Source organism: Semicossyphus pulcher, unplaced genomic scaffold, assembly GCF_022749685.1.
Source record: "Semicossyphus pulcher isolate SPU_LCO1_2020_fin unplaced genomic scaffold, fSemPul1.0.p SCAF_23, whole genome shotgun sequence".
Taxonomy (NCBI): domain Eukaryota; kingdom Metazoa; phylum Chordata; class Actinopteri; order Labriformes; family Labridae; genus Semicossyphus; species Semicossyphus pulcher.
The window spans coordinates 76,671-187,710 of NW_027211697.1; the positions used below are offsets into that span (position 1 = coordinate 76,671).

General features: G+C 41.4%; 4 protein-coding genes across 7 annotated transcripts; 1 reads left to right on the plus strand and 3 right to left on the minus strand.

The window, feature by feature from the left end:
• Positions 1–3,264: 3,264 nt before the first annotated feature.
• On the minus strand, positions 3,265–49,952 carry LOC138602516 (signal transducer and activator of transcription 5B-like). The gene is made up of 19 exons (XM_069673987.1): positions 49,881–49,952; positions 17,090–17,227; positions 15,956–16,112; positions 14,608–14,697; positions 13,382–13,556; positions 12,829–12,959; positions 12,560–12,711; positions 12,031–12,186; positions 9,526–9,705; positions 8,681–8,768; positions 8,213–8,335; positions 7,792–7,884; positions 7,091–7,297; positions 6,336–6,430; positions 5,879–6,021; positions 4,655–4,810; positions 4,499–4,550; positions 3,963–4,073; positions 3,265–3,839 (listed from the first exon to the last, which is right to left on the minus strand). Exons 2-19 carry the CDS (start codon positions 17,215–17,217, stop codon positions 3,716–3,718), a joined length of 2,361 nt encoding a protein of 786 aa, XP_069530088.1. The 5' UTR covers positions 17,218–17,227; positions 49,881–49,952; the 3' UTR covers positions 3,265–3,715.
• Positions 49,953–53,706: 3,754 nt separating this feature from the next.
• stat3 (signal transducer and activator of transcription 3 (acute-phase response factor)) lies at positions 53,707–66,900 on the minus strand. 2 transcript variants are annotated; one of them, XM_069673988.1, is made up of 24 exons: positions 66,690–66,900; positions 63,338–63,485; positions 62,866–63,109; positions 62,621–62,713; positions 62,418–62,499; positions 62,219–62,319; positions 61,964–62,115; positions 61,587–61,745; positions 60,991–61,083; positions 60,813–60,872; positions 60,664–60,693; positions 59,668–59,761; positions 59,527–59,574; positions 59,295–59,378; positions 58,408–58,506; positions 58,159–58,294; positions 58,011–58,063; positions 57,823–57,917; positions 57,550–57,689; positions 57,244–57,465; positions 57,079–57,121; positions 56,138–56,197; positions 55,010–55,107; positions 53,707–54,727 (listed from the first exon to the last, which is right to left on the minus strand). In XM_069673988.1, exons 2-24 carry the CDS (start codon positions 63,463–63,465, stop codon positions 54,687–54,689), a joined length of 2,355 nt encoding a protein of 784 aa, XP_069530089.1. In that variant the 5' UTR covers positions 63,466–63,485; positions 66,690–66,900; the 3' UTR covers positions 53,707–54,686. The 2 variants fall into 2 exon arrangements, with proteins under 2 accessions (XP_069530089.1, XP_069530090.1); XM_069673989.1 differs by lacking the exon at positions 56,138–56,197.
• A 501-nt stretch (positions 66,901–67,401) lies between these two features.
• On the minus strand, positions 67,402–86,968 carry cavin1a (caveolae associated protein 1a). The gene is made up of 2 exons (XM_069674775.1): positions 86,161–86,968; positions 67,402–70,534 (listed from the first exon to the last, which is right to left on the minus strand). The coding sequence occupies exons 1-2, from the start codon at positions 86,653–86,655 to the stop codon at positions 69,770–69,772; spliced, it is 1,260 nt and encodes a 419-aa protein (XP_069530876.1). The 5' UTR covers positions 86,656–86,968; the 3' UTR covers positions 67,402–69,769.
• A 3,820-nt stretch (positions 86,969–90,788) lies between these two features.
• LOC138602555 (V-type proton ATPase 116 kDa subunit a 1-like) lies at positions 90,789–105,434 on the plus strand. Of its 3 annotated transcripts, none has more exons than XM_069674059.1 (22): positions 90,789–90,873; positions 91,947–92,118; positions 92,582–92,660; positions 92,806–92,903; positions 93,003–93,131; positions 93,970–94,049; positions 94,591–94,717; positions 94,856–94,938; positions 95,024–95,117; positions 96,526–96,738; positions 98,156–98,306; positions 98,580–98,719; positions 98,852–99,018; positions 99,114–99,204; positions 99,482–99,600; positions 100,212–100,428; positions 100,542–100,649; positions 100,747–100,854; positions 101,416–101,460; positions 101,957–102,074; positions 102,169–102,343; positions 104,376–105,434. In XM_069674059.1, exons 2-22 carry the CDS (start codon positions 92,002–92,004, stop codon positions 104,467–104,469), a joined length of 2,553 nt encoding a protein of 850 aa, XP_069530160.1. In that variant the 5' UTR covers positions 90,789–90,873; positions 91,947–92,001; the 3' UTR covers positions 104,470–105,434. The 3 variants fall into 3 exon arrangements, with proteins under 3 accessions (XP_069530160.1, XP_069530161.1, XP_069530162.1); XM_069674060.1 differs by having other exon boundaries at positions 101,443–101,460; XM_069674061.1 differs by lacking the exon at positions 101,416–101,460.
• Positions 105,435–111,040: the final 5,606 nt, after the last annotated feature.

The window sequence follows — 111,040 nt, forward strand, 5'->3', positions numbered from 1 at the left end:
TCAATATAAATAAACACTGATAAATCACCATTAGAAATGCAATTACACTACAACCAATCCGCTGCAGGAAAACCTGCATAGGTTTATTTCCGCAGACGCAAACACAGTGTTCATGCTAAATCTGCCCCTGTAATGAATGCAGCTCTGGTATCCAGGCAACAACGCCGTACTGACCTCTACGAGCCCTTTCCCCCAGTTTTCAATCACTGACCTGCACATATTTCAGTCTTTGACACGGCAGCCTTTTTATACATGATAACAAATTAATAAACCACAGGGCATGCAGCACATTCTCATCTACTATAATAAAGAAGGTAATGAATTTCACTAAGCACAACCTGATAATGAAAAATAATTTCGCTTGAACTTATTACTTCCATGTTAATTCGATTTTCTTATCACCTTTCCCAGGCCTGACGGTCAGGTAATAAGCATTTAAGGTACAACTCAAATACACAGACACAGGAATCTGTTGTGTTTAAAATGTCCACCAGATGGCAGAAGTGAGCTTGTTTAGTTTGATCATTCATTATTTGATCAAGACAAGATGCCGCTATTGTTGGCTGTAAAAACTATTGATTACTGTCTCCAGTGTGCTTCCCATACTTCACCTCTCTTATGCACACACACACACACACACACACCAAATGCACCATGTTTTTTTCCATTGCACCCTCCTGGCACAGCAATTAAGACTACAATCAGTTTGCAGCAGAGTAAAAAACAAAATAAAAAACAATATGAATGCGACATGCTCCCATGGCCTGTTTGTCAAAGTTGTATAGGCTTTGTGTGTTAATGCAGCTAAAAGCAAAAACCATTCAGAAGCTTCACAGAGAAAAAAAATTGCATTCACTTGTTAAATATGGACTAAAAACCATCCTCTGTACTACACAAACTAGTGTGCTGACTAAGATGTCAGGTTTCCACCAGGATATCATCATACAATACCTTTTTAAATCTACAAAACCGAAACTTCCTTTGGGTTTTATTATTATTATTATTCTGGCCTTATTAAATAGGATAGCTGAAGATAGACCGGAAATATGGGGAGTAGAGAGTGGGGGATGACATGCACCAAATGATTGGCGAGCCTGCGATCACTGTGTCAAGGACTGTAGCCTCTTTACATGGTGCGCCTGCTCTACCAGCTGAGCTGAACCAACGCCCCGGTATATTCCTTTATTGATAATAATTTCACGTCAAGTATTAATGTGGACGTCTTCAGGTGAAGGTTGGAAAGATTTCTGTGCAAAATGAGGAACTTTCTCATCTAGAACCATTGTATTAAATTTCCTTCCATCCAAAGCCATACATTTTTATCACACAAGAGGCAGCGTTTTGTATAATGGTATGTGCAATAGGTTGTTAAATGTTGTACAGAAAATCCCAATTTGCTTGACTTTAGGGTAACTGTGTAAAAGTATGTAAATAATGCAGCAATGTACTGTCATTTTCTCAACATTAGTGCATATAGTCTGTGTTAATTTTCCAGTGTTCCCAATTATAATGTACAAGATGCAGCAACACACTAAACTTTCACTCTGCGCGTTCTTGAATCCAGCTGAGGTTCTGTAGCGCGACTTCTCTCAGTTGGCTGCATCAGGATTAAAGAGATGGTGTGAACTGAACAGAAATAAAATGCATTTTTTTGTATTGACATCAATACCTTCTGCACTTCTACACGTTCAGTTAAAATTATTTATAAAACTTTATTTTCCTATTTTTCAACTCAACAGCTGTTTCTCGGAAAACCTCCAAGAGACAAACCAAAACACAAACATGGTACATACATCGAATAGCACACAGCGCCATCTACACCATCAAAAAATACACAGTCTACAGTGAAACAAAGCGTCAAAATGATGAGAATAATGGTAATGAAGAATCTATCAACGACTGCCCGTGTAGCTTGAGATTTTCAAAAACAGGAAAGATACAAAAAAATGTTGAAAAGATAGATGAGGGAATATGTTTAATACTGTAAAGTCTACTGGGCAAACACAAAAGTACATGATAAACTCTTCTCAGATTTCCAGTTGTTCTTTGCGTTTTTTATCAAGCGGTACTTCTGGTGACACGAGACCCGAACCCTCTGCTCAGACTGAGGAGGTATTTGTATGTAAATCCTCAGCAGGTCATGCATAGGGGTACATTCTTCAACAGGGGAGTGCCAGAGAAACAATAATAAAATAGAATTATTATAGAGAAAATAAATTCATATATTCTGTATACATAGATCTTTTTCTATTTGGCTTTTACATCGGCTAAGCAAAGCGATTCATTCCTGAGGTGCGAGGCTGCTGTTAGCTACTTTCCTTCTATTCAAGTTGTGTGTCTGTGTGTGTGCGTGTACGCATGTGTGTTTTTGTGTGTCAGAGAAGGGATTAGGGTAATAGTCTCAACCTTTTCTATTAAACTAATGTATTTGTTATCTTGTTTGTGTAGTAAAAAGGGGACCCACAATGAAAATAGTTTTGACCACAAACAAAGCCGGACATTGAAACAGAGTGACGTGAATTGCCATTACATCCTTGAGTTCTATATGTGGCCTAGCGGCTGGTAAATCTGTTCAAGCATTTAAAGCCTGCACCTATCTATGTATGCCTTGCAACTTCAGCTGCTGGTGCGCTCAGAGACTTGCACATACAAGTATTACCACAGTCTCATGAGACAAGGGGCAAGTGGACATAAGGGTAGGAAAGTAAGACTGAAGCAGTACTGCTTTGAATATTCAGGCCAGACGTGTGTCACTTCATGCCTCGTGACTTCATCAGGTGACTGGTTTCAAGCATAAAACAGCCACTCAAATTAGCTGGAGTCTTCTCCACAGAGGTTAATAGACATTACACAAAAATATCGTACCTGGGGTGTGAGTATGGTGCAGACATAACAAGAGAACCAATAGTAACACTGACTGTCAGTAGGATAATGCGAGGTAGCACTGATGAGGGGAACAGAGGGACCTGAGAGGACAAGCAGGCAGCGCTGGGTAAATGCTTGGATTTGCATTTCTGTGTACAGACAGAAGACGAATAGCCCTGTGAGAGAGAGGGAGGTGCAGACCCCCCTGCTGTGTTTTAGCTGGTGAACAAATCAGAAGAAATAAATCGTACACTTGCGCACATGTGCTGAGATGGGTGCTGTCAGTTGCAGAGAGCAGAGAGAGCCTCTGCCTTCAGGTTAGTGTATATGGACGTTGAGGAACTGTAACTTTGCAGAGCAGTGAATCAGATAAAGTGAACAGGAGCAAAAGCAAAACTCTTCATTCAAGTTTCTTTTTTTGTCAGAGGACAAGTTCAAAATGTCACTATGAAAATACTGATAAGCCATTTACAAAGAAAAATATAAAATAAGAACTGTTAAAATGACTGCGTACAGTAGAATCTTTTTTAAATCAACGGGAAATGCATGCACAATGTGAATGAACAATACCTTTTGTTTTTCTTAATACTGTAACATTGCATGTTTTGCATTTTACCTACTCTGTTTTACATTCACTTATGGACACAAAGAAAAAGCTATGAGAAGTCACGGACATGCATGCTGTCATGCTGAAAAGAAAAGAAAATCACAACCATTATTAACATTTCACATTATAGCTATCTGAAAAAGAGAGAAATGGGTGGAATTAAACCATGAGAAATGTCAATGTGAGTGGGGCAAGTCAGGAGGCGGGGCATGTTTGCTGCTGTCACGCTCAAAAGTTCAAAGGTCAGGACTGCTGGCCGCCCCACTGGCTCTCTACGGGCCGCCGCAGGAGCTCCTCCACATGCCTCGCCACGTCCATCGTGTCGTCCAGGTCAAAGTCTCCGTCTGCGTCCAACATGGAGTCACTCCTGCCACAGGACATAGAGTGGAGCCAAAACACGCTCAGACAAACCGGCAAGCACATCACCAAGAATGCACACACACAAACACACACAGAGCAGCTCATATGTTCAAAGGACTTAGTGACTTACATAGGTGGGTATATGCCATAAGAATGAGGGTGATTGACAGGTGCTGGGGAGGCGCCTTGATCCATATAGGTTTGATTCCCACTTGCTGGGTCTGGATTGGTTGTAGTAAACCTGTACACACAGACACACAGACAGACACATAAACCCCAGATAAAAGCCTATGAGTCTATGTGCAGCAGTTGCCTAAGCAACTACCCTCAGCGTGTTTTCCAGGCCTCGCTGCATCATTATGGCCATTCTCTGTGCTGCGGGAGAACCAGCCATGGAGACAGGCAGGGAGCGGGTCCTGCTGACTAACAAGCCTAACTCTAATGATGAGTGGGAGACAAGCTCACTCAGGAACCTCTGTCATCCTTAATTGGCCTCCTCCAACTGTATCAGCTAACTAATAGCTGATCTGAATTCAGGCTCCAATATTTGGTGATTAACTCTAAATGTTGCCATGGGAAAAAAAAGCAGGTGGGTGGACGGCATGGAAGAAAGAAAGGACAGACAGAAGAGGAAGAAAGATGAAGACAAGGAAGCTTGGTACTCACTCGGGGACCACTTGTTTGATTTGTGGCTTCACGTAGCCATCCACTGCTTTGGCTTTAAAAGAAACAAGCACATGGAGAGGGAAAGGTTAATGCATGCGTCATACATTAATCAAGACATCAGTAAAAGGCAGAAGAGTCAAAGTGGAGGATTCTTACAAAGTGGCGGGGTGTAATATTTGGAGAAAACCTCATCCTTGGCTCGGTCGGGGTAGAGGAAGAGGAGGTGATTGAGATCGCTGATGCGGTCAGCCAGCGAGCGGATGGAGAAGTCTTTGGTTGTGTAGGGCATGAGGTTCCAAACCATTCTTTCACCTGGAGACACACAGCGCACGCATGTCACACAAGAGTTGCAGTTATAAAGTAAACACAATGATCTAAGTGACAGCTCCGATTGGTCAACCCTTTTTAAGTTAACAAGGCAACATCATCATTTATCTGGAGTTGTATTTCAGAAGTTAAATTTTCACTCACTACAAACTCCTAATGGAAAATATCAGGGTCTGCTCTTGCTCCCCCATTTCTACTAGTCGTTAATAATAACTGTGTCTGTCTCTCATTTGGTGCCAAACATGGAGTGTACACAGTGTTTTTTTTCTCAAAACAGCTGCCTGCTGCGGCATACAATAACAGTATGACATCAGCGAGAGTGAACAAACTCCCCGAGGAGAGCTGCAGATTTGGTTGATAATTCTCTGTAGGTTGATTAATGTAAGTCAACGCTGTCAATATTGGTTGGAGCTGCTTTAAGGTCATGTTTTTCTTTTCCAGCTTTCACTCAGCATGACATCATGGACAGGCAAGGAAAAATACGTCTAGTAGTTGGTTCATCCATTAGGTTAAGTGGTAATTTAATACCTTAGACTTAAAGTAACAATCTCAAAGATTTTCATTTAAATAAATGTCTTTTAAGTCACTATCACCGAATGAGTTAACACAATGGTGACTGAGCCTATGGCCCACTGATGAAAGCCTTTGCATTTGCAGTATATCGTATTTTTATGGCCAGAGAGGGTAGGCAGAGCTAAGTATCTAGGTTTCTTTAAGCATTACGAGGAATCAGTAATCTACTATGGTTGAACAAACAAAGAAAAGTTCGCTGACTACAGATACAACTTCAACAATAAGTGAAAATCCAAAGAAAAAGAAACAAATTCGCAGTCAGATGAAGGCAAACAGTCTACAAAGGAAAGCGAGGAAAAGCAAGAGTTAGACCCATGACAAAGGGGGCCAGCTGTAGCAGCTGATTAAATTGGGAAGAGTGCTTTTAAAGTAATAATAAATGCCAGCGGGAGGCGTTCAAGAGCACAAATATTGATATCTTAAAGTTTGTATCTTTAATAAAAAACATCTTAAAATTTAACACGCAAGTACATTTGTTACCTGCTTTGTTAGGATTTTCTGCCACCCAGGCAATTGTGATCCCTCCGATCTCAGAGTCACTGAAGCGCAGGAGAAAGGTACCGTTGGGTTTGGACATCAGCATGTCCTGAGCCTGCTGCTTGTTCACGAAGCCTAATATGGCTCTAAAAAGGGGAGAAGGGTGTAAAGAGGGGAAAAAAGATGTGCATTCTCTGACCACCTATAGCATTCACTACAGTCCTACTTTACAGGCAAGAGCCGGTCTAGCTCCGCATGTTGCCATGGAACAACCTAAAGTGAACCATTGCCATTGAGTTGTCAAGATTGACTAACTGAGGACAGGAAAACATTTCCATCCACAGAACACGCAGTCCAGCTGTCAAACTGAACAAAAAAAAGGCGCTGTGCTTTTATGTTTCTGTTCTGCCACTTTATCCAGCCGAAGACTGAACTGATAAAACCTCTGAAGCATCCTTACCCGTCGTTCCAGTGTGGTTTGAGATGCTTTTTTGTGAGTTCCATCACACCATCAAACCATTGCCAAAATGTGAAGTTCCTCCCTGGCAAGCTTTCCTGTAAGAAAGAGGTTTTTAGATAAGAACAGAGGACACACATGCAGCCCAGAAACACAGGGAACATCACGTCCTCTTCCTCTTCCTATTTGTGTTTATAATTTAACCAAGTGTGCAGCTGTATGTGTATATGTTTGGGAAAGAGGATAAAAAAAGAATGGGGGATGAAACTGTGTGTGTGTGTGTGTGTGTGGTTTATACAGCAGCCTATAAAGTGGCTGATGCTCCTGTAATCTAATGAGACTGATGGTGTGCGGTGAATGTGAGTGCGCTTGCTGCCATCACCAGCTGCTTTGAGCCAGAAAATGAGGCCTCCAGCCTTTCACTGTGTGGACAAACAGGCACATTAAGATGAAGACCTGGCTAGCAGTGAGGCGCTCTTACTCAAGTCGACTACAGAATAGGGCTGTAGGGACACGGCAAATGGAGCACAAAATATCTCTCTGTATGAATAACCAATAGTAAATGATTCCATGGAGAAGAAGCATGCGGCTCAAACGGCTTCCTGAAAGTGGCCTGTGGGCATTTTAAAGCTGCAAGGAGGATAAAGCGGCACATACATCCATACATTAATTACTGATAATGGCAGATAATCAGCTCTTTATGTAAGCTGCGTTTGTTTTCATAGATAAAGACACAAGGAAAGAGACCCGATGCTGACCCGGTTAAACTGCGACCATGTCATCGTCATGTTTCGGTAGTCGTCAGAGTTGTTGCTGGAGCTGCTGAAGGCCTTTTGAGCAAGGAAGACCAGGTTCTCCTCAGACAGGCCTCGGTTACTCTGCACCTCCGCCTTGTACTTCATGTTGATGGCATCACACAGCTGAGGCCAAAGCACCTTATCTGGCACGAGGAAAGGCACCCGTCCCTGTGGACGCAAGGGGAGACAGCGGAGGATTTTATATGAGCTTTATCGACACGAGCGAGGCTGCAGCAGGATGCAAGATGAAGACGTGGATCAAATGTGCAAACAACGGCACACAAACAATGCGCACAAAGCTGTTTTCAAAGTAGCAGGATTTTCTTATTGCATTATTTGTCTGGACAAACTTAACAGTACACAGAAATCAACTTCATCTTGTATCTTAATATAAAAAAGTTATTTATACACTCTCATTCTTAGGAGGGGCAGCGACTATTGAATTTCATTATGGTTCAAGCTACTGGGTGTTTCCTTGTATTAACAAGAACACCCATTGAAGGGTTCCTGAACTTGCTGTATCCCCTTCTATTGGCTTAAATTGGCAAAATTGATTAAAAAAAAAAAAAGTATATATATATATATAAACCAAAACACTGGAAAAATGATTATGAAAAAAGCTTTATGAATTCAAATTGTATTGTGAACACAGACACACTCACCGGCTCTGCGAAAGCATTGTCCCACAACACAGTTGCGGTGGCATTATTGTCTTGGCTGCCGTGAACTATCACCACTACAGGCAGCGATAACGTCTGAATGCAGGAAGAAGAAAGACCATCAGCAAAACAATGCTGCAACAATAAATGCTGCACACAGTGAAAACACAATCTTCATTGTATTTCTATTGTAATAATGGTAAGAAGAGCTTTTTTCATTAGGGAAGAAGACAGAGGAGGAATGGGAATGAGCTGACGTGGTGCACAGAGCCTCACAGTGTGTGGGAGTGGATCCTCATGTTTTGTGACTTTGGTACAAGAATGAGCAGATTCACGCTATTGTAAGAGTAAGAATGGATAATAACTTGCAGGTCAAGGCTAATTGAGTCTTTTCTTCCAACCTTGTCTTTGTGCGTCCTCTCACCTTCACTTGAAAGACAAGCTCGTTGCCTCCAACACTAAACTGTGACTCGAACAGAATGGTGAACTTCTCTTCTGTGACGGATTCTGCTCCTCGCCTGTCCGACCGCTTGATCCTCTTCAAAGACTACATGAAAGAAGATGACAGGTGTTAGAATGAGGATTTGCTACACATCATGCGTGCATGCATGCATAATTCACTTTGAGTTGGGCTGACATGTAAATAATCCATGGAGGTCTCTGGGGGATGTTGCTTACAATGTGTGATGTAGTGATAGGCTCTCTGGAAGCTGAAGACTGATCATCCAAATCACTGCATTCTTGTTGTGCAGAACATACTGTACTGTAATACTCACACTGCACAGTCCCTAGGCTATAAAACTGGATACTGAAGCGTAGCTCGCATCAGAGCAACAACCGGTATGTCTTTCTGCATCACAGGGTCTCATGGACAATGAGGTACCAAGCTTACCATGTTCCTGAAGTGGGCGCTGAGAGTGCCTGTAGTCTGGTGGTACTCCATCACACAGTTATTGTTGAGTATTTCCCCGCTGCTGTCACTGAAGAGAGAGACAATTAAGGTGTGAGTCAATTAGCGGTAATGTCTAACGTACGGCACTCCAGCTCTGAGAATCACACTCTTCTCTGAACAAATTCAAATGACAGAAGCTGAGTGAAAAACATGCGGCTTTAGGAATGACGTTAATAATCTGTGAAATTATAACCACCACCAGCTTTATCGCCCATACACGAGAAAACACCAAACAGATGTCTCTGGCCTGCGGAGTGGGTTCCATACCAAGTGGTTTGGATGAGAACAAGCTGATGCTGGCCTGGCTGAGTTGTTGATTTGCTCACCCATGTAACCGCTGGCTGCCTGGCTGACCTGCAGTCTTGGAAGGTTTCTATTAGTCAAGAGGAATGTGGACTGAGGTGGTGGAACAGGCTAAATGTGTATTCAGCATCCACACCATAGATTCCTCTGAGGCATTGTTTAAGTTCCAGACATGTCTCTGTGGTGAGGTCTGGAGACACACTAGGCTGGAGTTCATCGTGGGATCCAGTAATCCCTGCACAAAACTAAGAGTCCTAATTATCTAAATGGCGCCGAGGGAGCTCATCCGAGTGTCCCCATCACATTTAATAGGGACCCCAAAAAATGTGTAATCAAGAAAGAGGAACCAAGAGGTTAATGTGTTTCTACAATGTGAGCACTAACGTGTAACGTGTTGAAATATATGATTTGTTAAATTAATCAAAAACAAACCATGTCGTTAAAGTCAGCAAATAGAGGAGGTTTGACATGACTGGACTTACTTCCTGGTGTTCTCGTTCTTCAGCAGGGCTTTGGCTTGCTGCTCACTAATGATGGTGGCTTTGACCTGTGGAGGGTTCATGTGCACGTTCAATTTACCCCCCACCAGGAGGCGCACTGTGGCGGCAAACTTGGTTTGGGTTTTTAGCACTTGTGGAGGCTGTTTCTCAATGATGAAGGTGCTGTGGAGGTAAAAGAGAGTGATAATGAATGACAGAACAAAGCTCTGCTGATTAGGTAGCTCACCTTTCAAAAAGCACATCATACATACAGCAGCAACATGTTACATCAAAACCTAGCTTATATGCTTTGCACCTCATATCTCCTGTGTTTTTTTTCTTCATAATGTAAATCATATGTAAACATATATGTATTTATTCTACTGGCATTAGCATGATTATAAAACAAATCAAATTTACTTTGATGATTTTAAGATGTTAGTTATAGAGGGGGTATTATGCTGTTTCACATTTTAAGACATATATACGTGGGTGAAGATTTAAATCTGTCGGAAAAAGTATGTTGGCGTAATCCCCAAGCAGTCTGCAGGCTGCTGTGAACACCAGGTTTCAGACAGTTTTTTCTACATGCTGCAGCAGGCTTCAGAGACCCAGCCAATCAGAAGAAAGCGGGCTCGTAGGGGCGGGGTTTCCTAAAGGGACAGAGCTGACTGAGTCATTTCAGGCAGAGGCTGTTTGTTTTGAAATGTAGCATAAATTTCAAAATAAAACTGTGTCTCAATTCTGGCTGACTCTAAAGTAAGACTGCAGAAGGCTGCAAACACTGGTTGTGAACATTGCCTGTTTAAACATATATAGGGTATATTATGAGATTTACATGCTTTGAACATTTTGTGTGTTTTGGTGTAAAATAGCTGTTTATTCATGAAGAACTAAACTTCTAAAGACCTACAGATATAATAAGATTTGCAAATGACCTAAAGTGTAAGAATGCAAACTAATGGACGGTCCCAACACTGACTTTCTTCTGACTGTTTTGCTCTGATTCCACATTAGGACAAAGGCTTCTGGGGACTTCAGAGAGGTTGTTCAGACATAACCTGTGTATGTACTGTGCGTGATAGCAGTGCATTACTCTCTGGGATCAGACTTGTCTGAGGCCAACCAGAAATCGCTGCTACAGAAACATGGCCTTCAAAGTGTTATGGGTCCCTGCAGGGACAATCTTCGAGGAGAGTGGCAGAGGATGCTGTCAAAAACTTCAGATCAACCCAGGGCTCAGATTGTAACACATGCAGACAGGTCATACACTTTAACTTTAAAAACTAAAAGTGTTTGAACGTGCAATCTTTTGCCGGAGATTAACATAAAATCCCATTTTTGGGAGCATTTACAGGCAGCATTTTTCAGTAAAGCCATTTAATTTCTTCACAATCAGTGATTAAATCTCTGTGTAGCAGTTCTCATTGTTAGAGTCCTCTTTTCCTTTGCTGAAAAATATTGGCCTTCGCATGCATGAGGCATTCACAAGAAACAAAGAACACCTGTAATCAAGTGCAAATCGATGTCATTAAAACCTCGCTCATGTGCTTTGTATTCCTTTGAACCACACAAGAGCTGTATTAAGTTCCTGATTATATCAACCAAGCTTTTCTTACTGCTGCTGCTTTCATAAGCATTCAACTGTTGAAACGTACGGAATATTTTCTTCAAAAAGATTTCTAGCACATGACAGTGGATTAATTATAAAGACTTATAGTGAGCAACACTAGACTACAATTCTCATCAACTGACTTCATTGTAAGTCATGAGTTTGTTGGGCTGCACTGTAAACAGATACACCAGTTGCTCTTCTTTTCTTGACAAAGCAGCTGCTGTAGGTATTAATCTGCATATGCTGTTACCATGGTAACCGCAGGTGTCCCCAAATCAACTAGCACTGAAAATGAAGACTACAACCTTAACCCCAATCTGTACAAGACTTTATGTAAAGTGAAATGTCCTTATTTTAGCAGAGTTAGTCTTTTATTACTCATGTAGTAAATACTGAAACAAGCGTACTAAAGGACACCCACACATTCTCTACAATACACAGTAGCATGTTAATTAAATAATAAGAGGGATAAACTGAATGCCAGAGTAATTTAATTTAGATAATATCTCTCACTGTGTTGACCAAGAAAGAACTCCTGCAAGCATAAAGGACAACATTGAGTGCAGGACATGGGCGGTGCCTCAATGTACATAACATATGCAACCAATGCACACATACTGATGCTGATATGTCCTTAACAGACGCTACAGTAAGCTTCATTCATGTCCTTAAATCTGCATTTCTAGCCAAGATTATTTCTCGCTGATTGCTTGGCCCCAGGAAGAGCAACTTGCAGCGTTAAGAACTGCGCTGTGGCTGCTTGCAGCATGAGGACTGCTCATTTGAACAATGTCGCACTCCCTCGTGTCCTCAGTAATACGTGTGAAGATATAATAAGGAAAGACATACAAAATAACAGACAGGTAACTGTATCTACAAACACACGTACACACCTGGTGACCAATGCTGAGATGATGTCTGTGATGGTGCTGTTGAGTTCGTTGAGGAGCTCTTCAATAGGTCCGGGGATGGGTAACTGTTGTCTAAGGTGCTCTGCCCTCCGAATCTGCTGCCTGTTTTGCCAGATAGTTTCCGCCAGCTTCTCACACCTGATACACACACACAAACGCACAGGAGTACACACACAAGTAAGAATGAGGCCTGAGCATGGACATGATCAGTAGAATTTATATATAGCTTAAAAAACTAATTTGTGCAGAAGAAGGTTTGACTCCAAAACAACTATGAGATCTTTCACTGAGTAGGGGAACTTTTTCTCCAAAAAGGGAAGAATTCAGCAATTCTGAAAATGACGGAGTCAAAGCCCATAAGCGAGCCGTGCATATGCCTTTTATTATGAGCCAATAAACCTCTGAAATAAACCCAGTGGTGGTAAATTGAAGGCTTGTAAACCGGTGACCCTTTGCCTTGAGTGGGAGTCTAGAGAGCTGTGATCCTGGTGGGAGGTGGAAGAGAACTCACCAGGACTGCAGGATGTCCAGGCCTCCCTCCGGCGGGCCCCCGTTGCCTGCCAGCTGTTGCCGTCTCTTCCACTGGATCAGCTCATCATCCAGAATGATGGTCTGCTGTTTCCTCAGCAGCTGCAGTGTTTTCTGATGCTTCTCTGCAAGGTCCTGCCCCACAACACAAAGGTGGAGTTTGACTTGCAATCTCATATTAGCATAATACAGAAACGAACAAAAGTCACATTATATGTTTGAAGATGGAGTGTGCGCATGTTGATGTCTGACCAGTCTGTATTTCTGTAGTGTGTTGGCCTCTCTGGTCAGCCATGTCTCCACAGTGGCTCTCTTGCTGAGGAGGGCGGGCTCCCGGAGCTGTCGGTCAGCAGGAGGAAGTGTGGCCAGGCTGGTCAGCTGAGCTGAGCAGGGGTGGGGTTGTAGCCATCCAATGGGGGAGGGGCGGGGATGAGTGAGAGAAAAAGGAGGAAAAAAGGGAGAGAGGTAAATATCTCTGACCTGTGCTCCTAGGGATTACATTATCCAGGAAGGAATAATAATTTACTCAGGAGAAGCTCCACTAGCAGAGCGCTCATGTCTTCAGAGCTAGGTGTTGTTTTCTGAATAGTGCAACACCTATGCAAAGGTTACTGGGATAAAGAAGCTCAACTCCAGCCTATTTCAGAGAGCTGTGAAATGTATGTAGAGTATGTGATATTTTCTTCTTCACATTTTGATATTTCGATTCTGAGCTAACTTTCTGTCTACGATCAGTCTCATCAGTCTAAATCTTCCTGCATTATTTCCGAGCAGCAGTGACGAGATGCAGGCTCTCTGGGCTCACCCTGGATGCGGAGGCTCTCCTGGTACTGGATGATGAAGTACTCCTGGTTGTGTTGGAGCTTGCGCAACTCATTCTCAGTGTCCAGGGTCAGCAGGCGAAGCTCCTCAAAAGCCTGGTTGATCTGTTGGTATTTCTGAGACATGCTGTCCATCATCCCGCCCACCGGAGAGTTGGACTGTCAGTAACAAAGTGACATTCAGAGACAGGCGCACTCAGAGAGGCAGAGGCAGAGGAATGGCGGGTTTGGAAACAGTAATGGGTTTATTTTCTCACTGGATGGAGCACGGCCTGTATATTGTCTGTCACTGGATTGTTTATGATAGTTGTTAAGGGAAATTGCTGGCCACTCGTGAGTCAAGAACTGAGCTACCAGTGATATGCACAGGGGGGGATGGAAGTGAGTTACAAATCGGATACAAAGGCCCCTACAAAGTCCCCAGTGAGCATCAGCCACAAGGCATCACTCCAAATAGAGAGAAATAAATGCATTTGCTTATCATACTGACGCAGACTGTGTGCTCATTTAAAGGTCTGATAGAGAGCCCTATGGTGCCTAAAGGTTCAGACTTAACACGGTGAAATTCAATCATCCCAAATACGCATTCCACTAATAGAAAAGGCATGTTATGACTGAAAATCAATTCACCCCAGGAGTTGCTGAGAGTCACATGTTCTTTACGCACTGCTGGCTTTATGCTTTTAAAACTTGGCGCCTGTTATAAGCCGTGAAAGATCTGACTTCCACATTCGACCTCCCTTCATGTTGCAGTGTTGCAGTGTTGCAATAAGAAAGGCTTACTTTTATAAGTGAACTATGCAACATTATTGAGCTGATATGACACACAGGTATCACATTTATTATACGGCAAGGAAATCTGCAGACTTCTAGGTGTGAAGATAAAGAGAGCAGTTAGCAAATAACTCCCTGAATCAGTCAACATCATGTAGTTGTGCTTCTGCAGAGGTGCGAACAAACAAAGTAAAAAAAATGTATTTTTCAGGTACTTTACCTCTTTTACGGGCTCGTTACTTTGGCTTTAATGCATTTTAGGGGATTTTTTAAGTTGTAATGATTTAAGATTTATAGTCTCCCAGAGATCACATCAGGTTTGCCACAGGTTTGACTGCGCAAGCTAATATACAGTGGGGACGTCTGTGTGTAGACAGAAAAAGCACAAGTCTGTATGCAGGTTTAAGCTCACCCTTGTTTTTACAAGCCTACTCACATTGGTGGCTTCTCTGACGAGCCTCTGCTCCGTGTAGAGGATGTGTTTGATGCATCGGACCAGCTCCAGAGGACAGCGGTCATACGTGCTCTGAAAGACAAGGAGCACATGTGCTTTGTTAAGGCTTGTTAGCTCCTGACGAGCGGAGCGGCCGCTGCACACAGGACTCAGCAATTAAGTCTCCTCAAGGAGGCTCGGTAAGTTCTGGAGCCAACCCCGCAGACACACTGAAAACCATTAGACGAGCCTAATGAGAGCCATCGCTGAAGCATGGCACACTCGTTGGCATACACACACACTGTTGCACACACACACACACACACACACACACACACTAAGGTTGAGTGGTTTTTGTGTTACAGTACTATTTTTTTGACTCAGAATTTAGACAAACAACAAAGGGGGTTTCACTTTTAGTTTAAAGAATCAGTTGGTGATATTCTTGTTGTTGTTTCCTGCTTGAATTGTTTTCACCCCATTAAGACAAGAAAACAGGCACAGGGCATCAGCAGCATTACTTGTGTTGTTCTGACTTCTGAAGGAAAAAAAGAATCTCTAAAAAACAGAAAGGTAGTATAAGGAGGACACGTTTTATATATCACATCAATAAAAGGTTCCCCTTAAAAGCACAGACGGGAAAACAAAGTGGCAGGAATTTGGAACTGCAGTCAGATCTTCCCCTGCTTCTCTTCTCGCTTCTCGTTTCAGCGAGGGGAGAAGAGAAACAGAGGAGCACATCTGTGCGCAGAGAGCTCCATCATAAATAGCAGCGCTGGCTGGTTACCAAGGCCCCTCACTCATGCCCCCTCCTGTTTTCCTTAAAGTGGATACAAACTGTGCTTAAACATTTTGTGCACTGTGTGCTATACCAAGGGAGGCAATTGAGTTGAATCAATGACCTGCTTATTATTCCCACATTGTAAATAATTTGAGTGTGAGTGTTTGATGAACAAGGCTACTGTCTGAGCAGGTGGAATCCAGAGGTTTATGATCTTGTTTTCCTCCTGAGTAGTTTTTGTTGTGTCTGATAAAATGAAAACTTCATGCTCCAGAGTCTTCTTCGTTCTTTTGTATTAAAGACAGTTCTAATAAAAAGGAAATAAAGGTCTACTTTACTGAGAGAGTGAAAACAGCTGAAACCCACAATTGGACTACATATACTGCCTTTGATCTTGCTGTGCTCTCAAAAATTGGATGATGCATTGCTCCCTCTTTCAAACCCAAAGCCAAAAAGTCTCTCAATTACACAGGCTGTATTCAGGCATTATCCGCTGCAGGACATGCGCAGGAAAATAAAAGCTACTGTATATCCTAAAGGTATCCAGTGCTGTGCTGTAGCCTTACGCACCTTGAGCTGGCTGGCGTAGTGTCCCAGTTTGATTTTCAGTAAGAAGCCATCTTCTCCCACTTGGTGCTCAGCCTTGTTCTGCAGCTCCTGGATCAGACTGTCGAGCAGGCGCTTGGCTTTGAACTCCTCCTGTGGGTTCTCCAAGTCTATGGCATCCCTAACAACACACACAAAAACGAAGACACATGCATAAATAATAACATTTACATCGAGTTTGTCTCACTGCTTGACTGTGTAACTATGGTCAGTATGGGGAACAGGGGCTTTATTTTATATATTGAAAATACTTAAAACAATGGGCAGGTTTAGCTCAGCGGTTAAATTGGCAGCCCATGAACAGAGGTCACAGTCCCCGATGCGGCGGCCCTAGGTTCGTCTCCCACCCTCAGCCTGTTGCATTCTCTCTTCCCATGTTTCCAACATTATCCACGGTCTTCTCTCTCAATAAAGGCAAAAAATATAATATTTAAAAAAAGGAAAGAAAATACTTAAAACATTACATTGACATTAAAAAGGAGAAGTCCCACTATAGTCAGTAGGAGGGACGTAATAACAGAGAACATCTTCCTCCTACCGTGACTGTCAGTAGACCCCTCTTGCAGCAGCAGAACTAACAGGTATGCGAGTGGTAGAGCGAGGGGAGATTGATGAAAGAATAAAATAAGACCAGATGTGACAAAATTCCCTCTAGGTGTTGCTGAGATATCGCATCTACAACAAATGGGGCCGAAATAATCGCAAGAAAAGAACTTTACCAGGACATTTTGCAGCCACTGTAAAGTTGACCTTTGACCTTTTGGGTATAAAAAGTAAAAAATGTTATCCCATTAGACATCTGCATGAATTGGTGACTTAATAAGTGAATGTAGTCGACGTGCCAAATCTGTATACAGATATTAAGTTCATAATGATCGGACGCTGGAGGGAGAGAGGGGTGATTTTATGTCGGACAACCCAAACACGTATTGCAGCCGCTGAGGCGTAGAAAGAAACAAGACATAAGCAACAGTCCAAATGTGCTCGCATAGAAAAACAAACACACAAATCAAACATTTGTGCAGCATACATGTGCACACAAGTGTACACACATTCAAAAACAAACATGTACACTGCTGGTGCTATAGAGCGACTCACCAGAGCTGGCCCTCGATCCACTGGGACAGATAATGTCGCACTTCGATGGGGAAGTGCTGCCCGTACAGAGACTGCATCTGGTGGAGAGCATCTCCCTGGAGCTGCTGGGCCTGGATCCACACTGCCATCTTCAACACCCTGAGGTCAGAAAAGGTCATTAAGTTGCATTAGCAGCCATTATCATTGTGACAGCATGCCTGAAGGAAACATGCTCCTGTTTTGCACAATCCCTGACCTAAGGTGGAGTGTGTTATGTTGTATTTGTCTTTCCTTTTACCTTCTCCTCTATATTGATTTTTGTGCTGTGTGTGCTCTGAAGCAGACTGTGCTGCCATCTTGACCAGGACTCCATAGATGAAGAGATCTTTTATCTCAATAGGACCTTCCCGGCTAAATAAAGATAAATAAAATAGAATAAAACAAATTGAAACTCTCTGACACGTCAGCTCTTATAGTATAGATTTGGTGGAGCGGGCCTCCAACGACGGGCGACAGATGTTCCTGGTTTCCCTCTACAACTGCAGCTCTGAGCCATGGTGGCTGAGCCAGTCGTGTGTCTTGACTCTGAACATGTTATAGGCTTGAACACGCTCCTCTGCTGAGCCAACAGCTCAACATTGAGGGTCACTGCCGCTTGTTTCCAGTCAACACACCCACTCACTTTTCTCAAAAGTGGCACAGTCACTGTCAGTAAAAGACTGAGCGTTATGAGTACGCGGGAAGTTTGCGGTGCTTGTATGTGTGAATGCGTATGGTTGTGTGCGTGTGTGTTTATTGGTAGACGCTTGTGGTGTCAGTGGCTCTGCTCGTGTGCATCTTTTGTGCATCAGTGTATACGTAATTGAAAGCAACAGCAACATTAACAGTGCAAAAATAAGCAGAAAAGAAAGTTGGTCTTCTATTCATCACTTTCGCTTTCTTTCTATTGAGCTCATCTTCTTCATCATACAGGCATCGTACGACATTCACAGGACCAACGACACACTTTTCACGCTCCCACTGCTAAAGTTAGAGAAAGGTTTCTTTGACTTTTTATATAGAAAGTGTTTCAAATTCGACCGGATCAGGATCAGTCAGGATCCCATGACTTGCCAAAAGTTCACTTATCTGTCTAGTGACGCAAGGAACCTGTTAGATAATAAATGCATTCAAAGAAAAACTGAAAAACTTTGCAGATACGTCTCCTCTCATCTGATCACCAGGCATACGTGTGTCATGGCATGATACCTCTGCTACATGCGTGCATGTTCATCTACTTGTGCGTCTAGGTGAGACGGGATGGGACAGATTATTCCAATCCTTATGGTATTTGCGTCTACTGACACTAATCCTGTCAGCCTATGCTAATGCTCCTGCACTCATATCGCCCTGAATGTGTCCTGAACTTCAACCTTTGACTTTGCAGCTTGTTCGTATCCATGGGGGACTTCAGACAAGCGCACAGAGTGAAGAAAGCAGGATCATGTTTGCAGCAGTGATAGTAAAGTGTCTTTATGAGCGTCTAAAAATAGTTTGAATCCATAAATCCTGACATATTTCTTCAGTGTGCTTAAACTTACAGTTTCAACACTTGGGAGATAATTTCAATGACTTCAAAAAGTCACAATTAAAGATTGTGTTTGCACCTATCAAAGCTTACAAAGACAGTTATTCTTAATTTCTTCTGCTACCTGAAATAATCTGTTAATTTTTTTTTAGTGTGTTTATGAAGGCAAATACAAAGACACATTCACAGCAGATTCTTCAAAGACAATTAAATCGTCTTCAAACGAGCGCCTTGCACACGCTTTTATCTCTGAGAGCATCAGCAGCGAGCATCAACACTCGTACTATCAGCTGATTGGAGGAGGAGCCGAACAGGAAGAGACCTTTTCTACAATCCGTTTCTGTGACACCTATTGTGGGTGCAGGACTGTGTTTCTGTGCCATCCTGCATTACACCGTCATGCAGTAAGGTGCACAGAACAGTGTGTTTGTTGTGCAGCCAAAAGAAAGTGGGACACACTGCTGCTGACTAGTCTGTCTCTTTAATAAATATTTAAGGTGTTTGACCACCATTAGCACCTCCTCTCTCACCTCCAGCAGAAGTATGAGGTGCCTCCCTGAAATTGTTTTACTCAGACTAACCACAACATCCAAATGACCTGCCATGAACCTGAGACGCTCCTCTCTTTACAAGAAAGTGTAAACGCAGCAACATTTAACCACCAGCTTCACTACAGATTAAAAAAAAACTCCAGCTTACCTCTTGCCTTTAGCTTTGTGTTACCATGTAACAGCAGGAAACTCTAAAGAGGAGCACCACAAACCTGAGACAGGCAGAGAGCGAAACAGAGAGAGGGAGAGAGAGAGAGAAAGCAAAAAGAGGAAGTGAGTCAACCTTGGGTGCTTCTGAGGAAGCTCTCTCATTTTTCACAGACATGGCATTAACTGAGAGCTGAGAGGGTGAAAGGGAAAGTCCACTGAACAGATTTTACATTATTCCAGTTGTCTAGGACACGTCAACATAATAACTATAAATGTATTGAATTTCCCAAAGGGAGGAGAGCACGCAGACAAAGCTGTTTCACAGATGATTTGAATGGAGCTTGAAACTAATTAAAAAGACATTTGTTGGTGAATGTTAACACAAACAGAGAGTAAGAGATGTTGCCAGTAAGCAGAACAGCTTGAACAAATATTTTCCAGCCTTTATGCAATATTAGAAAACTACTATTTATCACAACTTCCCTGTAATACCTTGCACTGACAGTTCTGTTGGCTAACCCTAACCCTAACCCATTGATCTCAAACATGGTGAGAAAGCAGGTCCAACCAATGGGGCAAGAAACACTGACAGATGATCAGACAGGATGATCATAACACGTCAAACACTACAGCCCAATAAGCTACTGTTTAATTCAGATGAGAAATAAACAGCACCGCTTTATTGGCCGCTAAACCTGCGCAATTGGGACAGTTAGAAGCAGCCGAATTCTCAACACACCCACAAAAGGTAGAAATTGCTCTGTTATGGTTTGCATAAATCATCCATTGTGCATATATTCAGGGCAAACTTGCCCCTTGCTATGTAAATGAGCCTTATCTGTAAGACCTGCTCTCTCTTGCTGGCTGAGAATCTGGTATCACATCTGTCGAGTCTGGGCTTCGCAATAAACTGGAAATAAAACCTTCCAGCTCATCACTTATCTGTGGATTAAATTAGACGACTACTGCTGGTATTTACAGTTTTTCTCTGCAGTCATGGAAGAACACATTTCACTCAGACTTTATGAATATGCTCTAGAATATCTTTAGAGCAAATTCTTGATGAAGCAGACCTTGAGACGTGGCAGATAGTGGTGGTAAGGGATGAGCAATCCCTTCTTTATGAGTTCACCTATGATGGTAAATGATGATGATGGTCTGCCTTTAATTCATTTAATAATTAATTCCTCTGTGACCAATCATTCTGAATGATTCTTTTGTTGCATGATAGTTTTCTCCAGCGAAAAGTCAAGATAGATACCACTTCAGACAACGTCAGCTGGGGCGGGGACTATAACTTCAAATAAATATAAGAAAAGAAAAGAAACATCAGGGAAGTTTTACCCGACTTCTGAGGGCCGCTCCTCATCTTTTGCTTGAGGCTGGCAGCATGAAACTACATTAGCAACCAGCTAAAGACACCTGAATCTCCGACTGAACCATTGTTTATCACATCGCATTATATGTAAAGTTGACTGCTGGTGTGACATGGGAGAGAAATGCATAAAGACTACCCCTGGTTCTGCTGCACTGATTTCTCTTTTTAATGTCAGTGTAAACAATCTCACGCCACAGTCCATCCAGATCATAAAACACTGGTTTCACACTTAAAGCTGCAGTAGGTAAGATGGAGAAGAGAGCGGACTTTACTTCAGAATTTGAAAGATTGCAACCTTCAGGTCCCTCCCCCTCTGTCTCCGCGGTGCTTCAGTCCTGCCTCCCGCAGAGGAGGCTGTCATGCACGTGCAGGCTAGTAACCATGGCAACTGAAAAAGCCAGGTATACAACATGGCGGACAACACTATCGAAGCAGATACACATCAAACCAGCGGAAATCAGTGTTTTTGCTGTTAACGGTAATCTACAGCTAATTCTATTTAGCAAAACCACCAGCACTTAATTTGCAAACAGAATCTGTGGAAAAAACAGCGCCAACTAAGCAGTAACACACTGATGTTGAGAACATTTAGCTGTGAGAGCACAGACACACGGAACTATCAGGAGAAACTCCGAAACGGTAACACTGCCTGGACACGTCACAAAGACGTTTTCAGCCACTCCGCCATGATACAACGCTGAACAGTAGCCGCATTGTGAACAAGCTAGCGTTAGCCCTACTGGAACATCACAGTAACCGCAGACATATTAGCAATGTGGAGACATTTCTTTTAAAACAAACACAACAGAAATTAAGCTGGGTTAATTACACTGACGCCGCGCACACTGAAGAAATTGAGGTTGACCGTGTGAGCATGCACGGAGTAGTGGTGCTGCGCAGCGTGTGATTGACAGCAGCCTGAGAGACTGCTCGGCTCTGATTGGTTGTTGTGGTCAGGGGGTGGTGGATTCTCGCAAATGCCATTAGGAGCAGTAGGAGGAGCCAGGGGAACATGATTTTTTTCACAGATTGTCTCTCTTATGTACTACTGCATGGATAAAGTGACAGTTTGAGCAAATATGAAAAAAACTTAGTTTTAATAATGTGACCTACTGAACCTTTAAACTGTGTGCTTCTTTCACATTACTTTGACCGACCTATAAGTCTTTTTTTATCCAAGAAAAACTATATCGCTCTTTGTATCTATTAACAGGAATTTCCCGTGAAAACACAGCTACATATAAGCATACTTTAAAGTTAAGAAAAAAAAATTGTTTGATATTAATGTTCTTGTTTGCAGCCATGCTTGTTTTCAGGAGAGAGCGTGAGTTTGGTCTGAAAGTGTCATGGCAGCTGTGTGAAAGTTTGATCTACAGCCTGACAGAAAGCCATGGCTGCCAGCTCTGAAGTCGGGTTTATCGTGTGAGGCATCTCTCATTCCTGGTTGGACACTGAAGAGGCAGAACAGCCGGAACCCACATGCCGGCAGGAGTCTCCAGACAAATATGCGAGCATCTTTATTTTACTGTCTTGGTCTGTCTTCTTTGGCTCCGTTCTTCATGTTTGTTCGATTTAACTCTCTCATTACCAAAAAGATCTCTAGTTCAGACTGACTAGCGTTTTAATCTAAATGTCGCACCTTAAATTTGTCAATGTCCTGTGTGGAAAAGTAGCCCACATGTCATGTGACTGACCTTTGACCGCGTCAGCAGGCCGACATGCTCTGCTAACAGTGTGCCACCATCCACCAGGTGACACCCGCATCAACTCATCGCAAACCAAAATACAGCAGCTCCTCATGGTGTTATGAGTCTAATCAACAAATAAGTCTCGCTATTGAAAGTGGCTACAAAACCATCCCTTCAATGATTGATACGCTGTTGTGTTGACTCAGTAGTGATTGTAAGACTTGTTGAATCTCTAAGAGCCAAAAGTGCAGTTTAACACTCACTGGAGATGTTTGCTAAAGCACAGATCACAGATGTTTCTTGTAGTTCAAGAAGTGCTTTGCATTATTACTCACAAGTGTGTTTTTCTTCCTGATACTGAAACTGCAAGCTCTGCTGGCTCCGCTTGTGGAAAGACACTCATGCTCTCCGAGAGGAGAAGCCTCATGACTCCTCACACAGGAGGTTATTAGGTCAGCTGAACAACTCAAACGTCTGAAGACAAGGATGGGCAAATTAACTGTCCAATATAGTGTAATCAAATACAATAATTTTTCAGACCTTTGTTTAAGGTGCTCCCTCCATATTATCATCCCCCTTTATTCCACCCACATGCAACTTCCCTTGACTGATGATCTCTGAAGGGTGAGCCAAGGTTTTCACCTTGGCAAACCCTTCAAAGTTCATCACTCATCGTGCTTTTATTTTTATTGCCATTCTTTTCCAACAGTGGGAGAAAGACCGTGGCTCTATCTCCAAAGCCATCTCACACATACTTCTCGTGTTGTCCGACTTCATTTTGTCCGACTACATTTTCCCTGTCTCTTTTTCTCTCCCCCTAACGCACACTCTTAAGCGAAATGCTGCGGCAAATCCATTTCAACGCCATGGAAACACCAGACGGAGAAGTCTTAAATGAATGAATCAAATCTGGCTTCCAGAGTTTGATTCTGACCACACACATCTTTTGACAGAGAGCAAAATCCGTCTTCTCCCTCAAAGAAAACACTAGCTTTGCCTCCGTGCAGAATCGGGTTACAGAATGAGTCTTACCTAACACTACACAATTGCTAAAAAAAAAACACACCGAAGCCCGTTTGTACAGAGCTCTCCATACCAGCCCAGAGAGGGTGAAGGTCAGTGAGGTTTAATTCATTCATGCTTTGTGTTTTCTGATTATCTGTCTATCCCTCAGGTGCTTGCTCTTTCATTCAGCTCTTACACTGTGCTATGCAGAGTAAGCTAAAAACCTGCACTTGTGTTACAGGGAAGCAAATCTTATTGTTCATCAGTAAAGGAAGTAACATGACGTGAAGGTCAGTGTTAGTCTGCCTGTCTCTCTCTTAGAATGTGTAACCAAAATAAGCAACTCAACTTCCTTCTCGAGCGGTTAACTGCTCTAGCTGTTGCTCTTGAAACCTCAAAAATGCACATTTCACAATCACTGGGAATTGTTTTTAAAGAGACGGCGCTCTGAAACGCCATTCAACACTTGTTGCCTCTGATCATGCGAAGCGTAAGTCCGGCCGGACATATTTTCGAGGACTGCGACACAGATTTACTGCATCCTTCAAAACAGCACATATATCATGTATCAGCGCCGATCACAGCATCTGGGAATACCCATCAGGTCCGGCAGCAAATAGAACCCAAAACAGAGGAAAAACTTCAAAGCGTGTCGAAGTCAATCAATGGAGAGCGGAGAAAACTCCCTCTTACTCTATATTAGGACATCTCAACCAAAAGGAATAACATGTTTTTTAGCCAAGCCCTCACTGGTTTGTTCTGCCAAAGACTCTCAGTACACCATGAGCTTGTAAACAGGGAGAGGTTCTGAGTAAGTGTGCCGAACAACTAAAGCAGCAGACATCCTCCTCTCCCCTCGATCATCTCCCTTGAGGAGACAGCGCACAATATATCACAACTCCAGCCATCCAATCATTAGGAATAACACAACTATTCATCGCTATGGGCTCTGAATCATCATCAACATCTTTGTTGTTCTCAATTAGCCATCAATGATCAAAGCTCAGCATTAGCACGTGTGTTTGAAAGCCCAGCTGAGGATTCTTATGTTATACCCCCAGGCATTCAGCTGGTTCTGACATGAACAAAGAGAAATGTTACACAAACTCCTGTCACCCACTGCTTCCTCTGAGGAAAAACTGTCATTCATCAGCGTAAGCACTTCCTGTTAAAACTGAAGTGCCACCCACCATTCACAGCAATGTCACTACGCCTTCTGTACACCATAGCTCTGAACACCAGAACCGAAAGGGCACACACGAACATGCCTCATGACCCTGCAGCTGGTTTCATGATGTTTTACTGAATATTAACTCACTTAACATTACTGGCTACGACTCCAAAAGCATTAGCAGGTTTTAATTTTATTAACTGAGGAATCCTTGTGCCTTTTTTTATTTGAGTGCAGCACTTTAAAGCACAAACTGTCACCTTGATGAGTTTGATACAATAGCTTGTAAATATGATGTGGTTCAAGCTGGTTGTAAGATCGTGGGTGTTGAACTTCCTAACAGCATGCGGTTGAGCAGTCCACAAGAATCGGTGCTTTCAATTTCGTTTCCTTTGACAGAAATTTACCCCGAGTCTTTGCAAGCGGATTTTAAGTCTGTACTGGTGAGAAGTGAAACAAAAGCGTGTCTTAAAAATTTAAACAACCACATTTCACTAAGTGGGTGCAGGGTTAGTTTTCATAGAGTTGAAGGAGTCTTTTCTAGTTGGCAGTAAGGAGTTTAAATCATACATCTTATGTATGACTGGAAAGGGACAAAAAAGCAGAGCAGTAGGAGACCGAAACAGCAGTCGGATTAAAAAGAAAAAGTAGCCAGTAAAAGTACAGTGTGCCATAAAAGAGCATTATTTCAAAATCCAGTCCCAGGTTTCATCAGCCAAAGTTCACTCACCTACAGCTCTCTGCAGAGTAAACTGCCCCTGTCGACCTCCTCTGTTCATTCACCATTTCACCCACATTTGTTCTTTTGCCTCTTTTTTAAACGGATTGCATGATTTATGAGTAAGTCATGATCTCAATCTCAGTCTGCAGCTTTTCAGCGCACTTTACTCAATCTTATGTTCAAGAGTTTCAGGAGTTCAACCTATGCATGTTGGTTTATAAATGTTGGTGTGTGTGTGTGTGTGTGTGTGGAAACAAGGCAGTCAAGCTTACGTCAGAGCCTTGGTGGTAAAAAGTCAGTGTAAATGTTGAGTATACATGACATGATATAACGATAAAGCTAGCAATAACACATAAAATATGGTGGAGTTACCTGCAAGTCTCCTCGTCTCCTCAAACATTTGTGCTGATATAACTTACATATAAAGGAACATATTTTCCCTTTCACATGTAATAATCATTTTTTATTGCCAGTGTGTGAAGGGATAGTAGAGGAACTGCAAAATTGAGACCTTCCCTTACTTCCTCCATTGCCTATGTAAAGCATTCAGGCCGGTTTACCAGCAAAAAGAAGAGGATGTGATGTATATGCACGCTCTCCTCGCCCCACTGCCTGGAGCTCATTCTCTGCCCCTACAGTCAACAGTGTGCAACCCGAGACAACTCAAGCTGTGAAATGGAGACGGATAATGCCAACAAACGACCGGCACCCACAACAACACTAACACAAAATACACGAGAGAATAAAAAACAAAAAAAAGTTTTATCTAGTGAAGCTCGTCTGGCCAAACAGGAATGTGATTGACGTCAGGGGGAAACTATAGTCAAAATCGTCAGGGCATGCGAATCATGGAGAGACCTTCGTTTGCTTTTGGGGATCAAAACAGACCCAGAACTGGCTTTCTTGCTATTGGACAGGTGAGCTGACATTGCCACAAAGCATGTGAAAAACACTGCATATCATTGTGATAATGTGGTTTTAGCTGGCCAATGCTCGCTCTTGCTTGTGATGATTTGCTGCTTCGCCCCTGAAATTTGCCGTTTGGTTATGAAGCACAATTGCAGAGTCATGCAGTGTATTTACTTTGGAGCTAGTTGGCTAACCTTAGCATGCTCGCTAATGTTATGTCTACCAAAATACTATCCGAGTGAGTAAATCAGTTATCTAGCTTGACAAATAACTTCGCCAGCTAACATGACAAACGGTGTTGATTTTGGCCAACAATAAATAATGTTGCAGAACAAAGCAAACGTTTATAACCGATTGTTTTCTATTAGCCAATATCGTTGCATTATCTGCTCAGGCTAAGGTTAGCCAGCCAGCTGTAAACTGGCAACAAGCTACCGTTAGCAAACGCAAACGATTTGCCAGTTAGCCAACGTAGCAAAATACCATCGAGTGGATAACATCAGCGCATGCAAGAAGGTTGACTGCAGTTTACGCAACGTCATTTTCGTCATTTGAGCGTACATATAAAGTAACAAATTATTTATTATTGTTATTCCTAATTTATGTGGAAGCCAAACAAATTTGATGTCTGGAGCTTAAAAACATTGTGATTGGTCCACAAAATCACTGATCAGGGCCCCTTGGTAACATGGGAGCTGAATACTTTATTTTGAAAGGCAGTTTGCAAAGAAAATATATTTGACTCTTGATGCCACCCTCTGAGAAGAAGTAGACAGCAGAGGGGAGACTGTGTTAAATATCATATTACCTAATGTGTGTAGGTAAATAAGGAAGGTCTAAAATAAACAGCTGGCTCTGCCCTCTCTCCTGTCCTCCTGCTCTACATATTGTCCTCCTTCCATAACAGCTGCTCCATGACAGAGGCCATGCGTTATCACGCCCACCCCGAGCCAGCATTTATAAATAACTGCTCAGAGTAAAACTGCTGAGTGTAAAATTAAGCCCATAACTTACTTTCTATGGATGTACAGTGTGCATGGTTGCATGCATTTCCACAGCAACTGAGGCTCATTCAGGGATATTTTTAAAATGAGAGCACCTTTTTAGGCTTGTCAAACATGCCAGGTACAAAATACACAAACCTCAAGGGTGACAAATTAAAGAGGGCAATGTTGAATAGTTCAACAGAAGAACTGTCTATGAAAAGATGAAGGAGGGTGTTGGGGTCAAAGGTCAGGGCAGTAACATGGGTTTCATTGACAAAACTTTGCCCTAGAGTGCAAAGCAGCAGCCGGGACACAACACATTATCACAGCCAGGCCAAACATCCTCATTACATCAGCAGCACAGATCTGGCTGCTGATTGCTCTTCTGCATGCAAACACTACGGTCCGGCCAATGTACAGCTTGTCAACTCATCAACTTTTTCAGCAAACACTCAGTCATTCCAAGAATCATCTCCAGACTCAAATATGTGAGCATTTCAACTCCACATTCAGGACAACTTTCCCAAGGAATTAAGGAGTATGACCAAACAAATGACTGTTGATTCATGTTGAACATGCAAAAATCCAATAAAGAAAGAAGAGGAGGAAGTTGTGGGAGACTTGTTGTCACAGAGGAGCGCATGACAAGCCAATATACCAGCAAGTCAAAGGGAGGGACAGGCGACTACAAGAGCTTCTTTGTGCAGTCCGACCTGCCCTGAGGTCCTGTAGCCAAGCTCCAAACCACATCCCATCACACTGTCAACATGAGGAAGACCACTTATAAGCTCGGTGATGTGCTCATTTGTGCTTGCGCGAATGTGGAAACGCTTTAATTAAATATGTCTGAATTAACACTAAAGAACGGAACACATTTGACGGGTAAATCACATTCTGAGTTAAAGATGTCTGCCCTGCAGGCCTCTCCTCTCACCCACAGTGTCAGGTCCTGTTGTTTTAGCTCCATGAAGGCTAAACAAGCACCAGAGTGGAATATGGCTGCCACCTTCTAATCATCACTTTAGCAAGACGCGCTAATAATTTGAGTCACTGGCATGCAAACCAAAATTAACCAAGACTTTGTTGACGGGCATCGAAAATCAGTCAAAATGTGCACCACTGTGAAGCAGTTAGAGATTAATTGTTTGCTTTTGTGCGTCTTTCTGTATGTGTGTGGCCATATTAGCTACAGCTTGTTAGCTATGGCGCTCATGATTTTCTCTGCTGTTAAAAAAAGCTAAATGTGACGCACTTGAAGGGCGACTGAGTCATTGTTTACAAAGACAAAATCGCCCCACAGAAAAGCTGTTAAAAGGACATGAATGCTTAAGAATTTCTGAATGTGAGAAACAAAAATGTGGTGATAGAAAGTTACTGTCAGCTAAACTTGAGGAGCCTTGGTACTATTTAAAGTAATTCTCAGAAATTAAGGAAATCTCTCACTTAAGAAATTAGATGGAGGAGGAGCATAGTGTTATAAAAGTTAATTATATCACACACACACACACACACAATCACCACTCTATGGAACAGTACAGATTTATGATGATGACATAAATGGAGAGTGCATTGATAGGTTTTTAATTTAAGTCAACCACTGAATGCTCAAGGCCAGATGGAAAAAATGTATGATTAAGCACACACACGCACACACACACACACACACACACACACACACACACACACACACACACACACACACACACACACACACACAATTAAATTCATAACCAAGGGGAATAAAAAGGAGAATCATCAGGGTGAGGATAAATTAAACCCAACAACATTAAAAGATGCATTCAAAGCAACATCTGCCTGCAGCCACATTAGAATGTATGTAGTGTGTTAATGTTAAAGATGTCTGAATACTATGTAAAGAGATGTGTTAATAACTACAGTATATTTCATTACTGAAAGACCATAGTTGGTACCTAGGAAGGAAAGGAAGGAAACAAGAAAGTTCGCTCTTTATCATTAAAGCAGCTGTAAAAAAAAAAAAAAAAAAAAGTATTCAAAATTGCACTGATTGCATTTAAAGCATGGTCAACGTCATCGAATTTAAACATTTACAGAAAACAATCACTGTTTACTCCATTGATCAGCTTGAACTGCACATATAACCCGGCTGTACGTAACAGGTGGCAGAGCAGCCTGCTGTTATCATGCTCAGATACAAGCACATCTGTACAGCTGAAATGTCGCCCTTTGTGCTGTGCCCTGAGACACACAAACACACACAGACACACTTCACACTGATGGACCAAATGTAATTGTGTAAAGTGAAAAAGGAGCCTGCACATGCCCCCAGGAAGCCACTTTCCCACAGAGCTGCAGCCGAGGCCCCGAGGAGGCTCTCGCTGCGATGATGAGCCTCTCCAAATAAAAGGAGAAGATCGTCTCCGACAGGCATCACAGAGCCGCTTTCACAAAGGTGATCAGCAGCCTGTGGGGGGGTATATTGTGTAGATTATGTCAACACTGGAGCAAACATCTGTACGTCTGAACACAATCGCCAAGACCTGAGCATTTCCTTTACCTGGAAGGGCTCGCTGAGCACAAACAGGCTGCGTGTGGTGAATTTAAAGGAAAAGTTTGAATGAATATGACATACAGTTAGACTTACTGATTGTAATATGGACAAAGTGATATTAGCTAATGCTATGAATCATGTGAATTAGGGATTAATTTATTATTTTATAGAGTTAACAGTGCCCTGGGACTCGGACTCAGTGGAGGAAGCATATGAAAGGAAAAAGCTTAGATATGCAGATTTGGCAGCAGAAGCTGAACAGTGAGGATGGCAGGTTTGGGTTTGTCCGGTAGAAGAGGGCTGTAGAGGGTTCATAGCACGAACAACTATCTCATTACTGGCAGAACTGGGAGTGCGTGGAAAGAGTCGGCGAAAGGCAGTAATGAAGATGTCAGACGAAGCAGTTAAAACAAGTCAGTGGATTTGGATGAGGAGAAATGATGCCAGTCTGGGGCCAAAACAAATGTAATAGTAATCCTTCTTCTACGCCGTTCCTTCTTCGTATATAACACTGGTACCAGAAATAGTTGCGGTTTTTACACAAGGATTTGATAGCACAAGGTTTTGATGGGCGGTGAGAGCTAGCATGGAGGGGGGTGGCTCTGGGATGCTAGAGCTAACTGTTGAGCCTCACTGAGGTGTCGTGGCCCTAACTTGTCGAAACACCGGTGAAGGGAGGTGCCCACTTGATAACCCTGTTGATGTGCTGCCTCTCGCTGCCCATGTAACTACAAGTTTGAGTTGTGGGGCTGTTAAAAGCCATGAGGTAGGGTAGGTAGTATCAGCTTCTGTCATGACAATGAGGGAGTAGGGGGAGGTCGAGTGTATAAATTCTTCTCTCTATCCTTCTCTTTCTATTTTTCTTCTTTGTGTTTAAAACATTCTTGTAGTATTGGCATTGTCAATACCTGAAGCTTGTATGAACAGAGCCTGGGTTGCAGTGTACTAAGGGTCATGTGGTAGGTTAATTATAAGTAATGGGATGAGGGCACAAGGAGAGGGGTTTCTTCACTGAGCGCCTGTCCTCATCCTTAGGGCACAAGTATCTTCTAATTTAAATTCATGATGTTCATGACAGATAATCATAAGTTGCATAAACCCTGAAAATGTTAGAATCATGACTGTGTGTGTTTGCAAACTTCACAGTTTGAAACAAAGTCACAGCTAGTTCCCCACAGCTAAGAAAAGTAAGAATAACATCAAAAAATCTTAACTGATCCCACAAAGGGGAAATGTCTGGCGTTAAACAGCAGCAAAGAGACAGACAACAAAGAGCACACACAGTGCATAATATATTTCATATGTTTATTAGCTTATCATTCATAAAGCTACTATGGCTCCCCTCGGGTTGTAGGACGTTTTCTGTACGATTGCTTGATTGCCAAAACTCTTAAAGGGGACAGATCAAACACAGAACTGAATGTGAAAATGAAATCCTGATTGGCTAATTTTTCTCAAACATTGCCATGCATGGAAACTTACAAAAAAGGGGATAGGCACCTGCATGAAACTATGAACTACACAATACCAGGAATAGAAACAAAGTGACTGAGAAGCTAAGACTCTTCAGTGAAACCAAATAAATTATAATCCAAAAATAAATTGGATTTCTATGATTTCTATTTCTATATCTCTAATGGATTTATATATTTCTATCCCGTGGACAGAAGACCGCAGACTAACAGGCTGTCAAACTCATTTCCTGACCCATTAGCTTTGTAAACTTTGGCTCTTAGATGGTTGTTAAGAGGCCATAGCTAATGGAGTCTATGTGAATGCGGTTTTATGGCTGATGATGCTTTTGAGCTTCATTATTATGTCTTGTGCCACAGTTTATATCGTTAGTATTTTTGTTCGTGTCTTTATAAGGTCTGACACATTTTTTAGACTGGGCTGGACAAATAAAAAATATACTAAATAAACCTAAAAGATACTCTGTTGCCTGCTTCCTTGATGTAACACCATTGCTTTAGCAATCCGTTATCTGTATGTCTCGGGCTGGAGCTGCGAGTGAGCAGAGCGGCCTGCAGGCTGAGTGATGGAGCAGCAGTCAGTATGAGGTGGGATCAATCAGGGAGTCGTAATATACAGCAGGTGACAGCACCCGACCGGACTCCGTCATCCAGCCTGGAAAATAACGACGTGTGTCATTGGCCTGCCTTACACTGCCTGGTACATGGCTGACCAGGATGTGGTTTGACTTCATGTGGCAGGCTGTCTCTCTCTGTGCAGCTTTATGCAGAGTTACGATTGCTGCCGAGGCTTACTTTGATAACCGAGAAGCCTTACTTCACATGATGTCATGTCCAGATGCTGGGTTTTTCTGCAACCTTCTGAAGACCATGTGGGTGTGGCAAATCCTGTTCAGCGTAGTGAAGCACTGAATGCTATATTTGACATGGTGGAGAATCAGAGAAGGAAGCAGTAGTTGCAGTTAGCATACACACTCAGTGTTAGCAGACATGGCCCTATTATTTGTCAATGCTTTGAATGCAATACTAAATGATTGCTGTGTTGCTGCTGAGTTAGCTAGTACCATGATATTCTGGAAGTAAACTCTTTGCTCACCTGATAAATCATCTGCATCCCACACTAAACTTCAGAAAATTAATCTAGAAAACAACCTCGCATTTGTCAGCATTCAGCAGAAGAATAGCCGGCATGTAACTGCTCCATTGATTTGTTCGTCGCCATTTTTGTAATAAATTTCCTGACAAAACAACAACCAGTTAAAACCCAATATGAGACCCAATATCAGAAAGACTGAAACTGATACTTTAAGATGCTTATTATGATGTACCTAAGAGCCTAAGTTACATAGCTAGAAGGCTGATGTGGTTTTTGGCTTTTAACGAGTTGGCCTGGAAGAAAATGGCTGCAATAACTTGTCATTCTACTGCGATTATGACTTTCACATCCCCAAGTGACATTTCCAAATCTGCCGTTCGACTGCGAATCTCAAAATGTCTTTATCTGTTCATGAAAAGTAGCAGAGCACATAATTGCCTTTGTGCAGGAAAGTGTTCAGTAAATGCTTTGAACCCAGCGCCTCGTCTTCCTCTGAAGTAGTTTTGGATAAAAGAGTAGACTATAAATAAAAATAGTAAAAATAGTGAGTGTAGTAAGTATTCCTAATAGATTTAAATTGTCTTAAATGTCAGGCGCGTCATTATTGCACAACATGGTCACATACACACTCCATGCGTTGTCACCTAGTGCTTTACAGAGAATGATTGAGATCCCTATGGCTGTATTTCTGAACTCGCTGAGTGTGACCTCATTGTGCTCAGCTGGCCGGCTAGTCTCTGACCCCCCCCCCCTAAACCCTTTCCAGCCATAGCTCGAACAGCCAATGATCTGCTTTGTTCCACCGGCTCACACTCTACAACCATCTGGACAGACGTCTAAGAGCAAGGCAGGGTATTTGAGGTGAAGAGGCGGCTGCAGCATATATGAGAGAACGAAACGGTGCAGCCTTGAAATACTTTCAAGTGTGACACTGAATCGCTTGTTTGTTCAAGTGCAGCACGGCCCTCATAATGTACAGTAAGTGCAAAGTAGAACAGCTGGATCAGAAAACGAGAATGAACTTTTATAGTGCATCACTTTGCACAATGACTGCAGGTAGTGATCTGCACTGCACTGCACACACAGTGGTGAAACAGCGACCTGTCAATATGTTCACGTGCATTCGTTCACTATAAAGCCAAATTTGCAGATGCAAGGCAATTCAAACTAGCAGCTGAGCGCTGTGCTGCCAACCACATCTCCATTGCACTCCAATGATTTTTATTATGTATTGACTTGAATGGAGAACCCATGGCCACCAAGCACTCGCGATCTCGTCCTCCTTCCACTTTAGCAGGACATAATAAAAGAAAATAACGATTGAACTTTTTTCCCCAGTTGTAACTGCAGAAATTCAAACCTGCATATTAAATGAAAATTTCATATAATTATATATGTGTGTCATTATTTTCCAGTACAATTCAGCTGCTGTGTTTCTGTATGTAAAAATTGTCACCCAGTCGTCTGTCACTTTTCACACCTTTGAATCCTCTGTTCAGCTGAGCAAGAAACTGTCAGACAAAAATAATTCACACACTACAGAAGTGACACATGAAGCTCAACATTATTTAAAGCAGTTACTTCTCTATTGGTCTTTTCTGACGCTGCCTGGTCAGCTACAGTGACGACCACCGAGCTTTGCCTCTCTCATCTGGATGCTGAATTTGGCCTCTGTCACATTTGTGCATGCACAAAGCACTGCATGCACAGGTCTCTGTGCGCATTTGTCTGCACATATATGTGTGCATCCATGTGTGTTGGCGTCGACTACAGAGAGCCAGTGGGCGACATTATATAATCTGGCCCAGAGGCAATGTCAAATGCGGACACGGCCTGAAGCTTGAGTCCGAGGCAGCAGGAATGCCAGTTTGTTGGAGTGGAGCCACTTGTGGAGCAGAAGCCAGAGAACCACTGACAGACAGCAGAGACAAACAGCAAACCAGTTGTCACTGTCTAGCAGTCTGCTATAAAGAGACATCAGTGCCGGCGAGTGTTAGGCCAGTTGTACAAACAGATATTAGTACTAAGCCCAACCTGCGACCTCTCAAGCTGTAATGGATGTGTATTTGGATGTCTATTGTTTGACTAATCGATTAATAAAGAAAGACATTCAGATATGCCAGCTCACAGACTTCAATTAAAATGAGGACTCTTGACAAGCCTCTTTTGTAATTAATTGTTATATAATTAAAAAAAACAACAGAGAAACTTCCAGCTGAATAACAAACTCGGAGGCTACAAGCGTCGCAGAGCTCTGGACTGACCAGCAAGACGGAAAAAAATCATTTCCAAATAATCGCCCAACAAGAAGCTTAACCTACATACAGCATGAACTGAAAACAAAGAACATGCAACAGATCCAGACGATTAACTTCACGAGTCCATGTGTAAGCTGAGGGCATTCTGGGTAACTGTTTTTACATCCAGTCCCCTTCTCTTCTCGACAAACACATGCAGAGGGAACTCTAATCTGCTCACACACATCTTTAACAACATCATGGTTTTAAACCCCAACTGCTGCGTCATGCATTTCACATGCATGCAGCGTGACCGGCTGGTTCTGCCTCTACTCTGTCTCAATGACCAATAAAAATAATGGTCTTTATATTTAATAATGCACAATATTACCGTTCTGTTCATCACATGAAGAAGTCAGTGTTATTCACTCTCCTGCTGCTCTGCGAAAACAGTCTGCAATTATTTAAAATGGTCTTTCGGAAACGTTTTTTGCACACACACACACACACACACACACACACACACACACACACACACACACACACACACACACACACACACACACACACACACACACGCAGAGCAAAGCAGAGCAAAGCAGAGCAAAGCATCAGTGCTGAAGCTATTGTTCCAAGTCAGGAGCTGCCACAAGGGCCCCCCAGTTGTTTTTCTAGACCTGAGGGGCCCCTGAAGAGAAGATGAAGCCAAGTACCGGACACACGAACACGCACACATTTTGTTCCTGAAGGATCTGATATTCTCATATTCCTACTGACAAATTGTAATGGCTTGCACAATTATCTGCTCTGGGAAATTGCTTTTGCGCGTATTGTCTACAATGCACATGTACAGATTAACACAACATGAGACAAGATCAAGCACTACAGAGGATTAAACTTTCAAAATAAGAGCAAAGAAAGATTCCTGGGAATAAAAACAGTCAAACCTTCAGCCAGGATGCTGTTTGGATCTCTGTTATAGTGAAGGCCATATGAAGAGCACCTCTGCCACATGCTGCCATTTGTCTGTGGTCCGAGGATAACCGGGGAACATCAATCACTATTTCAGGCTCATGGTGTGCTGTTCATCCGTCAACCAGTTCATGCATTGTTTACTGCTGTCCAACAATGTACACAGGAGGATTACTTTAATCTGCCTGACAGAAATATAGTCCATGACCCATGAAGCTAAAAGCAGTGCCCTGCTTTGCTGAATTAAAATACTGTGTAAAGACTAAAAGCATCATACTCTACATGTTTTCTTCCGGATTTCATGTCACATACAAGGTCTTTTATTTTGAAAACAATCCACCACACCTTGATCCTCCCCATCAGACCTCCCTGCACACCCGGGTCATTCGACCCCCTTCCTCTGACACCAGCTTTGTTGTCTTCCCAAACAGCGTGTTAAATGCCATCTGACAAGTGAACAAACATCATAGGGGCCCTCCACGTCTACAAGAGGACCACAGAGCTGGGGATGCCCCAGACAAGACCTGTAGGAGGGGGCTGCGTGGGGGGTCAATGAGGAGTCATGATGAGGCCCCAGATGAGGGTCTTGTTTACATATTCCTGTGCAAGGGCAAATGAGGAGGCCCTGCCGTTAACCCCCTGGGCTTAAGAAGGGATTTCCAGAAGCTACTGTCTGATCGTAAGATACAGGAGGAAATGAAACTATGTGGTAAATCTCAGAGAATGGAAAAATGTATTTTATTATTTCGGGACTAGACTGGACAGTAAGCAGGCAGTAGTGAAACTTTGTTTCGGACTGAGGATGTCCAGTATACATGGTTAGAAACAGCAGACAGTATACTAGATAAGAAACGTATGTAAAAACAGGCAGAAATGAAGCCTGGAGTCAGAAATCTCTTCAAAATAAGATGCTCCTGTAGGTTTTTAGCGACAACATGGTGTTGACTGGGTGCTATCACAGCTGCTCAAAATGTCGCTACTTATATCACCGGGGTGGCTGATATGCTGAATGAACTCTGACTCACTAACAATGACTCACAGTTGTAGTTTTACATATTTAATTTTGTAGTCCCCTTAGATGTCCTCTGTCCCACTTTTGTCGTGAATAAAACGCAATTAAAACGTCTAGATTAATTAGTGTCTGAAAGGGATGAGCAGTGCGTTATATTTTGTATAAATATAAAGCGAAGCAAGTCCCTATTTCTGTAACACTATGTGCAATTCTGTCTTCCGTTCCCACATTATTACGTCTATTATTGAAGGACTCCCTCACTTCCTCTTCCTCATAGGTATCCCTTCTTCGCACCCTTGCTTGTTTACGCGGTTGTGTTCACTTCTCTCCCTAAGTTCCTGATTCCTCTCGCAGTGAATTTCCACTGAAACACCGCTCTTTCTCTCTAATTTTGGCATTTTCTAATCTTTATCACGCAGGCCTTTTCTCTCCTTTCTCTCCTCCTCAGGGACCTGTCTAACAGCGAGTAACTCACAGCCACTGCCCTGCAGATATATATATATAGTACGAGGGTCTTGCTGGATACCCCTGGCTGGTTTGGACTTGGCCGTCGTGCTGTGAGAGGAGCTGGGAGGAGACGTTCATGCACTGCGAGAGCTCACATCCATGAGGAGGATTCAGGCAAATCAATGCAATTCATCAGCTGGAATAAAGGGTGTGCTGCTAGATGAGTTTAGCAGACACAATCAATTGACATTTACATGTGATTGCATGAGTCAGCCTAACTCTAACAAAGTTAACGAAATAAATTCTACTCAAAGTTACATCTAATTCATGTGTTTGAATGCCCCAACTCTGTTAAGCTTTATCTTAAGGACTGCGGTTCTTGTTAATGTCCTCTTTAAGTCTCTGTGATGTCTTAGCTTTCGTAGAGTCATGTTCGAGGAGAGGGTGTGTGTGCATGTATGTTCAGACTGCGCAGCAGGGGGAGGGAGGGTGGTCGGCAAATATGGGTTATGTAATGTTCCACATTTTCAAACCGGTCTGACTACATCATTAAAAGCAGCCGAATGAAGGTGTTCAAAGGGAAACTTCACCGATGGACCTATAAATTATACAGATTTACTTCAGGCTCCTTAAATTATATTAAAGCTCCTGTGACGAGTTTTTTGCTGGTTATGAAACAGACTGAAATTCCTTCTGACGCCTTAATATGACCTACAAAGGAAACCAGACCATCAGCGAAAAGATAGATTATTTCTACATAGTTATTTTTAATGCCTGAAACTGCTGGCGGGGGGGTAGGTGTTAGGTTACCTGCAAGCTGCTTTTGTTTTCATTTTCCAGGGCAGAAATTTAAAGTGAGTGATACATATGACTGTTAAAGAAAGCAGGATGAGATTTTTAGTTAAAAAACACCACTTAAGCACGTACAGACCAAATCAGCAAAGAGATAAGAGGTACGGCTCTGTCCACAGGGGGCGCCAAAATCAACACAAACCTTAAGTTCCTCAAAGGGGACATTAAATTAATATTCAGGGTCATGGCCATAGACTGTACATAAAGATGGATGACATGACAGCTCCCTACAAGTGAAGCCAAAACATTTTGAGCGCCCCCTGCTGACTGGCTGCAGTATAGGTCATAAAGCCCGCCTCCTCCATGTTAACAGATGGGACATGAGTCAAACTATAAAATCAAAATACACGCCGCATACATTTTTCATGTATTTCAAACATGATTTCTGTCATTATATTAAGTTCTTATCATGCTGATTCACATCCATGTGTTCATTCTGACAAGTTTATTTTTAATTTGTTTAATTTTCTGAAAAAATGATGATTGACAGCTCTGTTGACAAATGCGGCTCCTACAGCCGAACTGTTCCGGATTAGCAGAGTGGAGGAGGAACGGTGAGAGGAGACATAACTAAAACAATCAATACAGTCACTGAAGTTTTCATATCTGTGATCGTCTGCTTCAGACCAACACAAGCAGCTGTTCTGTTGTTAAATACAGCAATGTGCGGGATCCTTTTTTTGGCATAAATTCCGTACAATGAGAGCAGATGGAGACGCGTCATCCATGTATATATACAGTCAATGGTCATGGCGTGTTAGAGAGTGACAGAAAAACTCTGACCTGCAGCAAGAGGTACCACTTTGCAAGTATTTAAGACCAATAATATACTGTGTTTTTTAAAATTTAATCTCTTTAATCTCTTTTGTTGTTCTCAGTGTAGGTCCAATTATTCATCACATTGTACTTTGATGTAAAGTTGCTTTTGTGAAACTTTTCTGCCAAAAAAAGACATTAAAATGGTTAACAAGTTAGCAAGCAAACAACCTCTTTACTGCAACAAATACCAGCCACTTAGGAAAAGAGAAAAAGGCGGACAAACAAGTTAAGAAATACTGTCAGGATTCCCATCGTCATGGAAACAGCTTGACACCATTAAAAGTAATTTCCATTTGCCTTTTTGGAAAACAAAAACATAAAACGAATCCCTGTACTTTGGTGACATCCCAGATTAGAAAATTGGTTGAGGCTGTTTAAGTTCAGTCTACAGTTATGTTTTATTCAGTTCAGTCGGACCACGAGCACTGATTAAACAATAGTCATGTATTTGTAGCTATTTGTTTGGTAATTAATAAATCCTTCGAAAGGGGAGGGAGAGAGTGAAATACATCTTATATTTGCTGGGGTTACATTCATCTACTCCTTGATAAAGTGATTAGATGAATGATGCTAAGTTTTGTGTTTTACTTTCCAAAAACAAAACATTTCCAACAAATATTATTTTCTAAAAAGTCCACAAGAATGCAGGAAAGTGTTTGACGTTACTATATGTCCCTACAAACCTTAACCTTGGGCCTCGTCTTCACTGTTGCTTTATGTGTAAGATCACCTTCCTGCGTCTCTAGGTTCAAGTCTCCCCTTTCACTTTGGTAATCTCCTTCTCTTCCTCTTCCCTTTATCAGCGCTCCTGTAAACACCAGCGCAGGCAGCGTTTAAGAGCTCTGCCCTTTGGTCTTCCCAGCGTGTCATGTGTCAGAGGTCAGCTAGCTGCAGTTTCTCACACACAGTATCTAACCCAGTCACCAGAGCTCTGGAACCATCCCCCTGCTGCGCTGTTGCTCTTCTTACCATGCCTCCCCCTCCCTCCATGACAAGCTCAGTGCTTGCAGAAAAGGTCAACCCCACCTTTACTGCACAGAGGTCTCTGCCCCACGGCGAACACCAGCACCAATTTATGACAGACAGAAGTTTAAATCAAGAATAAACAGAGCCAATTTTACAATAGGCAAATTATTTGTAATGGATTCTTAAAGTTAAGAAAATAAAATGATCATTTGTTTTAACTGTTATATTCTAATTATCTTCCTATTTCCCACTCAGGTGCCTTAAGAGCACAAGAGAAAATCAGCCTTCAGCTTTGACACAGACAACCAGCTACAAGATGTGTCATAACAAGAATGACTGAACAGTGGCTTCAGGGTAAAACATAAGGTAATAGGGGTCATAGAACCTGTTTATGACTCGTTCATTGGTCTAAATTCCAATATTAGCTCACTGAGTAGCTCCTTGCGCATCACTCAACTAGTTACTTCCTCCTGACTCAAAACCCTACGATCAAAGGCGCTTCTTATAACTCTCACTTCTAAGGAAATACAATGCGGGTGGCAGTTCGACATGGTTGATGTGAGGATTCAGCTTGAAACTGTTACACTTCTTTGAAGAGAAGCATAAGTGATGTAGTCTCTGAAGGGAAGCATGACACATTAACATACGTGAGGTGTTTGCATTACCCAGGCTCTCACTGCAACAATAGCGAGGTCCCTTACTGTTCAGGGGTCAATCAAGAATCTGCCTCTACATCACTTGCATCCAAAATGCCTACGTGAACTTCATGAGCAGAAGAGGACTTCTAGACAAGAGGTAGTCAATGAAAACACATGGCCTTCATTGGCCTTGTTATACCCCTTTGCAACTGAAATTAGCGCGTTGATGCAGGTTTTTCAGAACCGGGAAGACCCACTTATAGATTCCGATCGTCTCTTTTCCCATTGCCACGCCGGAAACAGGGTTAGTAAACAGTGAAGATGTTACTGTGGTTAGGTCTTTACTGTATCGATGACTCGTCTATTTATAAAACCCGGCGCTGACAAAATTTGGAACGATGTTTGAGCACTGCTTGGATGGATATGGGGGCGGAATTTGTAGCTGAGATGACAAGGAGTCGCAGAAGTTACCGACAGAGCATAGCGTCGTGCCGGAAAGGGGGCGGTGATTACCTGGTCTACTGTAGAGTCATTAGATCTGGAACTGAATACCGATTGTAGCCTTTCCCACTAAGCAAAAAAGCTGGGCGTTGACGAGTTTTTGTGGGTTTTTTGACCAGTGGGAAAGCAGCTTTAGAGTGGACCTGTGCGCCACACAGCAGAACGCTCACAGCCCCTGTGGTTGTTCCTGCCAGAGCAAACACCATTCATGTATTCCATAATTCCACATGTTTATCATCACATACTGTTATCATATTATTTTACTTTTGAGACACAAAGCATGCCCTTCTGTGTATGTTCATTTTTCCCGCACGGTAGCCCACACAGTGCCCTAACAGATGGAGATCTGATCAACCAATAATCCCAACATCACACTGTTGCTATGTTGCATTGATGGGATTGCTGGGTGCGCTGGAGTCGCTTATAACTGGAGGATCATCCGAACAGAAAAACAGGGCAGAGCTCTCATCTGCGCCACATTATACAAGGGAAACGAAGGCATCAACCTTATGGTGCTGTGTGTATGGTAGCATCTGAGTGATTACGGTAGATGCACGGGGATAATCTGGATAAACTGAGCATGGACACACAGGAGTGCCACAGCCAACCCACTCACCTCCATTCCCCGGCTTTCCCCCTGCATGAGATGATTTCCTAATTCAATGTGTATTCATGTGAAATCTGTGTGTTAGGTCAGGAAACGCATGATGAAAATGCTGCCTATTTGTATCTCAAAAAAACAGATCCCTACTGAAGATACGTTTTAAATCAGTCAGTCCTTTTTGTCACGTACACTAAAAGTAAGAGAACCATACAAAACCCTCGGTGCTAGACTTCCCATTTATACATCTATACACACGCTGTTTCATGCCTTAATGTGTGCAAAACAGAGCGCAGGCACAGCAGATCATGTGAGAATGGAAATGTGTTTAATGAGGTCTGACGGCAAAGCAACACACCATGAGCCATGGTCATGCTAAACAACGTATTTACACAACATACACACAATGTGTTGTCCTAGCCTCCCCTCTCGCTCAGTGTATATTCAACAGTGCATGTGATTGACTCACATGGCCAAATGCCTCAAAGGGGTAGCATGGGGACAGAGCAGGGCAGATGGGATCTTATAATCAAAGATCAGGCAGATAGGAGTCGCTGGTGTCTTTTAAACACTTGTACACAAGGCAATGATTTTACAATGATACTACAACAAAGACGTCTTTGGACGTCATAGAAACCTCTGTAAAAACACAAAAAATGGAAGTATAATCTGGCATCAGCAAGACCAAACACCATCCACAATACACTGAATTCAGATTATGCTTATTCATTTTAGGGAGATAAGAGTTTGGATGTGCTTTGTGGGAGTGGCAAGGTGGCTGGAGATTTCATGTTACTGCCGTGGTCACACAATCAATACTGGATAACAGCTCCACAAATCCAAACACTGACTGTGCATCATAGTGGGCCAGCGCCTCCACAAGCAAGGAAGACACTGACAGAGAGTATTTATCACCCTATGTTATAGTAAAAATTATCATGAGGTAAAGACAATACAGAGAGCCCTGCTTCTACTCTAATCCAGCCCACTTTCATCCAACGTAGAACCAGATCTAACTGAGACATAAGCATGAATAATTCAGAAATCTTCTGGCATAATCATTTTTTAATCAAATGTTCCTTGCAGTAATCTGTCATGGATGTTAGCTTGCTCCCTGGACACAAGGGAGCATCCATGACCTAAATCTAGCCGAACAAAACACATGCATACATGTCGCACACACACACTCACACACACACACACACACACACACACACACACACACACATCCATTCTAACAAGGGTCATGAATATAGCAGCACAAACAACTTAGCAAAGTTGTTTATGGTGTCCCTCAGATGTGGACACAAGCTATGTACGTGTGTTGTTGTTAGATACATCCATGCCATTATTTCCTATGGGTTTCCAATCAGTTTCACTTACTGTGGATGTGGGATATAGGCTTGGACATAGCGTTTGTGGCAGCATCTATTTCTCTAACTCTGTTTTGTTAAAAACTGTAATCAGCTGTTTTATCGCACAGACTTTTTAAGAACTTAAGAAAATCAATATTTTTCATTGTGATGCTCTTGAGCAAATATGACATCACAGTTGTATTTGCATGTGATGTAAGGTGGTGATCAGACACTGTGAAGCTGAGTAGCATGTACCTATCTGAGTGTAGTGCTCTTATTTACTACTTTGATGTCTAGTTTAAGGGACTGTCCTGCTCATGAACCTCTTAATATTTAGCATTATGGGATTGAAGGAGAGCACTATTGGTATTAATGACTGCCTTTGTTACAAGATAATCAGGCCGATTTTGGGTCCGATTTCCCCCTTCTGACAAACGTAAGCAAAGTCCTGAATTTCAATGGTTCTAAAGATTATCTCTCCAGATGTTCCTGTGGTGTGAGGGATGTTACGAGTAATTTTACTTCCCCCAATCTGCTCGGAAGGACGTGGTGGCCGCACCGATTTAAAATCGTAAATATTAAAGACGCTCAATAATTACGATCCGTTATCCTGTTGTGTGGGGGGAACCCCGGTGACAGCCGAGCATGCGGTCTGTGGATCATCACGTGGAACGAAACGATAGCCAATGGGGAGGCAAGATGACTGAAAGAGGAAGCACAACAACCGCAGCCATGGCGACAAAAGCAAACGGGGAGCATAAAGTAACATGAACAGCCGATGTCTACGCCGTCTCCACCACTTCAACCACAGTTTGTTCTTTTTTCTTCCTGAATTTTCAGTAAAAACTATCATCGGAAATTCTTCCTGCCTGTCGTCCGCCATGTTTGTTTACTCAAAAGTCTTATTTGACTGCGAGAGTTTTGCCAGATTTCAGTTTTGAGAGTCGGACTCTGGTTGTTGGTGAATGAATCTGTTAGTGTGTGCTGTAATCGTTGCTCTCCACAAACAATTGAAGCAAAACTGTCAAATCCATGATTATATATCGTCATGTGTGGGGTCTCTCACATTTTCAACATCTGTTCAAATTTGAAAAATATTTTAGTGTGGGCCAGGCTTTACTTATTAAATTTTTTCATTATCTAATAACACCTGTTGTCTGTTGCCAACACTTAATCTGAACACTGACCCATTGACCCTTAATCCTATATACCTGCTGAATTGGAGTTTCTTGAGTTGAGTTGTACCTCTCTCAAAAAAATGTTCAGCAACACGGTGAGAAGTGGCTTTTTTTGTTGGTCTATACCGGTGCCATCAGATATGGTTACCTCAGTCTTATATTTAGGATCATCACCTTATTAAAGTGTCGGGGGTTAAAAATGACTGACTGAAGATGAGGAGGTCAGGATCAGGCGACACCATTTCCCCAAAGTGAAAAGTTAGGCAGCTTTAAAATGGACTCGGCTAAATGACTTTCACCAACATTATCTAACCAGAAATGGTGAGCAGAAGATTTGAACAGACTTAAAAATAAATTATTGCGCTCCCTTGTCTCCCTGCCACTGCATCTTTTATAACTGGGTCGTCAGCACACATTGTGTAAGCCAGTTCATGCTGGGACAACCCCAGCATGCACACCAGCAGTGCCAAAACAGCTAAACAGGAAGATGCACTAACCAAAATGTATGGTGTATTTTATCTTGATTCCCTTTAAGTTGTAGATTTGCTCAGAAGTGGCTTCTTTTATGCTGAGTCTCTACGCTGGATGCTGCCTGACGCAGTTACTTCAGCCTCAGTTTGCACCGTGTATCCAGATAAACTCCTCGTTAAAGGAGCAAACAATTGTTGGGGTGTGAACATCACAGACTCAGCCTGACGAGGCAGGAAGACGCTACAATTTACTGCCTCAATATCAGTCATCTATCCTTTCACTGAGCTCAAGTGACCTGAAATATTCAGCACTAAATGAATGCTGGGCCCTCAAATGGATTGAGTTCATGTCATCATGACAAATGTGCTAAGTAAGTAAATATAAGAGTTACATTGATTAGATGATGGAAGACTTTTGTAGGCTTGAAATATTAATGACAATGCAAAGGCGGGGACCTAAAGATGTCCTTCAAATATCACTAAAACATACAAGAATAACTTACTTTTTGTTATGTGATTAAATGTATTGCATCATTTTTTTTTCAATGAAAAAGAATCAAGCAATCATAAATAAGGTAATCATAGGTCTAAAGGTCGCCTTGAATGAATTCCGGGTAAATACATAAAGCATAAATCAGCTTCACATTAACTAATGTAAAGACCTCGTGGTGGTGTTATGCTGAGAAATGTTCCAACAGTATCACATTCCCCTTATTCCATTTCACCAGCTTATATGGGCTCAGAGGGGGCATTTAAGGACAAGTGCATTGTGTTTCATTCCTGTCGCTAAGCCGGAGACTTTGCAGCAATGAGATTTTTCTCTTTATTGCTGTGAAATGTACTCTATGGCCCTCTTGTATACGGTTCTTCATACTCGGTTTATTAAAGAGTCAGCATATAGACCTCCTCTCTCTTCCTGACACATGCTGTCAAATGGCAGTGCACTTAATACAGCTTCCTGGTCACTCTGCGGGTGATAAACTACGCTGCCCTCAGAAGTAGGCCAGCAGGTCAGGCTTTATAAGGTCACCACCACCCACAGCATGGATAGTGTGGGTGTGAAGAGAAAAAAGTAAACCTTTCAAAGTGAGATTTGGGGGCCACAAAGAGATGTGTCACTACACTTGAAGTACACAAAAAGGATTTCTGCACAATGTGGCATCTACAGGCTTTTTCACGTCATACTACTTGTCAGATTAAAGTTTTACAATCTTCAAAGTGTTGAATAATAAATATGTTCTCTGTAAATTATAAAAGATAGTTTAGGTAATTGCACTAATTTTGACAAACTTATCACGATGATAATTTCCTGCGTCTGTTCTCAAAGTGCCTTTCCCTCTTTAAGATCCGAGACTTCACATGATAGAACTTCCTTCAGGGCAGAGGCTCGAGATGAAGCCATTCGTTCACATTAATCATGCATGAAAGATCAAACATGACTCAGGGCTCATGGCATTAATAAAACACAAAACATGTTGTGCAGTGCTTCTTCCCAACACCACTGGCAGAGGAGTCAGAGATCAATAGTGAACGAGTGAATGACAAATCCAGGATTCTACCCTAAACCATCCTTTTATCATTAAAGAATAAATTGAAGTCAGCAACAGCCATAGAAGACTGTGCAGCATAATGACATTCATTCATGTTCCAGAGCTTCAAGGCACAGAGACACAATTATTCTGGGTTAAGATTCTTTCTGAAGAGCAAACTCATGCTAGTTTTAGAGGGACTAGAAAAACTACTTATCTTTTCTCACTCTGATTCCAGAACCGCCTGCAGCGATCCAAAGAGGCAACTTGCCAGTGGCTCACAAGCTGGCTTTGCTAAACTTTGAGCTACTGACTATGAAGTGGGCTTCTGTAGCTGCTGAAGTGTAATAGCTTGAATCAAGGCACAGAGTGAGACATATTGTTCCACACTTGCAACTTTATTTGCAATAATCCTAATGACAATAACACCGCGTGAGCTTCTGAATGCAGTTTTCGGATAGAAAAAAATAGTGATATGCATATAGTTCATATAACACTGAACGTTAGTCGGAATTGGTGATCATGCAGCAACAGAATTTCACTCCTTTGTCTGCAGGCTTACAAAGAAAATCACTCCTGACCACGTGTATGTCCTGGCCTGATGTCTAAACACAACTTCAAATCACAAAACCATATTATGGAAGCACCCTGAGCGACAGTGATGAAAACTGTATCCTATACTTTTGTGACTCCCTTCATATGGCTTTGTTTAGACTTGACTTTGAGGCGTTCTGGCTACTCTTGTTGTGTCACTGAGATAATAATCTGAGGCCTTATCATGCTTCTCAGTGACTGCAAGGTTTGACCGTCATTCTCCTTCAACTGACTCTCTGCTCTGATGAGGAAGAGGAATTTAAAGAAAGCAACACAACAAGAGAGAGACAGAGGGAGAATGAAGACGCAGAGGCCGAGAGGAACAGAAATCTTTAATATAACCCAGCAGACGGAAGTAGGTGACGGCAATTAAATTGGAGTTCTCGTTTGGCATGGGCAGTGATCATGGGACAGGAGAGCATGCTGTGGATGCCAACAATCAGCAACGCTATTCGACAGATGGATCAGAGCGCTCCTGGCCTAGACCAGGCTAAAAGCTCAGGGTCACGTGACCATTGGATTAGCGTTAGCCCAACTGAAAGGGGGAGGAGGAGAGGGTGCCTGTCACCACATGCTTCCTTATCACTTCCCTTTGAATGTGTTTCCCTTTCTTTTACCCTGAAACTCACTCAGCCCTCCCTTGTGTTTCTTACAAAATATTGCATTATAAATGTGACTTTTGGGATTTACGACACAGTTTCGTGAAGAAAGAAAGTAATCAATTGAAAGGAAACTCTTGTTGTCTCTGTCCATCCTCTCCTAATGTGTTCAGACTGACGAGAAGCCCTGCGCTAAGCACAGTCATTAGTGCATAAGTGATTCAGACACATTTGACTCATGGCTCAGTCAGATCGACACAAATGATCTAATCGGCTCACTTCCAGCTACTCATGTTGCCAATGCTGAGAACATGTCTACTGTGCTGCCCTTCCCATCTAACCCCGCTACTTACAGTACTCAAACTTTCTCATCTGCCTTTCCTGGCTGGCTGAACCTGACACTCGACTGGCAGCGTGGAGCGTAAAAAAGTGAGGAGCACAGACACGCTTAAGGGCATGCCATGCTGTGAGCACATGGCACAGTGGGCTTGCAGGATAACACATCGGATTCCCCTGTCTCCCCTGCCACCACTCCTCCTACATCTAGGTCTTTCTGTCAAGGACATAGTGTACCGGCCAATTCATGCTTGGCCTGCATGCCATGTTCCAGCTCCAACCCCAAACACACTCGTTTCACAGAAACTTGGGAAAACCCTCCCTTCCCATGCACCATGCACTGCAGTGACAGAGGGGGCACGCAGGGTAACGTAGTGCTTGCCAACAGGGTTAAATGCTAAAAGGCATTGCCCAGTATTTCCTGTACAGCTTGACTGAAATGTTGTATTGACTGAGAAAACCTGCAGAAGGCTAAAATTACTGTTGCAGCTTCAGAACCCAAAATCATGTCTTTAAACTGATTCACCAAAAACTACAATGATTAATAATTAATCTACTCATTCAAGCTCCACTCCAAGACTGAAAGTCAGCGCACTAACCATTCCCATTGCTGTGTTAGGGAAAGTTAAACACAGCAGCCAGAAGGGGGGTACTTTTCACAGAGGGAATTATTACATCATGTAATTGTCAATAACAAGGAACCACAGGGGGCAGAGTCGAGAAGAAATCTTGCGTGTTTCTCTCCTTTATCCAAGCAACTTAGTATTCAGCCAGCAACGTAATCACAAAGCATGCGAATTAGATGTTTGATATCTCTACAGGTAAGCTCATTTGCATACAAATACACATGGACACACACATAAAGCGCAGCATATTCTTGGAGATGATATTAAAGCATCAGTGGCATTTCACTTCTGTTGGTAAGCACAAACACCGGTCTGGATTCAGGATTGATTGATTCAGTCGAGCGTTACAGCTTTGACAGTCAGCTCGCACTGACCTTTATGCTCAGTCCTTCGGTGCTTTATCAGACCGCATCAACAGGTCAATGTAAAGGGAGAACGAATCCTCTGCTTTACAGTAACACACAATTAGGACAGCTAAAACTGAGTACAACAGACCTTATCAGACAGACCGAAACTGACCCCTGATAAAAACTCATTTCAAATCTACAATTTCGCTTGGCGAGGCTGTGACCTGGGCTGACATTTATGAGCCTAAATGTATCTACAGAAAGACTTCTTTTTCTAAAGCCATATCTCTATCTCTACACAAACTGACTATAGTATAATGGTTTACTGTGTGTCTGTTTGGAGCTCTTGGAGTGAGATTACAGGGACCTTATTGTTCCGTTTTTGGGAAGCTCAAATATTGCTTAAGGGGCTTTTCATGGTATTCATCAGTGAGTGACCTTATTTTACTGGTTGTTGCTTTGCATTATTTGTACACTGCTTTCCAACATTACTCTAATATCCCTGCTCATCTATAGAAACCTGTGTTTCCTTCACTCACAATAAAAACAAAAAAAGAAGAGTTTAAAAAAAGAATCTTCACTGACTAAGGCAAGCAGTAGCCTGTTTTATGTTACAGCTGGTCCACGTGGCAAACCTAATAAACATCTTGGTAGTTTAAACTATAGCAATGCATCATTTTTATGAACTTGTCTGCATGTTATGTCTTTATCTAACCACAGGAGTCAAACAACTGTCATGGGGTACAAAGTCCAAGATTTCTCTCTGAAATATGTAGTAAAAGCATTTTCGCTTCTTATTATGTATTAAAGTAGATTTGACACTTGAATGAAAGTGCAAAGTAAGGTGTCAGTACCAGAGAGACAGAAGCTTTCAGTCAGGCTTTCACCTGTCAGACGTTTAAAGCGTTAGACCGTTATTAGACTCCTGAGCTCTGTGTAACATCTTTTACAGATAAAGACTGTAAAAACATGTGTGCATGTGTAACTTAATGTGTGTGCTGCTGCAGGCTATCTTTATGGTCCTATTTCACCTCGGCTTAGAATTAAACCTCGTAACCCATTCATTACAGTTATGCAAGGCTTGGAGGGAGACTTTCCTCTATTGAAAACTTCTTTAAGTTACAAGTATAACAGTGTGGAGCTACAACAGCAGCGGGTCACATGCGACAAAATGAGAGTAAACTCCCTGACAGCACACACACGCTGTCAGTCCGTTAAGATTATAGTAGAAATATTACAGCGCATTGCCTGTTGATTCGGCAGCGGTGAGAGAAGGAATAAAGTAACAGAAACAAAGTCCAACAGAAATGTTGTTAAATGTATGCGAACGGGTTCGGACGTTCGGACGTGCAGCGTCTCCAGGCGGAGGAGCGACGCCGCACTCGCAGTTTGTTTACAAAGCGCTGTCAGAATACTCTTTCGCAACGGGGACAGTCAGCGGGACGAGAAGAGGACGTTCACCTCTTCAGAAAATGACACATTCAGAAAACAGTAAACTGTCACACTTACCTCCGTGGAGCGACTGGAGCTGCTGTCCTATCTCATAAAATTCGGCCAGAGGCTGCAGCGACGTGGGCAACCTATAGCAGGGACCTCTCAGTTAGTCAGTCGTCTAGTTTCCAACAGTTCGCTTCACAGTTCACTGAGATCTCTCTCTCTCTCTCGCTCGCTCGCTCTTCTCTCTGACAACCCGCCCACTTCCGGCGGTTCTTTAATGTCTGTCAGGGTTAACAGTTACTGTTGATTTCTGTCCTGCTGATTATTGATTTTGACTTATGCCGGATTCAGGCTGAAGGAGGCGTTAATAACAAAATACATTATAATTAATTGTATGGTCTTTATCCAGTGTACAAGTAGGCTGAGTCGACGAAATGCAATTTGCAACTAACAAGACGAAAAGTGCAGAGTACAGCCAATATAAGAATAAAATAATCTGAAATTAAAGTATAATAATATGAAAAAGGAGATGGTAAAGGCTACAGGGAAATTCTAACATATAAAGACTTTAGCAGACCAAAAGCATTAATTGCAAAAAGTATATATAAAATATAATATAGACACAGATTTATGGCAGTTTGTCGTGTCCGCTGAAACGTTTTCTTTGATTATAGGCCTGTATTTTGTATAATTCATCTTATTTATATTTATTTACTTCATATCATTGCATATTGTCAGCTATCCCAAATGTCAACATCACAATGTTTTTTTAATTTAAGTTTATTTTTCGCTGTATTATACGATTACCAAACATTCACAGATTTACTAATACAAAAGTAAAATTAAGTGAAAACAGTAAGGATAAGGATAATATGAAACATGCATTAGTTAATTGATAAACCTGAAATGAAAAGGAGAGTGTTCTTTATCACTCCCTCATTGCTGCTGCTCGTTAAGCTCACACTCACTTTTCTCTGTCTCTCTGTGATCAAAGCTGTTCTCTGCTGCGGATAGTTACAAACAGACCGGTTGATTAGATTAAGTCTAATCTACTGTACAGTAATCTCCATCTGAGCATCGCTCCCAAATGTGCCGCCCTCAACCTGCAGAATAGCGACGCCTGCTGGTACAAACGTGGAAGTCTTGTTTATCCAATGTTCCCTGAGGACGGGAGACAAGGTACAACAAAGGCTATAAGTAATACGGATTGCATCCTTGTAAGACCGACCTTGCCTGTCAAGGCCAATGAGACTAGACTCGTGTCAGAGGAAGCCCTTCCTTCCTGGAGGGCAGTAAAAGACCCTGCATATGTCTCCTTAGTCTTAACCGCACTTCACCAAGGTAGAGGGCAGTGAGAGCGGCTGACCTGTTTTGTACCTCATTTCCCTCTCTCAGGGAACTTGGGTAATATTCATTACTACCAGTTCTCTTCCTGTAGGTACACTACAACACTGGCCCCAGCGACACAGCAGAAACCATGATGTCATTTACAACACTTTGCTGCTGAAAGAGAAGACTGATAAATCTCGACTAATTGTCCTCCAATGCTCTGCCTTAGTGGTCCGAGCTCTCAAGTTCCAACTCTGGCGAAGACTCAGTGGTCTCACACAAGTGAGCTTCCCAGCTCCTTGGACAGGAATGCCACACATCTCTTCAGGACTAACTTCCAGAGCTGTTGACAGTGTTTAACCCTAACCCCCAAATAAAGCCAAACAAGAGCAAAGCAGAAACACTACTTCATAGTGAAGCCCTGGTATAAAAACCAGTTCATCTCCTGTCAGCTGGTTCCATTGCTAGTAAGGGTTCAGCTGTTGTCAGATTAGGAGACATGAGAAATTGGGGAGCAGAGATTGTGCAGGGTCTCTTGAGGCCTTAGAGAAAGGTGGACTTTCCCCAGACACAGTTTCATTGCTTTTTTGGGAAAGTTTCTTCAGATTGGTTTGTGAGAATACAATGCCCATTCTGACGTGTTGTAAGGAGTGTACTGACTGAAAGGGAACTGTGTTGAATTCAACATCTGGTTTTAAGTATTAAAAAAAAAATCCCACAGAAAAAGAATCGTACAGAAGGAAACATACTGTGTGTGTGTGTGTGTATGAATACATCTGAGCTTGTGTGCTGCTACAGATGGTGGGTAAATCCGAGAGAACGAGAGAAAGAGAGAGACATGAGGTGGCAGGGACCAAAGATAAATCTGCCAAAATTAATTGAGGACAATGTGCACCTGAGGCACATGTAGCGAACAAGAGAGCCACATATTGCTGCCTGAGACAAAACAACACAGAAAAGGAGACAGTAACCATGTGAACACTTGTTGATCGTTGAAGTAAAGATGTCAATTCGATTCTATTTCTTTGATACCTATTGATATCACAGAGCTACAGAGGAATCCATACTTGGTGCTATGTCCAGTTGTATTTAATAGTATTTTAAGATTTAAACTCCACTACATAACAACTACATAATAACAACAAAATGTACGTAATAATCAAAAGTTTGATTTAATTGTTCTTTGTGATTTTGTCTCCCTGTCTTGAGAAACTAAAAGGTAAAAACACAGTTTGTTTTGAATGTTGCAGCTGACTGTGACTGATCGGATGTCCCCCTGAGATGCTGGAATAATGACTTCATTTTCCCACATTCATGTCAAAAAGTTATTTATAATAGGATTCTCTCTCTCAGCACACACACATACACACACAAACACAAACAACCAGCTAGTCCTCACACTGTACCCAGTTGGAGCTCTATTGATTCTTCAGATTGATTGGCTGCAGACCAGAGGTGATGGGTGACAGTTGCCTCCTCAGACAGCTGACTCAGCAGCTGCTGACGGTAATAGCTGTAGATCTCCACGCCCCCTCATCTCCTCTAACCACTCTGTGTTCATTTCCTATCACCGAGACAAACAAGACACACGAGCAGCGTAGAACAAGGCACAGGCCAAGTGATGCAGAAACTGCTCGCTGAGTGGGTGTTTGTTTAGCTGCTTTATCTCAGCTGGCACATGTTCTCTGTAGGACTCATGGGAATCCCGGCAGTCACACTCGTGCTCATAACATCAGTGCTTAGTTATAGTCACAGATGTAGCAGCACATAAAATATGGGGTTTCCGAGCAGGGAAGTCCAGTGAGCCTTTTAGGAGAGATCTGTCAAACGAGGCAGAAAGTGACACAGCTCGTTGGACTCAAATTGAAAGTAGGAAGTGAAATGATAGTTCCGTCTCTTATGTATGTGATTAAACATTCAGATCCCAGCAAAACATAAAAAAAACACCACAGTTTCCGAGCAGGGAAGTCCAGTGAGCCTTTTAGGAGAGATCGGTCAAACGAGGCAGAAAGTGACACAGCTCGTTGGACTCAAATTGAAAGTAGGAAGTGAAATGATAGGCCGTCTCTTATGTATGTGATTAAACATTCAGATCCCAGCAAAACATAAAAAAAACACCACAGGCTTTTGGGAGCTTCATTTGTGAGGGACTCAACCTGCTAACATTTCATCATACACAATTAATCCCTGCCATTCCCTGGAATGTTACACATTATCAGCCTTTGCTTAACTTCAATAAAAACAGTTTAAGGCCCATTTAGGTAGATGGGAAGACTCCAATTAGGTCTGTTTGTTTATATGTGAGAGCAAAAACATCTGCTTCGTCACCTCTCTCCCAGTTTAGCAGCATCACAGTATCCAGACCAAGGATCAGAGACAGAAATGTCCTCATCTAGCATCATCTGATCTTCTATCTATTCCTTATTCATCATTTCAGCTGGCTGTTAAACAATGTGTATGTTATGTCTTGACATTAGAGTTTACTTGGTAATATGATGTTTGATGATTGTATGTATGATTTCCTTACAAATTATTAAAAACATCAATGGATGGATTACTAAAGTACCGTTAGTGCAAACTTTTCTTTTATTTATTTCCATCAAATAATGAGTAGTTACAGCATATTTTACAGGAAACCACTTGACATTTATGGCAGGGCAGACAAACGCATGGCTTGCATTAAATTGCTCAAATGAAGATTTAAATTATTTATCAAACTTATCAAGTCATGATTGAAAAATAATCATTACTGTTAATTTCAAAAGCATTTGCAATTCAAGTGATCACAAATAACAGTTATTTAAGTGGAAGTGAAAAAACATTGTTTTAGTGCACAACGTTAATAGGTTAGGTCATATTACTCACAACACTAGAAGGGGGTAAAAGAAGATTACAGGAAATAACCTCAGATGTGTTTAAAATCCCACCTCTTCTTCCCTCTATACAGTTTCTTCTTAACACTTTAAATGTTTCTGAGAAATATTTCATTTACAGAAAAACTCAGAATGACAGACAACATTTTCTAGGTACAGTGGAACACCTGTGCCATTATAATTTGGAATTTAATTAAAAATGCAATGAAACATATTCAAATTAATTAAGAAAATTAAATGCACAGAACCATTCAAAGCAGAATTCCTAAGCGACATAGCTTATACAAGAAACACTCTCCTTACATTTTTTAACACAACTTCAGAATCATTGTGAAAGTCAATAACGCAAAAATACAATGCTCTCAGAAAATACAATTCAAAATAGTAGGATATCTATGGTGATTGGAAAGCACTCGATGGGAGCGGTATGCTGCTTAAAATAGAAGAGGTCAGTATCAGTCAACTGTGTCACACAAGAAGATAAAGGTGGACAGTCAATAATTGCTATTTAAAAAGAAGATCTTTCAAAATCATCCAATTTCCTATGGTGTGAAAGTGAGTCATTTTTACACAAGAAACAAACTGTACAGGCGTGTGCACAGAGGGAGGAAGAAATCATCAAATCCTCGTACACAACATAACATCAAACTAAAACAAAGAAACTGGACACATCTCTTCACATCGGTGATGTTACATCCATCTCCAAAGTGAGTGAATCTGCAGATTAAATACAAAAACAAGATATTAATATAATATATTAATTAAGTACAGTGTATTTGTGTGTTCTTCTACTTGTATCCTTAAGAGGAGTCACTTAAAGAAATGGTTTTGGAACATAAAGCCTAATTAAAAGAGGCAAGGTGGGAATTAGGTTTCAGTTAAAATTGGGGTTAGGGGAATATGGGGTAAGGGGGTACCGAATCATAAAATCAACGCTTCAACACCTGTTCTACAAAAGTACAAATACATATGTGTGTACGCCATGTGTGTATGACTCACCCAAATGCCCTGGATTAGCTTCAGTTTCATTATGCATCAGGGAGTCGAGGGTGCGAGGTGACATAGGGAACAGGTCGCTGGTGTTTCCAGAGTTTGTGCTGTGAAAAAAACAAACAAAAAAGAGGACACTTTTTATACTACAAACTGAGGTTAAAACACATTTACACATGGACCCCTGCTCTTCTGTTCATGTGAGTCAGAATACTTTTAGTATGACTAAAGTGAAGGCATATTTGTCATCCCATTTAACCATACGTGATAAGCTAACAGTGTTTGTTTTCATCACAGTGACAGCAGAGCTACCAGAAGTGAAAGTGCTCTGCTGCTTTGTTAAACCCACATAACAATGGTTTGTTAGTGAAAAGGTCACACCATCAGCCTATAATAACAGATAATACGAGCATTCCTGTCAGTATGCAGTGTGCACGCAAGTCATGCAAAAAAGATAGGATGAAAATTTGGCTGGATAAATATCTATAAAGAAATCAAACTAGGGAAGACAGGACAAATGAGCATGTTATGAACCATTTCCTACTTCTCGTTAAGGTAATGCTGTGCCCACTATCACACGTCTTTTATATATAACACTGGTTTGATGTTATTGACAGCTTCTCTACAGTCAACGTTACAACAGTAGTTTGTTTGCAGTTTATTAAGTGAATAAAACAGGCTCTTACATAAGAAAGTAAAACTGTTTTTTACTTTCACTTTTTATCGTCTGTTAGAATTAACATGCCTTCTCCCTGTTTTTCTTATGAAATTAAAACTGTTCTATATACACTATTCCTAACCCTAAAATCCATCAACAATGATGCTATTATCTAAAATCTAATTTCTTCAAACAATGATAGCAAAAATATTTTGGATTATTGAATCAAGACAAATTGTTCTGGTTGAGGAATTATGTCTGAGTGTGACCCCGACCAAATGAAGAATGGATACATGGCAGAGAGATGCCTGAGTATTAGGACCAGGTTAAGTGGCTGTGAGTTGGAAACAATAACAGGAATTATGTAGGAACGGGGAATGCACCAATTCCCCTGAAACCCACCCATGAAAAACATACAAACAAATTGACAAGGTTCACACACAACGCTACATGCCGCCCCCCCTGCCCCGAGGGCCTACCCTGGGAATCCGTTCCCAAGCAGCTCACTGTCTGGCAAGTCCATGAACACGGAGGGACACCTATGGAGACAGGTCAGGATCTCACTGAGCAAACCTCTCAACGCCATCCAACCAACGACCAACCAAAGCAAACATGGCTGACTGTCCTGTGCATACACTCCTCTGATCTCATTAGACCTGCAGCTGACCCTCTGCTCCCTTCTGAGTTAATCTCAAATATCCCATACAAACAGAGTTTATGCTCCTCAGGTGATGTTCCGTATCGCTTTATGTATATATTGCATTATTTGCAACATTTCAATATTAATGATAGAAATATTAGCTGTAAAACACTTGATTGATTGCTATGTTAACAAGTATGCATAAAATGTTCAGAGATGAGGTTTTTCTGCCCTCTTCACACATATTCAAACATGTCTGAATACAAGCGCAATTACAACCAAACACACTTTTCAGAGTCTGAATGTTTAAGCCAAAAATACAGCAACAACAACAGTATCCTCTTGACTGGGCAAGTTTGCTTGCTTGAAGCTGCGAATAGACTAAGGTCTTAACTATTTTTAGTTCGACTGCCGGCCTGATCTTCAGATATTCAAGTGCTGCACATGGTTATCTGCATGTTGAGCATTGGAATGAACTACGATCAGAAACGCTTGAAACCTGTCTAAACTAAATCTTTACATATTCTGGACATATCTGGGAAATGACTGGGTGATGGTTCTTTCAGTAAGTGGGAGCAAACATTTTTGTTCCCCTTTCTTTGAAACATTGCAACATCTAGAAAAAGGAAGTGCAGATCTTAAGGAGGAACATCCAGAGAACGTCTTGTCATTATGTAGAGAAGCAACAGCAGCAAGTGTTAATTGCTAACAAAGGTTGGAGTAAGATCCTCCCTTAACTATCTATGACTTCAATATGAGGAAGGAGAAACTAATACTTACGGGGTAACACAGATGAATTTTGTCTTCAAGTATGGCTGAATAGCTGTCGGGGGAAAAGAAAATGTTAGCACTCATCTTAAACAATTCCAACAAAAATAAAGTAACATGCACTTAGCGATATTTGTTGTATCTCTTTACTGGCTACAGAAAAAGGCAAAGGCTTACTGCTCGTGGAGTCTCCTCCCATCTCAGGTTCAGGAGCTGCTTCAGGTCTGCAGTACTTCCCAAAAGCTTCCTCTTTGGGGATTTCAGGGTAGAGGTACACAAGAGGAGAGACCAGGATGTTCGTGGCATCCATAATCTTGTAGCCCATGATGATGTCGGCGAAAGACATGCTGTTGAGCTGCTGCTTGGTGTAGGGCTCCACTGACTGGATCTGTGTCTTTCCTAAAACCGTTAACAAACATTCAGTGTTACAACGTAAAATAAGTTCGAATTTTAACATATTATAAGAAAGTCAAAAATACTCACCACTGATGTCTTTCTCCACCCATGTAAATGTGATGCCACCCTCTTTGCTACTTTCGCTGAAGCGCAGAAGAAAAGTGCCAGGAGGTTTTGGACTCAGAATGGCCCTTTCCCTCTCCTTGCTGATGAAGCCCATTATATACCTGCAGACAGCAACAAGGGGAAACAGTCTATTTTAAAAGTGTTGACTAGTACGTGACAAAACACTTTCTGTATCATGAAAGTCTCCATGCGCCTGCTCAGGGACCTGACTGTAAACACAGGATGACCTCTCACCCTTCATTCCACAGTGCCAGGATATACTTCTTCACCAGGTCAATGATGTTGTCCAGCCACACCCAGAAAGAGAAGCCTTTGCCAGCCATGTTTTCCTGGGAACAGGAAGAAGAAAAATAACTCACACTGAACAATAGCAAGACAGCAGATAGAATTATTTGACCATGTGTGGCTGGTAGGTGAAGTACCTTACAGAACTTGGCCCAAGTGATCTGGCAGCCAGAGTAGTTGACACATGGCCCTGGGTGCGCAATAAGAGAATAACAACACGCATTAATACACAACACATTGAAAAGTAAAATTTTTTGGAGGCATTTTTTAAGCACGAGACCTCACCTAATAATTTCTCAGCCAGGGTGGTGAGCTGTTCAATGGTCAGGCCTCTCTTGGTGGTGGAAGAGAATTGCCAACTTAGAACCTCAGCCACCTGGTCCCACGTCCCAACAGGAGGCTTGGTGAAGAAGTTCACATTCTGCACAGAGACACCAACATAGTTTAAAAAATAGTCTCCCACTACATGTATAGTGTGTACACAATCTCCACCTGCAGAGTTCAGCTCCTTTCCACCAGGGGCTGCTGTTTTACCTTTGGGTGGTTAGTGAGCATGTTGTACCAGAGGATGGAAGCCCAGGCGTTTGGCATCTGGCAGATGTTCGAAATGACTACCACAGGCAGGGAATGTGTCTGCACAGATAGAGGGAGAAAAATATTTAGTATGTATATTGACTTCAGATGGTCCTTCAATAGCACTGCTCTTCGATCTAGAAGGCATAATGCTATTTTAAGCATGAGCTATTATAGTGTAAAAGGTTGAGGTTGGATGTCACTCAGAAAGGCGTTGTATGATAATTCTAAATCTCTAATTCTAAATAGTAACAGCATTACTTTTTATGACTAATAATGTAAGCTGACTTCTAAAGGAGCCCAACTTTACAACAAATAAATACCATCTATCAAAGGAAAGCCTTTGTTTCCTGGGGATATGAACATTATCCCCAGAGATGCTGTGAATGGGGCTCTGAGATAGCTTGTTGAGTTTCGAGTCTGCGTCACACACCTGTAGGTGTTTGAGGTTAGAGGAAATGCATTTCTTGGTGTGCTTGGTGTCTGCAAATATAAGGAATCTTTTTTTTCAACCACAAAGCATTAGGGAAATTTGTAAAAATCTAACTCTGAACTTCAGCAGAAAATTTAACAACCAGTTACTCTACCATCAGCGGGTCGGGTCAGTAAGTGGGTAGCGGGGGAGGTATATGTTTAAGTGACAGCTCATTAGAACCCGCAAAGGAAACAGTCTAAGGAGGCGGAAGACTTTGCTGATGACTCATTCGTCTGGTTACTTACATGGTACAGTGTGTCAAGGAGCAACATGGTTTTATTCTTACAGTTTGTTACGCTCTACTGTTACAGTTAAGATAAAGTGAGAATACAGAAAAGTCTCCCAACTCATGATGCAGAAACCTGATACTGACCTCCAGATCGATCTTTAAGCCTTGGTGATAGACTTCTGTCTCAAAAGTGATAAGATGTAGCTCCTCTGTGACAATCAGAGAGGCCTAAAGAAAGCAGATCATAACAAAATGTTAAACTGCATGGGATGTTCATGTGTCTCGAAAACTGTTACAAACACACATACAAGACATCTTTACAAACATGTGAGCTTTTAATCACAATTCCCCACCAAGTGTCAGAGATAATACGTACATCACTATTGGTCCGGCCACCGTTACCACATCTCTGTTCTCTCAAGGTCTGTAAAAAACGTGAAGTAAAGGGAGTTAAAGCTCCATAAGAGGTAGTACTTCATCACTGTTTACCAGTTATACTGTTCTCTTATCAACTCACCAAGTGTTTAAACTCTGCTGAAAGGCTGCCATTGTTGGATTCCTCCATGTTCATTACTTTTGTGTTGGTGCCGAGGATGTTAAACTTTCTTGACCTATGAAAATCAAGGAACAGCAGAAGGTGAGACCCTTTTTCAGAATACTATAATAGTATCTAAAGTTGACAGTTTCTCACTCTCCATTGACGACACCCGTTTCCCCCTCCCCTCAGGTTAAGAGTCTGGGTGTCATCCTCGACAGTACTCTATCTTTCCAATCACACATCAATAACGTCACCCGGTCCGCTTACTTTCACTTATGTAATATCAACCGTCTCCGCCCCTCCCTCACTCCCCACACCTCCGCTATTCTTGTCCACAGCCTCGTCACCTCCCGCCTTGACTACTGCAACTCCCTTCTCTTCGGCCTCCCCCAGAAAGCCCTCCATAAACTTCAGCTTGTCCAGAACTCTGCCGCCCGGATCATCACCAGAACACCTTCTTCCCACCACATCACCCCCATCCTACAGCAACTCCACTGGCTCCCAATCAACCAACGGATCACCTACAAAATCCTTCTGTATACTTTCAAATCTATTCACAACCTCGCCCCTCCTTACCTCTCCGACCTCCTGCACATTGCCACTCCATCCCGCACCCTCCGGTCTTCCTCCTCCATCCACCTCACCGTACCCCCTGCCCGCCTCAGCACCATGGGGGCCAGAGCTTTCAGCCGCTCTGCTCCCACCCGACCTCTGAAACTGCACCACCCTCCCGATCCTTAAATCAAATCTCAAAACCCATCTGTTCCGCCTCACCTACTCTCCCCAACTCTAAGCACTGTCCCTCACCCACTCCTAATGTATTTTATCTGGTTTGTTTTACCCTTGTTGGTGTTTTTACTCTTGTTTGTGTTTTTTTGTACAGCGACCTTGAGTGTCCTGAAAGGCGCTTATAAATAAAATGTATTATTATAACGTAAATGTTCATGCTTTAACAAAGCATATTTAAAGTCTTACCCTCGGATTGCAGCCACATCCCCGGATTCTCTGAAAAACAAACAGTTCACATCAGTACAGCAGTGATTTCTGCTAAGTACTTGAACCAATCCTACTGATTAAGACATGATATATATGCTACAACCACCAAACACACTAAAAAAACTCACTTGTCAATGCAAACTTTAATTTTCAGCTGGTAATTGAGTTCAGGAAATTTCACCAGTAACCTGGAAAACATAGGAGAAAACATATGATGCAGCTGTTACATCATATTGCCAGTGAAGTGTATGAAAACATGCATGCATGTTGTTTTTGTAATCTTCACTTTTGCAAGTGACATCTTACCTGACTTTATTTGTGAACTGTACCCCTGTTTTTATTACCAGAGGTCTGTCTGGATGCATGGGCATACACGGCTGTCTCTCAACCACAAAAGCACTGGAAGACAAGAGTGGAACATGTTTCAGGGAAAAAACTTCAGCACACATATTAATAACACAACTGAAGAGAAACTGAGTTACTGATGATAAATGGACCCCAGGTCTCCTTCAGAGAGTGTAAATCGCTGTAACGTCATCACATTTGCTACATTAGGACAGCTATATGCAAATGAAAGCTATATAATATCAATAAGTTAACTCTGAGCTCAGAACCTCTCCACCAAAGATTGTTTGGTTTCTAAAATATGTATTGCATCCCTAATAACTTAACTGAACAACCTAAAAAGGACTACAAACATATATCACACTAGACATTGAGAATAAGTAAAGTCAGTGCTTAGTCTGCACTGATACATTTTGACAGATTGAAGTACACAAAAAAAGATTCAGCAGTCTGTTCCGCCCAGACTGTGCATCAACAATTAACCATGCTCCATGCCGATCATGATAAAACATGAATGTCAGTGCAGATGTACACTGAAAACTCAGCACGTGCAGTACCTCTTCATCAGGTTTCTGAACAAGTCTACGATCTTCTCCTCCAGAGCGGGCCGGTGCTGGATGATGGGGTCTCCTTTGTAGGACACCTTCTGTTGAAGCTCCTCCAGCTTCTTGATCTGCTGGCGGATCTGCAGCTGGGACTCAGCCAAGGATGTGATCCTGGTTTAAAATAATTATAGCCAGTTCAGCTCATACGTCTTAATGAAACACATCTCTATTGGTAATAGAACACATTAGAGTAGAAACGACATTGAAATTGCCCTATGTTAATTTTTTACATAAAACATTGTAAATCAGTGAATTAATAATAGATTATTGATCATAAAGTTACTGATGCTTGACTTAGGAAAATGCTCAACATGTGCATCCCTGGTTACCATGTTTCGAGGCGGTCCAGGCAGATGTTAGGTGGACCTCCAATACAGGCAATTTGCTGCCTCCTCTTCCAGTCTGCAAGTTCCTCATCGGTGAGGTTCTTCTGTACATAATCCATGGCGGTCAGCAAGCCTCCCATCTCGGTCACAATTTGCTAAAAGATAACAAGCACAGCATATAATAAACACAATAATTGTTCATATATCTGTGGTCTAAACATTCTGTGATTGTTAAGGTGGTAACTCATCGACACCCACCCTCCTGAGCTGGTCCAGGGCGCTCAGCATCTGTTCCAGCTGAGCCATCTTCTGCCTGGTAGCAGCTGCTTGGCTATTTCCATTCAGGTCCTGGGACAACTCTGTACAGTGGGTGGACATGTCATAGGTCAAAGGTTTATCTAAGAGTCCAATTATTTTCTTCACTTCTCAAGGTAAGAATATATGTACTACAATATACCTCCTTGGCTTTTCAATGTCTTGTAATTGAAGTCAAAATCATCCTGCAAGTTCTCAAGCATTTTCATCTTCTGTTCCATATCCTGAAAAAACCCCAAACATGATTTGTCAGAATTATAAAGTCTTCAGGATTCTTTATACCCACACATTTAAATCATTAAAATGAAATTGTAAATAATTATCACTGAGTCTCTGAAGGCTCACCTGGACACGCTTCCTGATGTCTTGAAGGTTGTGCTCCAGGATCTGCTGCTTCTCTGTCACGACTGTCCCGGTGGGATGAGCTGCCTGGCCATCCTGCAGGAGAATGTAGAATTATTACACTGATCTATCAATGACTTGATTTCTGTTTGAAACGTGTGTGATTTGGTTTTTAAGATATACGTTATCACTGCTGTATCACTTGAAATTCATTAGTTGAAGCTCTTTGAGATGTAGCTCTTCTCTACCTGTGCAGCAGAGGTGGCAGTCTGCAGCAGTCTTTGCTCCTCCCACAGGCAACGGGCAACAATGCGGGCAATATCCATCGGCTTTTCCAAGTACTTGCTCTGCAGATGCTGTTTGATCCTGCGAAGGTTATGCTGGTAGAGTACATTGTTCTCCTGCAGAAAACGGCTGTACTGCTGGTCGATTTCTCCCAAGAGGTTGTGAAACACCAGTGTGGCGTGGGACTCCTTATTGGCAGCATAAGCCCTAGTAGAGATTAGGACAAGATAATCACAATATTTTAGCAAACGGAATAATTAAGAGGAAGGAAGAGGGTTACAATGAATAGCTGTCTGCTTGGCAAGCTATCAGCAAGTCATGGTGAGTGGCCAGATGTTGGTCTTGAGGAAGTAAGAGGATGAAAGTGCATGTTGGCAAACAGGAGAATCAAATTGTGCTTTTATATAACAGACCAGGAATTCAGTTACTTCTTACCAGTCCTGATTCTCGATCCAGGGGGCGAGGAACTGCCGCAGCTCCATTGGGAAGCTGTCACTGTACAAGTGGTAGAGCTGCTCCAGATACCTGGTCTCCAGCTGCTGTAACTGGTTCCACTGGGCCATCCTGACTCCCACCTTTTAACCTACACAGAAAGATGAGGGTAACAAGATGAATTAAGTGGTATAACCTAGAGAAAAATTATAGAAGGGCATATATTTCCGATAAGTAAAGGAAAAGAGAGTCAGTTTCCTAACATAATATCTCTTAAAGTTGCTGGACAGAAGTTGCTTTTTGACCTTTTTCTCTGAAAATGAAAATAGTCCCTAAGGAGCCCTCATCTTGAACACACTCACTTCCTGTTCAGTGAAACGCCACGCCTACACCAAGAAATATAGTGCAACATGAACAGCTGTACACTCCTTTAGAACATAAGAGTGAATGATCTTTGGCCGAGATCTTGTTCCAACTGTCGCTAGAGACAATAAAACCACACTTCCTTTTTTCATTTGAAAAGCCACTGTTGCTTTAGATTTGAAACCAGAGAAACACATTCTTCTTCATAAAACGAAACTGGCTTTTTAACATCCTTCTTATTCATAATCTGAGGAGGAAAACACAACTTGAATAATATTCTCTCATTATCCACATGGCAGGAGTTCCTAGCCTTCTCATCTCACCAACAGCAGGCTACAATCTTCCCCTGAGGGCTGTAGACTGTGCACTAACAATAACCAGACAATCAGTAAAGCCAACAGAAAGTCGTCTCCTCCATCCATATTAAATGACCCGCCTCTTGAAGCCTCTTACATAACCTTCGGATACTGGTGCATTAAAATCAAGAGTCTGAGCAGTCTGTGGGTAGCTTTACAGGGAAATTGCACAATAATGTGTTTTGCAGTGCACTCGTCAGTTTTGTCTAGGTCTAATTCTTGGTACCTGATATGTCAGATATGTACCTGACAAAACTAGACTGTCGTCTGCAGTCCAGGAGCTAAGATATTGCCCTTGATCACATAGACCTGATAGTGCTGTTAACATTTATAAAAGTCTTAGATCCAGTACCAAAACTTGCAATGCAACACCACTACTAACCACCTCAATGTTAACTTTTATGTCACACAGTGTGAACAAAGCTGTCCACACTGTTAATTTCTTTACAAAATATTATCTATTGCAAGGTTATAATGAAGGCCAACCTATGATCACAACAGGTGACATTTTAACAAATTATAGAATAGTAAACATAGTAAACATAATCATATTGGCCTCAGTCCACTTAGGTCTGAGGCCACTGTCACACCTTAATGAAATTAAACCATTATCAAAGTTGTTATGCACCAGTGTTAAACAACTCAAAATGAGCACTGTGCCAGTATATTATTATATATCATATCTGTTGTAATGTGATTTATAAAATTAGATAGATATACCTAATTAACTGGTATCTATGTGTACGTCTAATGAATAATGAACAAAAAATATGTGTCTGTAAATTTTTACTCAAGTCATGTCAGAGTCGCAAGAAAGCAATACGATTGGAGGAGGGATTTTTTTTTTTGTGTAAGTGTGTAAGATGATGTGAGTGTAAATTCTCATGACCAATATTGCTCTTTCACTGAAACAGTTGCATGGTGTGAGTTTCTGGGTATGTGAAAACCCTGAGAGGATCACATCAAAGACTAGCCGAGTCATCTTCACTGATGTGATGAGTGATACTTTTCATAGATTTCACCATCTGATACAGCATCCCTTACCTTTAGCCTAATTGTTGTGAATTAGAGTTGAAACTACAAACAGTGTTTTATATTGGTATTATATTTTACATTACTCTGATACTAGGATGTCAGATGGACCAAGGAAAGAGAGGACTACAAGATTATACATTTCAATAACAAACCACTTGTTCAATCTTATTTTAATCACTATTTCCAATCACTTCATCATGTCTGTCCATTTATAAATCATATATAATCTCAGCACCTACATCAATTGGCTGGACTTATCAGACATAAAGAGTTTCTTAGTGAGATTTCTGCAGGAAATACAATTTTATCACTGATTAGCAATGATAACAATTTGAAACAATGTTTGGTACTTAGTAAATGTCACACAGTCATTATGGGATTATTTGTCAGGAAAGCTCTTACATTCAACACACATCCACCAAGGCTGAACATACAGTATAGGCTGTTATTCAAAATACTTAACAGTTTTGTCTGGTTTATGCACATTTTAATGGTGGCTTTGAGGACAATTTGAAAGATGTTTAATTTTCCCAAATACTAATCCAAATGCAAAAACAAGGATTTTGCATAAACACCTAATCTGTAACATCTTTGTTGTAATCTGGGTATGTAAAGTCATTCTTGTGGTGTTGCAACTAGGCTAGACGTTGCCAGATATGTAGCAGGCCAGCTAGGTGTTTGACCAGTTAACCATGATTCAGATCCAACTTTAAAGCACTATGTGTTTCCCTTATTCATGATAATCCAGGAAGTACTTTCTTTAACAAACAAAGACATCTGAAACCATGCCAACTTTCCATTAAATGATTTCTGTAACGACAGGTGAGAACAAACGTAGTATTATTCTCATTAATTACAGGCACTATTCATGTACTTTATAAAGGTCAAACGTTGAATCTTAAAGCATTAATCAGTGTAGTTGCATTATACACTGAATGGCAATGACCAAACAGCTGAACTGGGGGCACTAAAATGGTCATTTAAAAATTAAATTCTGCCATATATTAAAATGATAAAATGATGTAAGGGTATGGACAGAATATATCTCCAAATTCTTATTCGAGTAATGGACGTATGCTATAGTGCAAGGTTACAGAATGGTTGGACTGCAGATAGGTTGGAGATGGGCGTGACAATTAAAGTCAAGCACACAATAATGGCCTGAAATTCACAGGGTCCAAATATGCAACCCGGTCAAGTTTGAACTATTGTGCAGTTCTGTTTAAGAAAATCTGAAGCATGTATTATCATTAATATAGCAAGCAATCCAGATCACATAAGCAAAACATTAAACACAATTTCCCGATACCCAGAATGCATGTTTGTAATATTATCAGCGCCATCACGAGCCGGCAGAACTGAACAGTTACATATCAAAGTAACACTTTCGTAACTTATGTAACACAGCATGTTTTTTCAAAGCTTTATTAACTTCTAAACTAGTTATAATGTTGCAATTGTACAGTAGTTCAATAGCGTTACGGATTATAGCGCTGTAAATGCATTACGGTGGCCTGTTGTACCATGATCCTGAAACAAATATGGCCCCAGGTCTAGCAAAAGTAATTAATAAAAGAGCAGAAGTCGTCATAATCGCTTACCTAGCTCGTTGTCACACCTTTGGAAAGTTTCTCCGTGAAAAAAGTGTAAATCCTTTAAAGACAAAAACACGGAGCCAGTAACGACGTTTTTTATTCGAGCACACAAAAGCGAGGGAGAATAAACAATCACGCGTCCTGACTCTGTTTCCTTTCTTGGCCGGACTGGAAACACTTCTTCGATGCGCGAACAATTTTTTTTCACCGTGCCACTCTCCTGCTACATTGCAGAATTTCCAGCCACACAAACCTTACAAACTAAATTATTGACACCTCTAATAGCCAATACTAGACAATAGCTCCACTGTAGCCAATCATAATGTAGTTATAATACGGAGAGGCGGGACTTTACTGTGCAGTTGGTTGAGAACGTCGTGTTTACTGCTGTCGCAACTGCGCTGTTCCCCGGATAACACCCTCCCTCGGTGTGGACCTCAGGGTAGGCCCGTACGCTTAATTGCTGCGGAGGGAGGGAGGGCAATTCGACGAAACAGCCAGGCTGGAAGTCATCTGAGTTACTGGCAGTGCCGACGTCATCAAGAGTGCAATAACACCAGCGCTGTTCATCATTGACCTCTCTTTTAATCATAATACAGTGCCTGATTTGCCACGCCTCTTCTCACAATTGGCGGAAAAACTGGTACACAGATCAGGTTTATTTACACAAAGGTCTCATAAATTTACGAAAATAAAAATAAAGGGCTGTAGGCCTATGTATTCAGTAAGCTTTTATTGGAGTGGTAACTGAAACAAGGACTTAAACACAACAGAGAAGGAAAGCTCATTTATTAGAGTATTAATCAATAACACAGAAGCACTTTTTGTCAAAATATGCATGGTGGCAAAAACACACATTTTATTTAAAAGGGACCAGTATATTACAAGTGTCTTAATGTGTAACCTGCCATACAATATGGATATTTTTGTCAAAACAAACAAAAAAAACTCCGATGTGATGCCACAGGTCTTTTATGATTTCCTTGCGGTTTTATAAAATGTAATGTTAGAGTACATGCACATACGTATTCCTCACAATCACAAACACACACACATATACATAAATACACACAGGCAGACATACACAACCTTTTTTCTCTGTCCCTCTCACTGTTCTCTACCATCCTCAGTGCTAAGAGGAAGCACTCTCCATAATTGCATTCCCTAGCCCATTGATTATTTTAATGGTGCTCCATGCTACATAGTGGGCTTCTGCGTGTCTATACCACATTAAGATCACAGACAGTCTCTAGGGATGAAAATAGAAGCTGTGCATTCACCTTCTTCCTTTCTGGAGTCCCTGTCCTGTGTGTATACCTTACATGATCAATATAGTCAAATATTGAACATTACCATTGCCAGCTGCTTCATGCTCAGAATTGTTACAATCTAATTACCATAGCTTCCTTTACTCCTGCACAACATCCTCTCTAACTTACAAACATAATTTCATCTTGTGAATTATGGCTATTATTCATCAGTGTGTACATTCAGAGGAAGTACACAATATTGCAAACTCTTTTTGAACTTAGTAATGCTTTTCAGGTGATCATTTACAGAAATGCATCTCCATATAAAATGTAGTATTGTGTTGTCTTACTTTAAGTGGATTTAGGACATTACATTTTATGCTTGCACATACCATGGGAAACTTAAACAGAGATGTGAAAATGCACTGTGATGAGCTATGACCATGGCGATCTAAGATATAGTACAGTAATGGTGACATTGGAATTGTTCTTCTCCTTCGTGCAAATGTTTGACTATGTGGAAGTTTGTAAGTACAACATGTCCAGATGCAATAAATAAACCATTGTGAATAATACATCAAATCATTGCTGTTAATGATTTTCAAACCGTGTTTTTAAGAATATATTGTAAAGATATACCACAGCAAAGGTTACATTCTCAATTTCATCAGCTTTGACTATTTCTTTGTATTGTAGCTGAAATTTATCATTTTTTAAAGACAAATAATTCCCCACAAAACACAACTTCACTTCACTTCAATTGTTTAAAGGCGTCATCATTCTTTACTGTCTTTTTTATCAAAGCATAAAAAATGTACATACAGGGTATTCACTTGCTGCCTTTGATGTGTTTATGATTGTTTCACTATTTACCTCTTGCAATTGCCTTTAACGCTGCTTATTTTCTAAGCAATTTGTGCTTATTGCTCGGAAGGTGCTCTATAAATAAAAAACATTATTATTAGGAGTATATCTTCTTCAAAAGAGTAAAACATTTGTCTTAAAATAAATTCTCCAACGCGGCTACAGGTGTTTAGTGTGATGCTGTCTGTAAGTGCTGTTAGTCATTCTGATAGTTAGATTGTTGTGTTTCAATGTTCCCAGTATAATCTGTCTGACATTATACTTCTACTTTAAGTCATTTACATTTGTAATTTACAATGACCAACAAAAAAATCATAGCTTGTGGCACAATGCCTGAGTGACTAGCAATAAATGAGCTTTATGCCCTCATGCGTTCTGCATGTCAGGCGTAATATTTTTGTCTCTGAAGACAAGGAAAAATATTTTATCACAACATTTCCTTTCCACCCTAAAACTTTCTAACTTCTTAATTATTATGTTTTGCATATGAACACATGACATCACTTAAACCTTCCATTATGCATACATCCCGCCATCAACCTCCCATTACCACCCCTAACAATGTGCATATTTTTCATGGAAAATATTACATTATACATTATATCTCAATAGCACAAACTATTTATATCTTTTTTTCCCTTATAGCCACTCAATGTATCAAACCAACAACAAACATCAAACACCCTTAGCATTCAAATCTAGTATAACCAGTCAGCCTGTAGCATGTTTCAAAGTTGATATAAATGCTTTGTTTTCTTATTGTATGCTAAATCGGAGCAAATATGAAAGTAATCCCTGTTTGGTACAATAAAAAGAGAACAGAAAACAAATGAGTTATCATAGATTATGATCACGTCTAGGAAGTCTCTACGACTAATATTGTGTCCTTGTGTTTAGATTCATTCATCAAGACTCTCTTCCCCTCTTCGTTCTTTCATCTCTCCATTCACAGATGTGCAGATCTGGGATGCTTTATTCGCTTTGGGCCTTCTTTAGGTGGTCTGGCTCCACCCTGACCAGCTGAGAGTCTTCAGTCACCTCCAACAGCGCCTCCATTTCTGGGCTGTCAACACTCACCAGCTCCCCTTCCTCCACCTCCACATGCACCCCAAGCCCGTTCTCCTCTCCGCCCGGCTGGCCCTCCGCTTTGGTGACCTCCTCCATCTCTGTGTTCTGCAACACCTCCTCCTCACCTTCTCGGATCTTCTTAACATGGAAGGTGAAGGGGGGCACGCGGTACACAGTTGTCTTGGAGCGAGCGTACATCGTGTGGTCAGGGGTTAGGGACTTCTTCACCTTGTCTTTGGAGGTCTTCATCTTCACCCTGCGCTCTGTGTTGGGGGTCATGCGGGTCCCGAGCTTGCCGATCTTCTTCTCCAGGCTGTGTTTCGTTTTCTCCAGGTTGTCACGGGTTTTCTGCCTTGTCTTTTCCAGGTTCTCCCGGGTTCTCTGCTTGGTCTTCTCCAAGTTCTCCTTGGTCTTAAGCTTGGTCTTCTCCATTTTCTCTTTGGAGAAGGCCTTCTTTATGTTGTCCACTTGCTGCTTGGTGGTGCGTTGGAGACGCTTGGTGCGTGACTCCTCAATAATCTCCTCAATCTCCACCTCTTCATCTGAATTGAGATTGTCTTGAAGGCCCTCTCTGCCCTCCTCAGGTATCTGCTCAAGGCCCTCCACGGCTGTAGCTTCGGCTACTGTCTCTGTCTTGGTTTTGGAGGACTTTGGTGGCTTCACTTGGTCCTAAGAGAGCAAAATAGGAAGAAAAAGAAAAACAGAAGACTATTAAGCCACAGCTGAATTACATTAAGAAATTAAGATGCGTTAATTGAATTAGATTTTCATTTTATATTTGTAACAATATAAAGACATGGTGCTGAAATTTCTAGATTGTATGTTTCATATAAAAAGAGGAATTTCATTTAATGTCATGTGAAAATGATCCTGAGAATTAGTGGCCCTTTGGGTGAGAAATGAAATTGATAAAGAGCATGGTTTTTAATAGTTTCATTTGTCATTTAAATGTTCACTGCTTCAATGCTTGTAGCTAGTGTAGAGTGCCATCTAGTGGTGACACTTATACCATCAAACACCTGCCAACAACTCCACAGTCATATTGAAACTAAATCCAAGAGGCTGTTACATCTAACCACAGGTGTATTTCCTGCCATTTTGCTAATACTTCTCTATCAAACTTCATTTTGACAAAATTCCTGATTTTCAATCAAATAAAACTGTCAACAAAGACGACTTCTTAATGTGATTATTCAGAAAAAAGTTTAAGAGTTGGTGGTTTGCGCAGATTCAATATGTATGTGTGTATAATCCGAAGTATATACTATCATTTCTACATGCAGACAGTCGCCCAGGTTTGGACCACCTCTTCTTTCTCGCTTTTTACTACCACTACTCTCAGCGTAACTGGAGGGTTTTCCAATGACTCAATATCTCTGCCTCTTGACATCTATATTCAAAGAACAAACTATCAGACGGTAAGGCTAACAACTGCCATCAATCAGTACTGAAGTAAAACACTTCCATAATTCTTGGCGGGATATTATTCCCTCTCACAGCATGTCTGTGACCCCCTGAGAGATTAGAGGTCTCATCCTGCCGTACCTCAGTACAACACATCTCTTTGCTCTATGGTTATCTACACTTAAATTAATGTGTAGATAAAGTCAGTGTTTTTACATTATTCCAACAGCAGATGGATGCATCATATAAACCAGAGTTCAACCTGTGAGAGTTTTATGCTGCTGTTTTTTTGTCAATTTTATTTCTTTAAGCTGTGACACTTTTGAACAGCTAAGATGATAAAATTAAACAGAGAGAACAATTGAAGAGCGGTTTTGAGATATTCACCATAAACATTTAATTATGTCCCCAGTTTTGTAATATTAACCCAGTGAACTGAATCTCCCACAGAAACAGTCACACAGATATTCAGCACTGATAGCAGATGTCTGTTTATCTTCTCCTCCAAAAGATTCAACACCTTTCCATTTGTAAAAAACAACAACAAACATGTTCATAAGGCAGCAATAACGTGTCAAATTAATCACCACCATCATGTCAACACATTGCATTTAGGCGTCACTTCCGACACAGGCGAGCACCTTAATCAACCCATCTCACTTGAAGCGTATTCACTCTTCCTTCCCCCCGCCTGGCTGTCACTTTTGATTAAATCTGATTTTACTCTCTGTGATTCTATTTTTTGCACCGCCTCCTCTCTGCTCTTTATGTGACACATAATACCAAGCCTGAGTTCCCCTCAGCCTACATGCTTTGCATTTTAATGAAAAAAACTGGTCCCTGAAATAAGACTGCTCACTTCAGAGAGAAATATCTTGCAACTCAGAATCTTGACATCAGAGGTGGGTTAGATAGAGATTACTCATACGATAGAGTACTGCAGTTTTGTATTGTTATGTCATTAGTTGTTTGCAATACTTATAGGAATAGTGGATCTTAATACTTCTTAAACTTCTGTAAGGAAAAACAAACACGTGTTAGACCATGTATTGGGCACGTGTCCCTTGGCAGTTCAAATATTGCCATGCGATCCTATCATAAAATGGACATTGCCTCCCTATCTGGTGCAGTGTATGGCGTGGGCCTGGTCGAGCAGCTCTGTGTGGGTTTATTTTGGGCTGGCCTTTCCCTCTCTCTGGATTCCATCTACCGTTCTCTGGCCACCAGCCACTGCAGCTTTCAGTCGCACAGACAACCCCCCCCCCACCACATAACACACTCCCCTCCCGCACAGCAACAGATAAACACAGCGCTCTGTCACCATGGCAACCAGCTGCTCATGTTTTCTCTGGTGGGTGGTGAAATTTAGATGGATAAACAGCTGATATCTCCGCAACAATTTACTGACATGGGGTTCTCAGTTGCTCTGAGTGCATTACAATATAATTAAAATAAATACTGCACCTGCTTTGCAGACATGCACACAGAGCAAAGGGAGGCTGAGCTGAAATTCTATTAACAATGAGAGATATTTTTAAGTGCATGAGCACATAACCCGCCTACAACATTTTCCCATAGGTTCTGTCGAGTGATATCACAGATACGACAAAACAGACTGAAACTCAAAGAATTCTAATTTGGCAATATAAAAACAAAAATTGATTGACTTGATGATATTAAAAAAATATACTTTCAAAGTGTCTCTTGTGTATTTAAAAGGTATAATGTCGAAGATTTTCATTTAAATAAATGTCTGTTAAGTCACTATCTATTGCCGAATGAGGTAACACAATGGTGATTGAGCCTGTGGCCCACTGATGAAAGCCTTTGCATTTTGCAGCATATAGTATTATTATGGACTGGGTCTATTGGGACATTCGCGGCAAAAAATCACAAGCGGCACCCAGTTAGTGACGTGTTTTCCATCACCCAGCAGTGGTTGGTCTGCCAGAAAGGGTAGGCGGAGCTAGGTCTCTGCAAGTGTTGCGAGTAAACAGTAATCTACTATGGCTGAACAAACAAAGAAAAGATCAATGACTACAGATACAACTTCAAAAATCCAAAGAAAAAGAAACAAATTTGACGCTCAGATGAAGCAAACAGTCTAAAAAAGAAAAGCGATCGTCAGCGAGGAAAATCAAGAGTTACAACCATTACAAAGGGAGAAAAAACATAGATGTCTGGTTAAATGAAGTATACTCCCACAGATACCGTTAATTTCCATTAGAGGCGCCAAAGAGAACGAAACTGAAATCGAGATTGAATCTTTAAGGAAAACACCCCTAAGGAAAGACAAACTGTGTTAAATACACAACAACAAATGCATAAGTCTGCATGAGTGTGAGTATTCATGCAGACACGTGCACATTCACTCTCACACACAGAAATGCAGACAGTTTTTTCCACGAAGCAGAACTATGAACACTGTTCATTAGAAGTAGCAGCTCAGGAAGCCTTCGCAGCCAATGGAAAAAGAGCAATGCACAGCATCCTGGGAACATCTGAGGTCATAAAAAACAGGGAAATTACATCAGCGTATAGGATCATGTCAGCTTCATACCTCACTAATGTGATGTACTGCTTAACCGAATTATTACCCAACTTACAAATACCAGACATCCAAACTATTCTCACTAAAACCTTAAGAGTGATGAAAAACAGAGCCCACTACATAAGGGAGGATTTCCATGCAGTACTTACTTACAGGCTCCTCCTGGTATTGGTCAAATATTAAGAATTAGCAAGTTTTTTACTCATGTTTAAACCTTGTGTTCCCATCCTTTATTCTTAAAAACTGTTCAATCAGTATTTACACAACTGAACAATTTGTATTTATTTTTGTCAGATAAAAAGTAACTTTTAATCTGTTATTAGACCTCCAAGCCTTTGGAAACCCATGAGCAAAAATAGAGCGTGCATGTTGGAACATTTTGTTTTTTACATTTTAAACCTTGACTCGGCCCACTGTCTCTGTGGAAACTATGATAAAAACAGCATAGCCTGTTTGGGTTTCCCTGCCTGATTAGAAAACAAGATAGTGGAAGCATGAGGAAGTGGATGGTAAGCCCATTAGTATTTCTGCGTTGCCTTCCTCTCTCCTCCCGCCTACCAGCAATGGAAAAGTCGACACTTTGACTAACTGTGTGTTTGTGAGTGTGTTTACTGACAGGTGCCGGGGGATTGGTGACTGAGTGTTTGTGTGCTCTACTCAAAGAGAAGGAGGTCTGTAGCTAATGTCCAAGAGTGGCGTGAATCGTAAACTCATGGAAAAGTTTGGCTAGAAAGAGTGGGAACTCTCCTTCTCTGAGTGTGTCCGTGTGAGGGAGTGTTTGATTGGCTCGGACAAGCCAACAACTGTGTGAGCTGACTCTCGGAGGTAGGCACGACACAGGGGACATATCGTATGAAAAAATCCCAGCAGACTGAGTTGGTTAAGAGCTAAGGCCAGAGACTACACGAGTTTAAGAATCCTAAAAGATCAAAAAATGTTTTTTATCACACATATAAGGAGAAATCTTTATTCTTTTCTCGAATTTCAAACATGCACACAGTGCAGGATATAAAAAAAAATAGCACATCACTCACTATAGGATATAATTAGGATTATCTGTGCTAGAGGGAGCATGTACCACCTCATGTGATATCGTATGGCCTCACTAATAAATTGCAGTGAAAAACAACAAAAGCAGACAGCTAAAAAGGTCAGAATGAGAAACCTGTTCGTTTGGCGTCAACAGCAACATGCTAGCTAACGCCTCGGGGCTAGAATGTTTACTGTTGCCTGGAAATCCCATCAGGGTCTCCTTCTCTCCTTCACACTCTAGCTGTAGTGGTCTGACAGAATGTAAAAGCTACTTAGTCAAACATATTAATTTCTAAACAAGCCCAAACAAACACGACTAATAACACAATTAATCAATCAATTGGTGCTGCTGATGGCTAAATTCACAGGCACGCTATGAAACAGGACACTACGCTATTCCATTGCATAGCTTCTGGTGTATTTATAATCAAAAGCAACATAGCGCTTTCCTCACATATACCAACTCATTTGGCCAACTTTGTGTTTTGGCTGTGGCCTCGTAGATGAAGAAAAAGTTGGGTAGATGCCGCCAGCAACGGTTGTCTATTCTTCAAGGAGAACTGGAGTTTGGATTATAGGCCTACCTGTTCGTTTGGCGTCAACAGCAACATGCTAGCTAACGCTTCGGGGCTAGAGTGTTTACTGTTGCCTGGAAATCCCATCAGGGTCTCCTTCTCTCCTTCACATTCTAGCTGTAGTGGTCTGACAGAATGTAAATCCTTTCTACTGGAGGTAAAGGATCTATAAAACTCTCACATTAACAGATAATACAGGTCTAACATCTGTATCGACCAAGTTTAGATTATAAAAACACAGCAAAGGAGACAGGTCAAGCTATTTTAGGGAATCATCGCGCATTATGGCATAATTAAAGCGTTGTTTTATCGGCGGAAAATATCGGCAGAAAAATGACATATCTGCCGACACTGATGTATCATTTTCAAGCCATAATCTGCAGATACTGATAACGTGCCGATAATATCGTGCATCCATAGTAATTATTAAATCAAAGATGTTCATATAATAACAGCAATGACTTTTTATGGTCTAAACATTATCAGAGACAAAATGTTTTCTGTATGACTCATTCGATGTCTCTGGGAAAATGTCATCACTGGCTGTTGCCATGGACAACAGAGCAAACTGTGTTATCAATCAGCACCAGAGACCTTCTCTGTCTCTCCATCTGCTGTTACAAGACCTTGAGCCCCCTGGTACTATATCAATGCTTGATCATTAATAATGTATTGTCAGAAATAAAATTAGATTTATACAGTTATATGTTAAAAAAATACACATTCATACATTCATGTGGGGTATAGAAATAGTATTTTTTTGTGTATATTTTTGAGTTTATTAATGTCTGTGTGATTAGAAAAAGGCAGCCATGTTGACCCTTGTTAAGACAACAAATATATCCACATAAACATTCACAATCCTGTTCCAGCTACATGCTTGCAGACTCTTAACAACTTGTTCCCTTGCAGATAAACACACACACGCGCAGACAGACACACACACACACACCATTCCCTTTAAGGCAGTGTGATGAAAGGCCTCTCCGGTGAGTCACAGGAGCAGCTGTCTGATCCTGTCCAGTCGTCGCAGCTGTGCACTTAGCTTTCACAATGACTGATATCACTGACCCATATGCCCCACCAGGAGGGAAAAGGCCAAGTGAGTGATTGACATGAAACAGAGGTGGAGGTTTGCGTGTAAGAGCCCTGTAGAGGACTGAATTGCAATGCTTTGATCCCTAAAGAGTGCTTCAAGGCTAAAATAAGGTCGCTAATGTGCTCTGGTCATTAATATTGATGCCACCCACACTCCTAAAAAAAGGCTCAAACAATTCACAGATGAGTGCACCAGCCGCCCACTAACTCAGGCATTTTGGGTGACTCATATGACTGAGGGCACAATTTGAATTCTGTTCCATAAAGCTCTCTCATCCCTTTTAGAACAAGCTCCTCTGATGGTGCTATGTTTAAATATCCTTCAGGTAATGGAAACATTGACAAACAATGCAGCTCTGTCTGCAGGCAGATTCATTCAAAGAGAGGGCCTCTGTGTGCCATATAGCCAGCATGGCGATGTCATGTTGCAGTCCACACCACAGGAAGGGAGTTCCTGGGTTTTTCTGTCACAGTGATTTGTGATTTCACACACAGGGACCTGAAGGGGAAACCCTTTTCCACAGCTCAGTCTTCCCACATCCATAACTCTGAAACCACTGGAATCCCAGATCCCATGCAAAGACAGAAAACGTACTTTTCCATATACGCCTCTGTGTGTCTGGCAGCGGCACTGCTGGAATACGTTATATAACCATCCCTTTCTCTCTAATAGTGTCATCCATACTGACACTAAATAGGCACAGTCAGCCAGATTTAACATCTCTCTGTTCAAATGTCCCATTCATTGAAACATTAGAAAGCAACAACGAGAATTTTCATGTGATGTGCGGATAAGTGAGGGAATATGTTAGCTGCCAACATGAAAACACTGCTGGACTCAAACTTAGGAAACTATAACTACTCAATTACATAAGGCCAATATAATGATTAATGACTAAAGACTGCCAAACAACACCTGGGGGTTCAAGTAGGAAGGCAGCCAGTCAGCCACACTGCTTTGCTTCATTTGAATTGTGCTCTAGTAGTGAAATGCAATGACACGGACATTACGGATGGAAAAAATGAGCTGCTTTTTTTGTATCAACTTGCAACGAGAAGGTTTCTTGTTATCATAACGCTCTGCTAGACTCAACTTTAACTTTGTTTTACTAAAAATGAAATCATATAGTCAGTAGTTTCACCTTCAAAGTTTGCCTCGTACGCTGACAACATAATTGAGGTATGATGTCTATTATTTATAGATTAATAATTCTAAGCATCCATGTGCATGCAAAATCTAATCCCAAGGGTACCAAACCCACAGGGACTCCTGGCACACGCTCTGTGACAGCCTATAACTCACATACCAGTGACAAGAACGGCGAGCCGCCACAGCGGCAGTGGGAAATATACCACCATGGTAACCTGACTGTTGCACTTTAGACTGAAGGTTTGCACATACCAGACTGCACTTTCTCACGCAACCTCTTTAGTAACAGAGATAACACTTATTTATTCTAACAGTGAATACATGCATGCCTTTTGTATTACTAAAATAAAGAAATGTATTAAAAAAATCTCTAGTAGTATCTATATTTACAGGTAGTTTCAGTTTTAAGTACAATGTGAACCCAAAAGCTACTTAGTCAAACATCATTTGTAATCAAGCCCAAACAAACACGCCTAATAACACAATTAATCAATCAATTGGTGCTGCTGATGGCTAAATTCACAGGCACGCTATGAAACAGGACACTACGCTATTCCATTGCATAGCTGCTGGTGTATTTATAATCAAAAGCAACATAGCGCTTTCCTCACATATACCAACTCATTTGGCCAACTTTGTGTTTTGGCTGTGGCCTCGTAGATGAAGGGTGTGACTACAAATCTTGGAATAAACAGCAGGGAGGGTATCAGCGGCCTTCAGTGTGATGTTGTTTGAGGATGGGGACACATTTCTGTTGGCTAGCCAAGACGCGGGATGACAACTATAACTGTTCAAATCTACGGCTGACCTGATCGCTCTCCCAGCTGGTGGTTCCTGTCCGCTGCTGTGGGATGTTTGTTAAGAAACGAGGGGTACTGATACGAGGGGTGTCTTTATAGATGGAATAAGCTGCCGTACAACAAAAAGTAGTCCCTTTCTGTCCCTGAACAACTTCTTTGTCCTCCAAACAACAAAAATACAAAACATATGAAAGTCTTCTCAATTCACTGTAAGAATATCACACATGTAAAACACTATAAGTGCTGTGGGAGACTTTGGTTAAATCAAAAATAATAGGTCCCCCCTTAAAACAACCAAGAAATAAGCACCTACTGTGGACGGACAGATCTAATTATAGACGATAATAATAATACACGTGCAGTGTTTCCACCTGTTGGACGAGCAGGGATCCTCTTTCTGCTGTAAAAACTGTATCGCCTAATGACAGGAGCACAGGGAAGGCTACTGTAACACTATCAGCAGTTCCTCCTGTAGCTAACACACACACACACACACACACACACACACACACACACACACATACACACACGCCACAGAGTGTTTTCTCTGGGTCTGAGAAAGCAGAGCAAAGAGCAAATGTACTGTATATATAACTACAGCAGTCTAAATATTCCATACCACCTTCGTCCTTTGTCAGTTATTAGTGTTTAAAATGGTCATACATATTTTCATTATATATATGAAAGCTTGAAAATGTGTCTTTGCTTTTTCATAACATAAGCTTACGTAGGTTTTTACATAAGTGACGAAAAAAGAAAAACATAGGGAAAGATATCAGAGGATGCTTTCAGGAACACTTCTGTTTTCAGAGCACCCTCATTTTACACGTGACATCAAAGACAGGTGGCTCTTTAAAGCTAGGACAATGGTTTTGATCTTTGTTAAATATATAAGAATCACAAACGAAAAAGAATAAAGTATTGTACTTGCTTGGAGCTGAACTCACTTACACCATGTGGACTACTAAATGTGTGTAAGACTGAGACAGAGAAAGAGAGAGGATCATGTTTCGGGATCTGACTCCGAGATGTTGTTGTTTACTGCTAAAAGATGAGAGAAAGGGACAAGAAGTATTTTAATATTTTAGGGAAACGATATCCGAAGATGAAAGATCAAAATCATGTCATGTCTGTGCACAAAATATGAAGCTACTGCTAGCTTAGAAGCTACTGCTAGCTTAGCTTATCCCAAAGACCGGAGACAGTTGGTAACAGCTAACGTAGCCTTGTCTAGAAGCTAGCTAGCTTTTGTTTGTTTAAACCGTACAGATACTAAAGTGTAAAAGCACACGCTTGTACCCAAGTATTTCTTGACCAGGTGCAGTAACTTCCTAAATTTTCCTCTGGTTACCTGACTCAAACTTTCTGTGACAAAACGATTCCAGGGAGCGACTTTTCCGAGAAAAAAATACATATTTTTTTTACATTTGTGCACAGCAAACAAACAGAAAATGTTTTGGGGAGTTTTATGCTGTTCATTTAGAGGTTCTGCTTCGTTACAGAGCTTCTGGACAGAGCAGGGCTAGCGGTCTCCCCTTATTTCCTGTCCATGTGCTAACAAGCTAACAGGTTGATAACTGTAGAATCATATTTAGCATACTGTAGGCATGAGTGGTATCATTAAACTATTCCTTGAACAACATTTAGCAGACTCACTTGATATTTTTTTTATCATGAATCTCAACGCCTGCTAGTATGCACCCCACAAACATGATCTACTAGACAAAGTTTGACATGCAGAGGCTCTCACGCCACCAAGTAATGGAACTCAGGACCGGCTCTACATAGAAGCTGACATGCAACAGTGAAATGTTGAGCCTGCCAGATATCTTTCCACCAGCATGGAAAGAGAGGAGCGCAGCAGGGGGAAAGGACAGAGAGGAGAGGCTGGTGTGCACGAGTAGTATCTGAGTGCTGCAGAAAATACTGAATGAGCGGTGCTCTTGGTTCTGGAGCAGAGTTGAGTGGGAGAAGACCAGGCTGAGCTGATAGAGGGATGGACAGTGGAGAGAAACAGAGAAGAAGGGAGGAGAACAAGTGGGCATGTTGGCAGGAGAAGCGGAGAGATGCCAGCGGGTTGAATCACATCTCTAACTTGGTGCTGCTGGTCGAGTAGTCGTTGCTCTTAAATGCAAGCTATTGGCCAAGTGCTTTATAACTGCCACTTTCTGTAATGAGGCTGAGATCTGATTTGTGCCTGAAAAATGCAGCAAGCTGAAGTGGCAAAAAAGCCTTGGCTGGAGCTCCATGTCTGGAGTAAGAGGAATTGAGTTATTACATAGTCTGGGCAGGGCTATAAGCTATTAAAGAGAGGTGGGCTGGGCTGGTGGCGAGGCTTGTTGGCTGGGATCTGAGCTGCGGAGGCTCTATGAGGCCGGTGTGGAATAAGTAGACTGTAACTGAGAGGTCTTACATCTCCATGATAGAGTCCACCACATGGCTATCACTGTCCTTGAGCTGCAGCCAAACACACCCTGATTCCAGACACACAGCAGTACTGTCTCACACCCTGACGGACGTACACTCTCACATTGCATGACCAGGATTAATCCTCATAATTAAATACATAATGCACATTGTGGAACACGCACGTTGCCTCCAGTTCTGACCGGCTGAGCCACAGTATAAAGGTATCTAATTAAAGCACACATTTCCCCTTAGAGCTAAAATGAGCTCTCGTACTAGAGCTCGTATCACACGTAAACCACTGGCTGAGTGTGTATGTCCACTGAATGATGCTATTTAAAGGGCAACTTCACACATGTTACATGTCAGAGGATGGCCATGCCCACTCTCGATACAGTGGCCATGCCAGAAAGAGTGTTGCAAGAAAATAAGAGTTGCATTTTGGGAAATGTAGGGACATTTTGAATAAACTTATAAAATAAAAAAATTGTGATTGGCTGCAATGACGTTTCTTCACAAAGTTTGTTGTTGTCAGTTGTTAAAGTTGTAGATGCTGAGACTCTAAGGACTCCTGTCGTGCAGCCAGACCGGGGCACATGTGGAGGGTTAGGCTGAGATGGAGCTCGAGCCAGCTGAAGTTTTTTTAGCCAGCACCAGTTTAAGCCAGCTGAAAGCCGAACGAATGCCGGACCTGCCTGCTCTGTCTGATCTGAGGATGAGCAGGGCACTCAGCTATTAAAGGCAGGGCACCACCACTGCGACAGCTGTCCGGCAAAATGATACCTTTTTCTTCTTCACTTATGAATTGACAGCTGTGAAACTAAAATATGATCACTAATACTGAAAACATTTTAATGGTTGTTTTTCATATCAATAAATGTTTGTTAAGTCTCTATCTATTGCTGAATGAGGTAACACAATGGTGATTGAGCCCACTGATGAAAGCCTTTGCATTTGCAGATTTACAGACTGGGAAACTTTCGTAGAAAAAAATCACAAGCGGCGCCCAGCTAGTGACGCATTTTCCATCACCCAGCAGTGGTTGGTCTGCCAGAGAGGGTAGGCGGACCTAAGCGGCTGCTTTTCCGGTCTCTGCAAGCGTTTCGAGTAAACAGTAATCTACTATGGCTGAACAAACAAAGAAAAGACTTCAAAAAAAGGTGAAAATACAAAGAAAAAGAAACAAATTCAACGCTCAGATGACCGGGACCACTGAGGAAAATCAATCGTTACAACCAGAGCCAAGTGTGGACGTCCCGCATGCGACACTGTTGGGATATCTGGGAAGTGTGCTCCCGCAATTACCGTTTATCGCCATAGATGCCGCCAAAGAGAACAGAACTGAGATCTTCAAGATTACAACTTTAACGTTTATAAGCTTAAACGAGGCTATCACCTTTTAGCTGCTCAAAAGCACAACTCTTGAATTGAACATAGAGTTGTTGCTGAAACAGCGGAGGCTCTACGGGGGCATTTAAAACGTCCAATCATTATATTAAAACCATTACGGGGCTTTAGTGAGAAAGCCACAATGTTATTCATAAATCTTTTCAGTGTATTTTCTGCTAATTGCTTTTAGAAAACACTAAAACAGGAAATTAGAGGCTGAAATAAATCATTGAAATGGCTGTCAATATGAGCATAACAAGTAACAGAGAATAAACGTGATTCATCTCGAGCAGTTATGTTTCTCATGGAATGATGATCAGCCTTTAACAGACATATCACAATCTGAGCAGGAAACTCAGGGGAGGTGTGAAAGCAGAGACCCCCTCAGATCAGCAGCCATCTGTGTTCCTCAGAGATCTGATGACAGACGGGTTGTTCCTTGTTCGACAGGGTCACTTCCGAGGGATTTGTAATTCTAAAATCCGGAGAGGTTGACCTAATGATGAGAGATGTGCAACAGTTGTCCCTAACATGCGTTTCAAATTCTACACGCCCAGAATAAAAGCACATATAAATATAAATAGCACGATTGTGTTTGTGATGAGGATTTTCTTTGCTGATCCCTTTGATCAAGAGTGACAGTGACACTTTAAGTCTCATGGGAATCCATTGTTAAAGCAATACTCAAATATCTATAGATATAGATAGACTGAGACCTGTTAAAAGCATTGTGATGCATATCTGAGATGTAATGTTGGAAATTCACAAATTACAATTACTTGAGTACAGAACGATTTTGATGCACTTTGCTCGAGAACTTTTATTTTACACTACATTATGTTAGATCCAACATCAAATTCACTCACAACAGCAATCTTGGTTTACTTAACCGCCCACAGACCCATCCAATATTAGATCAACTTATGTGATTGGCCAGAGCTGAATCAGGCCAGATTGTAATATGTCTAAAAATGGGGGCTAGATGTATCTGCCAGAACACAAACACATTTGTTTGGTTCCCAGGCTAATTTTGTAGTTTTACTGCACTACATTTTAGGGGAAATATCTGTAGCCTAGTTACTAATGACTTTTAAGATTCAAATTATTGCTACAAAATATAATCAACTAATAATTCATGATATTTAACTATAAACTTAAAGATACAATCTAGAATATTTCAGTTTTATGCTCTTGAGCGCCACTTCCCAATTTAACCAGACGTCTACGGCTGGCTCCCTTTGTCATGGTTCTAACTGATTTTCCTCGCTTTCCTTTGTAGACTGTTTGCCTTCATCTGAGCGTCCAACTTGTTTCTTTTTCTTTGTATTTTCACTTATTTCTGAAGTTGTATCTGTAGTCATCAATCTTTTCTTTGTTTGTTCAGCCATAGTACAAAATGGAGGTGCAGCCACTTAGCTCCACCTAAACTGTCTGACAGACCAACCCCTGCTGGGTGATGGAAAACGCCGCTTGTGATTCTTTCCACGAATGTCGCCAAAGGCTTTCATCAGTGGGCCATAGGCTCAATCACCATTGTGTTAGCTCATTCGGCGATAGATAGAGACTTAACAGACACAAAATCTTCGAGATTATCACTTTAAATACTCTGCAGTCTAAAATAGCTCAAATTAGGCCCACCTTAACCACCTGCAATATAAGTGTTGCTTAGAAATTGATGTATCAATAATTATCACCTAACAGTATGACACCTGAAAGTGGCTTTTCTGCATAAAGAGAACTTTTACTTTTGGTACTTAAGGTATAATTAGATTCTAAAACTTTGAATGCAGGACTTGTCCTTGCAACAGAATCCTGTGGTATTGATGCTTTCTTTTTTTTAAAGATTATTTTCTGGGGTGCTTTTTGCTTTTATTGTAGAGGACAGCTGAAGATAGACAGGAAATGTGGGGAGTAGAGACTACCGCCCCATGGTATTGATACTTAACTGAATTAAAACATCTGCCGACTTCCTCAACTACAGCTGACATGTAATGTACATTTGGCAAACACGTCTCCGAAGCCCCTCGCGGGTTATCGTGCGTGCCACCATGGTTGCAGGTTTAATTATAAAGCGTCGCTGTTGGAGTTCTTGCGTGACAGAAACTCTATTCTCAGGCTGAGTGACAGAGGAGAAAAATAGTTAAAGCAGAGTGAACTTCCTGCTCAGCAAAAGTAATGCTGCAAAAATGTTTCACTTGTCTTACTCAAATTTAAGCTTCACTTGACATTGACACTGCGAGTGAAAGGCAATACTGATCAGGAATGGCCACACACACACTCTCACACACACACTGCTGTTACTGTACCTGTGGGGACACTTCACTAGCTTGCATTTATTCTAAGGACGCTTCATGTATTTTAAACCACAACCACATGCATTACCCGACCCCTGATCTCATCCATAACTTGACTCTAACGTTGCCCCGCTCTAACACATTAACACACAAACAGACGGTGGAAAGGGGTGAAACCTGACTGAGAGCCAGTGTTGATTTGCAACGGTGCCAATATCTGACCAGCTTATCTGTCGCTCAATTAAACTGGACACGCTGCAGCCACAAATAGATCATGGGAGTTTAAAACAGCTTCTGCAACATGGAAGCTTCAGCGCCGTCCTCTCCACATCAGACAGTGATAGAGCATTACAGCGGAGACAACACCAACAGGAAGTCTCTTAGATTGATGAGTTTAAATAACAAACATTTTTTTAATGAAACCCAAACAGCGAGATCTGCATTCTTCTTACTTCCTGTAACATCAGCGCGCTACTTCCTGTACATTCCTGCTGAAAAGGCACGCACTTTACCGCCCCACAGAGTCGCAAACAGCAGGAGGCACCTGCTTTACAGCGTAATTTATTAAGGCTGAGTATCTATGATTGGATTTCCGTTAGATACCAATAGTGTAACCTGCTCCCACAGTGGACGTCCCAGGAGGGGGGCGCGGGACGGGGGAGAAAGTGTGCCTGTCAATAGAGATTCTAAAGGAAGCTAAACACACGAGAATGTAACAACCCTCATCTTTTTTTAGATTACTAATTGAAGAACTTATGATGTAATGTGCGTAACGTAGCTACGACTGATGTTTCTTTAGCTCTTCTAGATCAAAGGGCACAAGACAGAAGCTACGCCCCCCCGCCCCAATAATCAGGTGTTTATAAAAACGACATCTTCATCTCACACGGCTGCAGCCTGCCAACTATCTATCTCTGAGCACTCCTCTCTCTGAGGTGGGGCGTGGGTCCTGTCTCAAGTAGCCCCTCATGCCTGTGTTTATAGGCCTTATATTTTTATTTACACCCACCAGTCTTTATATAGTGTCACTCAGTAACCATGGAGGCCTGTGGAGTGAGAGAGATCACTATCTGCCGTCTTTTTCCATGGAGGCTACGAGCTCTCACGGAGCCCTTCCCTCACTGAGCATGAAAACTAAAAACATCCAGCAGCTCCTGAATAGTCGAGCGCAGTCTTTGTAAAAGTTACGGCCTCGTTTAGGAAAAAGTGATTCAGACGTTTATGTCACGGAAACCACGGAGCTAAAGCTTTGCCCAGCATCCTCCATCCTGAGAAACTATTACGCCTCTTTTCACTGACGAGGGTGAACTCACGCTGCAGTGTGACTCTAACGCTCTGTGAGGTGATGTCACAAGTCGCTCTGGCAGCTCCTCAGGTTACATTTTTAATACACTTCTAACTGTGATTTGGGATTTGGGGAATAAAACACATTCCTTTCTGGGACTTACATTTAAAATTGTGAGTGTAACTTCAGCAAATTCATGTTAAAAGCCGCATGTAAAATAATAATAACAATATTCTCATAAAAAGAGTTTTGACTCCAACTTTATCCACCCTGTGATGATAACAAAAAGAGACACACAGTGCTGCCCTCACCTGGTAGATGAGGACTTTGAAGTTGCGTCTCTTGAGCAGCTCGTTCTCGTTGTTCTCCAGCTTCTTGATCTGGCCCGCCTGCTTCTCCAGGTTGCTGCGCACCGTCTTCACGTTGACGCTGACCTTGCGAACCTTCTCCAGCATCTTGTTGACGGTGTTGGCTGTGCCGATGTGGTTCTTCGACAGCTTGGCCAGCTCCCCTTGGATGGTTGACACTGACTTCTCCATGGACTCCTGCCGAGCCTCCAGCCCGTTCTGGGTCACCTGGATCTGGTCTACCACCCCGATGATTTTGTCTAGCAGGGACAGAACCATGACCCCGTTCATCTGCGCCTCACTCTTGCCTCCGGGGCCGGTGGCCAGCACCAGGTCCACCTCCTCAGCTGGGTCGTCTTCATCCACTGCTGGCTCTGTGGCAGCACCCACCAGAGCGACCTCGTCATCGTCATACGGCACTTCAAGTTGGTGCTCCTTCTTGACACCTGCATCCGCCATGGCTGTCAACTGCAAACACAAACAGGCTGCTCACTACAGATAAAAATACACTACTGAAAGTCAACCTGCAGGAGCCACGCTGCTCTGTCCCTAATACTCTCTCTTTTCTTCAGCAACTTTCTTAAACTCTTTACTACTCTACTTTCCTCTAAAACTTTCTCTTCACCCTCGGTCTCGCTCACTGTCTCTCTCTCTCTCTCTCTCTCTATCTCTCTCTCTCTCTCTCTCTCTCTCTCTGCCTCTGCTCTGGGATGCCAGCCAGCCAAGGGGAATAGGGCCTCTCACAGCTGAGGCATGTGTGCCCCGACTCAAATGCCTCCGCTCCCTGTGAAACCACCCAGTCAATCTTTTCCCTTCTTACACCCGGCCCCCCGCCCACGGCTCCCCCTACTGCTCCACCCTGTTCTGTCCCCACAGGGCAGCGTATGTCCAGACCCCACCTCCTGTGGTGACACACTCTTCTCAAACAGTGGAAAGCAAGGACCACCAGAGACCAGTGCCTCTAAAGACCAGTGAATTTTGACAATTCAAGTTATATTCTTAAAAGTAAGACATTTTTAAAAAATTAAACAAAGCAAAGTTTTACTAGTGAAGGGAAAATAAAAAAAATATTTGTAACTGTTCTGCTTTCTATTCCACAGAATATTCAACTTCAATTTTAAAACTGCTCATTGTCTTTTTTATTATTATTACTACTTAAAATTGAATAATTTTAAAGGCATCTATAAAGTAAAGTCTGATAAATGTTTTGGTTCTTACTTACCATGTCTGTTATTTCTAGATTAATTGAAAAGAGTCTGGGGTGTCGCACATTGTCATTCGAAATTCTGTAAAAAAAAATAATGATGTGGTTTTGACAAACAATCTGCATTAATATTTGTATTATTCCCAATGAAGAAAGTGGTGATTTCTAACCGTTAACATTTCCGACCAATCAGCATGGTTATTTGCTTCCGTTTGGTCACATTATTTTGAAAGCGTACACCGGAAGTACTACTATCCTAGAAAGGCTAACTTAACAGTTCTTTGGCCGCTTCACGGTCTCAACCAGACAACCTAAATCTTTCGAAATACAATTAATACCAAACGTTATTCTGCTTGTTGTTATCAGATAAAACTATACTTATAAAGAGCTGTATATATATACATTAATACTGGTTTTCCTGATATTTGCATTCAGAACGGCGTTTTGTGGAATTTACAGTTGACCGGAGGACATATATTTAGAATCATGGCCGTTTACTGCCCTCTAGCGGCCACAGACAAGAACTGCGACACCCGCCAAGATAGCGTCAACGGAGCCATGCTAGCATAATAACACTTCTGGTCAATATTTTCGAAATTAAGTGACCTATACCAAGCAATTGAAAACAGACTTCTGTAGTTATTTATCTTTCTCATCACTGTTAAACTTTTGGTGACTTTCAACAACTTAGTCTTTTTCAGAACTTTATTGGAAGTCAAAAATTATTTGAAATTTTGCACTGCTATGTTACAAATCTATTAAATAAATATTGGTTAAGTATAGGTTATTATAGTGAAAGGTTATAACCTATACTTTATTTACTGGTATATACCATAGACTTTATATGTACTCATATATACTGGTATGAGTTCTGGTCATTATTATCAAAGTTATTACATGAAATTAACATAATATAAGTATTCTAACTAATAATAAGCTGTAAATGTTGATATTTATAACACACTGTTATCGGCACTCTGTGAGGCTCTACCATTGATTTAATATCTTGCTATATCTAGCTTTTATATCTAGCTAGATAGCATCAAGTGCCCACTGGTGGTCAAAATGGGTACTGCAAGTTGACATTAAATTTGTAAAGTTAACCTCAATACTGAAATGACAGCGTATTTTAGCTTCCGGTGGCTGTCTTCAAAATACAATGACCACACAACAGAAATCGGAAATTATCATTAATATTAAAAAGTAACTTATCGTTAGCTGTGTTTCTAATAAGATAAGATACACTTTATTGATCCCCAAAAGGAGAAATGCAGACACACTGTTAGGAAACAACTTGGTAATGACAATACATATTACCTTAGTCCAAATTTTTGTCCATCTCCAATCACTTTCTTAGCGGCGACGGCTCGGCGATGTCTTCGAAGGGCAACGGGCTACAACTATCTGGCTCGCAGGTTTTTAAAGAAATGTATGGATAACTTTCTGAAAGCCGGGGAGCTGCTACTAATGAGCAATAACGGCGTGTAAGTAAGCTAGCTACCTTCATCTATCTTCCAAGCAATTTTGGCATCAGAATTTGAACGAGCCTGGTGGTCTATTGCCCTCTAGCGGTCATAATCACACATTACAACTGAACGCCACTCGCGTCAAGGCAGACGTTGTAGAATGGCACTGTTTCCGGTTACTGTATTCAAAATAAAGTTAACGTTAGCAAGCATGTAGCTACATTCATTCACCACCAGAGGGTGCATGCTAACGACCGGACGTTGAAATTGCAGCCATCTATTTCATAATTTTTCTTTCTTTATTGAATGCAGTTCTTTGAAGAAAGACTGCTTTACAGGTTTTTTTTTCTTCTTCATGGGAAATCATGATTTATTTCAAATTTCATCAAAATATAGTACAATGTCAAAGCTAGCTTACACAAACACTTGCTTGTTTAATATCTTTAACTGTAAATATTATTTGATATTTAGAAAAATATACTGGCATTAGCACTTTGTGAGGCTAAATCACAGATTTAAAACGATTTATAGCTATGGGCTAGATGTACAGTCTTTGGGCTAGATAGCGTCGAGTGCCCTCTTGTGGCCAAAAAGTGGAACAACAAGCTAACATTAAACATCAAGTTATAATCAAATCTAAATGACAGCGTATTTCAACTTCCGGTTTATTTTCAAAGTACATGACATTTCGGAAATTTCAAGTGCATAAATTATCCTGAAATCATCGTCTGTCCAATTGAACTAAATTAATTCAATAAATAAAGACGGACAAACTGTTTATTATCATATTAATTAGCTTAATATGTGGAAGTAACACATAGCCATACTTGTGGTACTGGTTTATCCGTATGTTTAATGTAGAACCATTGTTCGCCAACATCTTAAAAATGATGACAATAAATCCTACCTTTGTCAAGATGTTTTGTCCGTCTCCTCCAGTCACTTCCTTGGCGGCGGTGATACAGCGACGTGCAACGTTATGGTTGTTGATCCCGACAGAGTGGCCGTGCTAGTGCTTACTTGCTAATAGGTTTTGCCACAGGAGATTGGTAACTTTCTGACTAAAGGGATGCCGTGTCATTCAAGCAAAACTCAAGATCATAATAAAAAAACACAGCGGGTAAGACCGATAGCTATCTACATTTAATTACAAAACAATGTCAGTTTAAGAGTTACTATAAGTTACTCTGCCCTCTCGTGGTCACAATTAGTAATTACGACTAAACGCCACTAGCGTCAAGGCAGACGTACTAGAAGTGAATATTTTCCGGTTTAAACATATATTATGCTAGCATTCAGCTACATACTTTGACCACCAGGAGACAGTATGTGCTTTTATACAGACATTAATTCAAATTGCAGCCATCAACGATATAGTTAACTTTATTTATTTCTGTCTTTTAATATGTGTGCATTTGATTGTTAAGTTTCTTACATTGCGGAGAGCATAACTCACATTTATTAAGAAAAAATGATGAAAAGATCATTTGTAATCACACAATGATGAAAACGAGTGTAAATAAAGAGACGGACGTGTAAATAATATTGTTTTGAGGGCTATTTAATTTTTATTTTGGCTATTTTATCACACACGCACACACACACACTTTATCCCATAACTTGTCACTTTATCTTGTCACTTACTCCTTGTCCAACAGCTGTATATACCTCGTATTTTTACTTGTATTTATTATATATATTCTTATTTTTATACTGTATTTACTTACTTGCTATTTTGTCTTTGTACTTCTGCAACACTCGATTCCCCCCCCCCCGGGGATCAATAAAGTATTGTCTATCTTATATTATTATACTGTATAGGACTTTGAAATAATATTTTATCCAGAAGGGGGCAGCACTGTCCGGTTGATCATGAAAACTGCAGTAAAGCCTCAAAGCAGCAGCAGAAGAAGAGCCGTCTGCTTCAAACTACCGACGGTCCACAACAAACTGCGAAGAGGAAACCCAGAAGGAAAGTACAGAGGAGGGTATTTCTCCACCTAAACAGTAAGGACACTTTGTTAAAAACTGTCGTTATAAGATAGACAAAACTACAAATTATTCAAACTACTTTTATTTTAATATTGTGGGTTAGATCGTATACTGAACAACAGGTGCTATTGGTTAGCGTTAGCTCTTTTTAGCCCCTTACAATTCATTACGTTGAATTTACAAACTACCTCCCATCGGTTATTTAATGATAATTATTTACCTATATTATGTGTAACTCTCAGGCTGATAAAGATTGTATTTACTTCCATATAAGTAACATTCTTTTGTATAAAGATCGCAATATTATAGTAAGACTTTAACTTGCTAATCAGAGTAGCATCAGGCAACTACGTTAGCCTGCGAGCTGTTTGACATCAGGTTTGACAGGTGACAGCAGTTAGTCAGCAGGGGAACGTTGCTTAGCGATATTTGTCATTATCTCTGTCTGAAGTGAGCTAAAACTGAAATGTTTAACTTGTAGGTAGGTTTAGTCAAGTTTTATACCTGTTTTGCTTTATTGAACCAGTTATTGTGCACTATGCAGCGGGCGTATGTTGGCTTACTAGAGCTTCAGGTCACATGCTACCCTGTAATCCATAGATAAGCCCTGTGTGGTCGTTTTACAGTCAGAGGGTGTGCTGCTTAGCTGTAAGATATTCCCACTAAATCTTAACCTTTGGTATTTAATGACAAATATGCTGTGTATATACCAGCATTAACTATTAGCCTCTGCTTTTTGCATCAATAATCGAAATTATAGCCTTTTCTAAGGTCCCATTATTGTAATGCAGGAAGGTACATTCCTGCACTGATCATGAGATCAGCATGAGGGCAACCTGACTGATATGTTTTTACTCTCTTTATGCCACACGGCAGGCTTCTCACCCCTGTGCTAAACTAACACACAGCTGATGCAGGCCTCCCTCATTGGTGATCTTAACACTCGTGTGTCAATAGAAAAGTGTTGAATTTAGAACTTCTCAGACCCTTCATTTCTTACAGGAGCTGTCCGGTATATACACTATACAGAGGTCTTGATTAAGTTTTCTCTTATCAGCGTGTATCTAACGAACAATATTCATGTTTAGTTTCTCGAGGTTGCGGTTGATTTAAGGGTGCAGAGCGCGCACATCCTTCAGCAACATGGGGGAACTCTTCAGAAGTGAGGAGATGACTCTGGCTCAGCTCTTCCTCCAGTCAGAGGCTGCCTACTGCTGTGTCAGTGAGCTGGGAGAGATCGGGATGGTGCAGTTCCGTGATGTAAGTCCACTGTTGATTTATGTAAAATATTTTCTACCAAACAAAACCTGCTTTCTAAGACTTGTTCCTGTTGTATAAAGGTTTTTTTTGGGGGGGGGGGCATCTACATCATCTGTTGAGGTGATAAAATACTACCACATCAGTTACATTGTAGAGAAAGTGCATGCCTTCTGCATCGTGTTCATCATGTGGTCGCAGCTGACCCCTCATTCCATGCATGAGAAAGCTCATTCCTGACAAACCCTGAGGGAAGCTTTGTGCTGGAGTACAAGAGGAGGTCTCTGTAGCAACAGATGTATTTTAATCAATTGGTCAAATTACACTCTTATACCCTCCACCAGTTTAACAAAAACAACACATGTATTTAAATAATAATATTTAATAAAAAAGCATTTTTTTTCCACACTTGTTATAAGAGATGAACAATGGACCTCACTTATGTTCTGTATGTTCTTTCTTGCAGCTAAATCCTGATGTGAATGTGTTCCAACGAAAGTTTGTGAATGAAGTACGACGGTGTGAGGAAATGGATCGCAAACTGAGTAAGCGAGCTTATATTGCCACAGCTGCCTCTGCCTGCCCCTACAGCCACTTCTAAAACATTACCACACATCATCATTACTCACCACATCCTGCGTAAATGACTAGTAGTACATGTTAACCCCTCTTTTATCTTGTTACTTAAAGGATTTGTGGAGAAAGAAATAAAGAAGGCCAACCTCCCAATGGTTGACACAGGAGAGAACCCTGAAGTCCCCTTCCCAAGAGACATGATCGACCTGGAGGTGACTGCTTTTTCTCTTCCTTTTCTTTTGTGAGGAAAATCAGTGAACTCTATCATCCACTTTGTCATTTCACTGACACTTCTGTATGTCTCACCACAGGCCACATTTGAGAAACTCGAGAACGAGCTGAAGGAAATAAACACCAACCAAGAGGCCCTAAAGAAGAACTTCCTGGAGCTGACTGAGCTCAAGCACATCCTGCGTCGCACGCAGCAGTTTTTTGATGAGGTCAGCCTTACTGTGCATGTAGGCTCAGCAAAACAAATAGTGCTTTTTACTTGGTAACAGTTTGACATTTGCTTTTATAATTGTTTGTCACCATGGTTTTAAGATCTAAAACCACTAAATACAGCCGGAGAAACGTGAAGACTAGTTTCTTGATATGTTATTTTGCAGCCTGAACATTGATTTCTATACATGTATTCATTTTTCGCAAAGTAGTAAGAAAAACTGTTATCTTAGCTCAGCCGTCTATGGTTTGTATTGGCATGATACATATTCAGCTGATAAGCTGTCTGCACTGATCACACACACACACACGTATATACACATGCACACACACACACACACACACACACACACACACACACACACAAAGGAGTGCTTATGCTGCTTGATTTGTCAAAAGGTGTTTCACTCGTGATCTTTTATAGTTGCTCACATGGCCTCGGCCCATTTGCACCATCAGTTAATAAGCTTTAAATCCACAGTTTCATATTGTTTGCATGGATTTAATTCTGTCTACACTCCTCTTTCGGTGGGGCAAAGCCCTGCCCGCCCACCTTTGCCCAACATCAGTTCCACTTCATTGCCTTCACAAACAAAACTGGCTTGACTTACAATGTTAAGCCATCGTTTACAAGTTGTTGTGAGTTTTAATTGAGGTGAATCATTAAGTCAAACACGTAGGTGTTTAATATTTAACTTGCTCCTGCGTCTTCCTCCTTTCCAAATCTCCACATTCATGTAAATGTAACGTCTGAGAGGTTCCGTAAAAGCAGTGTAAACACGTATGTATACATGCAGTCCCAGTTATGTAGCTGATTATTTGTTAACTCTCCTGCAGATGGAAGATCCCAGTTTGCTGGAGGAATCATCCAACCTCATAGACCCCACTGAGGTTAACCGGGCTCCTCTCAGACTAGGGTGAGTCTGGGTTTGTGGTCTTTCCATCTTCTCAGGATTACTGGGAGATTTTCCTTCTGTGCACTTCAGCCATCTGTGACTAAAAGAGTGTTACGACCAGCAAATCACCCCCCACACAGAAGCTCAGACTGCACAGCTTAGTCAGGCGACAAAGGTCACCTGATGAGGAAATCTCTTCAGAATCCACATTCTGAAAATTCTTGTGACTGTAGATTTCCAATAAAACTCTCTGATCAGCACTTTTTCTAAAAAGAACAGAAGAACAGAAACATGGCCAACCTGACTGAAACATAAACATCGTCTCTACTTTCTCGTTTCAGTTACAGGAAACTTATTTATCTTTTATTAAATATTTAAGAGTTAAAGCTGATTAACATTTAATTAAGGCTTATTACTGGCTACCCCAGATCCTAATGTTTGTTACAATTTTTGACTGGTTAGTTCAACTTTTTGATACATTTTCTGTTAGTTTTTTTGCTATACCAAGTTACCAATTAAGCTTACCTACAACAAGGTGACAGATTTATTCCATGTGTTGTAGGTTTGTCGCTGGAGTGATCGGCAGGGAGCGTATTCCCACATTTGAAAGGATGCTGTGGAGAGTTTGCCGAGGAAATGTTTTCCTGAGGCAGGCAGAAATTGAAGATCCTCTGGAGGACCCAACTACGGTCAGAACAATTTTATAAACAACCTCTGCTAAATACTTAGCATTAGTTGGGAAATCTACTTCTGTCGTGCTAAGTTGATGTCGTGCCTTCTTCAGTCATCTGTCCTCCTAAAGTCCAAACCATGTGATGTCTCCACAGAGCGATCAGGTCCACAAGTCCGTCTTCATCATTTTCTTCCAGGGAGACCAGCTTAAGAATAGAGTGAAGAAGATCTGTGAGGGGTTAGTGACTGGCAAACATTTGTACAATATTATGTTGCGTTCCTGGCCTACAGATCCTAATCTGTTATTGTTCACCTGTCTTAAGGTTCAGGGCGACCTTGTACCCGTGTCCAGAAACCCCCCAGGAGAGGAAAGAGATGCTGGCAGGGGTGAATGCACGGATTGAAGACCTACAAATGGTAAAAACACTTGCAGGCAAAACCCCTTGCAGTGTTGACTTAATAACGCTGACTCGCACAAAAACACGCTAAAACTGGTCAGTGCTCTTTTTGTTTTGTTTCTGTGTGTTTAGGGAGATTTCCCCCCCAAAACGTACCACAGATTGTCGTTAGAGGAAATTGCAAAAGTCATGTAGACAGTTAAGAAAGCAAAGCTCGTTGCAGTTCCTTCCTTCCTCGTCTCTAAGGCGGATGATAATAAATGATTTGTTTTGGTTGTTCAAGAGCAGTTACAGTCACACCGTAGATTTTTGTATAGCAAAGTCATTTTTCCACTTTCTTCCCAGATATCTAACACAGGTGTGGCAAAGCTAAGCGCATCATCACATCATACATAACAAAAATGTTTTGATTACAGCTGTTAGGCTGGTAAAATGTGACTCACAGGCGAATCAACACTTGTGCCTCCAGCAGGCAGAATCTCTCCATAGAAACCGCACTATTGTTATCGTACATGCAGTGTTAAAAGCCTCCCCAATGACTTGTTTTCTAGTACCTTTTAGAGCCCCAGAGAATCTTCCTCAAGCTTTGCAAATGAGAGATACTGTTTTTTAATACAGTTATCCACTCATGAGGCAGTTTGACATCACGTCTCACAGACTCGCATATCACAGAGATCACATTTGTTGCAGTCGCTGCAGTTCAGTTACGAGTCGGTCTCTCAAATTCACTTCATGTCACTCAGTCAGCCAGGTCTGTAAATTTTGTTCAAGTGTCATGCACTCGTATATTATAGGATCATTGACGGTTGCAGCTGCAGAAACAGCTTGACATTTGACCTGCTTCCTATGATACGAATTGATCCATATCCTCTCACATCCTTGCGTGACAGCGAGTCTGATTCTCTGTGATTGTTGTTTGTTGCTGCATAGGCTTGAGAGTTATTGGACAGAATTGCATTGGCGAGGAAGAATGTGAAGCTATTTGGGTAGCAATCAGCTATGTGTGGGCCATTAAGCCTCTCCGCAGCAGGCGAGACTGTGGCTGTAGCCAGACAGCACAAGGCTTAAATATCCTGCTATTAAGTGATCATGGGATTGGCTTTAAATGTGAGTCATACAGAAGCATAAATGGGAATCTCCCATGTCTCTTTTGGGAAAACCCTCAAGGATTAGACAGCCAGTTGCTCTTTAACATACAGTATGACTTACCCCTCAATAATCTCATCTGTAAATGTAAACCCCTACAAAGTACTGCATACATATGAGTCATTGCTGCTATTTTTAGTTTTCTTGTTGAGATGGCCTTTTCTTTTTAAAGAGCACACAACAGTTTTTATTATAATATAATAAAAATGGATTATAGGAACACGAGTAACACTTCTAATACATTCATTCCAACCACTTCTACTCTCTTCCTCCCCACAAAGGTGCTGAACCAGACCGAGGATCACAGGCAGAGGGTCTTGCAGGCTGCAGCCAAGACAGTCAGGGTTTGGTTTATCAAGGTGAGGAAGATGAAGGCCATCTACCACACCCTCAACCTCTGCAACATTGATGTCACTCAGAAGTGTCTGATCGCCGAGGTGTGGTGTCCCGTGTCCGACCTGGACTCCATCCAGTTTGCCCTGCGCAGAGGGACGGTGAGTAACCGAGCACGAGACTCGTTGTGTTTTAGGAAAGTCGAGACCATTGAGTAGGTTTAGTTTGTAATTTTAGACAAGGCCTCCCATTTATTGTTAGAAAGCAGACCCTGGTTTATCTAGGCCTGTGTTGAATGTGACAACCAGAAAACATTTAAACTAGGTCAGTGTAAACACTGCGTTCAATCAACAGTATTCTTTTGTTAGTACTCAGATACAAGTCTGTTTACTATGACTTCATGTTTGTTTATATACCTGCATCATCATCAACTGAAGGAACAAGCGCCGATGGGGCCATACACAGCAAAAGTTTCAAAAACTTTCCCGTCATAATAACCAGCTGCAGACTGCAGAAGTCGGTGGAAGGTAGCGGTTGAAGCAGCAAAAGACAAGTAAAGCCAGCCAGCTGCTAAAAGCTAAATGCCTCTTTGATTTTGGTTGATAACCTGTCCTCCTCTGTGCCAGGCAGTTACATATTTAGAAGTCATGCATGACACATTGTCCTAGTTAAAGTGGTAGGTCATGGTTCAGGGAATTGTTTTATTTTTTTGTACTCGTCAATAAAACGGTAGTAAAAGTGTAGCTTCTCTGTGCTTCATACACCAAAGGCTGTTTACAGTTTACAGTTCTTGGGTAGTACTACTCTGCATGTGGAGTGTTTGTTGTTGAGCTGAACTCTAGTTTGATACAAAGTCTTAAAAGGAACCAAAACTTGAGGTATGCTGTTGTAAAGAAGTGAGCTTATCAGACCTCCTTATCTCAGCTTATGGTTAGCAGCTCGTGACTAAGTTAGCTGCTACTAGAATAACAAACCCAAATCACCCACTGGACTGCCGCCAGTTGAGTTGCACTGTGGAGATTTTATGAGACTGGTTTTGACAGGTGGAATTGAAAAGACCATCGGTAGGCTGTCAATGGTAGAGGAGTGTGTGATACGTTTGTGGAGCACTACCATGGATATTTAGTTGTACACTGGGTGTAGCAACAGAGCCCCTGTAAGTCTGTCTCTTCTCAATATATCTCTCAGCTGTCATAATTCAGCTGCTCTTGAAACACGAGGCCTTGGTGTTCTGTATCACGATCTTATCTACGACATAACTTTCATCATTCTACACAGTTGTTCTGGCAGTGAACTCAGCCAATATAAATTCATGTTATAAGATCAACTTATTTAAATGAGATTATATAGAAGAGGAGATGTCCAAACAGGGAAGACCCTCAGTCTCAATATAAATTGAGAAATAAGCAGGATACCTCGCATTTAAGTACAGTTAGCTTTCAGCGCTATCAGCATCTAAGTTTAATCTTAGAAAGATTTTGAAATATTTCTAGCATGTCAAAGATTTCATTTCTCTAGCTGCTCAGGTCTGTGAAAGAAAACTAATGTGTATGTAAATCTTTCGTGTTTCTCTTCAAGGAGAAGAGCGGGTCCGCCGTGCCTTCCATCCTCAATAGGATGCAGACCAAGCAGACTCCACCCACATATAACAAAACAAACAAGTTCACCTCCGGCTTCCAAAACATTGTAGATGCATATGGAATTGGCAGCTACCGTGAGATCAACCCAGGTAAGCACCTCTTTCTCTGTACATCCCTGAAACTTATCTCTCCATCATTAGACCACCTGTGTTGTCCTGTACCTTTAATGCAGTTGAGCTCTTCATAAAAAGGCTGTGTACTCAGCTGCCTTGAGCGACGGTCACTGAAAGGCTTGCAAGCATCATCACCCATTATCACCATGTTTGGACATGCTGTGTATGGAGCTTCACTCAGATGTTGTTTCACCTGCCATACCACCTTTCCCTCACATTATGCCTGCCTCCCTACCTCCTTGTCTCCAGCGCCATACACCATCATCACCTTCCCCTTCCTGTTTGCCGTTATGTTTGGCGACCTGGGCCATGGGGTGCTCATGACATGTGCTGCCCTCTACCTTGTGTTGAGAGAGAGCAGGCTGATGGCACAGAAGAATGATAATGAGGTATGGATCCCATCATCGCCATCCCATCAGCCCTACACCATGCTTACTTGTTATACACCTGCCCAGAGTTGTGATCACAATCGCAGAGATTTAATTTAACTTATCGTTCATTGATTTTTTTTCTTGTGGCAGATGTTCAGCATGGTGTTTGCAGGGCGCTACATCATCCTGCTGATGGGAATCTTCTCAATCTACACTGGGATCATTTATAACGACTGCTTCTCCAAGTCACTCAACGTGTTTGGCTCCGGCTGGAGTGTCAGGCCCATGTTTGATGCTAAAGTAGGAGGCAACTGGACGTAAGTGTTATTGGTAATCACTGAGTGGAGCTTTGATCCAGTGAGCGCTGTAGGTGTGCAGTAACAAAACTCATGGGTGTTGTCATCCTGTTCAGGTTTGCAACACTCGAAGGCAATAAAGTGTTGCAGTTGGACCCAGCAGTGGCTGGCGTGTTCAAAGGGCCGTACCCCATCGGAATCGATCCGGTGAGATTCTGTGTTCTGTTTATTCCGCTTTTTGTAAACATGCTTTCAAACCAGGTGTTGACAAAAGATTATGCATTGGTTAAAAATATTTAATCATGGCTGCCATTTAATTGTAGTGCTAAAATATACTTGCTTATGTAGCTGTGTTTGTTGTAATTCAATATAATTAGAAAATTAAGTCCACATTTAATGAAAATCTATTTACTATTACTTAACAAAGAATAATGACAAACATATTGTGATAATAATCTGATCTTCGACCATCTTGTCTCTTAAGATATGGAACATTGCCACCAACAAGCTGACATTCCTGAACTCGTTCAAGATGAAGATGTCTGTCTGCCTGGGAGTCGTCCACATGCTGTTTGGAGTCAGTCTCAGTCTCTTCAACCACCTGTGAGATTTTAACCCGCTTTTATACTTGCATATCTTTTTGTACTCCTTACTCTTTAAAGTTATAATCTCGAAGATCTCACTTTCGTCCTCTTCGGCGGCACCTATGGTGACAACACAAATTGCGAGAGCACACTTCCCAGATATCCAAACAGTGTTGCATGTGTGACGTCCACGGTTGGCTCCGGTTGTAGCTGTTGATTTTCCTCGCTGACGGTCGCTTTCCTTTTCAGACTGTTTGCTTCATCTGAGCGTCGAATTTGTTTCTTTTTCTTTGGATTTTCACTTATTGTTGAAGTTGTATCTGTAGTCATCGATCTTTCCTTCGTTTGTTCAGCCATAGTAGATTACTGTTTACTCGCAATGCTTGCAGAGACCGGAAAAGCAGCCGCTTAGCTCCGCCTACCCTCTCTGGCAGACCAACCACTGCTGGGTGAAAGTCGCACCAGACGCCCAGTCTGTAATACTGCAAATGCAAAGCTTTCATCAGTGGGCCATAGGCTCAATCACCATTGTGTTACCTCATTCAGACATTTATTTAAATGAAAATCTTTGAGATTATTACTTTTAATATGTGCATGATTTTAATGGGGATTGTTTGTGATTCTTTCCAGGTATTTCAAGAAGCCACTGAACATCTACTTGGGGTTCATCCCAGAGATCGTGTTTATGTCAAGTCTGTTTGGCTACCTTGTCATTCTGATCTTCTACAAATGGGTGTCATATGATGCTACCACCTCCAAGGATGCTCCCAGTCTCCTCATCGCCTTTATAAACATGTTCCTCTTCAACTATAATGACCCCACTAATAAAGCTCTTTACAGGGGACAGGTTAGATACACTTGTTGGTTAAATCCATCATCAACTTATCCTGAAATGAACAACACAAAGCTAATTTTCCTTGTTTGATTTTTTTACCTCTCTCTGCCTTCCTGAATATGTAGATGGCGATTCAGTCACTCTTGGTGGTAATCGCCTTGGCTTGTGTTCCCTGCATGTTAATAGTGAAAACTCTGGTTCTGCGGAGACAGCATTTGTGGCAGAAACGGCTGGTGAGATGAAGCACACCTGAAAGTAGCATCTCTTGGACCTCCAGTTTAAAAGTGATGATTTATCACATTTGATGCTATGATTTGTCTTCTATTTCAGGGTACACAGAACTTTGGAGGGATCAGGGTGGGCAACGGTCCCACTGAGGATGAGGCTGAAATCATCCAGCATGACCAGCTCTCGCAGCATTCAGAGGAGGAGCCTGAGGTAAAGAGACACTTTAGTCATCAGCATTTTATTTGCTTATGTTGCCCTTAAAACTACAGAAATGGGAGGCGGCAGTTTGGTTAAGGGGCTGGGGGAAGGCAGGTTATAGGATCTACTCGCATCTTTGAATAATTTACGCGCTCTGCCTTGTTGGGAGACTGAAACCGATACCTCATGTTTCCCCTTCCACTGTGGCAGTGAATATCATCAATTATGGATTAAGGCCCCGTTTGGCAAAATGGTCTAACAAGCTCGACACTGCCACTCTTGGATTACTGTGAATGCTATCAGGAGTTCAAATTAAGTAATGCTATTATTTTGTTGTTTACTTTGAGTGGCTCTGTATTTCTGATTTCCTCCAGTTTTGTGTGAATTTGCTTTGAAACATAAGGAATATCCAGGGTGTTGTAACTGAAAATCCAGCCTTTTGTGTTGTAATCCTAAAATGCTGGGTTCACCCTCTTTCCTTTTTATGTGAGTAACTGCTTTCTATCATTACTTTTCTGTTCACTGATGCCTGTCAATCTCTGTGTGTGTGTGTGTTTTCTGTCAATAACCAAGCAATGCCTTTTGTCACCTGCTGTCAAGGCCCGTGAGGAGGAAGAGGTAGGACAGGAGCTCACGCTGCACCTTAACCCTGCAACCTACCCCCTATTGTCAAAGTGCATGTCCCGCAAACCTGTCACTCTCTGTCCCCCGCTTTTTCATCTATATGTGCTGTCAACTATTAGAACCGTGTGTGTGTGTGTGTGAGTTTTAGTCGGTGTGTGGTAGGTGTTTTCCTGGTGGTTGCAGGGATTTCTGGAGCTGTGGGTGCCAGCGGGAAAGTGCTTCCTTACAGTTGGGTGATGTGCATGAGGCATCAGCAGGGCAGCTGATTATTTGGGTTTAAGGTTTCTAAAAGGACGATGCATCTTCTAATTTGGGTGTTTTTTGACTGTACAGGGGGAAACGGCTTTCCTATCAGTTACCTAAATGATGATGCACACACAATTAACCAGACTTCTCCTATGTGGACCTCAGGACCTGTTGGGAAGATGGTGATTTATAAAGAGTGGTGCTGACATGCAGTTATGTTCTAATTATATTTCTCTTCCCGCAGTTCAACTTTGCAGATGTGGCCGTGCATCAGGCGATCCACACCATAGAGTACTGCCTGGGCTGTATCTCCAACACAGCCTCTTATCTGAGGCTTTGGGCCCTCAGTCTGGCTCATGCACGTAAGTCGCACTTCTACTTTTGTTTTTGAACAATGTTCAACTTGAAATAATATCAATACACACTGACTGACTGCTTTCTTTGTCCCATGCACAGAGCTGTCAGAGGTGCTGTGGTCCATGGTGATGCACATTGGCCTCTCCACCACCAGCAGACTTACAGGCTTCTTCCTTGTGGCTGCAAACTTTTACTTCTTTGCTGTTCTTACAGTTGCAATTCTTCTCATTATGGAAGGCCTGTCAGCCTTCTTGCATGCACTGCGACTGCACTGGTAAGTCCAGTTATGTTTTTTGTTGTCTTTGCTTTTTTCCTCCTTTTAATACTGGTTTTATTCTAAGGTTCACATACTGCATCTGTGGAGCGTATTATGTTTGGTTCTTGAGTGGTGTTGATTATTTGGCAATGTTTGGTGTATGAATTACATCTTAAACAAGAGGTTTTAATCTTTAGCCTCCCTACTCGTGAACCGCCACAACAGAAACAATTCTACCCTAGATTATCAGAAGAAGGGCTAAATGTATTTCTATCTAATGCAGCAGGCACACGTTTTATGCATGCTGAGCTGTAACCAGGAACTTCAGGAACCAGGAACTTCTTATACTACACTGGATTTGGCTTTTCGAAGGAGAAAGACTTTACTAATTCCAAATGAGAATAAGATCTTTAAACCTCAGACCTTTAGCTCCACCTGCAGGCCACTTCTTTCTTTACTGTCTCTCAGCAGGTCATTGGAGGGTGAACAAAAATAGACGTATAGATGAGACGCCTATGTTTATGAGAGATTTTACTCAATGGGTGATGATTTCAGCCTCTTTCTTTCATTTTAAGGAAAAAGATGAGCTTTTTAGCGTCAAAAATGATCAATTAATTGTTCAATGGACACAGTTGGTGCTTAAATGAGTGTCGTCTACACGGAACTAAAACTTTAATTTCTTTGAGTTTATATTCTTTTTTTATTCTTTTTTTTTTTTACATTTTCTAAATAGTTTATAATAAATACCATGACATCAGACATTATCAACACATTAGTAAAGACTCAGTACATTGAAAATATTATAAAAAGTGTAGCTGTAGTAAGCGGAGTATAACTTAACAAAATATTCAGAGGTTACAGCAGGCCAACCTTGTTACATAATGTTGTTTTGAAATCTTAACCGTTTAATTATCAGAACATGAACAGTGCCAGGGTGTTTCTGCCAGTATAAAAAGGGTGTGTCTCATTTAAAAGTTAACAAATGTCGGTTTCCCTGGCCGGTTGGACTGGAACACGCCGGTCTCTTGTCGGTGTTAAGCTTTCCTTTTTTGATTTGTGGTGTGCAGAGCAGTCTGTGACTGCCCGCTATGACCGCGATGAGCCTTTGTTGTCCATTCATTAAAGTCTTTGTCTGGATTTGCTGAATGTCATCTTGCTTTTTATAATTCCACTGGCACATTAACAGCGCATATCTGCATTGTAGCCACTCTTTTCTATTATTATCTTCTACACAGGAACGCTGGGTGACTCAGCTTTCACTGAATGGCCCTCAGGGACAATCAGATGCTGTTTTTTATGCAGGGAAGCTAATAAGAAACACCAATTATAATTTGTTTTATTTTCAATTGTTGCGTCAGGACATATTGTGACTTCTAATTGTGACATGTGAGGGCTGTATGCCAAAGTACAGGTGGAGAAAAATGTTGTTTGTTAACATTTTAGCTTTTCTTCTGTCAAGACTTTTGTAGTTGCTGCAGGTAAACACGCTCTGTACAAATGAATGATGTAACAGTAAGCTAGAAAAGTAGTGAGAGATGTTTTATAGTTTCAACATAAACAAGTATATCTGGGGTTAAATCAAATGTAGCATGTACATTTTGGGGCTAACGCAGTAGTGTACATTTGGGTCTAAACATCTTTGTTCTCATTTTTTAATACTGAAGAGCACCAGAAAGAGCAAAAACAACAATTCCCTCCTTGTCTACTTTCCCACACCAGACAGACCACAGAATCTCAGGTATTCGTGGCACCTCAGTCTAAAGGTCATCCAGCCGTCACTTAGCATAGGCCTTTTAAAAATAGAGCCTGATCAGTTTCCAGAAGGAAAGAAGCTCAGGTGTCCGGCCCCAGGGCCGTGTCCAGGAGCTGGGATACAGACATGAGCGGGCGCAGGTGGTAGCAGACTGTGGAATGAAGAGCAGGGGTCATCAGCCACGACTGCTCTGCTCAGCATTATGCAACCTGACAGCCATCGCCACTGCGTCCCTGCGTTATCGTGCCAGAAGCTTCCGGTCATTGTTTTTTAATTTTATCTTTATTTTCTTTGCAGGGTGGAGTTCCAGAACAAGTTCTACTCAGGCCAGGGCTTCAAGTTCCTCCCCTTCACCTTCGAAAGCATCCTTGATGGGAGGTTTGAGGACTGAGGACCTTCCTCTATTAATGTCACATATCTCTTGAGAATCTGTGTGGTGTTGAATAGTGATTTTTCTGTGTGATGCAGTTTTCCACTTCTGGGATGTTACTACATCTACATGAGTGGCACTCCACAACAATATGTCTGTCTGAAGGATATCTGTTTTAAACCTCTCGTCACTTTTTACGATCAGTATCTAAATCTGAAACTTTTCCTCTGAAATGTCTTTTCATTCCTGGAAAAAAAGCATCCTCTGTCTTCTCATGTGTTATGTGTATCTATTATGTCCTGTTTTAGTGAAGTCATATTGTTTTACCTGTGTTTTATTTACTTTAATATTATTTATGCATTATTTTCCTTTATAAAATCAGCATTTTTTTTCCAGGTGGCAGTGTTGCACTAACGGACAGAAATAAGCCAGTTAGTTGCAAGTGTGGTCAGCAAAGGGACAGAAGTCGTTACTGCTGGTTATCTCTGTATTGGTTTTGTCCTTTAGCAACATCTTGTGCACAGACCTCCTCGTCTGTTTCTTATCAACCATTTTACACATGCAGACGTCTCTCTCACACTGCATACTGACCCCACACAGAGCTGTGATGGTCCAAAGGGAATACAATTTAACAAACATCGTTCAGTGGTTTAAAGATTGAGATGCACTGACTGTCCGATCCCACGTTGTGCTCTAACATTGCCATTTTCACCCTGTGTGTTTCTTGATCTGTTCTCTATCGATCTACAGTGCACAGAGAGAATGAAGGGGAATCAATGTTCTGTAACAATCCAACACTAAAATACTCTCACAACTTCTGTCTCGGTGATTCTCGTTCCTTATGCTGATATATATTGTTAGTTTAAAATGTTATTGTCACACATAGAAGGGAGTAACAACAGCTTAAAGCAGACGCGTTCATGAAGAATCAGAAATCATTTACCCCCCGCATTTATTGTGCATCTCTGTGTCAATAAAGTGGAAAAGGCTGGAAGAAGATGCGCTTTTGGTTTTTATTTTTTTCCTTGCTTACTTTCAGAGCTTGATCTAGTCAAAGCTTTATTCTCAAAAGTTTTAACACCACACTATAAAAATGCAAAAAAGTCCTTACTAAGTAAAAGTAGTGTTGTTCACAAAATGTAATTAATAAGTAAAGTAAGTATTTATGTATTTATTACACTTAATTGTTTCTTCGATGGTGTTTTGTTACGTATACTTAATTGAGACCTAAAAACTTAACTGTGAAAGAATTTGTTAAAAAGATGTTTGAAACATAAATCAATTCTTGCTACATAAAGACAGGACAAAAAACTCATTTTAGAAAATCTATTTGCTTAAAACATGGCAGATCTTTTCAGGATATAAATCTCTTATCCAATATGTACGTGTGCTCTGAACAATGTATCGTTTAATTATACTGATCCTATGTTTTGAGCTCCTCTGTAAAATTAATTTCTTCAGGTATTACACCATGTAGTGGAGTAAAAATATTCCCGATAACCAAAACTTTCGTTTTAGTTCTTTAGTTTATAGTACTGAAGCACAAAGCATATAAAGTAAGCATACTTAATTATTACCACTGGCCTGCAGTGGTGGATACATGTCACATACATAAGATGAAAAATACACCCACCATTAAGACAATGTACCACCGTTATAAGACTCCTCATGGTGGTGCTATTGAACAAGCTGTGCAGCTGCAGTGGTCTGCAAGAAATGATAGCATTCTTTCCCCCTGTATAATGTAAGATAAGCTCCTACAGTTGTCTATGTAGATGAAGTATCTTACCTGCTTCATTGCCGAACCTTTACCCTGAAGTAGGATACTGGCCATTTATATGGCAAACTAAGGAAAATAACCTGCAAAGGAAATTCCTGCAATGTACTGTTGTGTGTTTTGTGCAAAACTGGCCCTTTCCTTAACATGTCACTTGTTGTGTAATCGACTGGCTTTGCTCAGTCTAGCTATCTTCAGTGATAATGGTAAAACTAATAAACAGAAGGCAATTATGTGGTCATGAATCAGAAGTATTCACTTGTGTCTCCACCCACTTTGAAAAGGTTTGTTTGACTCTTTCACTCCTGTCAAAAGCAGCAGGGAACATTACATAAATGTAATACAGCACTCTGTATTACATTTTGATTATTCAGGACAAATCAGATCTTTAGTAAAAGTTGCATTCCCATGGTGCACTCTGTTATCGGAAAGTAAAAGTACAGATGTATACGTCTTGAATTAATGAGTACATCTCTTCAACGCTAAAGCATCATAATTGGTTGATGGTCCATTTTATTATAAATCTGATGCTGTGACAGTAACAAGTCACTTAGGTATAAAATACATGTAGTTAAAAGTACTATATTTTTTCAACATTAATATCACTAAAAACAAATAAAAGTGTGTCATAGGTAAGGTTTAAATCAGTGTCTCATACTTGTAGCACCGTGGGAGGCCTCACTATATAAACCTTCTGCCGCTCGGACGAGGAACATCATGTTCTCTTTCCTGTGTATTTTTCTGAGGGGGGTGAGTGCTATTAGCCACAACAGCCCAAAGTAATAATAGAGCTCTTTATTTATCTTATTTTTTTCCCGACAGGCTCATTCAATTTGATATTTCCCAGCGTGTCATGTATAACCAGGGGTGAGATCAAGCTTGCGTAAGAGCCCCAGATATCCTGCCGTGTTTACACTTCCTTGGACTTTTACTCCGCAGTTTCAAAGCATGAACCCCAATGAGACTGAGATTATTATTTTGGCCTTTTATCTAAGTCAAACAGTAAGTGCTCTTTAGTTTGGCACAAAATTGTCTCGAAGAATGTTGTGTGTCTTGTAAGATTATAGTAGATTTTTCTCTGGGATAACAGGGATGCTTTTGCAGCTGTGCTGATGCTTCTGATGCAGGCCTTGGTATCCTCTCAAGTTAGAAACAGCTACAAATAATGACTGCAAAAGTGTTAGGCAGTGTTCTGTGTTTCTTTAAAAACACTGCAAGGAACAATCAAAATCTTATATGTTATATCTTATGTAAAATAATAATACTGTTTGAATATAACTGCAATTGACATGAGTCTCACAGCCGGCTGCATTATTGCCCGCAGGAGTCAACCGTCTTAAGCATCTCAGTGGGATGACAGACTTATGAGAAAGATTTTTCCTTTCTAAGGTACTCTCTTTCTCCGGCACTCTGCAGCTTTGGAATAATATTAATGTTCTCTTTTCCACCCACACACAATTTCATGCCCACTGTGAGACTCCCAGACAAACAAATTATAACATTTTAGCTGCAGCTCACATATCATGCCACTCTACTGTAATGGAATAAATCATTAACATCTCTTACCTGGACACATCTTATTCCTTTTCCAAGCATAGGATTAAAATGCCAGGAAGGCTATTTTTGTCGAGTGAGTATATTATAATCATAAACTTGAAAGTTTTCACACAAAGTACGGGAAACTGTTTAAAAGATGGCTTGCATTTTCCACGCTAGCCCGGTTTAAAATGCAAAATTTTAACATTAGCATGCTAACTAGACTCTACTCCCTCCATTGTTTATGGTTTTCCACTGGCTCTAGTTGTGTAAAGTAACTAAGGTTTTTTTAGTTTTAGGTTTCAAGGGAGCTGAGCTGATACTTGACGGAGGAGTTGAAACCCTGCTAGCCTGATGATGAATAGAAAATGTCTCTGTTTGTCACAGTTTCAAAACAGATTCAGCTTTGCTTTAGCAAGAAGAATCATGGCTTCTTTCGGGTTCTATCTGCAGTGAAATACCAAATCAGGAAAAGTACTTGATACCAAGAAAGAGTCAAATCAAAGTTAACTAAGCTGTACCGAATGATATTCTGATGTTCAACTGATATTGTGTTGAAAAACATTTAGCCTATTAGCAGGGTAACGTTTGCTAACTAGCACTAAACACGAAACAAGGCCATTTAAGACAGGAATGAAATTAGTTTTACTACTGTTGTTCGGCCTAAAACGTTGGCTTAGGATTCAACCTCTTGGAACCATGATTGGTTGAGCCAAATTTCAGAGAAATTCATCGACACATTTTTGAAAATATTTCCAATAAACACGCTGAACACGGGCGTGCGTCAGTGGGTGTTGTTTGCTGTGAATTTGTTTGATTTTCAGTGTTTAATGTCCAGAAACTTTCTGTCCTCAATGATATTTCTAAGTGTTTATCCCTTTTGACATTTGTCTGTGACACGGTAGAAACAAAGCCTGTCATGTTTCAACACAGATGGCCACAGGCTGTCACATCAGGAATTATCGTGGCTGACGGACGGAGAAGGTGAAAATGTTGATGCAGACATGAGCGACAGGCAGGTCCATGCGACTAATAGAAGGCCCAGGTGAGGCTGGGAGAGCGGAAGCCGTTCTTTGTTCGAAGGTCTTGCACCTTCGCACACCACCGGAATTTCATTACCACGCCCCAAAGTAACATTGTTCTTCAAACAGTTTTCCATGATCTGTCTGACCTCCTGCTATTGTTTAACAGGCTCTTTTTTCATACACGGATTTGGCTGATTACATCAGGAGGCTCTGACAGCAACATCAATGTCAGACATACACGAACACACACAAACATGCAAACTTTATATCTAAGTTACATAACACTAAAATGCCACAAGATGAATAAAAAGGATCAATCTCATAAGAAGATGTGACAGCTGACTTTTGTGCCAGGCTCCAGGAATGCTTAAAAATATTCCTGGAGGCAACAAGTTCCAATGAAAAGCTAAGATGAAGAAAAGGGCATGTTTGCCTCTCTCTTCATCTCAAAGTCGTAGGCCACACAACTTAAAACGCTGACACATCAACAAGTGGCGGCTCACAATGCCGACACAAACAAAACAGATGCCTGAACTGCTGCCAAAAGGAGCCTTTATCACAAATACAAACACCTATCCCATGTGAGAAGAGATGGTTTCATCACACTCTGAAGATCCTCACTGACCTGTTGTTGCTGTCTCAGCATGTCTGATTTCAAAATCAAAGAAGAGTCATCCAGACTGATATTATTTAACTACTGGGTACTTGCCAAATTATTCATTCTTTCTTTCATGGTGAATCATACTGACTTTGTTAATCCCCTGACTTTTCATCTCGCACCTTGATGATTACAAAATTCTAATTTGTCTCATATTTAGACCTGCAAAACAAAAGTTTCCATCAGCCTCAGCTTCACTCTGTGTCAAGTGCTAATTTGCAATTTTATCACTAAATACAACATGACTTGCAACTTTAACTTTCCTTAGAGTAGAGCACGTGTCTAAGCCCTGAGTGTAGTATGTGTGTGCCCCAAATAACTCCCTAATCCAGTACCATAGTAAACAAGGAGAGCGATGTGGTTAAAAATCAAGAGCTCGAGGAGATCCAGACCACCAGAATCTGTTCCCTGTCAGTCTGAAAACCTGGACACCCTCCCAGGCCTGCAGCCAGTCAGCGGACAGAGTTCACTGTGGGTACTCTGGTGCGTGTGTGTTTGTGTTAGACTCCAGTTTAAGAACATGTGAGAGGGCATTCGTGTGCTCTGCGTCCTGCAAATCCAAACACTATGACCTGCTGTGTTTTTGTTTCTCTCCATGATTTTACCCACATTGAAATTGAACCTTTTAAGCATTAACTTAACAGTGTCCTTTGTTTTGTTTGGGTTCCTAACACAGCTTTCGAGTTGAAAAGTTCCCCCTGAGCTCAGTGTTCCTATTGTGTGGCTTTCGGAGCATGGTGTGTGCCAGCGGTGCCCCCACGTTGAGGGAGGATATAGTCACCGCAGACAGAAGAAAACAGACTGCAGCATCAGGTCGTGCTACTCTTTGTTGAGAATGCTTTTGTTGTTCTTAAAGCGTTTCCAGGGCCAGAATAAATAGCTCTGTTTAACCAAAGGCATTTGCCTCCCTCGCTGCTATGAATGCACCACCATGAGAAACATATTACCAGCGGTTACGAGTGTTTTGCCTCTTCGGGAAATTCTTTCTTCCTCACTGTTTTTCTTTTGCAAGTATCGCAGGGACACGTGAAAGAAATGTTTTCCATCATCTGTCCCGGTCAACATCGAGTAAGCAAACATGGAGCCACGCTTTGATTCTTGATGCTTGGTCTTACCTCTATGAAATACTACAGCAGCTTGTGACTGTAGGAGCCAGAATCTTACGTATCTGTGAGGATTTTTTTCCTGTTTCCATCCCCTTAAGGTAACTTCTGCCAGCCCCTGATATTAATCAGTATAAAGAGGCCATAATTCTTGAACTTATTGTGGGCTTTATGTGGATCTTTAACATCTTTGGGGAGGTTAGCACCAAGATCAACGCTGGAATGTAGCAGGAGTGAACTAATCTGGAGGGAGTGACTGAAAGGTCAGACTATTGAGGATGTCAATTGAGCAGATTCCAAAAATAATATGATTTAGCCATACAATGAGCGATCAAGATCATCTGCCTATTCGTCTACAATGAGGGTTAAAAATGAATAATGTTGGAGAAGTAGAGTGTCCTCACCCCCCACACACACTTTCGTGAGTTCTCTGACATCAGTGGACTATAATGAAGACCATAAGCGTAAAGGAATTTCCCTATTATATAAGGTG

Bases quoted from the DNA above. Each gene is read 5' to 3' on its own strand.
- cavin1a (XM_069674775.1), bottom strand. From the start codon at position 86,655: ATGGCGGATGCAGGTGTCAAGAAGGAGCACCAACTTGAAGTGCCGTAT. The intron at 70,535-86,160 runs GTGAGGGCAGCA...TTGCTCTCTTAG, and splicing joins TCAAAGTCCTCATCTACCAG to GACCAAGTGAAGCCACCAAA.
- stat3 (XM_069673988.1), bottom strand. From the start codon at position 63,465: ATGGCCCAGTGGAACCAGTTACAGCAGCTGGAGACCAGGTATCTGGAG. The intron at 63,110-63,337 runs GTAAGAAGTAAC...AATCTCTACTAG, and splicing joins TGGATCGAGAATCAGGACTG to GGCTTATGCTGCCAATAAGG. The intron at 62,714-62,865 runs GTAGAGAAGAGC...ATTCTCCTGCAG, and splicing joins CTGCCACCTCTGCTGCACAG to GATGGCCAGGCAGCTCATCC.
- LOC138602555 (XM_069674059.1), top strand. From the start codon at position 92,002: ATGGGGGAACTCTTCAGAAGTGAGGAGATGACTCTGGCTCAGCTCTTC. The intron at 92,661-92,805 runs GTAAGCGAGCTT...TGTTACTTAAAG, and splicing joins GGAAATGGATCGCAAACTGA to GATTTGTGGAGAAAGAAATA. The intron at 94,939-95,023 runs GTTAGTGACTGG...ACCTGTCTTAAG, and splicing joins GTGAAGAAGATCTGTGAGGG to GTTCAGGGCGACCTTGTACC.
- LOC138602516 (XM_069673987.1), bottom strand. From the start codon at position 17,217: ATGGCAGTGTGGATCCAGGCCCAGCAGCTCCAGGGAGATGCTCTCCAC. The intron at 4,811-5,878 runs GTAACAAATGTA...GTGTGTCTCCAG, and splicing joins AGAAAATCCTAACAAAGCAG to GTGAAAGAATGGTTTGGAAC. The intron at 3,840-3,962 runs GTAAGTCACTAA...GTCCTGTGGCAG, and splicing joins TATGGCATATACCCACCTAT to GAGTGACTCCATGTTGGACG.